The sequence below is a fragment of the Acinonyx jubatus genome, chromosome D2 (assembly GCF_027475565.1).
Source record: "Acinonyx jubatus isolate Ajub_Pintada_27869175 chromosome D2, VMU_Ajub_asm_v1.0, whole genome shotgun sequence".
Lineage (NCBI taxonomy): Eukaryota > Metazoa > Chordata > Mammalia > Carnivora > Felidae > Acinonyx > Acinonyx jubatus.
In genome coordinates, this window is record NC_069393.1 from 77,900,876 (window position 1) to 78,042,368 (window position 141,493).

At 53.6% G+C, this 141,493-nt stretch overlaps 2 protein-coding genes and 2 long non-coding RNA genes across 11 annotated transcripts; 2 read left to right on the top strand and 2 right to left on the bottom strand.

The window, feature by feature from the left end:
* Nucleotides 1–10,084: 10,084 nt before the first annotated feature.
* Nucleotides 10,085–89,035, bottom strand: CHST15 (carbohydrate sulfotransferase 15). Of its 8 annotated transcripts, XM_053207829.1 has the most exons (9): nucleotides 86,467–86,945; nucleotides 86,264–86,363; nucleotides 42,922–43,986; nucleotides 41,870–42,209; nucleotides 39,993–40,139; nucleotides 36,492–36,648; nucleotides 20,173–20,329; nucleotides 12,123–12,270; nucleotides 10,085–10,545 (listed from the first exon to the last, which is right to left on the bottom strand). In XM_053207829.1, exons 3-9 carry the CDS (start codon nucleotides 43,465–43,467, stop codon nucleotides 10,355–10,357), a joined length of 1,686 nt encoding a protein of 561 aa, XP_053063804.1. In that variant the 5' UTR covers nucleotides 43,468–43,986; nucleotides 86,264–86,363; nucleotides 86,467–86,945; the 3' UTR covers nucleotides 10,085–10,354. The 8 variants fall into 8 exon arrangements, with proteins under 8 accessions (XP_053063804.1, XP_026919126.1, XP_026919129.1 ...); XM_027063325.2 differs by lacking the exons at nucleotides 86,264–86,363; nucleotides 86,467–86,945 and adding an exon at nucleotides 88,837–89,034; XM_027063328.2 differs by lacking the exons at nucleotides 86,264–86,363; nucleotides 86,467–86,945 and adding an exon at nucleotides 88,150–88,478.
* Nucleotides 12,266–20,821, top strand: LOC128312719 (uncharacterized). Its single transcript, XR_008292394.1, has 2 exons — nucleotides 12,266–13,118; nucleotides 14,377–20,821. It is a non-coding gene; the product is annotated as an uncharacterized LOC128312719 (long non-coding RNA).
* Nucleotides 68,417–88,974, top strand: LOC128312585 (serine/arginine repetitive matrix protein 1-like). Its single transcript, XM_053207124.1, has 4 exons — nucleotides 68,417–68,504; nucleotides 86,019–86,191; nucleotides 87,544–87,759; nucleotides 88,204–88,974. The coding sequence occupies exons 1-4, from the start codon at nucleotides 68,417–68,419 to the stop codon at nucleotides 88,972–88,974; spliced, it is 1,248 nt and encodes a 415-aa protein (XP_053063099.1).
* A 38,214-nt stretch (nucleotides 89,036–127,249) lies between the features above and the next one.
* Nucleotides 127,250–139,547, bottom strand: LOC113600138 (uncharacterized). The gene is made up of 4 exons (XR_003421093.2): nucleotides 139,442–139,547; nucleotides 138,640–138,838; nucleotides 129,891–129,989; nucleotides 127,250–129,724 (listed from the first exon to the last, which is right to left on the bottom strand). It is a non-coding gene; the product is annotated as an uncharacterized LOC113600138 (long non-coding RNA).
* Nucleotides 139,548–141,493: the final 1,946 nt, after the last annotated feature.

Below are 141,493 nucleotides of genomic sequence, written 5' to 3' on the forward strand. Positions count from 1 at the left end.
GGGGCTGGGGAGGACGTGTCTGGACCACTGCCAGGTACAAAGGGTCTCAGCTCAGCCCATCGGGAGGGCGTGTTCTGGAAGTCCCCCATGGAGTGAAGGGGGCACCCGATGGGGAGTAAGCTCTGCGACTGGCCCTCCCCAAGCCTCCCTTTCCCTGCGGACACTTTGGGCGTGATCATGCCTAAAAGCCTGGAGACCAAGAAGCAGGCGGGATGCACCCCTGGGGGCCCCCAAGACCACCCTTTCCTCCCACACCCGGGTGCCTTCAGAACAATGTTCCTAACTGGCTGAATTGAGACCTTGGGCCCTTCCACCCTTGGGCGCCCTGTTATTGGGGTTACTCTTGGTTCCGGGGGGCTCCCTGGCCTAGGCGAGAGGTGAGCGGGAAGACAGCGAGCGTCCCGATGGGTGGTGGACATCCGCCAGGACAGCCCTCCCAAAGGTTGGCTGAGAAAGGCTTCCTCGCTGCAGTGCCCACGCAGGCCACACGGGGGCAGCGCGGGGCTGCGTTTCCGTGCCTCCCGCTCCCCAGGGCAGCAATCCCCAGAACCCCAGAAGGTTAGGGAGCGGGTTGCCAGTCCCCACCCTCACCCCTGTCTCCACCTCCTCTCCACGCACTGCCTCTGCAAAACGCCTTAGGACGTTAAGCGCCGTGGGGAAAGCGGCAGGTTTCCAAAAGGCAATAAATCAAAGAGAGGGGCGGATCTGAAAGGGCCCCTGAAATCCTCTAGGCCCCAATGCCTGGTGGGTAGCTAGGGAAAACTGAGGCACAGGGAAGTGAAGCCACTTGCCCAGTATTGTCCAGCTCCAAGGCTTCCGGCTCGTTTTTCTCTCCAGGCACCCACTGCCTCCCTCATTCCACTGCTGGCTATCTGGGGATAGGGCTCCCCAGGCTTTGCTGTGGGCCGACTGGTGGGAATGACCATGGAGTCAGCTAGAAAGCCAAGGATGCACTAGTTGGGAGCGTGACTAATATGGGGGAGACCTTCTCATGCAGGTCAAGAAGTGGGAGGGCGGGTCGAATCCAGGAGGCCATCCCGGAGGAGGAGGCCACACTTGACCTTGGCCTTGGGGGCGGAGTAAGATGCTGATTCAGTTGAAGAGCAGGGAGGGGGCCCCTGGGGGGGGGGGGGAGTAACAGCTCCGGCAAAGTCAGGGAGGCAGGAAACGATCGAGCATCGGTGAGATACATGCTCTCAGGGGAAGGAGGAGATCAGAGGCCGGCCAGAGAAGTTTGCCCACATCCTGACGTCCACGCCGGCTGCCGAGGTCTCCGTCTTTAGAACTGGGGGCTGGCTTGGGTTTGGAATTTTCCTGAATTCCATTATGTTGAAAGTACAGAAAATGGCAGTTCTCCAGATTATGTCATTTGGAGGTAGGAGTAAACAAATGGTATCCATGGCAACGGTGAGATGTCTGGCTGCCCCCCTGAGCTCTGGAGGCCAGCCCCGACCGAGGAAGGCGGCCACTCCCCATTCCTGAGTCATGACTCGAACTCGCGGCGCAAGGAGGAGCTGCCGGCCACAGGGGGGCCTCTTCTTAACCTCAGAACTGGCTGCTGGGACAGCCCCGGATTCCTGGGCTCTGAGAAAGCCTCAGACAGAAGTGGGAGGGCCCCGTGGAGTGGGCAGCCCCACCTGCTCCCCCCCCCCCCCTCCCCAGGAAGGCAGGGGCTCTTCCAGAGGCCCAGCAGCATGCCTGGCTTAGCCTCCTCCTGTCCGGGTGGATGCAGGTCACAGAAGGGGATGCAGGGAGGTGGGAGCAGCAGGCCACCGTCATGTCTTGACCAGGGAAGAAATGGGCTAAGCGGGGTAATCAGGCTAAGCAGGGTTAAGACGGGCTGGTTGCAGTGACTTGGATGGGCTCAGGCCAGGGGCTGTCCCGGTTGTCTGGCCCCTGGACCTGGGATGACCCATGAAGGAGGTGGTCTGGAGCAGGGGCTTGGATAGGGCTGGCTTGCATATGAAAGGCTCACTCACAAGGGGGTTGTTTGCCCTCTCTAGGAGAAAGCTGGCCCCGGGAGGGCCGAAGGACCCCCGAGAAGTCAAAGCATCATGAAATACAGAAATTAAAACCATGATTAATACAGGGCTGGTGGCGAGGAACGGTTGGGATACGGGGGCAGAGGCAGCAGAATGGCGGCTTCTGGGAGGTAGGGAAGAGGAGAGGAGTGAGAGAGTGGCTTGGGAAGGGGGAGGGAGTGGCTGTTTAGTCAAGGTGGTCCAAGGATGAGACTCCAAGAGAGGACCTGAAGGAGGCAGTGAAGGGGCGGAGGGAACCACCATGCAAGAGGCAGAGTGGGAGGGCAGGGGAGGTGGGTTCCAGGGTTGGTGGGACAGGCAGCAGGGATCGGGTGGGAGCTCAAAGATTTCGTCTACATTGGCTGGCTACTGTGACTGAGGTGGGAGCCAGCGGGGGAGGGGACCAGTGGGGGGAGGGGCCCAGTGGAGGAGAGACCTAGCAGAGAAGAGGCCCAGCAGGAGATTGACCCTGATGAGGATGACCAGTGGTGGAAGGACCCTGAGGGGGAGGGGCCCATTGATGGAGGGACCCTGAGGGGGAGGGGCCCAGGGGAGGAGGGACCAGAGGGGGAGGGGCCCAGAAGGGTAGGGCCCAGTAGGGGAGGTCCTAGAGGAGGAGGGGCCCAGCAGGAGAGGGACCCTGAGGGGGAGGGGCCAGTGGTGGAGGGACCCTGAGGAGGAGGGGCCCAGCGGGGTAGGGCCCATTGGGGGAGGTCCTAGCAGAAGAGGGGCCCAGCAGGGGAGGGTCCAGCGGGGGAGGTACTCCCCCCCCCCCCAGAGGAGATTCCAGCCAGGCAGGGCCCAGTGGGGCAGGGTCAGACCCCAAGGGCTGGGAGGAGGGGGGGTGCTCAGTTAGTGTGGAGATGTGGTGGCCCCACCTGGACAGCACCAGCCGAGGCCTGGGAGCCATCAGCATAGAGGTGGCGGTGTAGACCATGGACTGGGTAACGCAGTCACAGGAGAGGACAGCTAGCTAAGAGAGCGGAGGACAGAGAATGTCCCCCCTCCTCTCCCCCCGCCCCCAACATTTCAAGATCAGACAGAAGAGGCAGAGCCAGGAGGGAACTGCTCTGGAGGCCGGGGTCTGGGGTCTGGGGTCTCCCCAGTGAGAGCGTCTCAGGAGGAGGGGAGCAGGGCCTGGAGACAGCTGCGAACGGTCTTTAGGGATGAATGTCCCCAAGGGACTCGCTAGGGCACACCAACTTGGAACCGCTTTAAGTGAAATGTTAGTCACCCCCCAAAAAAGAATTCCATCCTCTCCTAAGCAGACCTGTATCGCCAAAAGATGGTGCTGAATTATTATACGTAAAATCCTGTCAGTAAATATTTATGGCAATTTGTGTTCTCTGTTAAACAGGAACCTGCATCATGTCTTCCATTCTACTTCTTGGGCCCGCGATGTCTAACGTATTTATCATCGGCCCCTTTGCACGGGCGAGAAGGTGAAGGAGGCATTCCCAGGTGGGATGACGGCCGTGAGGCCCCGGGCACCCAAGCGCTTGGCCCGGAGGCTCTGGGGGCGCCCTGGCGGGTCTTTGGCATGCTGCCATTGTGCCCACGCCATTTGGGGGAAGCCGGGTCACGAGTTCCAGCTTGGCCTCTGACACACAGGAAATGCGGTGGCCTGGGGAAGGGTGGAGGTCACAGCAGGAAGAGGTCACTGCCCTCAGTTCCTCTCCTAGGTGGCGCCCCATGGCTGTTGCAGTTCTGCATTGCTGGGGTGACGCTCTGATCTGTATCTGTCTGCCCCCCGAGGCCCCCAGGTCCAGGCGGCAGGGACCGGGCCTGCTGTCCTGGGAACCTATCTCCAGGCATCCAGTCAGCACTCCATAAATACTTGGTGAAAGAAGCCAGTGAAGGAATCGGCGAATTTGCCGAATTTGCCGAATTTGCAGCCCCCACCCCAAAGTCTGGCCCAGTGCCTTGTGCAAAGTAGATGTTCTGAAAACATTTGCTAAAAAATTAAGTTTTGACTCTTTGCACACTTTCTAGCTGAAGTGTGTCCCTTGGGGCCTTTGGGACGGTGGGGCGGGGCCTAGGGGTGGGCAGCCCACTTCTCAGGACGCTGCTGGCCCCTGTAGGCAGCCCCCAAGTCCTCCTCATCCTATAGGTGGGAGGCTTGGACGACTGTGCTGCCAGACCCACTGGGCAGAACAAAGTCGTGTTTATTTCCTTGTGTTTTCCCTAGAAGCTCCACTCACCGTGCAGAGCCCTTGATGGGTGGGTCTGCAGAAGCAAGCCTATGGCCCAGAAGGCCCAGACCCATCCCTGACGGTCTTCCAAATGGGGGCTGAGGGGGCAGGAAAGGAGTTTGGAGGCTGCAGGGCTCTGTGGGCGGCGGGGGTAGCAGGTGGATGCTGGAGCATCACAGTTAAAGGCGTTTGACTTTGAAGTTAACAGGTGAAAAATCTGAGTCGCCGTTCTCCTGTTTCTGGGGACCAGAGTTGTGTGATCTCAGGCAGGTGTTTAGCCTCTGATCCTGTCTGTACTTTTCTAGACCGTTGTCTTAACTCTGACGCTCACTCATGAGGTTCACAAACGTGTGGATGTGGGAAAGGCCAGTGGTGTCCCCAAGATGACGAGGTGGCTGCATCTGCACTGAAGAACCCAGCCCGCCTGGAACTTGAACCCAGCACACCTGGCTCCAGCCCCAGGGCTTGCCCTCCATCCCTTCCATCCCTCTTGGCGGGGCCGTTTGGGGGGCGCAAGGCAGATCATCCCTTTTGGTGGAAGAATGGTGAAGAATGGCTCAAGACTTGGGGGCGGGGAGCTGGACACTTTCCCACCTCGACTTCCTGGGCCCGGGCTTTCTCTGCGCCACTGGGTCCCCGCCGTAATCTCACCGCGTGGCTTGGGAAAACCATGAAACTCGGCGGGGGCGGGGGCCGGATTCAGCCTTGAAACAGATCTACCTGCTTCTAGATCCCACCTTAAAGGGGCCTTTCAGAGCAGGCAGAGCAAGGGTGCAAGCCAGAAAGCCTCATGCCCAGCGGCCTCCCTGCTAGCCCCAAGCTGTGCCGCAAGTAAGGGGCCCTCAGGGTGGGACAGGGGGCCCCCTTGGTATTCTCCTCCGCGCCCCACCCACAGGGCGGCCAGCAAATGCTGCCCAGCATGGAGTGGACCAGTCTGGCTCCTTGTTTAGCCCTAAGCGCAACAGTGTAGGACGTGGAAGCGGGCCTGCATGGGTTGGGGGGGAGGGGGAATAGGCGGGCCTGAGTCCGTGGCAGGGACGGGGGGCGGGCCTGAGTCCGGTCTCCTGTGCCCCTGGCTGGTGGATGCAGCCACCCTCAGGAGGGTAAACTGGTGTCCCTCGCTGCAGCTTCCCCGGGACGCCACCGTTTCCACCTCGGTGCTCAGCCCTGGCCCGAGCGGGCTCTAGGGGAGCCATCTGCACAGCCCTAAGGACCCCAGGGCTGTCTGAAGTTTTCCACCCTTCTGCCCAAGACCTGTGCTGGAGCCCGTCTGCAAAGGAGGAGATGGAAGGGGGCCGGGGGGGGGGGGGGGGAGGTGGCCAGGGCTGGAGACAGGGTCCAGACTGCCCGGGCGGGGCTTCAGGAGCAGGGACAGAGTAGAGGTTGTGGACTTGGGTCCAGCTTGGGGCCATGAGGCATGGCCGATGAAAGTGAGGTTGGAAGTCAGCCTTCCCATGCCATCCCTGGAGCATGAGTTCATGGAGGTCACTGGCCCCCAGAGGCTCTCTCAGGGACCAGAAACTACGCAAACTATTTTTGTAACTTTCAGAAGCAGCTCCCCTTGAAGCATGACTAACTAGGAAACAGCTGAACTTCAGAAACTCAAAACTGCCCATGCAGCTGATGTGGGTCTCCTAGGGAACTGAGAAAGTATAAAGAAAAAACAAAACTTGTCAGCGCTCAGAAATCACTTTTACCCAGAGATGGAGAGACAGTCCCACCTGGGGTAGGGACGCCCCCGGGCTCACTTGAAGAAACACACAAGAGAATGACTTTGACTTTGGGAGAAAGGTGGGGCTTTGGCCTGGCCTCACCCTGTCCCGAGCACCCCAGTCGCAGGGCCCTGCTGAAGAGGGAGACACAGCGTCTCAGGACGGACGCGTTGGGAGGTCTGGTTCTCTGCTAGGCAGCCGCCTGCCCACTCAGACCTGCTTGGGCCCCACAGGGCACAGCTGCAAGGGACAGGCCAAGGGCACCCACTCCCTTGACTGGCTGGCTGGACCACCCTCCTATGCGCAGCTGAATAATGACCCCTGAAGATGTCCATACCGTGGTCCCTGGAGCCTATAAATATGTCACCTTACACAGCAAAAAGGCCTTTGCAGACATGATCCTGAGATAGGAGGAGATCCTGCATTATCGGGGGGGGGGGGGGGGGCGGGCAGAGTAATCACCAGAGTCTTTCTGAGGAGCAGGAGGGTGACAGAGAAGGGTGACATTAACCACAGAAGCAGACTCAGAGATTCGAAGGTGCTGCACCGAGGATGTAGGCCGGGGCCGCGGGCTAAGGAAGGGGGCGGCCTCCAGGAGCTGGAAAAGGCCAGGAGGCAGATTCTCCCCTAGCATTTCCAGAAGGAACAGAGCCCACACCTTGGCCGTGGCCCCATGGGGCTGATTTTGGATTTCCGACCTCCAGAACTGCCAGATAATAACCTTGTGTCGTTTTAAGGCCCTAAGTTTGGCATAATTTGCTCCGGCAGCTGGAGGACAGTAATACAGCTCCCCCAGGGCCGCTGCCGCTCAGGCTGCTGGGGCCCAACCAGCGGGCCTGCCCCCTCCCGGCTGCTCAGCCAGAGCCTTGCCCCGGGTTCTGGGGAGAGGTTCTCCCTACAAGTATCTACAGGATCTGCCTCGCCCGCCTGCATGCAGGGTGGCTACCCACAGGGTGAGATCTCTGGAGCATCAGGAAAACACCGCCCACACCCAAGACCCCCCCCCCCCTCCCTCCCTGCGGGCTGAGACCAGAGATTCCTCCAGAGCACTGCCTCTGCTTCTGTGCCACACAGGGGCATTTGGGAAGAGGTCATTCCAAAGGGAGGTTTACACGAAGATACAGACGATCCGCGTCCTTACGTTCCCTGCGAGCTGGTTCCCAAGTAGGGGTGGGAACAAAGCAGAGGGGGTTTCCGGAAAGCCTCCGGGACAGGGAATCAATCAATCCTGGAGACTCACCCGTCCCTCCTGCCCCCTTGTGTCCCACCCGCCCCCTTTCTCCTCGCAGGCTGGATTTTCTCTGCTCAGCCACACGCTGTTCCTGGCTCCCTCATCAAGAGATGGGCTCCTCCTCTTTCCAGGTCTGGACTCCCGGGCCCCCTGCCTACAATGCGCCCCTAGGGGGAGCAGTGCTGGGAGAGGGACGCTCCCAGGGTGGTCTTTCCAGAACTAGGGGAAAACCATGGCCCATGCTGGCCCCAGGCCCCCAGAACCGCAAACTTGAGACAACCCCATCTCCTCCCACAGGCTTGCCCAGCCCAGTGCAGCCAAGGGACCCTGAGTGCCTAGTGACAGTGACACACACCCAGCGACACCAGGAGTCTCAAAATCACTGTCCCCAGGGCCAGGCCTGGGCCCAGAAATGAAGGAAGCAGCCATGATGACATCAGTCTAGGATGCTCCCTTTCACTTTGGTTTTGGAGGACAGGCTCGAGGACCGCTGTTTGGAACAGCACCCGTGCCACCAACGGGAACCGGGCCCGAACGTGAGAAAGCAAAGCAGAGGCAACCGACATGCCCTCCGGAGAAAGGCCCCTTGAGAGAGACTGTCTGGATGGCACCGACTGGCACAGAAGGGCTGGGCCTGCCTGTGGTCACCCCACCTTCAAATCCAAATGTCTGACGACCGCGTTAGGCTGGTCTACGGGCAGGGCCGGCCCTGGGACCCTGACTCACACCCACAGGAGGCCTCTGGTGGGGAGTCACTGATAACGTTGAAGCCCTTCCTCCTCTGACAGTCTCTCTCCCGTCACCATATGCCGTAGGTCCCCTCACGCAGCGTGCCCAGAAAGCACGCAGCTCAGACTCTGAACTACTTCTGAGATTCATTTGTGCACAGCAGACACCATGGAGAACCTAGCACGAGTGCTTGGGGGCGGGGTGGGGTGAGGAACAGCATGCATTCCCAGGGACCGGTCACAGGGGTCCACATTTAATTGTGTTCAATATTAATAAAAATACAGCATAACTGGTTCACTTAACATACCTTCCACTACTAAGGGCGTACAACGGAGTACAATCCGATATACAGCTTTGGGGACACAAAGTAACTTCAATACCAGGTCATGAGAAATGCTCCGTTTCACTTTGGTTTTGGATGACAAGCCCCAGGACCGCCGCTCGGAACGGCACCTGCACTGTCAAGGGGAACCGGGCCTGAACGTGAGAAAGCAAAGGCAACAGATATGCCCTCTGGCGAAAGCGAAAGGCCCCTTGAGAGAGACTGTCCGGATGGCACAGATTGGCACGGAAGGGCTGGGCCTGCGTATATAAAAAGATTTGTATAATAAACCAAATAATATTGGAAATAAGACCTCCAGTAATACTTCTGTAAGAAGCAGAATTACACTGCATGTTATTCACATGCATAGGAGCGTGTAGGAAAAGTCCTGTGTTGTAATTATGGCTGGAGTGGAACAGCAAAACACGTACTGAAAACGACAAGGTAATTGGCAGGGAAATTAATCCACGGAAGGGCCGCGTCCAGGGCAGGGGCGCCTCATCCGCGACACAACAGGAAGGGAACCCACTCAGAGAACGGACCCACGCACGCGCACACATCACCCCCCACTGCGAATAAATACACACACACGCTGAAAGTGAGATCTCCCCGCAGCTCCCTTGTGCTCCGGCCAGACTCCCTGCCGGCCGCTGCTCCGAGGGCCGGCCGGCCGTGAGAGATGGGGGCGGGGGGGTTGCTGTCCCAGAAAGCGGGTCTTCAGCAGCAGAAACAGCTCGGCCGTGCCGGTGCGGACGGAAGGCCCTCCCCGCGCCTCCCGGAGGGCTGTGCCTCCCACCTCTGATGGCAGAGAGGTGACGGCTCCGGGGCCGGAGAGCTGAGCAAATCCTCACGTCTGTGCGTGATGGCCGGGCACCTGCACGTTTGCGCTTCCTGACTCTGGTGTAGGGGGACCCTGCCCGTAAGGTTCTGGTTCACCTTGCAAACACTCCGGTGCGAAGCTTCCCCGAGTTCGCACCCGGGGCTCCAGCCCCCTCTTCAGTCTCTCCCCATCGCCTCCGAGAAACGACGAGACCGTGAGGCCATCCGTTGGCGGGCCAAGCGGTCGAGCGGCCTGGAAAGTCCCATGAAGCATCGCAGCACACCCACGTGTGGCTCGCTGTTTCTGCCTCGGGACACACGTGTCTTGTAGTTTGCGGAAACGGGGAGGGCCTCTGGCCACACGTGGCGGAGAATGTGGGCAAGGAGCTGATTCCAGGGGGCGGGCAGAGCGACGGGGCCCGTCTGTGGCCACAGCTAGAAGTTCACACACCCTCCGGGTCTGACGACCTCGTGTGCGTGAGGAGGGTCCAGGACACCTAGATTTCCCAGAGAGTTCAATTCCTTGAAGTTGCTCAGTGTGGCATTAAAGCAGAAATTTCCCTTCTAATTATAAGCTGAGTTTGTATCCCGATTATAAACTGCATGAGCTCTCGAGAAGCCCTCAAAAGTGGCAGAAAAGGAGCTACGGCTGGTGAAATGCAGGAATGGTTCATCTGAAACATTCGTGTTCTGGTTAAACCTAAGTAACACCAGGACAGGATGGGAGGGGTCCGAGATGAACGTGCTTGGGCTTTTTGTTCTCTTTCGTAAAAGTGAAGTTAACAAGGTTCAGATCTGAAGAGAAGAAAGGGCGGACCTCGGAGTAAAAGAGAAAAAAGGGAGCGTCTGTCTCCTCGCTCTGCCCAAATGAAGGTATCGGCCCGACCGGTGTTTCAGGACCGAACGGAAGTGTAACTCGGACAGTGTCGCGGCGCGACCTCCGGCGTGGCGACGTGACCTCCAGTGCGCTCACTCGGATCCCACACGGTCAGCCCCCAGCCGCGCTTCCTTCCCGCCCCCGCCCACAGCCCGCCTGGTGCCCCCCGCCCCACCCCCACCCCCGCCTGGACCCCGCGGCCCGGCCACTGTGCCGCAGGAGGGAACGGTTCCCAAGTGGAGTTTCCAATGGCCCGGGATGGCGGAGCCCCGTGAAGGGTCAGTTGCCAGGTTGTTTCACACCACAAACGGTTATACTGAACAGGTGCCTAGGGAGGGGAAGAAGAATCATCTGGGGGTTTTCTCCACGCTGTTGAGGAAGAGGGCCCTGCCCCCCAAAGAGAGATTTTTAAATCACGATAACAGTGGAAACCGCAGGGGGACCCCGACCCTCAGGTCTTCTTCCAGGCGAACGCCTCGTCGGCGAGCACCTGGGCCAGCCTGGCGTTGAAGGGCCCGTAGAAGTCCTGCAGGATCTTCTGGGTGACCGGCCACATGGGGCCCAGGTTCCGGTCCTCGGGACGTCGCGCGTTGGACGCGGGGCTCTTTGTCATCAGGGTCTCTTGTTTCTCACCTAGGGGTCCTGGAACACAAAGGAAAGACTGTGAAGCAGGAGGCGCGGCAGGAAGGAGCTTCGCAAAACTCCCAGCCGTGCTTTGTGTTGGGCCAGGAGTTCCCCTCCCCTCAAGAGCGCTCGGCCCTCTGGCCAGACCCGTCCTGGTCCTGGAGTTGCTGAGGACGGAAAGTGGCAGCGTGCCATCGCCAAGGAGCAGGTGCTGTCCGGCCTGGGGCTGGACACCTGCCCGCAGAAGTGCAGCTGCGGCTCTGGGAGGCAGCCTCCCCTGAGCCTCACCTCCTCCCGGTCTCAGTGCCAAATACCCACAAAGGGCTGGCCCCCGTGGCCGTCAGCCTGTGTCCGTGGATAACTGTGCGAGCTGCCAGGCACAGTCCATGTGCTTAGATTTTCCTACTAACCAGCCTGCTGGAGTCCTGCCAGTGTCATTTCTGCTTCAGGCTGCTGATGCAAAGGGCCTGTGGCTGGGCCATATTTCATTCACCCTGTGTGTTGTGCCGTATCGTGGCCGTGGGGGTGGTGGGGCAGGAAGGCCACCTGTGCCCAGAGACCCTGTAAGCTGAACCTCCACCTGCACCAAGATCAGTGGGGAGAGGCCTGGAACAAGCCAGCCACCTCTATCCCCTGCCCCCCGGACGGTTAGTCCCTCACTGGCTTAACCGTATCACTGCTCAGGCCACTTTGTGCCCCCAGGCCCTCGGGATCGGGCCAAAGTCCCCGAGCCCTTACACAGAAAAACCATATTCCGCTGTCGCTGGGGTGTGTGCAGCAGAAGGAACAGAACTGGCCTCACTGTCCATCTCAGAGACTAAAGTCAAGCTCACCAACACAGCAGAGTCTACGAGGGACCCACTCCAAGAAAAATGGTTCTAGGCCTTCAGAGGAAAAAGCAATCACACTCCCTCCTACCACTATGACGAAAGGGTTCTGAGGCCAGTGGAGGGTAAACACATTTTAAGGAATATGCCATCAACAGAATTCCCGGGCCAGATCATTAGATGGGGCTGCGGGAGTGCTTGAGCTCTGGCAGTCCTTGGGTGCCCATCCACGTGGGCAGCCCTCTGTGCCCAGAGACCCACCCCTACAAGCCATCACCCTGGCCACCGGCAGTGGACTCTCCTAGAGGAAGGTGGCCACGTGGCCCTGACTCCAGGGGCCCCCCAAAACCTGAGAGCATGCCATGACCCGTCCACTCCCTCCTCCGAGCCTGTGGCCTCTGCAAGACCGTTCCAGCCCAAAGACTCAGTTCACAGACCACTCCTTCCATGACCCCTTCCACCATTCCTCCTGGGACCCCGGAGGCACGTATACGAACCAACCGTCTCTCTGCCAGGGACTCGGCTACCAGTGGCTTCCTCCTCTTCTCTTCCTCTGCTGGGCTGGAACCTCCCAGATGAGGGACCCCCTCCCCCCACCCCGGCACCAGGCCCCGCGCCTGAAAAGCACGTACCTAACCAGCCGCCCGGCCCGGCCCGGCCCGGCCCCGCCCGGTGCGCAGAGTCTGTCTGCGACTCAGCGAGCACCGCGGACAGCCAGTGTCCACGGAGCTCATGCCTGCTCCCGGGCCACCAGCGTGACATTCATACCGAGGTTGAGGAACTGGAAGACCCTGTGCATGGTGTACTTGACGTTGGAGGCGTGGTCTTCCAGGCGAAGGACGAGGAACTGTTCTTTATTAAACACGGTGAGCCAGTCCAGAAGGTACACAGCATACAGACCGACCTGGAGCCTCACCTAGAACCAAGGCAGAAGGCGGGCATCACTTCGGGAGTAATTTCCCTAACGCTTTTCCAAACGTACGAGGCCTGAGTACAAACCAGCACCAAGAGTTACCCGAGCAAACAACTTCCTTCAAAGGATGGATTTTATTTTATTTTTTTTAATGTTTATTTGTTTTTGAGAGACAGAACGTGAGCAGGGGCGGGACGGGTGGGGGGTGGGGGAGAGACACGGAATCCAAAGCAGGCTCCAGGCTCCAAGCTGTCGGCACAGAGCCCAACACGGGGCTCGAACCCACCACCCGTGAGATCATGAGCTGAGCCGAAGTCAGACGCTCAACCGACTGAGCCACCCAGGCGCCCCTATTTTTTAATTTTTTTAAACATTTATTCATTTTGGAGAGACAGGGACAGAGTGCAAGCAGGGGAGGGGCAGAGAGAGAGGGAGACATAATCTGAAGCAGCCTCCAGGCTCCAAGCTGTCAGCACAGAGCCCGATGCGGGGCTCGAACTCACGAACCACAAGATCATGACCTGAGGCTGAAGTCAGACGCTTCACGGACTGAGCCACCCAGGCGCCCCCAAAGGATGGATTTTAAACGCCATGCTTTCTTGAGTCTTCAGGAAGGGTTCTGAGCTCCTCACACAGAAGATTCCTACTTAAGGTCACAGTTAATTCTCACGACAACCCTGGAGGTGGCTCCGCGACACGTTCCACAGTGGAGACTGAGGTGAAGGAAGAGGTCAAGACCGTACCCGTGAACAGCACAAACGTTCTTTGCACGATACCCTGGCTGTTTCTGCTCCTACACCCAGCACACGACAGCCACGAAAACCACGTTCAACACCCCAGAAACAAGCCAGGTGAGTGAACCGCCCCGTGCCTGGTGCCACCAGAGCATCCGTGACCAGAGGGCCGTGTGTACATTCAAAGAAAGCAGTGTCATGCACAGCCACTCCTTCCCACCTCCACGCCCGGGGTGACGTCCTCCCGTGCCTTCTCTCACGCCAGGCTGCAAGCTTGCGCGGTGAACAATTCACCTTACCCAAAGGAAGTCTGGCCTCTGGCCTCGGCTCCTGGGAGGTGACCTCTAGGCCACCTGGGATGTCCTGCCTGATAAGTGGCTTGGCTGGCCTGGGGCATCTGGCCACCGGAGAGTAAACAGTGAGACTGACTGACAGGGGATCGGTCTGGCCTGCAGCAGGGACTGGACGGTAAAGGCCAGCCAAGCGGATGGCATGTGACTGAGGTCCCAGTAAATACTCCAGACACCACAGGCTCGGGTGGGCGTCCCTGGATGGCAGTGCTGTGTGTGGCCACATGTGCTCCTTCCCTGGGTGGGGGTGGCGGTTCAGTGGGTGTCCCTTCTCTGCAGGAAGCACGGTCTTCAGTGAGTCCTGCGATTCCTTCCGGGGAGCTACTGAACCCCAAAGTGGTTTGGGGGACCCCCTGTCTTACAAACATGGCAGAAATGAGAGTGGCCGTGGGACGTTCCCTCTGACTTCACAGCTGCTGCTCAGCTCTTCAAAGCTTCAGGAAAACACCAGAGCTCTCCCCTTCCGCCCGCAGCCCCTTTCTCCTGGGCCCCCCGCCCTCCCCCAAGTCCTGGGGACCCTGCCCCATTTCCGGTCTGCCGCTCTGCCTCTGCGACCTTCCCACGTTTCCACCTGCTGCCTCTGCCTAGCTCCACGCCAGCCCCTCCGGTCAGGCCCAGTTGTCACAGCCTCCTAACCGGTGCTCCCGTCTGGTCTCCGAGGACCCACCCCTGGCCCGTCACTAGTGCGAGCTGCCCCACCTGCTGGCCTGGCCCCTCTGGCCCTGCTCCCAGCCTGCCTGCCGTCCGAGCGTGGGGAGCCCTTGGTCTGGCTTGCGCTCGGCCCCCAGGCACCCCCTCCCAGCCTCAGCCGCTCAGCTGCGTAGACAGACGCTCTCCCTTCAGGGTCCCTCTCTCCCTCCCAGCCCGACCCGGGGCTCCTCCAGCCTGCCGGGCTCCGGTGCTCCTCGGGCGACGTGCCGGACACGGTGGTGGCAGGGCGGTGAAACGTTTGACAAAATACGTACAGAAGCCGACTAGTCTCATCTCTCGCTAGTCTTTTCCCACTTCCTTCTTTTTCTAATCAGGCAGGAGGATGCGGAGGAAGATAAACAGTGAGAAGTGATAAGCGGTCTCCAGAATTCATTAGCTGCCTCCTGTCCCCCCGGGGTTGTTGCTGCCTCACGTGCCGGCCCGTAAAGAAGACCCCCCCGAGCTGGGCCAAAGCCGGAGAGAGAACGAGTATGTGCCAGCCTCAGAAATCACGCGTGCGGCACCCCTAACACAGGCAGACCGTAACGAGCGTGCCTTCTGGAGTCATGGGCCTCACAGAGCAGGTCAAGTCTCTGTCGGGCTCGCTGGCTGGCCCCTCCTAGGGAGGGCCAGCCTCATGAGGGTGATCTTCCGGAGAACCTGCCTGTGCAGCTTGAGAACTTTCTAGAAGGACAGAAGCTGGTGTTTGTGGTGGGGATGGGGGGCGAGGGGATGATACAGCAGCCAGAATGCATTCCTGACCTGGCCACAGGTGACAGACTATTTCTCCGAAAGCCTGTCGGCTCCCTCCGTGGGCAGAGCCCCCCAGCACAAAGACCCGCGGGCTGAGGCCTCCTGCAGCAGGGCCTTCCTTCCCAGGCAGGGACGGTCCTGGCGGGGGGGGGGGGGGGCGGCGGCAGGGCAGGGAACAAACCCCGCGGGGTTCTGCAGGCCACAGGAGGCGAGGAGGCTCCCCTGAACACCTCCCCTTCTGGCCAGCCCTGGTACCCCTTCTTCCTCCCCCTCCCTCCCTCCCTCCCCCCTCACCACTCCAGGAAAGCTCCGGTCACCCTGAGCGACGCCTCCCGGTGCACGCGGCATCATTACCACAACTGTGCGCCATCGACACAAACCCAAGACGGGCCCACTTGGAACGGTTTTTCTTCACCTTTCCCGGCAGAGGCCGGAGGATCCAAACGGCACGAAGATAAAAAGGGCATTTAGGGGAAGTGTCTGATAGATGTAAAATTACAAGACAGCAGAGCTGAGAGAAGCCTTTGAGGTTATCTGCCGCGGCCAACTCTTGCTGGAAAAATGGAAGCCCAGGGAGGGGTGGGGGCCCGCCCGGGGTCAGCTGGGAGCACCCAGCGGCACCCGGAGCTGACACCGGGTCCCCGCCACCGGGGCTTTTCCTCCCACACAGGGAAAGAGCCCAGGAGGGGTGGGTGCGGGGCTCTTTCCAGACAGGCTCCATGCCGAGCCTCTCGGTTCCCGATTAGGGGTTTAGGTGAGACACCCTACACAGCCTACCCGGTATCCGCTAGTCTCAAAAATTCCCCATTCATTCATTCATTCATTCTGCAAACAGTCGAGTGCATGCTATGTGCGGGTACCCCCCTAGGCAATGGAGATGTGTTGCTATGTAACAGCCGTGGCCCCCGGCCTCACGGAGCCTGGAACCTCGTGGGGGACACAGAGCCAAGCTGCTGAAGAAACAACCCGCAACCACCAGTTGTGATTCATGCTGCAGGGAAACAACTGGGGTGGAGAGAGAAAACAGAGGTCAGTAAGACCCAGAGGATGAGAAACCCTGCAGCATCCAGGGGAAGCACGTTCCAGGGAAAGGGGCTGGAACCGGTCTCTCCAATCCGCCTGGAAGGTGCTAGACAGACTGATGGGCCCACCCCCCCAGCTGCTGTCTTCTGTGGGCCGGGGATGAGCCTGAGGGTCCCACTGCTGACAAGATCCCCGCAGATGCTGACGCTGCCGGAACCCTGCTTCGCGAACCCCCGATTCCCAGGCGAGAGGCTGGCCGGAGGACCTAACAGGAGAGAGTGTGGCTGCAGAGAGCAGTGACAGAGAGGGGGTGGCTGGGAGGAGGTGGAGAAGGAGGTGGGGACCGGCTGGTGCACTCCAATGCTGCTGGAAGGCAGGGGATGTCTTAGGAAGGGTAGCACCAGGGTCCGCCGATGCTTGAAAAAGCTCTCCCTCCCTGCGCTGTGGCTGAGCTGGGACTCACAGCTGGAGGGAGATTTGCGTCCCTCACCCCAGAATTGAAGGTTCGCACCCAAGAGGAGGGTTTCCAACTGCTCCTCACTGCCTGGCTCTTCCTGGTGAGCAAGGGGCTGAAGGGTCACGGCCAGTCTGCCGTCTGTGACGCCCCCCACCCCGTCCTGTCGACCGATCCTGCCCCTGGACACCTCTCTCTGACCTAAGGTGTCGGCTCAGCCACCCCCTCGCCATCCTCAGCAAAACATGAGATGGAATGAAAAAGCCAGTTCAGACCTGTGCACTTAGGAGCTAGCCAGGGAAAGGAGGGAATGCCATGAGTCCGAAAGGCCGCAGGACCTGGGATGAACCCTAGGCCTGCTACCCGCTCTGTGTCTCTGGGTGTGAGCGTCCATGTCTGTGAACCTCAGTGTCCTCATCTGTAAAATGGGCATGGATTTCAGGGCAGCACGGACGACAGAACACGAAGAGCTCAAGACTGTGCCTGGCGCAGAATCAGCGGCGAACAAAGCTCGGATCCCATCGTCCCTCTCTCACTGGCAAAGGCTTGTGATCAGGAAGAATTTCCAGCACACCCCAAAGTGGAGGCCCATGACGACTCCTGTGTACGGATCACCCGGTGTCTACCGTGTTTCAGTGCTCCCAGCTGGAGGCCAACAGGGCAGCGGAGGGGAGGGCACCCCTTTCTTGTCTGTGGGACAAAGTGGCTGTGGAAATCCCGCCTCCTAGAAACCTATTCAAAGGCAGGTGAGACCTGCATCCGGCCAGCTCTGTCCCCGTGGCCCTGACTGTGCCGAGGCGCTGACCCGGTGAGCTCTGGGCGGTGCAGTGGGCCCCGGGTTCAGACTGCACGTGTACATCAGACACTCACTCTTCTGGGACAGAAACACGACGTGAAGCCACTGAAATGCCACTGAAATAAGCCGTACCCTCGCAGTCAGGAGCTCTGCCCGGCCCTGCCCCGCCCTGCCCTTCCAAATCCAGCCAGCTTGGGGCGCAACCTTGTAGAAGGCCCCCGAAGCAAAGCCCTCACCTATCCCTCCCTTTCGGAGCACCTGCCACATAACCTCTTGAAGAGAGAACTCAGTAGTAACACGGCCTGGAAGAGGACGGTTCCAGCACCTTCTCTGAACCACACCAGCTGGACGCATCACCTCAACTCTCCCTGTTCTGCCTCCCGCCCCCTCCCTCTCCCTGCCAGGTCACCCCATGGCCGTGCTTCTTCCAGCACTGAGCACGGTGCTGAGCACAGAGTCGGCACCCACTGTAGGCCCTTGGAGACGAATCAAGTCTCAGCTGTGAATGAGGCCAGTCCCCAAACCACGCCACACCTAGGAAGTTTCAAGAAACGTCTCCAGGTAGTGGCTCTTCTCTCCTGCAGGCCCCGCACAGATGACCCTCACGGTCAGGAGCAATCATACTAAAAAGCAACAGCTAAGAACCAGAGCCATTTTGAAGCAAATGCTGCACTCGGCCTGCCGGCCAGCAAACACATGGCTTCCCCATCATCCCACTGCTCGATCCGCTCCAGTCCAACCCCTGTCCACGTCCTTTCCGCTAGTCCTCCTAATTGTTTCTAGAAACTTCCACCGTCTCCTACCCTGACTCAGCCCCCAGTCCTCTTACAGAAACCCCATCCCACCCCCACCCCGGCCTCCCTGTCTCTGGGAGACACCCCGCCGGCCCTGGGCACCACACATCGGGCATCTTTCTGAAACACAGATTTGCTACGACTTGTTAAACCCTCCCTGGGGACCCGTGTCAGGCCAGACTTCCAAGGCTCACACCCCCCTCTTACCATCGCCCCACCACCCACGCAGCCATGTGCTGCGCCCAGCTGTGGCAAACGCTCTCCGTGCTTAACTCTTCGGCCTCTGCCCGAGCTGCTCCCTGCACCTGGACAGATCACCACCTCCACGTCCCCAGCCCGTCATCCTTCAGGCCTCGGCACAAACATGCCTTTCCCAGACGTTCCCCTGGTGCCTTGTGTTCAGGTGGCCTCTGCTGGGCGCCAGGGCTCCTGCCCCAGCCGCTAGGTCACTCTCCCTGCCACGACTGGGACTGCCCGGGGGCACAAGGACCAGGCCTGTCCTGTCACGGCTGCCCTCCCAGCCCACGTGCCATGCACAGACACGGTCAAATGACGAATGCATGTGCAGGGAGGCAGAACACGCTGCCCCGAAATATACCACTCTGGCATGAGGATTATTTTGAGCCCAAGGCAACTGAGAAGAAACACAAACATAAGAAAAGCTCTCCGCCCTCACCCTATTTGCCTCCAAGCCGTACATAAACTTGTCAGGGTGCCCTTCCTCCCCTCTCCACCAGGACGGACCAAATTAATCACTGGAGACAACCCTAGACCTTTATCAGCCTTAAGACAGCATCAGAGGATGGGACGTAACAAACCTCGATAAAACCAGCCCTTATCAACCATTAGCTCCCCCATACGTTTACCTGCCTTCCCACGATTTGCTGCCCTAGAAACTCAAAGTCCTCTCGCTTTGTCTGGTCACCTCTCTGCAAATGTCCTTTTCTCCCGTCGGGATGTTACACAAGCCTGAGTTCTAACCGTCCCTCTGAGCTACTCATCACGCACGGGTGCAACACACATGTTAATAAACTTGTGGTTTTTCTCTCTCTCGTTAGTCTTTTGTCGGTCTAATTCGCAAGGCCCGGACCGGCAACTCTAAGATGGCTGCAGGACAAGGGTTCTTCATTTCTCCCCTACGCACGAAGGAACGATCACTCTGACCCTTACAACAGCCTGGAACGGCAGTCTTATGACCCGCTTTGAGGACGAAGCAATGGCATCTCAGAGAAGCTAAAACGACTGTCCAGAGTCACACAGCTTAGTAAACGCCCCAGCTGGGAAGCGAACCCACCCCTCGGTCTGGCTCCAAAGGCCATTCCTCTACCCTGTGCCGCTGGGCAGATTCTAGGTTTATCTGTGCCCCTGTCCGCATCTTCTCTGACACACTGAAAACTCCAGCCCCAATCCAACCTGCTGCCTCTGTGCATCCTGCCGGAACCAGGACCCTGCGTTCCAGATACGACGGCCTTGAGAACAAGGAAGAGGGAGGGAAACCTCTTGACCCCGAGCACCCCACGCCCAGGGGGTTCCCAGCCTCCACCTCGAGCACATCGGTCTGTGCCGTCCCACATGCTGCGCTCCGCAGAGCAGTGGTGAACCACGCCCCGGGACGGGGGCAGCACCAGCTTCACTGTGTTAGGCTCTCCGGCAGCACCAATCTGCTGAAAAGGCAGACAACCCAGGGTGCTATGCGGTAGAAAGCCACCCCCAGCTGAAGGGTGCTGAATTCACCACCAACAGCTTCTTCTGCATTAAAAAAAAAAAAGGCAAGAAATGTACAGCCACATTCCTGAAGGCAAGTAAGAGAAAAGCAAAAGAGAGATCAACGGGAGATAGTTTTCCATTTGGGCCCTGTCGCAGGAACGCTGAAAGTCACCGGTGGGTGATTCGTTAAACCACCGAAACAATCCGCCATCGATCAGGGAACGATGCTTAAGACGATTCGAGAGCTGGGTCCCCGCGTCTGCCAATCCTAATTGCGGGGTGGGTTTTTGGAGCCTCACCGAGTGGCAATCTCCCTAAATGTGCCCTCATTCTCTGCAGGGGGAGGAGAGAGCATTGTAATGGGGAGATGAGCAGGGAAGAGAGCCTGGTGCCAGCTGAAAGGGCCCAGCCTTTCTATACAGGTTTTATGCCCGTGCCTATTTGTTTGTGCACTAGCCACCGCGGCTCAGAGGCATGGGGAGAGGCAGTCGCACATTAAAATGCTTCTCTGCGTTTATATGCTAAAACCCCGTCTACCGTGCCACCTGCATAATGACCACCAAGTGGCCTGCTCTGTAAGGGGGCGGGCTTCCGGGGTACGCACAGGCATGGCATTGTTGAGGGTGTTGTTGTAGACGCAGGCACGCAGGGAATAGTCGAGCATGCAATTCTCAAACAGCTGCAGAGCTTCTGTCACCTTCTCGTGGAAGTCATCAGCAGATTTATTCGAACTTGCAAAGTAGAGATAGTCGGAGTACAACCTGTGAATAAAATAAACGGAGACTTGTACCACCCGGGACTGTGAAATCACGCGACGCGGGTGACGATGGAAATCGACGTGCAATGACATTACCTCGTCTCGTTCATTAGGGCACTGCCATTTCTCTTGGTTCCCCCGCAGATGAGCCCCATCCCTACTTCCTCCCACACCTCCCCACCCCTCACCGGGCCACCCACGCTCTCCTGGATTCGGACATGTCTACACTGGCCCCCCGACCAACCACCGGTGCCATCCAGCCACTTCAGCGCGCAGCTGTTTTCACTGGAACGGTGAGCTCAGAAACACCAGATTGTGAAAACTGTGCGACGGCGAAGACGGGCCACGAAAATGTTATGCTCCTTCCGGTTTCTCTCTCCTCCATCAGAGGCAACAATAACCAGAACAGCTGTTGCTCCTCCAATCTGATAGTTTCTCATGAGAGTCCTGGCCCATTCCACAGACGTTCCAAACATTAAAAAACAACAACAACAAATTATGAAATGTATCTTTCTAGATTGGTACGGACCTATTTTTTAACACAACATAAAAACACCCCTACATCTGCGTGCGGTCACCCTGTAACCCTGTTCACACGGACCCCACCACATGTATGTGGCCATGTTTTCCTTGGAGAACTGAGTGGACCCAATTTCCCCGGGTTCCCCTAAACCTTCCCAACTGGGCCTCAGCTTGTAGACTTCCACGTCCACCTCTGCACTGCCCAAGTGCGCAGGAATCCTGCCAGGTCGGTTCAGCCAGAATCCCCCGCCCTGCGATATCTGATCACCCTCAATATTTGGTGGGCTCCTGGTCCCCCCCCGACCATCTCCCAGGGGATGTCTCATCGCCCCATTGGGCCTTCAGCAGGAATCCTGCTAGGTCGATTTAGCCAGAACTCAGACCGACCTTAGCCCTGTGTGTCCTCTTAGTAATTTCCAACCCACGGACCCCCACTACTCCTTGGCTGTGAGTCCCCACTTTTCCTTGCTGTATCTGGAATTCAGGCCAGTCTTTGTGCCCTACACAAAACCCCACGCGGTGTCCCGACACCCACTGGAGTGGGTCCTGAGTGAAACCTGCCTTACTAGCCTTGACCAAGCTCCAGGATAAGGGTTTGCGTGCTCCTTCCTTTCTCTCTCTCTTCCTCCCTCCCTCTTTCCTTCCTTCCTTCCTCCGTTTCTTCCCTCCCTCCTTCCTTCCTTCCCTTCTCTCTTCCTTCCTTCCTTCCCTCCTGCCCTCCATCCTTTCTTCCCTCCCTCCTTCCTTCTTTCCTTCCTTCCTTCCTTCCTTCCTTCCTTCCTTCCTTCCTTCCGCTTTCTTCCCTCCCTCCCTTCTTCCTTCCTTCCCCTCACTCTTCCTTCCTTCCCTCCCTCCCTCCCTTCCTCTTTCTGTCTTTCTTTCTTTCAATAAATCCTCTGTGAATATATTTTACCAGACTCTCAGCATTACAGATAGATTTTGTTAAGCAAGGGCTACTTGTTTTCTTACATGAGACAGACAAACAATAAGAAAGGGGGAATTATGACAACAGTTATCATGAACACGGCTCTCACTCAAGCCCTCCTGCCCGGTTTCTCCGGGGGTCCAACCTGTGAGTCCTGCTCCCCAGAGGTGACCTCTCTTACCAGGGGCTGAAAGAGCCTTCCAGAAATTTTCTGTGCCCACTGAAGCAGGTAGGGACATATTTTCTATTTTCACAACCATGGATGGTACCAGATCAGATCCGGTGGAATCAGATCACGTGCCTGTCATCGCGGCACATCGCCCACCTCCCGGTTGGGGGGTGGGGGGCTCTGAGCACCCACGAGCGCAGGGGCGATGGGGGACTGCACCCTAACATAAACGTCATCCCACTGCCACCCAGTAACTTTTTTCTTTGCCGCAACTTCTGAGCTGTGAGTTCCCACACCTTTTCCTGCTTTCCGCTTGCAAAGTCTTCATCTTCTTTTGTGTTTCGGAGATCCCTTCTTCATTCCTGCCTGGTGCCTTTCCAACGCCCACCCCCCAAGCGACCTCCCTGCTTCACCCTTCACTCGCACACCACTCCCCCCCCCCCCCCCGCCTGTGGGGAAACGGGGCTGACACAGGTCAGCCCCCTGGCTCCACGGACTCACGTTCTCTCTCCGGTTAACGCTTACTTTCCACCCTCCAACCTCTCCGACGTGGCTTCCCTCATCCAGCAAGGGTGAGGGCGACTCAGTGAATCTGACAAGGACACGTGTCCTGCCAACGCACACCCCCACCCCGTGCTGCGCCCCTGACACCCACACTCAACCACGCCCACCGGGGCGGAAACCACAGGGCCCCCATTGCAGGGCCAGCCGCAAACGCTCCCCCCCCCGGCACCCCTCCCCTCTAACTGCAGTCAAGGTTGGATGCACATGTGTTGACCGCAAGAGCATGGCTTCTTGGGGACCAGCTCTCCTCGGGCACTGGGCACGGTGCCCGTGACACGGCCCATTAGAATTCATCCACAGCCAGTGTCCACAGAGGACATCTCTGAGAAGTCCTGAGATGACTGGGATCTGCCCACCGATTGCCTGGCGTCTACACACACTCTGGAAAGGGAGAGTTTTGTAGACCTCGGCCTGCTCGCTCCAACTCTCCAGAAGGCCCTGTTTGCAGACTAGTCATTAGAGATGCTCAGGGACTAGTGAGTACATTCTCCCCCAGATCTGTGCCCACCCGAGCACATGTCCCAGGATGACACTCCATCTGCCGGTCACAGCGTCCCCAACAGCAGCTGTTCGTCACGGCACCCGTCCCTGCAGGCCAGTCGTAGTATAACCTAGAGGCTGATGGGTAAGTGTCTGCATCGGATTTGCATGGACCTCAAAGAGCAGTCGACCTGTACGTGCCAACGCGTTCCCTGTGGCCATGGGTCTGGTGGGGGTGTCCTTCCTGGCTCACACACTTATCGGTCCTGCCGTATCACGGCCCAGACCAAGAAACCACGTCCGTGAAAAGTAACAGACACCTTTCAAACTCTCATCAAAACCTGTATATGATGGGAAATCTGAATTCCAGAGTTCCTACCACGGACTCCTACAGGACTATCCAAATCCTTTGGTGGAGCGGGAATTCTATCACATAAATTACTGTCTACAAACCCAACCACTGGGTCAAGCTTTCCATATTGAGAATTGATTTTGTGGTAGTACCATTCCTCGTAGACACTGTGGCTCATAAATAAAACAAGAGTCCAGGGGCGCCCGGGGGGCCCTGTCGGGTTGAGCGTCCGACTTCGGCTCAGGTCATGATCTCACGGTTCGTGAGTTCAAGCCCCGCACTGGGCTCTGTGCTGGCAGCTCAGAGCCTGGAGCCCGCTTTGAATTCTGTGTCTCCCTCTCTCTCTGCTCCTCCCCTGCTCATGATCTGTCTCTCTCTCTCTCTCTCTCTCTCTCCTTCAAACAAACAAACAAACAAACAAAACCATTAAAAATAAATAAGTAAAACAAGAGTCCCTACACCGGGCTCAATTTTAAACACACAGTAACTTCATGAAGAATCTGCTGATTCCACAACAACTCTTTAGAGATCAAGAAGTAATCCCAGGGCATAAACTGGGACCCGTCCGAGGTGCCAACCAGGCCAGCCCAGCCCTGCTACGGGGCGGGGGCGGGGGACAGTGAGGGAGGATAGGACGACTGATTTTCATCTATTTGAGGGGAGGTGAAATGAACTCAGGACCCCATCTTCTGTGACTCAAGTTCACAGCCGGGCCGGGCCCACTTCCTCAGCAGAGTCTCTAGAGGGGGTGTCTCTGGCCCCTCAGTCCCCCCGGGAACCTGGACCTGCCCACAGAATGTGCGGGGGGCTCTAGGATCCCCTCGAGCCCACACGCTTGCCGGGAGGCGTACGAGTAACAATACATCCCTCACACTCCACTTTGTCAACAACAGCTGAGCAGAGACTTCACTCATCACAATGAATGGCCACCTCTCCTGTCTGGATTCTACAGATCCTCCCAAAATATGTCCCCAGCACCTATGAATGGGATCTTATTTGGAAACAGGGTCTTTGCAGATGAAATTATGTCGAATGAAGATCTTGAGATGCGATCATCCTGGATGGAGGGTGGGTTGTAAATCCAATGACTGGTGTCCTTACAAAGGCGACAGAGACACGGGGGGGGGGGGGGGGGGGGGGAGAAGGCCACGTGAAGACACGGGGGGAGGCTGGAGGGATACTGCCGCGAGCCAGGGACCAGCAAGAGCTGTCAACCACCAGCAGCAGCTGGACACAGGCCTGGAACAGTCCCTCCCTCAGAACTCCCAGAAGGAACCCACCCTGGTGGCATGCGGAGTGTAGGCTTCTAGCCTTCTGAACTGCCAGAGGGTAAATTTGCATTGCATTAAGCCCCCAGGTTTGCGGTAATTTGTTGCAACAGCCCCAGGTTCTACCCCCCAATTCCCAGGAAGACTGAGGAGTTTTCTGCCTACACCTCTCTCCTACCCTGAGACCGCGGGAGAGTCCTGAGTGTACAGATGGATGAGAGCCACACGGTTCGCTTCCCTACAGAGATGTAAGCAAGAAGGCAAAGGAAAAGCATGAGCTCTAACTTTCAGGGGAGCCCTATCTGGATCCCCCGAAGAATCAGGCTCGTGCTTCCTACGAATGTCAGCAATGATCAATGCTATGATTTCCCCCACAGCCACTCTCTGGGGGAAAAGGGCCAGGCAGTGACCATGCACGAGTGAAAGCCACTTGGATGGGTTAAAGCCATTCAGAAAATGTTGAGAAGGGCAGCAAATGTAGCAAGACTAAGTATCCAAGGGCTGGAGCGGACATTCTCACGTAACAATAGGTAAACCTAAACATCCACATTTTGGTCTTTAAAATCAACTGTACAAGGGGCACCTGGGTGGCTCAGTCAGTGACTCGACCGACTTCTGCCTAGGTCATGATCTCACCATTCCCGAGTTCAAGCCCTGCATTGGGCTCTGCGCTGACAGCTCAGAGCCTGCAGCCTGTTTCAGATTCTCTGTCTTCCTCTCTCTCAGCCCCTCCCCTGCTAGTGCTCTGTCTCTCTGTCTCCCTCTCTCTCTCTCAAAAATAAATAAACATTAAAAAAAATTTTTAAAACAACTGTACAATGATGAAGCAGGGGAGAGAGGCCAACAGGGTAAACACACAATAGGTTTAGCTGACATAAACTCATAATGAATCATCACAGAATTGCATGGACACTGATGCAAACCACAGGATGCATTAATAAAGGTACGGCATTAAAAATGTGGGAGGGTGTCACTCTGCACCACCCTGGCCAGTTGGGATCCCAAAGGATGCTTGCTTTCAGGGCTGGGTGCCAAACGGTGAGGGGGAAGGAGCTGTTCCATCTGAAGAAGCAAGACTTAGCAGGAAGGACAACAGCTTCAATGGCTGAAAGGCCGTCCAGAGCAGGAAGGAAACCTGAACTACACTCCTGGAGGGTAGACTGCCCAGGGGGTAGAAGGTTCAGGAACCAGCTTGAGACAAGGGGGAGGTCTCCAGCTGGGGCAGTCCAGCAGGAAGCGAGTGGCCCCAGCAGCAGGAACAGTCACGGCTGGCGGGGCTGAGGGCTCCCTGGCTGAGAGCCAGCTGCCCCGACACCCAGCCAGCCCCCTTGCATTGCAGCGGCCGCCAAGCCCCCTTCTGCTGAACCATCTAATTTTCTTACTCTTAAACCATCCCAAACAGATGGGTGTTACATTTGGCCAGGACCGTTTCCAACAGCAATTCCAAATATAAGTCCAAATACATTCCAGGCCTTCTGTGCTATGGTTATTTTAGAAGGCTGCTGGGGCGGCCCCGTGACGGGGGGCCGGCTCTCCCGGAAGTGCGCTCGGCTCCTGCCTGTGTGGTGCGGGGGTCCCGGGACCCAGCACGGCCGCGAGGGGGAGTGGGAGAGAATGTATGCGTGGGGGGTGGCTCCCCGAACCTAGTGCCTCTGGACGGGACTACATGTCTCCCTCTCGTGGGGACAGAAGAATGGCCACCAAGGCCATCACTGAAGGCCCCGCCATGTAAAACCGGGACGGTTATGCCCAGCCCAATGCTGGATTCCTTCAACGACACTGAGCAGAGGTGGGTGGACGGATCGGCACAAAAACAGGGGCAGCCACTACTCCGTGGGCCGCTCCCACAGGCCGGGCTCCCGGGTGCTGTGGGCGTCAGCTCCCACGGTCCTCACGGCTTCCATCCCTGACGCGGCTGCCCTCAGCAGGCCCTGTGCCACGCACTGCACACGTTTTCTCATTCCGCGTTCACAACCCGTCCCCCCGAGCCCCCCCTCCCGGCCTGAGCCACAGGCAGAGCGTCGTCACCCTGTCTTACGAGGAGAAGGCTGGCCTTCGGACAGGTCACACAGCCCCAGGGCCTTTGCGGCTGGGGCCCAAACGAACCCAGGTCTGCCTGGGCCCAGACCGAGCCCCCTGATCCCACAGGCCTCGGCCGATGGCCCGAGTTTAGGAGCCAATCCACTGGGGCGGGGGGAGGGCCAGCCATCGGAGCCGATGGGTTCTGGGGTCCGTTTTGACGTTTGTGTTGTTTTAGGTGCACAACGACTGCAAAGCAGGAGTCAATTCTGTTACAGAACTACTTAAGCTCCTGGGAACAGAAAAGCAATTGTGACGTGTAACACAGCAGCCAACACACACTCAGGACAAAGATGAGCTTCGCTGTGACCATCGGGAAAAGCGAGTTTGGGCATCATTCGGCAGCAACGACAAACAGGTGTTCAGGTGTTCCTTACGATGTCAGAGCTCGGGGCGCCTGGGCGGCTCGGTCAGTTGAGCGTCCGACCCTTGATTTCAGCTCAGGTCATGAGCTCACGGTTTGGGAGATCGAACCCCGAGTCGGGCTCTGGGCTGAGAGCCCCTCTCTCTGCCCCTCCACCGCGCTTCTGCGTGCACGCGTGCTCTCTCTCGAGATAAACAAACATTGAAAACAACAATTTCAGAGTGCACGGAGTGATCTTTCGCCACTTGCATAAGCCGACGGTCATCGGCTGCTTGGTGAACCTTAGTGGGTTTGGTGCTCACCGCCCTTTGTAAATGGAGACGTAATCCACATCCTAACAACCCAGTAGTTCTTGGCACACACACGACGCTGCACCCATGCTGCCACCATCCACTTCCAGAAGGTTTTCGTCGCCCCCAGAAAGTCCCTGCTGCTTTTAACCCGTCCGTTCCCGGAGAGGCTCACGTCAGAAGTCACGGACATCCCCGGGCCCCCAAGGCACGCGACACTTCATCGGCTCGGTCTCGAGAGCCTGAGCCGTGCTGTCGGTCCCCGTCGAAGCGTCACGCTTCGGCCGTCTCAGAGGGCTGGGCTCTGGGAAGAGACCGGGGGCGGCTGCTGGGATGGTGGGCGGCTGGGGGCGGCTGCCGGCTCCTGGGCTGGCTCACCGCCTGCAGGCCGTGCCGGCCCCAATTTCGCCGCGTTCCCAGGGTGCCCGCCAGCCGGCTTCTCAGGGACCCGCAGGCGAACGTCCCATTTCCTCCACCAGGACCCCCCCGGGAGGTGGGCACATAACACTCTTGTCTTCTGCTTCACCCAACCCCCACCCCGGGCCTGCAGCCACCCAGAAGGGGATGACAAAAATGAAAAACCAAGAACCCCGTCACCGTTCTCCATCTGCTGGTGTCCAGATTCAAATCACTGATCGATAACTTCCTGACCTCCGATACTGTGCCGTCAATAATCATCATGGGTATTTTAACAACAAGGAAATAAAGGCCATTTGATGTGGCTGGGAAGCAGGCCCTTCCGTCTCGCCGAATCATGGGCTGTGCATTTCTCACCTCGAGGAACAATAAAGCAGGACTGGCCGGGCCAGCTCGTTTGGAGAACATGTCAAGAGTCACCTTAGGGCCATACACATGGGTGACACGGATGAGGCTCATTTTCTACCAGAGGAGAACATCCACATTTGGGCCCGAACGTGTCCACATGGATGCAAAATCTCCAGTTCACTGAGGTCATTTGGGCCGGTCTTCTCTTCCCCTCGGGCACGAGTAGGGTTCTGGGTCCAGAGCAGCCAGTCCTGGGTCCATGGTAAATGCTCACGGAACAAAAGGCAGGACCTCACAGAGGCAATAAATACCAAACGTGCCTTTCATCTAAGAACCCAGCGTGGTTGACAAAGCACTTGGACACAGTTTGCCAGTGACCCTGATCGTGGGTATCTGCTGGCAAGAAAGAAAAGAACGCGCAGTGGATCACTGGGCTGCCCCTGATTAAAGCAGTAGCGAAGCCAGGCCTGAATCCCAGGCTGGGAGACCCCCATCGCAGGGCGTGGCCACCGCCCCCCAGGGCTGGCCCGTGTGTGACACGCGCCGTCTCCCCCTCCCTGCTTCAACTCGCCAGCCTCACTAATCCGAGGTCCCCGGACTGACCTGGCGGTCCACAGGGGACTCGCCACCACCCCACCCCCATCCATCCTGGCCTGATGTGGGCACACGTCTCGCCTCGCAGCCTCTGCGGACTGGCTACAACGGGGCCCTTCTCCCCGGTGGCTCTCGCCCTCTGCAAACAACCCGTGTGGGAGCACGCAGGGCTGCCCACGCCTCTGTAAACATTTCCCAAAAACATAAACAGTGTCAAACACACAAGGAAGTTTCAGCACGATGGTTTTTCTCTCACCGGTAACAAGACGGGGGCCTTCGCCAGGCGGTCAGTCCCGAACGGCCTTCAGAGCACCTTCACAAAGGCCCGAGCTGTCCTGGCCTGGGCCCGGCCGGCCCTCCCTCCCCACCGTGACATCCCCGCCCAACCCCCTCAGCCTCGGGTGGCTCACAGCTCAGCCCTACGAAAGTGAGCCCACGCCACGTTTAGGGCTCACGAAAGGCAGGCCGTAACACCCCACAGACAGGTTCTGAGAAGCGAAATGCCTGAATCCGCCAGGAAATTAACAGGCCACTGGGAGACACTGCACTACAATCCTCCTCGAGACTCCCGCTGATTTCTTCGTCCCCCAGAGTCTCAAAGACAAAGGCAAGAGTGCGGGCCGGAGGGAGGAAGAGGGCGTACCATCGATCTGCAGCTCTGAGGCCGCTGTCATGACCTCTCCGCTCCGACGGCCTCCCCCCCCCCACCCCCGGTCCCATCTCTTGCCCACAGGGGAGTCCTCCTCATTTCCCCTTAAGATAATCGACGTTAATAACTGATCCATCAGCGCTGGGCGACAGCCTGCTTTTCAATCCCCGTGCAGATGCGTTACGGAGAAAATACCACACATGACGCTGAAGTGCCAGCTCCCCACTCTGGCCCGAGGACGTGTCTGTGGCACTAAGTCAGCGCTCCCAGGGACCTAGGGAAGTGGAACTGTTTGCGGGACATCTGAGCGGCGAGAGAAAGTCTCGTCTCAAGTCAGAGGGTGCCGGCAATCCCGCAGCGTCGGTCGGTGCAGCTTCCCGCTAATCTGAACTCGATGTCGCCCTGGGATCGGCATCTTAATCTCCCTGACGTGGGGTCCATGCCCTGAAGGCACCCATCAAAGACAGGGGACCTTACTGCTTCCAGAGCTTTGCAAAAGTGGGGAGTCACCCTGCTGATGGCTCACAGCCCAGTCCCGTCCAGGAAAGGCCCCGCCCCCCCATGGTTACGCTTCCCCAGCACGGACAGGGGACAGCGGCTGGTGGCCGGGAGAGGCCTCGCTGGGGACAACTCTGAAGGGCCGTCCAAGCCACGGAGCTCGTGGTGGGGTCGGGGAGACCTCTGTGTGACTGCATCATGGCCCCAACCTGCGCTCTGCCTGTCTCCCCCCACCCCCCCCCCCCCCCCCCCCCCCGCCACCGGCTTGTCCCACAACAGGCCCCGTAAACCTCCTGCGTGCTCACTGCCGTCTCTAAGTTAAATCTGCATCCCAAGGACCAGCCTATGATAGGGAAGAAACCCTGATTCCTCAAACCAACAGGGGCTCAAATCCAGCCTGGCCGCACTACTAACCAGTTGACGGCGAACCCAGTAATGCAGCCCCACTGAGCCCACACACCTACTTGCCAAGCTCGAATGAGGCAATGCCTGAAAAGGGCTTAGCAGGTAGCCCAGCCTGAGTACGTGCTCAGTTAACGATTGGTCACTTAATTGAGGGCTGTCCCCAGCCCTTGCACTGGACATAGACTCCACGAAGGCAGACAAGGAGGACTTTGTTCTCTAACGTATGCCTGTTCAGGGAGTAAATGAGTGCTCAGTCTGGTTGTTGTCATTAGTTGCTACTACTGTGACCTAACAATAATAGCTAATAATTCCATAATATTTTGTATTTGTCCAGCCCTGTTTAAATACGTTACATATATTAAGTCATTCTCACAACCCTAGAGACAGGACTATTTTCCCCCATTTCACCGATAAGGAAATGAGACACAGAGAGGTCAAGTAACCTGCTCAAAGCCACACAGCCAGTGAGTGGCAGAGCTGGGGTTCCGATTCAGACTATCTGGTCCCCAGAGCGATGACTCTACAAGGTGACCCTGGTTTGCCACTCACCGCTCACACATCCTACCACCGGCTTTGCTGGGAGTAACATCCATGAAACCAGGATTCCTGCCCCAAGTCTTAGCATCGCTCATTACTCTGTCCTAATGATCAACTGCATGTAAATGGATGCATTTCATTAAGTGTTTCATTCCTTCCCTTCCTAGGGCATCGTCCTAAATAGATTAATTACTGACCCACACTAGTGGGCTGTTTAAAAATCAGTTTAGGGGGGCCTGGTGGCCCAGTGGGTTAGGCGTCTGACTCTTGATCTCCACTCAGGTCACGATCTCACGCCTCATGAGTTCGAGCCCCGTGTTGGGCTCTATGCTGACAGCACACAGAACCTCCTTGGGATTCTCTCTCTCCCTCTCTTCCTGCCCCTCCCATACACACGCACTCGCTCACTCTCTCAAAATAAATAAATAAACTTTAAAAAATCAATTTATACAAGCAGATGAAAAAAACAATGCCCCAGGTTCTCAGGCTCATGGTGCTTGGGCCAAAATCAAGTTCTCACTCTTAGCGGAGCTCTCCTTCCTGTTTGACTTGTCATCGTAAAACAGGAAAACCAAGCATCCCTGTGGGGGTCGTTGCTGCACCCTGCATTAAAACTACATACAGAACGAGGGGCGCCTGGGTGGCTCAGTCGGTTAAGCGTCCGACTTCAGCTCAGGTCACGATCTCGCGGTCCGTGAGTTCGAGCCCCGCGTCGGGCTCTGGGCGGATGGCTCGGAGCCTGGAGCCTGCTTCCGATTCTGTGTCTCCCTCTCTCTCTGCCCCTCCCCCGTTCATGCTCTGTCTCTCTCTGTCTCAAAAATAAATAAAACGTTAAAAAAATTTAAAAAAAAAAAAACACAAAAAAAACTACATACAGAACGAAACCCAAAACAGAGACGTGGTAAAGTCCTTGACAGATGCTGTGTGACCCTACCCTCCAAGTGTCCCCTGAGTGAACTACGTCCGAGGGGCCAGCACCTTCCAGCCATTCTGCACCTGTAATGGAGGCTGTCTCCAAATGATGAGGCAAACTCCACCAACCTCTTGCAGACGAAGAGGCAGGAGGCTAATGTGAGAGGCAGCGAAAAGAACGGTCTTTTCCACTTTAGCGTCGGATTAAATGAAGAAAATTCTGCTTTTTAATCAAGTAGGCCAATGTGGCCTAGAAACGCTTCACTTTTTTAAACCGTCATTCTCTCTCACACAGAGAAACTTGCGACATGACGCCTGGCTGGCCCTTCTGGCCGCAACCACCAGCCTACCCACTTTCCACTATTCCTCTGTTCTCCTCCAGAAGGGGGGAAATGGGCTAACTTACCATTTACATCTTTCTCTGGAAACTTAAACGTGATTGATTTGATTCTACCTGCAATTCCAGTATTTTTAAACCCTCTACCTTGGATCAATTCTAGAAATAATGCTAAATGTGAATCTGAAACTAGAAATAAAATCCACCCCTGCCCCCCAATAATTTGTAGATGGAAAGAAAAGTTTAGCCTAATCCCACTGGCAGCAGGCAACCGTGGAACATCCCCACGGAAGAGCGAGGTCACGGGACGACCCAAGTGGGCTATTGGCCCGGGCCCCAGTTAGACTAAAGGGAACAGGGCTCCAAGGGTGTGTTTCTTCGAGTGACCTGAACATTGAATATCTATCATCCTTTCTGGCTGGGATGGCGAACGAGCCAGCCACTTAGGATAGGCCATGAGCCACGGGTTTAAAAAAAGAAGAAATCCCTACTGTTGCATATTTTTTATAAATGCTTAAAAAGCAGCAAAACAGCTGTTGCTGTCAGTAGCCCACACAGAAAAGGTGCAGATGAACACACACTCCACTGTGCGTTGGGGGGGGGGGGCTCTGCCTCTGGATGGGGTATCACACCGGCAGCTTCTCTGCTGTTGGCTGCACGGCTGGGACCCAGGTCTCTGGGAGGATCAGACAGGGAAATGGAGGGCAGGTGTGCAGGGCAAAAATCCCTGTTCCTTGGCATTCAGAGCATGTAACCTCCTCCCTTCGAGTGTGGCCCGGACCTTGTAACTTGCTTCTAACCGACAGAGTATGTAAAGGTGATGGATGGACAGTCTAGCGATCAGATTATAAAAGACTGTGACTTCCGACTTGCTGGTTGACTCTCCCCTTGCTGGCTTTGATGAAAAAAGCAGCCCTGTTGGCAAGATCCAGCAGCAAGGCCTTGAGGGAAGCTTCTAGCCAACAGCCAGCAAAGAACGGACGCCCTCCCTCCAACAGCCCTTGAGGAACTGAATTTGCCAACAACCGTGAGAACTTGGAAGCAGAGCCTTCCCTGGTCAAGCCTTTGGATGAGACCCCACCATGGTGAAGCCCTGACTGTGGCCTTGAGAGCGAGCCCGAAGGAGAGGATGCAGTAAACCGGGTCAGGTTCTGACCCACAGAGACTGTGCAAGAGTAAGTGTGTGGTGTTCTAAGCTGCTGACTTTGGGGGTGAACTGTTATACGGCAGTCGATGCCGAATGCAGCAGGCGATTCAATGACGGGGTTAGCCTCCTGATGCAGGCTGCCATCGCGGCATCGGGCCGTTCCCTCCTCGGCAGCCACCACGACATCTGCCACGAGACAGGCAAGGCCTCACTTCTCCAAAAAAGTGCCAGCCCCCAGAGGGTAGGCACTGGATGGACCTTCATCTTTCACAGATATGTATATGCTCAGCCCCCAGCACCATGCCCAACATGTGGTCAGGGTTCGAGAAAGGACCAAATGGACCAACTCTTCCTGTTGAGGACTAGAAAGGCAAGAGCATTCACAATAAACAGAGTATTTGGGAGAGGGGAGGGGAGGGGAGAGGAGAGGAGGGGAGAGAGGAGGCACAACCTGGGACTACTTGAAATGGCCGTCTCGTGGCCCGTAAGTCTTGTAAAGGCAGGCCGACTTTTGGCTGGGTCTAGAGACAAGTTGGGCAGGTCCTGCTTTGGCTCAGCTGTCTGAATCTGGGCAGCACCATGGCCCTCCCCACTGAGAGGCTCGCCTTATGGCACTTGTGTCCTCGGAGGTACAATCGAGAACTGTAGGAAGAAAGGGACGTGTTTAGGAAAGGTGATTCCACCCTCCCAACAAGAGAACCTGTGGTCTTTACCTTTGCTCTCACTGTTCTCCCTGCTCTCAAGGCTTCTTCCTCTCAACCACACTCCATCTCTGTCGACTTGCCAAACTCCTACTCAGCCTTCAAAACCCTGCCTGGCTTCAGCTCCTCCAGAGTAACTCTTCTAGACCTCCCCACTAGGAGCTCATTCCCTCTTCTGGGTCACTTCTCAGCCTCCCGCTTGCTCTGGTTGAAGTCACAGACCTTAACAACCACAGCCATGCCTGTCCTGCAACCAGCCGTGGGCTCCCATGCCCGGGGCCCAGGACGGGGCAGGCACACACTGAACAAGACCAGACCCACACCACACCGGTCCCCACCCCTCTATGCCCAGGGAGTGACACGATGTCCCAGCACTCACTCCCGTGGCCCCTGAGCCTGAGACACAGCGTGACCTCCCCCAGAATGAGGAACTAGGGAGAGTGACAGGAAGACATTCAGTGCACAGGAAGCATACTCTTGAGAGAATGTTCCAGCCTTGGGAGCTGCGGCTGGAGGCGGTCTGGGGGAGGAGGGCAGAGCAGCTGTGAAAACACCTCAGTGGGCGGTGAGGGGTCACTCAGTCATGGAGCCTTTCCTCCCGAGGCTGACAGTTACATAATCATGTCTACACGAGCGCACCTCCGGTTTGTGTCAACCGCTCTCCGGCTGGGGAGGAGGCTAGGCAGCCCACTCCCTGAGCAGAAGGGCCGATCCCTGCCTCCCAACTGTGGGAACCAGCAGGTAGGATGTGGCGAGCTACTCCGAGGTCAGCGGCCGCCTCGGAACCAGACAGGGTGGCTTCCCGAGGAGAAGGACAGAACCAGAGTGGCGGCATCCAGGGCACAAAGATGTGCCTCGTGATGCAGCACGAGGAGGGCCTGCCGCAGCGCAGACAGAGGGGGACAAGCCAGCGCTCCTCTGACCAGGCCACGGTCAGAGCTGCAGGGGCCGTTTCGAGAGCTCCGCCAAAGGGACACAGAGATAAATGCAGGGAGTGACCAGGGCAGGACTTTAAGGCAAGTCCTCCTGGGGGCGAGAATGTGAAACAAAAGCAGCAGGTGTAAGACTGGATGTGCAGACGGTTGTGTACACACACATACACACACACACACACACACACACACACATCTGCCTAGGTAAGCTGGTGGGAGACTATTGCTGCTTTTTATAACAGTTTTCCTTTATAGCTTTCCAGTGTATTTCCTAAAATTTCCACAACAAGCACATCTTATTGCTATCCCTGGCAAGGACACGAGGCCCCGGATGCATGCCATCCAAGAAACATATTAGGGGGATATTAGTTTCTACCGCAACCTGTGGGCCCGTGACTGCGGGATTTTTATTCTTTGGGATTTCTGAAAGCTCCAAGTCTGAAATCCTGGCTTCAGCAGGGCGGGTTCCTGCTGGGGGTGCTGAGTGAGGGGCTGTGCCAGACCCGTCGCCAGCTGCTGGCGGTGGTCGGCAATCCTAGGTGCTCCCGGGCCTGCGGACACGTCACTCCAATCTCTGCCTCTGCCATCACGTGGTGTCCTCCCTGTCCCTGTGTCCAAATTTCCTCTTCTCACAAGGGTATCAGCCACTGGATTAGGGGCCACCCGAGTCCAACAGAACCTCATTTTAACTCGAGTCTAGCCGCAAAGGCCCTGTTTTCAAACAAGGTCACCCTCAGACGTATGGGGGCGGTTAGAACTTCAGCACCTGCTTGGGAGAGGCAGAACCCCGCCCCTAACAAGAGACGCGGAGCCCAAAGAAAAGCGAGACACCGAAGGCCCTGGCTGTTGTCTTCCAATGTGGCAGGCGCTGCCATTTGGGGAGCATGACACTTGGTCTGTGTGACTCTGTGGGGAAGAAGCGGATCCAAAGTGCGGATACTCCTACAAGACAGATCTGGCTTCACAAGAGGAAGAATAGTCTCACGGAGCTGGACTGGTCATCACAGGGCTCGAGGACTCCCACTCCAGGATCCTGGACCAGCCTGCAGGCCCCTCGTCTCTGATGTGGTGATACTACAGGGACCGCTGGGCTAAGTATCCCAGAAGCCCTGAGCTTCCGCCGTCCACGCAGGCTTTGGTGCGATCGGGGCATCGCCAGTGCCGGCCCAGCCCCGCCGTTCAGTATCACGCCAGCTGTGCCTCAGTCACACGGGGCGACCCCGGCTTTCTACAACGAAGCAGCCCTGCCTGTCATTTTTCTTCCTTTTGGTCTTTTGAGGAAAGCTGGAGACGGAACACTCAGCGGAGCTGACGGGGTCGTGACACAAGGAATCGCGGGAGCTAAAGCGCTCGGCAAACCCCGACGCCCCTGATTCCAAGGGGGTTTCACGTGCCCTGACGGTACCCAAGGAAGGGCCCACGTCCCCAGGCCAGAGGCGGACGGCCCAAAGACGGTGGTCAGACTAAGAAAACAATCCACAATTTGTTTAGACCCAAGGAAGACTGCACCAAGAATAACATTTACACAAGAAAGAGCAGTAACGTTGCAAGTTAAGCTTGTTTATTTAAAAAAAAAAAAAAAAAAAAAAAAAGAGGCAAGATCTTGCTCATGATGAGAAGGCGGGTCTTTAAAACTGCCTCTTCACCCCCAAATGCACGAAACCCAAACCGCTCACCTCTCCACGGGGTCCCTGAGCATGACAATCAGTTTTGCGTCTGGCTGAAAGGCATGGATGAAGTCCTGGGTCAGAAAGGGCGGCTCTCCATCCGTGCTGTTGTCGTAGAAGAACGTCCAGGCGTTGTTGTCCCACATGGTGGACGCGCTGGCCTCCCCTAGAAACAGAGAACGCCGCAAATGAGCGGTGCTGAGTTAGGGGCTCCCGCGGGGCAGCCTGTGCTAGGGGCCAAACTGGGCTCCCATCGATGCCTTCCCCTCAACCAGCCATGATGGGTGAGCTGGTCTACCACCACCGGCGCAAGGGACTCCAGGAAGAGTCACGACCCTCTGCCACGGCGACTTCCCCTGCTTCCCCGCAAAGGCCTCCATCTGGAAATCCAGGTGATCTAGGCACCACGGAGCATCCGCTCCTTCCCAGCTCTTCTCCAGGATGTGCCAAAAAAAACCCTCTGCCAGCATCTGGCCTCCCAATTTCACGATGTTTGACTCTGCTCACGGCACACAGCTCTGTGGCATTTGAAGGGCCCACTGAGAATGTACTAGATCGTTTCCTTCCCCAAGTGCCAGGGATGGAAGAGTAGTTTAGGGAAACGGAGCCTCTTCAGGAAATTAGATGGCAATCAGCATCAGATTTTTTTGTTCAATCACAACAGCCGGTCCGGGGCACTCTCTGAGACCAAACGAGAGGAAGGCTGTGCGGAGAAGGCTCACGGGACCTCAGTCTCAGGTGCTGCGTCCGACGGGCCCGCAACCCCATCTCCCCGCACACAGCTGGCATTCACTCAGTACTGACTGGGTAGACGGCCCGCCGGCCCGGCCCTGGTTTTACGATGGTCCGCACGGACAGAGGAGGAAACATTCAACACGCATTCTAAAACGGGGAGGAGGCCAAGGCACGCACATTTCCGCGTCTCCCTCTCCAACACTTGAACCAGTTCCCTGACTTTTTTTTTCTTTTTAGCAGAGTCTTCAGAGATTTAAGAAGAGACGCAAATCGATCCATTACATACCAATTCAATTTCCCAACATTTTACATGGGTACTTGATACATCTCAAAATCACTTATTCAGGGAAAATCTGAGCCAAAAGACAAGTTTCTTTGATCGGGGATGACTGCGTCACAAAGATGTGGGGAGTTGGCAGGGCCCTGGCTCTTCTAGGATGTTCAGTCACATCCAGGTGAGCATTTCTGTGCTAGTCTTTCCTCTCTTTCAAGATGATACCGTACAATACGGGCAAGGCACGCCCGTCAGAAGTCCTTTGAACATTCTACTCACAGCGAATATGAGAATATTACAACAAGGGAAGTATCTAAAACCAAAGTGGCACAAATTCGGTCAGATCTCATACATAAACCAGCTCTGCAACCAGAGAAACGTCTGTCCCTCCACCCGTCTGTCCGTCCGTCCATCCATCCATCCAGAAAACACTCATCTAGTGTCTCAAAGTGCCTGGCAGTGTGCTTGGCATTAGGGATAGAGAAAGGAAACAGGACAGACAATCCCCTGCCTTCTCCTCTCTTACAATCTAGGGGAAGACTCCATCAACAACTCCACCAACAGTCAGATCCCCAGCTGAGCACTTTGTCAGGGCAGAGCAGGGGGCCGTGACAGCAGAGGGAGGGGCCTGCCTTTCCGTGTGTCTGGAGCCCCACCCCCGAGAATCTGGTCACTGGAATCCCTTGTGACTCCAGCCATTGGCCCAGACCACTGAGGAAAGGCTCTCTCTGACCCGTGAGCAGGGGTGAAGGAAGACACTTATGCTCTACCAAAGACCTAACCCGAGGAAGCTGAAGCAGAGCTGAATCGCATTTCAGGGCTCGCAGGAGCCAGAATGGATCTGGTCCATTCTGTCCCATGGTGCAGATGTGCCGACTAAAGCTCAGGAACGCCAAGACCGACTCGTCACACGTCTCAGAGCCGGCTGGTGGCACAGGCAGGCCTTAGCCGCCAGCTTTCCACCTGCCTCTCCACTACCCTGAAACTCATCAGACTCTGTTCTAGGTAAGTATCAGAGCAGCAAACTTCTTCCTTAATTTTCCTTTTTAAATCTGGAAGTAAAATTAGAAAACCACACTAAGGCTTTCCTTTTTCATTCATTATCTTAGGCTCTATTTCCTAGCCCTAGGATGTGTATTTTTAGCTCTTTCATAAGAACATGAGATTCTCCCAGAGGCATACGGTGTAGGAGTCACAATCAAGTATTAATTCGACTTGTGAGCTGAGGTGTGTGGACCCAAGGCCGGAAGAAAGTAGCTAGCAGCCGATTCGCACTACTGGGGTGGGGGGCGGGGGGGGGGGGGGTGTATGATCTCATCTGGCTCTCAGCACTTGATGTGAGTTAAAAAACCATAAATAAATCAGAGCTTAGGCGTGTAAGTCTATCTCCTTGGACAGGAGAGTCAAAAGCAAGGCCATGTTTCAAATGGCTGATTACAATTCCTCTGAGTTGCTAAAAGATTCCTGGAGTTTGGAGAATCAAAATATAACACATTTAGGAATGCTAAAAAAAGAAAAAAAAAACAGATTGCTGCCTTAGGTAACCAATTGAAGCAAAATATGTGATTAGGTTTCTCTCTTTCAGAAGAGGCAAGTGGATAAATGTCTTCTCCTAAGCTGAATCCAATACAAAGAGCGGGTAGACAGGTTTTTTTTTTTTTTATAAAACGTTCTCGTGAATTAAAAAAAAAAAGTGATTATTAATCAAACCACCTCATTGTGAATGTCTAAAGGCATTAAGTTGATAAGGGCTGGGCTTTCTCAACAGCAATCAGTCACCAACAATGTGTTAGGGCTGCGTCTGCCTCAGGAAGAGACTGCATCCCTCTCTACCGGGCCCCAGGGGCCAGGGACTACAAAAGCCACAATATTAAATCGACTCATTGGTTATCGGCGATTACGATGCCCCATCCAAACTTAGATCAGTACTAAGCGTGTGTGCTTAAATGAAGACAAAGAAATGTCAACTTAAAAAAAAAAAAAAGACAAAAACGTTTCCGGTACACTTGAGTCCGCACAGAACTAAAAAAGCCTACTAAACGTCGCTGCTTGGGGCGCCTGGGTGGCTCAGTCGGTGAAGCGTCCGACTTCGGCTCAGGTCATGATCTGACAGTCCGTGAGTTCGAGCCCCGCGTCGGGCTCTGGGCTGACGGCTCGGAGCCTGGAGCCCGTTTCAGATTCTGTGTCTCCCTCTCTCTCTCTGCCCCTCCTCTGTTCATGCTCTGTCTCTCTCTGTCTCAAAAATAAATAAACGTTAAAAAAAAAATCTAAGCGTCGCTGCTTTACAGAAATCGCGTAAGCGACGTCAACGTTTCACAGAGGGGTGAGACCGACGGCCAGGTCGGGAAGTGCACCTTCAACAGAGGTGGCCGGCGTCAGGCAAATGTTCCCGGCGGGCAGAGCAAAAGCCGGGCCAGCGTCAGGGCAGAAGGGGCCCGGGGGGAATGGGGGCCCAGCCCGGGGCGGGAGTGGCCCCGGTGGGAGCTGCCCAGAAGCCGTACCGATAATGATCCTAGTCATCCTGCTCTGTTCCTCTGCAGAGCTGGCCTGCAGTCCTTGATGAATCTGGTGTGCGGCCAGGTCAAAGAGGTCCAGGTAATCTTCCACGGGGTAGCGGTCCCGAAGCCCATCTCTCAGGCGGACGATTCCTACGAGAACCAAGAAGCCCGCGTTACTGAGAACGAAACTGTCAACGGCCGGACGGTGGCCTCCTGGGAAGTAACCAGAGAGGGATATGAAGGCCCGGGGCCCACCGGAATAAGCTGCAGGAGGGGGCTCACAAGAAGGACGCCTGCAAACTGGCTGTCCTCTTTAATCCGTGCACGCTTCAGGGAGCGGAAGGCCACCATTCAGCCCCAAGTGGCAGCTTCAAGGACAGACCGCCTGTTCGAGATCTATAAAAGCATCTGCTTGGAGGGCCAGAGACTTGGGGGCTGGTCACCACGTGCGCCAGACGGGCCCTAAAGTGGCTGAGCAGCGATGGCATCCAGAAGGCACGTGCTGTATCAGACAGAAAAGGGAGTTTTTTATCTGAGTTTCTGTTTCTGGCCTGTGGGATCAGGCAGCTTGTCTGTCTGCCTCAACAGTCCCGGGACAAACGCTCGGTTGAACCCACGAGTCATTCTGGCATCGACCCACACAGCCCAACTGTGCCCCTTGCCTTAAAAGCGGGTAAGTTTCACGTGGAAATATGTTAACAACACACTGTCCCAAACCACAACCATCAAGGTTAACGGAAAGCGGAGAGAAAACACCCGTGTGCAAAACAGCAAGAGGTTCAAGGAGACCCTGGGGATCGGATTCCAGAAGCATGTTCCTGGGCTTCCCTCTTCCCTGCCAGTGGGAAGCTGGGTTTCATTAGGGCAAACGGTGAGCTGTGCAGGGAGATCACCCTATGTGAAACCGTGGCTCCCATAGCTGCTGCTGCCAAACCACAAAAGACACATTTACGCTTCTGTTCATCCGCTCCGGGAAGGACATCAAAAGTATGAAGTCAATTTGTCAGGACACAAACAGGACTTGGTCGAAACTCAGGTTCTACTAAGGAAAACTTTAAAGATTCCCTTCTAAGCAACCTGGGTCCTTTGCCTGAAACACGCCCTCGAGTCCCACCCGAGCTCTGACCTTTGTCAACGGGACCAAACATCTCCTGGCAGAAGGGAAAAGGTTAAGAGGAAACAGTGACATGAGGGCTGCAGGGTGGCTCCGGCTGGGTGGGGGCGGTATCCACGGTCACCCCTGTGGCAAAGGGGTGCTGCGAGCAAGGTCGCCCGGAATTATCTCGAGGTGATGTTCATTCTGAACTTGAGGCAGACAGATGGAGCAGGTCAGAGCAAGTTAGGCCTGAAGCAGCTAGATGACGTGTTCACGGTCCTGGGAGAAGCCAGCCAGAAGCTCAAACTTCACCCAGCGTGGCAGCCTTTGTAGTGTTCCCCAGGCAGGGGGGTGTTGGGGGCGGGAGGAGCTCTGGCAAACGGTGCAGAGCTGGGGGCAGACAGCCCCAGACATACGCCCACCTGGCATTTAACCACTCCCCGCTGGCAGGTGTACCAAAGCTCTTCAGAAGAAGAGCAGCTGCTGACTCTGCACCCTTCCCCTTGCCCTGTATACAGCCGGCACTCAATAAATGCTCCCTTGGTGACTGGGAGCTGGGTTCCAGCCCCACTGGAGGTTTGAGTGGGGGTGGCCCTGGATTAGCGAACTGTCTGCTCCCTGCGACTCGGGGACCTGCCCACCCTCCCTGGCGGGGCCTGCTGGCACCACGGGACCCGGGATGGGAGCCGGAAACCACTTTAGGAGGAAGGCGGGAGGCGGGGACAGGAAGAAGCGCGCAGGCGCAGGCCCCTCCCCTCCCCTCGTGGCGGCAGCTGGCGCTCACCAAAGCGCTTCCGGGTCCACCAGTGGGGCTCCTTGATGGCGGAGAACTTGACTTCTGGGTGCAGCCGGAGGCGGTCGTAGAGGTCGGTGGTGCCACACTTGGGCTGCCCGATGATGTAGAAGCGCGGCAGGCAGCGGAGGCGGAAGTGCTTCCCGCTGGCGTGGGACAGGTGGCCCCAGAAGGCCTTGCGCAGGGCGTCGAAGGTGGATCGGAAACGCTTGGAGTAGAGCACGTAGGAGTTGGTCAGGTAGGGGTCGGTGGTGTTCCTACCCGTGAACTCCTCGTACCAGCAGGGGCTCTTGCTATTTGGAAGAAATTTATTGGGGATTACCGAAAACATCTGCAACGAAAAAGAAAAAAAGGGAGAGACACACGGAGGGGGCACAATTAGCAAGAACGCGTTCTAACCGCGATGCGATCATGCCCTAACCCTCACTACAGTGTTCGCGTTTCAACTGTTTTGTGACAGTGGCTAAGCACGAAAATAAAGCAAAACTTGGTAAATAGCCAAGGCCATGTTTACTCCTTAGACCAAAATAAAACTAGAATTTGGAGAGAACGAAGATAAAAGCTTACTCAAAATCCATTCTACCATGATTTATCTTTCTTTTCTCTCACACGCGCGCACAGCAATCTAATTAAATTTCACAGTTGGAATCTTTTTACTAGTTGTGTATTTAAGTGACCATTAGGGACAAAAATACTAATTAGGACACAGTAGACACAGGATTCTGGTGATCTACAAAAGCAACTTGAACCACCATGGCCGCGTTTCAAGTCCTGCGATGAAATTAGGAGAAGGGGAGGCCCTTCTGGTATTTCTAGCTTTGCCCTTCAGTACTTCGAATTTCCTCCTTGGTGTAAACATCGTGAACGGACAGCCCTCTCCCAGTGCACTCTGACCTGTGAGGCCGTCAAATTATCCTTGTTACACATGAGAACGTTTTTTTCCCGTCATTTTTCTTCCTGTGTTCCCAAAGATGGCCACAGAAAAGGAAGCATCTATTTTAAAAACTCAATCAATCAATGGAGATTAGCACAAGGCTACTCACGTGCAATTCCTGCTTCTTGAGATCTTCTATGTCTGGGAGCTGCCTGGTTGTGAACTCTATCCTGGCTGTGATGCTGTTGATAATTAATTTAATGCTTGGGTAGTCTTTCACGTACGAAATATTATTTACAGAGGGTTGGTGATGATGCTCTTTCGTGTCGCTCGGGTTTTCACCGTCCATCAAGCTGGGATTGCTGGGGAAGGCTCCATAATGGAAAGGTGAGGAGATCAGAAGCTCTTGGTGGGCCCCAGAAAGGATGTAAGATGCCATCACCAAGGTCATGATCATTAATCCAAAAACCAGGCTACATCGCTTCCCCTTCTTGAAGCGCAGAAACCTGCCCCAGCTCTCATTGCCCTCAGCCCTCACCTCGAGAACAGCAAGCAAGTTCATCTGCTTACCGTCCACACGAAGCACAATTTTGTTCTCTCCTTTGCACGCGGGGCACTCCAGGTGACTGTGAAGGGGGCCTCCTCCGCAGCCAACCTGCTGTTTGTGCTCGTTGTTGGGCAACAGCTGTATGCAGCAATTAATGCAGTGCCTCATGGTAATGCCCTTGGACTGCTGGCCCACAGAGCCATGGGAGAGCCCCTGCGGAGCCCAGATGCACGCAAGTCGCGCTGGAACACTTTTTAAGGATGTCTTCTGGTTACGTAAGATGGTTTTAAGGCACAAGCAACGGAAACAAATATAAAAATGAGCAGGAGCCAAAGCACTAGACAATGAGGAAGTGCCTTCTTTGGTTCGACTCTGAAAGACAACAAAAAGAAGTGATCTCCAATTGTCATGTCCCAGAAGAGCCGCTGAAACCTCAAAAAAATCCCCAAGTCTGGGAACAATTCTGCCTGCCCTTCAGGTTTTTCCCATGGCACAAGATGAAGGGGAAGAATTCTCGCTGGAGAACACAGAAACTTCCAAGGGATGAGAAGAGATCATGGTCTCAGTGAGGGATGGGTTGGCATTGCATCCTTGGAGACGCCCGTGAAGATTTCTTCTTTTACATCTCGTGTTCCCTTCAAATGTTTCCTCTTCAGGGGGAGCAGAACCTTTAAAATGTCAGACCACCTAAACAACAGAGAAAAGAGGTGTTAGTACCTTATGCGATGATCACAGTAACCCTGGGATCATCTTCCGAGGAGAGAAGCTCTTTTCCACTCCTGTGTTTCAGCCAGTCTGCTCCGTCGCAAGGAAGTCATAGAAAATCACACAGGATAAAAGGAGACATTTCAGGTCCTCAGTGCTTGGCTTTGGGGTTCAAGCTCTGCCACCAAATGTGGCTCCACATATATCCTCTAGTGTCCCAGCCACACCACAGCCAAGTACCAGATCCCCAAATCTCAGGAGTTCACAGTCATTCTCGGATGCATGCAGGGTCAGTGACTGTTTGGACATATCCGTGCTATTAAATCAACAAAATACCCGAGAAGCAGCCTGGTTAGGAAGAGGCGCATGCAGAGATAATATGTTTTTTTTTTTTCTCTCCCAATAGCACCAAGAGTCTCTTACCGAGATCTAACCTTTATTACCAGTTTAGGAGGCAAAAGTTAATGAAAATTTAGAAACACTGAAAGGATTCTCTCCTTCAGTAGAGTGTATCATATAAAAAAAAAAAAAAAAAAAAAACCATTTGACTTTAAGTTATTAAGCAATTAAATCCAACGTGCAGTATTCTCCTGAGTAACATAACACTCAGACCCTGAAATCATTTTTCACTTTCATCATCCTGGGGAAAACATGATTCTTAAAAATCCATTAACAGAATTCTGTGGTTATAAAATAGATTGTTGCCCAGATGACACTTCTTTGTAGATGTTGTAAAAAGAGCAAAAAAGGAGGCTTAGTTTCCAATAATGGTAGACCGCCGTGAACTAGCTGTGTGGCCCTGAGTAAGCCACGTGACCTGTCCAAGCTTTGCCACCCTCCCTAGTAAAATTAGGGTACGAGTATCTCCCTTACGAGCTTGTTGCAAGTACTAAGTTAGTTAACGCACACCAAGAGTTTGCAGAATGCCTACACATAGTTGGCCTCCCCTAAAAGGTAGGCAACATGAAGACGTGTCATCAGTGACCATTACTATTAGGACTTTTCATGGTCAGTGAAGGCCAAGAACATTTGAGGTGGAATCAAAGATGGGAAATCCTAGCACGTTATTTTTCCTTAGCTCTTGAGAATGCATTACCCCAAAGGGCAGTGGACTCCCCTCCGACCCGACACACACACATACAGCCCTCAAACAATCCTACCTGTCAAGGCGGGATTAACTAACCCTCCAATAAAACCGCCTTGTATTGGCTGGAATGCTGAACAAGGAGAACTCACCGGCAGAAACCTTCCCTTCCCTTGAAGGCAAAGGCCCACACGTTATCAAAATACGTGGACCGAGCAATAGCCAAGCAACGTTTCCTAAAATGTCTTCCACTGAGTGCTCTGCACGTTGTCAATACCTGCTTTGTGCTTAAATTACTCGGAGAAAAGGGAAGATGGACAAAATCAAACAGACTTCTTTACGAACAGGACTTTCTGAAGCCTTTAATACTCTACTGAGCCCTGTGAATCCACAGGAGAGGAATAGAATACGCAAAATTTCCAAAACATAACCAGCCATGGAATTTTCACTAATGTCGCAAGGAACCAGCTTGAGAAATGCTAGTTAGTGAAGGCTGACATCGGGGTCAGGGCAGTTCTGGGAAGAGCAGAGGAGTCGGGGTGGTGTGGGCGGGGGCAGAGGCAAAGTGCCCTGGAACCAGGCCAACATCCAGGGCTCTGCCGCCCTCTCATCTCTGAGAGCAGTTGGAGGGACGTGACAGGAGCCTCAAGGCTCACATCTCTGCCTCCCATTTGCTCAACCACCCTTGACCCATCACTTGGTACAAACAATTCTTCCAAACCAAAGAAACAAAAGGGCAAGATCCCCTACTTGGAAATCCAATCACTAAGCCAAGAAAACATTTTTTTACATGTTGAAGACAAGGACAAGCGGGTTAAAAGAAGGCTCCAACCAGGATCCCAGCGGGGAGCGTGTTCGCACCCTTCTGTGTCTCTGGCTGCAGAAAGTCTAATTAGATTTTTTAAAAACATGGTCTTTGAAGCTCTAAGGCAAGAATGCACAAAATCCGGACCCAACGGAATGGGCAAAATATTCCCAAACACAAACAAAGATTTCTTATTACAAGCAAAGTAAGTAAACGGGTCTGGGTAGTCGGGGAAGCGGACAGTCTCAACAGGGAGGCTCTGGGACACGGTGAGCCCAGGCATCTGTGCCCCTGGGCAGCCTGCCCCCTCCAGCCAGACCACTACTCCGCCTTGCTTCTTCCACATAAAACAGGGCGCAGAGAACTAGGGCAACAGCTCATTCACCTGTCTGTCCTTTTGGCCCGCGGATCCCTTCTGAAGGGTGACTGTGTACCAGGCACTGCTGAAGAAGCCGTGGAGGTGTGGAGACCCAAAGCCAATACGAGATGGGGGCGGGGGGCAACAGAATAAAAACGACACATGTGGTCTTTGCCCCCAGTTCCTGGCACACGGCTTCTAAAACGCTTGGAATTTCCCAAGAGGTGACAGGAGCACCTTTTACCCTTCAGCCACACCTGAGCTTATGCTAATGAGGTGACTCCTGAATGAAGCCCCAGGGAGCTTCAGGATGGGGCTGGTCACCAGAATGCCCGAGCCTTGATTAGCCAGTTAGAAGGCTGGAACGTAGGGCCCCACTTCCTCAACCTCCAGGGAGGAGACGGAGTTAATCATCAAGGAGCAGTGATTTATTAGTCATGCCTGTGCAATGAAGCCTCCATGAAAGCCCCCAAATGCCAGGATTCAGAGAGCCTTCTAGTTGGTGGAGATGCTGGCAGGGTGGCTCGTCCAGAGAGGAAGGCAGGAAAGCTCCACACCTCCTCCCCCCACATCTTGGCCTCTGCTTGTGTTCGGTCTGGCTATTCCTGAGTTGCTTCCTCTATAACAAACTGGTAATGGTAAATAAGGTGCTTTCGTGAATTCTCTGCGTTGTTCTAGTGAATTATCAGAACTAAGGAGGGCCCTGTGGGAACCTCTGAATTTGTGGCCAGGTCAAACGGAAGTTGGGTAGCCTAGGGACCCAGTATTTGCAACCGGCATCTGAAGTGGGGGCAGTCTTGGGGGACGGAACCCTTAATTTGTGGGGTTCGTGTGGGCTCCGGCTAGTTATTACTGGAATTGAATTGAATTGCAGGGCACCCAGCTGATGCCTAGGGAGTTGGAGTTGGTGGCAAGGGGGAAACATCCGGGGGACCCTCTTTGAAAGAAAATACAAAGCTATCTTACAAGTTTTACCAAAACAGATGGCCAGTAGATAGTATGCAAAATACCCCTTGATGATGTTGATTAAGAAGTCATATGACCATATACCATACACGGCTGGGCCCTTGTACGTGCAGGGTCGGCAGCTTTGAGGCTTCCAGACCAAGCCTTGTGTGGACGCGAGTGGTACAGAAGTGACGGCGACAGGGAGGCCTTTCGCCACCCACCGGGAGATTATATCCTGCCAGGAGTTAGAGGCTACAGGGTAACAGACAATACATGCGACAAACCACAGCGATAAGGGCCATGAAGAAAATACAAAGGGAGCATACAATGAAACCATTAAAACAGGTGTCCGCAGTGCAGCACGAGGGCTAGATAATTCTTTGTCATCTGGGGCTTTTCTGTGCGCTGACCTCCACCCCCGCTGAGACTTGCAGCCTAACAGTAAAGGGGGTCTAGCAGCAGGATGTCCAGGGAAGGCCAGTGGGGACGGGACACCTGAATGCCAAGAAGGAAGCCAGCCACGTGGGACTGGGAGACAGAAGGACCCTGTAAAGGTGAGAAGCCGGGGGTCAAAGCCCGGGGGGACCACCAGGAGGGCAGACTCCTGGGCTTTGGGGCAGGCGAGGGGTAGGAACCAGATGCACGAGGAGGCAGGAGCCAGACTCTGTAGGACCTGGAAGGCAGGAGTCAGGGCTGAGATTCATCCAAGTGCAAAAAAAGGATGCACATTACATATTCTCTCAAAAGGATCTTTACAATATGTGTAACTATTAACTAACATAACTCGGTGAAGAAAAATCGAATCAATGTCGCTGTGTTGAAAGGAAAATGGATTGCCGTTGGTGCTCCCGAACTGGCCTTTTCCATATGCCACAAATTATCCTGAGAACAGTCGCGCAGAGAAACCTAACACTCAGGTTGTTCTTCCTTAAAAAATCAGCAACGCCTTTCCCTTGCACTTGACCTGTCTGGAATGTCCACATTTTGGTGCCAGTCGACTCAGATTAGTCAGGACCCTTGGCACTCCATGCAGGTGCTAAACCAAAGCACTCTGCTATATATTTCAGTGAGATTGCCTCCCAGCCTGGGCTCAATGCTGTGCCCTATGGATGCAGACTGTAATTGTGGGAACTGGTACCACCGTGAGAGATCAGATGACTGGTCCCAAAATAGAAAGCATTCAATTACCCAGCCCTGGCTAGGATGCCCCCTATTAACCTATGTACCCCAAGCATCATTAGCAAGCCATTTATAACAAAATTGTAATTGAGAGACCCAGAAATACCACTTTAGAGTAAGTAATTGAATGCCCCCTCAGTGTAAGATCGATAACGGGCATCCAATTTCACCCTAGGAAAAACTTATTAAATTATGGTGGCCAGGAGCTGATAGAGCAGAAGAAAGATGTACAAAACTTCAAAAGAAATCTGGATGGAGTTAAATAAATAGCTTCATTTAGGTAGAACATTTACATCTGCCCTCTGGGAGAAGAGAGAAAAAAAAATAGCCGATTACATTATTTTCCTTGACTGTTTTAAGGAAAAAGATTTCATGGGTCTTAAGTAACCTTTACTAAAAACACAAGGCTTTCTTCTGATTAGCATGTCTAACTGCTGACATTTCCTTTGGGCTATGTGTGTGGAAAAACATTTCTTCAAGGAATATTCATCAACAAGTGCAAGAAGGAACATTTTTTCGTGTTTAGCTCGGAGACATCAGATTGTCTCTGAGACTGAGAAGCAGCAAGCCTGGAGAGTCCTGTACAAACAACAGGTTACCAGTTCCGACCTTACGCCCGGAGCTTTACGCTTTTGATCACAATGCGGTCAAATCAACAGAATAAAGCAACAACCCTCAATTATCACACTCACCGTCTACACAGCATAGCAGAAGGAAGACCGTCAGCAGTCCTGCGGGCCAGGATGCCAACGCTGTGTCGACCTGGTGACTTTAGGCAAGTCACTTAAGTGATGCGGGCCTCTGTATTCTCAAAAGAAATGCTTGACGGTTACAGATCCCATGCACAGCCCTGGAGCCTGGATGCCTGTGGCTTTGACATTGAGCAAGTCATGATACACGTCTCTTCCTGTGTGCCTGGATGTAAACTGGAAATACTCACTGGACCTATACCACAGCATTGCCGTGAGCCTCGAGTGATCAATTCATATGAAGCGTTTAGGAGAGTGGCCCATAATAAGTGTTAAACAACTATTAGCTATTTTTATACAGACATAGTCCCGGCCCACGAGAAGTATTTGATAAGTGGCAGTGGATTATTCTTTACTGTAGATTACACTGTCGGTTCCAGTTTATTACCCTGCCTCGCATTCTACTCTCCGTCGCATGAGTGACTTTGCAGCCCCTTCAACGAGCAGAGTGGAATACGTTTCTCCACCCTTTGGCTTCAGGTTGAGACTTGCGCTGGCCCACACAATGAGCAGAGATGACCACGGGCCAGTCCCAAGCCCAGGCCTTAAGACACGTCACGCGTACCCGCCTTGCCCTCTACACCTCTGCCGTCGCCATGGGAAGAGTACGGTGGGCAGTGGCTGATCCTCTAACTGATCCGCTCTTCCACAGGTTATGAACACGAGGTGTCACTAAGCTAAACCGGTACATCTGCACATTTATAAGTTCCCCAAAAGTGCGTTTATAGGAGTAAAGTGAATCACGAGCGGTTCAGGCCAAAGGAACTCATCCAGAGACCCAGTGAATCCACTGAATCCGTGCGTTTGCCTAATGGAACCCCTTGGCTAACACCAGAAGCAGATATGCCAAAACAGTGCCGGCAACCCAGATGGCAGCCGTTCTCAAACAAGACAAAACTGCCCCAATGTCACGCACCAGGTTACTTTCTGGCAAAATGCGTGTTTGTGACAACCACAGCTGTTACGTTTTGTTATCTGGGCAGCTGACCCCATTCTCCCCACTTTTTGATAACGACGCCTTCCTCCCTGCCTCTCTCTGGGACCACTATAATTTCTTCGGTGCCTCCTTGAGCAAACCTTTCCTACAGCCTAATCCTTATGATGTCCTTGCCAGATTTCACCTTTCCTGATGACTGAAACACCTCCTCTGTGCTTGGTCTAAAAGAGAGGTTTTCAAACTGTGTGATATGACCTGCAGTGTCTTCCTGGTGGGCCCAAAATGTGTGTCCTATCCTACACAACACAGGTCGTTTTTAAAAGTTATTAAAAAAAATTTTTTTTGTTGATGTTTATTTAGTTTTGAGAGAGAGAGAAACAGAGCACAAGCAGGGGAGGTTCAGAGAATCTGAGGCAGGCTTCAGGCTGTGAGCTGTCAGCACAGAGCCCAACGTGGGGCTGGAATTTGCGAACTGTGAGATTATGACCCGAGCCGAAGTCAGACATTTAACCAACTGAGCCACCCAGGCGCCCCTAAAAGTTATTTTTAAAGTATACTTGACTGTAGGGGTGCCTGGGTGGCTCAGTCAGTTAAGCATCAACTCTTGATTTAGGCTCAGGTCACGTTCTCAGAGCTCGTGGGATCGAGCCCCCATCTGGCTCTGTGCAGACAGTGGGAAGCCTGCTTGGGATTCTCGCTCGCTCTCTCTCTCTCTCTCTCTCTGCCCCTTCCCCATTCATGCACTCGCTCACACTCTCTCTCTCAAAAGAAACATTGTTAAAAAGTTAAAGCATACCTGACTGCATATGAAGTTCATCATCAACACTGTATGTGTTAATAATGGCTACTTCCCATGCCTTACAGTCTAGAAAATATATTCCAGACTATTTCATTCCATAAAACATATTCGTAAGAAACTGGCATTTCTGCTGTGATCAGATCTCCACAGGAGGCAGCCAACTCCTCCCCTGCATCTGGCCTAGAGGCCCGGTGATTTGCAACTTGCTAGAAAGTTTGGATGTAGCAAAACATGTTCTCTGAGCAGTGCAAACAAAGGGTTTCAGGCCTTGGAGTCAGGCAGACCTGCATTTCATTCCCACTCAATTCCTTGCCAGCTTTGTGATCGCAGGCAATGGACTTAACCATTCTGGGACTTTATTTCCTCATCTGTACAATGGGAGTGAAACCATCAGTGCTGCCTAGTGTGGATGTGAAGAGGAAATGAGATCATGTCTATAAAATGCTCACTCCAGCATCTGGCAAACTTCAATAGACGGCAGGTGTCCTTTCCTTATTGGGGAAGCCCTCTGGCCCTCACTCCAGGCCCACTTGTATACAGAATTCTAGGCACACGTATCCGATTTTCCCGTCTGCAACTACTCTGAAGCAATGAATCAGAAGAGGCAGGTGACAGCGAGAGGCAGGCACAGAGAAGTCAGCCAGGTTTTTAGCAGAAATGACACGTTAAAGAGCAAAGCCAACTGGGATCATCCAGGTGCCCCAGGAACCAGGGTGGGGAGCCCTGCAGAGTCTGAAACAGTTGCGGGTGCATCTTGGGAAAAGCTTAGCCCCTTCAGAACGATTATCCGTCCACAACTTGCTTCAGTGCTGAACAGAGAGGGTCAATTTTCCCAAAATGTGCCTGGTCCCAAAGTTCTAGACGTCTGGGCTAAGCAGACCGCCTCTTTACAGAGGGAGTTAAGAGACGGCAGAAAGGAACTCGTGGGGGATTCCTGGGGACTTCCGCTCTAAAGTCCTTCATGCTATGACCAATCTGCAAATGACGGTGGGCAGTCAGGGCCCAGGCCAATACCTGGGCAGGCTCTGGTGAATCAAACCTGCAAGGTACCCACTCATCCAGGCCCACAGGTCACAGATAAGGAAACCGAAGCCCAATGTGCTTTTGTACTTCCCCAAGGATGTGCAGCTCGTAACAGAGATCCAGGGTCCTGATCCCAGTCTTCCCGCACACCTTATCAGCGGGGAGCCCACCCTAACCTCCAGCCCTTCACCCTGGCCCGGCCGGGGACAGTCCTGCCCCTTCCCATCCTTCAGGAATCCACCCCCACCCTCCCCCCTACCGAAAGAACAGATTTGCACAGAGATACAGGCAGGACAGGGGGCCCTGAGAAGCATGTGGGAGGGTGGTAAGGCGGGTCCCTTAGGCAGGCGCCTGGGGCACCAAGTCTTAAACGGTCCATTCAGACTCTATTCATCATGCAGGAGTGTCTCCTCCAGCTGCAGAGTATGAGGGGCGACAGGGACAGCACCAGGATAGGGACAAGGTGTGCAGAGGCTGGCCTGGCACCAAGTGTGGGGCAGGGGACAGAGGTGGGGGCCGGTCTGCTAACAAAATGCTGAAGCTAGGACAGCAGAGAGAAATGGAAAGGGCCACCCTGTGGGGGAGGCAGAGGAGGCCCCAGCCCCGTGCCCCTCTTTTGTTCTGGCACGTCAAAGGGAAAAGCCTGGACCGAGTACGACTCAGGGGGTGGCTGACCTCGACTAGCTGTGCTTTGGAACGCTATAGCCACAAAGGTAGCACCTTCCAGACAAGGCAGGAAGCTACTGCACGGGTTGAGGGGGGCGGGAGCCACTCTGAGCTGGTACCCGCAGCGTGTTCTCAATCCAGACCTGATCACTAACACTCCTAGCTGGTAACCCTGGGCAGGTCACTGCAGCTCTGGGCCCTACCTCTTTCAGCCTGAAAAGCTGGTGCATGCGTGTTTTTACACTGGGCAAAAAAGCTGGACAATTAACCCAAAAGATACAAAAGCATCTTTTTCCTTAGCCCGCACCCCATTAAAAAAAAAAAAATTTAATGTTTACTTATTTTTGAGAGAGACAGAGAGAGAGAGTATGAGCAGGGGAGAGGCAGAGAGAGAGGGAGGCACAGAATCTGAAGCAGGGTCTGGGCTTTGAGCTGTCAGCCCAGAGCCCGACGCAGGACTCGAACTCACAAACCACGAAATCGTGACCGGAGCTGAAGTTGGACGCTTAACTGAGCCACCCAGGCGCCCCTCCTTAGCCCACACCCGTAAGTACATGTTTATCAAGCACCCACGGCATTCGCTAAAGCTAGAGATATGAAAAACGCACAGCCCAGGCCTTCTGGAACATTGCATCTAACTCCAGAACAAAGCCTCCAGAGGGTCCAGGAAAGTGCTGACACTCAGAATTACATATCCCATTTCAAGGACAGCCCCGAAGCCCACGGGCCCCAGGAATCTGCAGACCTCGGGAAGAACCAGCACTGACTGGTTCACGGAGCTGAGGGGCAACCTCACAACAGAGTCACTGACCCACAGGATCTCTGCGGGTTGAAGGTGGGGGATCAAAAGGGGTCTCTGTCATGCTCTCTGAGACGGTGGCTCCCCCAACAGGGTAACGTGTCCCAGCCACCCTCATGCAACTACCTGATACTTGCATGGAAGACAGTCAGACACCCCCGTCTCTTTGCCAAAATGATCAGATTCTCTCAGCAGACGGGAAGGGTGGACAAGAGGCTTCAACATGTTCATGCTGCAGCTGTCACACAATGATTCAATGTGCACAAGACGCTTTGTGACAAGGCCGACAATTTTCTTTTTCTGAAACCAACTGGGGGGAAAAAAAGCTACCTCTGATTGCTCATTTTATTATTGCCAGGGGTACTGCAAATGCATACAAGATTCAGGTACCAGATTTTCCACTCCAGCTTACAGATCTACTGACGGTGGCTTTCTGTTAAGGTAAAACGTACCGGACGCAAGCTTTCACGATTTGCTGTGAAACCTGCCCACCTAACGGCTCTTGGCAGGAAAACAATGACGGCCATGTAAGATACAGCATTTCAAGGGAGCGATGTTCGGTCTGTTTTAAGATCTTAAAAATTAAAAATTAAATATCACCCTCGGTGCAGCCTGGGATATATACCCCAAAGCCGGTTTCCGGGGACCCCAGAGGACGAGAGCACCATGTGAGGTCGCTTCTTGATGGCAACCTTCCGAGGTCAGCACGGCGACTCCCACGTTACGTGTGGGAGACCGAGGCCCAGCTGGTGAAAATATAGCCCCACCACCACCGCCATGGCTAGCGGGCGGCAGGACCTAAATGCAACCGTAGGCCCATTGGGCTGCAGAGCCCGTGACCTCTGTCCCGCACTGCACCATCACGCAAGACAGCAGCTCTGGGAGAAACCTGCACAGGAATCGAGGCTCCAGGGGCAGCAAGGACAGCCATCGCTCAGCGCACTGGCCACCCTGTCTCCCAGACAAGGAGGGGCGGCTCGAGTCGGCCGATTCTCCCTGGAAGCTCTACGAGGGTGGAGTCAGTGCTGCTCAGCCCCGAATTCAAATCAATGCAGGCACGAGATTTCCCACCGAAGCTGCAGCATCTACTGCCCCGGCACTGGCTGGGTACCCACTAAATAGTTTTGTTTTTAAATTAACGAGTGAAGGAGCAAACTCCCAGCTGAGATCCAGAACGGGGCTTTGGCCACAAGTGACATGAGCTAAAATGTATTAAGGGTTTCCTTGTGCCCAGACACCGGGCTGGGTCTTCTATGGAGGATCCTGTTCATGCATCATGATGGTCTACGAGAAAAGCGCAATTAGCATTTCCACTTTGCAGAGGGGGACGTCGTGGCCCCGAGACTTGAATGCTATACCCCTCCTCTTCCATATGACTTAGAGTAGAGAGAGATCAGACCGGGGATCAGCAAACCTGGGTGAAGCACCTGCCATGCCTCTCACCCTCTCCCTCCCTAAGCGGACACATCACATGCCCCGGTGATCTCAGGAACCCATCCATGTGATATATTCTGTTATTACTCTTTCTGCACGCTTTCAAGGGTTCGCGCACCTGCAACAACAAACCCTCACTACCAGGAAGAAGGGACACGTTGTCGGACGAGGGGTCACTGTGGTTCCCGTGCAGCGGCACCACAAAGATGACAGGCACATCCTAGTTGCCTTTCAACAACATTCCCTTAACACAAATAAGAAAATGAATACAAAGCAGCAGCAGGTCTGAGCATGATGCACAGAGACGACATCTCAGGGCCAAGAGGCACAGGGTGGCTCTGCCCCCTGTCGAGTCCCCAGAACCCTCCCGCCTGCTTGGAGAGGAATTTGGGAAGAGCGGAGGGCCGCCGAAGGACAGAGGAAGCCCAACCCAGATGTCCTTCAGTTGGGGCGAAGAAGAGAGGTCTTGCATAGACACACGGCTCACATGTTCAAAACCGACTGCGAATAATGATTTTGCAGATGTACCACGGCACCCTTCAATGAATAAATTAAAGGCAGCACAATTGAATGGGGAGCAGCTGGTACTCCCCACCAGATGGCTTTGCTGATCTGAATAGTTTTAAACATTGTTTTATTTCCAAAGATAAGCAAAATAAGAATCTGGTTAACCCTTGAATAAGAAGAACCTCCGGAAAACACTTCTCTGGAATTTATTTCATTTTGATGGAAAGCGTGAACAATCGGGCGGAATAACAATGTCCTGGGGCAGCGGGGAGGGGGAGTTTAGAACAAGGTGAACCCGGATTTCTCCAGGGCGTTGTCTGCAGTCAGTAAACATTCACTGCCTGCCTCCAGGCCTGGCCCTTAATAGCTGTGGCAGGAAGACAACTCCAGCACCAACCCCGGCTTGGGGGCTTAGACCCCAGGTGTTTGGGCAGGTGCAGCAGCCCCCCCAAGGGTGTGGGGGAGGTGCCGGGGGCTGCAGGGAAACTACCAGACAATGTGAGGCTTCCAGGTTCAAAATATTTAAACACATCAAACATGAAAAGCATTGTTTTCAAGTAAAGTTAAGTTGGGATATATCACTAAGTGATACAAAATCTGCACAGAGCTGGAGCCTGCCTTGCAGTCTGCACACTGCGGGGGGCCAGCGGGGGGCACCCCAAGGGGAACTGTCTTCTACCTGCAGGGTGCCCTGGAGGGGAGTTCGAGAAGCAGTGATATAGAGCAGGGGGGGGTGGGGAAGCACCAGGAACCGAGCACCTGCTCTTGTGGCTGGCGCTGGACTGCCTCCCCTCTACCTCGAGGATCGAGCGAAGCGAAAGGTACATTCTGCTCCATTTTGCAGGTAAAACAAACAGAGGCTCTGGGCAGTGAAGTCTCTCATCCCAAATCACACAGCAAGTAAGGCGCAGAGCTGGATTTAAACCCAAGCTGAAGCCCACACCGCCCCCCACCCCCCGCCACGCTCCCCCATCAGTGCACGGAAGACAGAGACCCGAACACACACACATTGGAACCCTCTAGCTGTGGGGGTGGGAAGGGGAGGGATTTGCTCTCCACTTACACATCTCCATCTGACTTCCGGTTTTACTTGGTTTTACTTACATCAAGCAAGCATTCCTTCTGCAACCACAAAGACAATAAAGATGAAGTAATAATAATAAATGTGGAGTCAAACAGGGCGGCAAATGGAAAACGGACCGGGGCCAAGGCCCCCAGGACAGGAGTTGCCATCTCTGAGCCCCGGTTTCCCCTTCTGCGGGAAACGAGTGCACTCTTGTCCCGCTCCCCAACTCAGGTGGCATGGGGTGATGGCAATGAGGCCCCGGGACCCCTCGAGGCGGGGTCTGGTGGCACTAACGGGCTTTGTGCAAGATGCAAACTGGAAGTTACCTGGAAGCCTCACTTCATCTCCTTATTTCTCGCATTATCTTTGCATTAATGGCATCTTCCCACAGGACACACCGGAATGCTCAATTACCATTAAAAAAAAAAAAAAATCCAATTCCCATTTCACCAAGAACGCCGTGCCTGGGAGTGAGCCCTGCCCGCTCCGCCGCTGCCATGGAAACCCCGGAGTGGGGGTGCTCGCTTCTAAACCTGCACTGTCCAAAGAGCACCGAGGGACCCTGAGCACGAGGGACAGAAGGACCCCACAGGACAATGTCTCGTGCTATTTACTGATGCCAAACGAGGCCTTGACGGTGACGACCCAGGATCGAGCGTCATATGGGCACACGTGCGGGGCAATGAGCGCGTTGCCCGCGTGGAAAGGGAAACGTGGTGGCAGAGAGAAAAGACGAAAACCCAAACCGAGAAGGACGCAGACGTACACACAGGCCCATCTGGTCGCCGTGTGCCCTTGGGCAACAAACTGCTTCACCCTTCTGTGCCTCGGTCTGCTCATCTACAGAATGGAGACAGTGACAATATGTCATGGCTGTAGGTATCGAATGGGGATAATCCCTGCGAGACACTCGGGTGGTGGCTGCTGACACCAGGGCGGGGCGGGGGAGGGCTCAACAAGCAGCAGCTGGACCATGATCCTCCTTTCTCTTCCTTCTCTCCCTCCTGTCTCTGCCGAAAGGAGCTCAGCTCAGCGGGAGGATGCTGGCCTGGTGCGTGAAGACCCAGCCAAGTCTGGCTGCGAGGCGGGAAGGAGAGAAGCTGCAAAGGCTTCATATGGGCAATGTCTGGAAGGACCAAAATAGGCCTGTGGAGGAGCCCCCCCCTCCCCTTCCCCGCAGTGACATGGCGATGAGGACACCAGTGCCACCAGAACGCCCCCCCGAGCCAAGCGCCGCCTCTTGGATGGAAGAAGAGGCGCACAGAAGAAACCGAGCTACCAAATGGTGCTTTCACACCCTCCTTCAGACTTTAGAAGACAGACCCAGTGTCTGATAACCTCACTCATCCGTAGTCACAACTCTGTAAAATAAATAGGTCAAGCAGGTATTATTTATAGACGAGTATTACGCCGGACGCCGAACGTGGATATGCCCCAGGCTACGGAAAAGGAATTCTTTTCTCCACGAAGTGGAGACATCCTCAAAGTGTTTGGTGGCACATATTTTCCAAAAGCAAAACAAAACAACCAAAAAAAGCTCGCCAGTTTTCGATACTCGAAGCTGGAGAGGTGAACGTTCGGTAAAGTATTAGAACAAAGGTTATGGTCTCCAAGAATACCTCTGTTTCTCTTAAGCTGACACATCCATGCCCATCTTGCCAATGAACGGGGCTGCTGCGAACCCAGGAGAGAAAGCCTCCTTTTCACAAATAAGGAGGGGGGAGGGGGGAGAGAGGGTGGGGGGAGGCGGGGTGGGAGGAAGCCATACAGTGGATGCCGTCAGACAGCTGAGCTGCAAGAGCTGTTCTGGATCCTCAGTGCTCTATAAACAAGTTAACAAAGCAACCTCTTCATATTAACCACAGAAGAGTGGAATCTTTTTCATAAAAGATCTGGAAAGTATTCAGGCCTCATTATGAAGGTCAGGACTTGTTTGCAGAGAGCAGACCTTCTCCTGAGCTAAAAAAAAAAAAAAAACAAAAAACAAAAAACCTCTCAACTTGAAGAAAAGAAAAAAAAAGGACTTTAAAAAAGTCCTTGTAGCTGACTTCCTATCAAGAACTTCTCTGGTCTCTGTTTCAGCAAAATAAATATTTGCCTAAAGCGCACAGTTGTTCGGACCCGACAAAGCCAGCTCGCCGTCGGTAAGATCTCTCTCGGCACAACCCGAGCGCCTACGTGCTGCCTTCCCCATCCCTCCAAAGGCCCAGCAGAGGCTGTGGAACCAAAAAACGAGCACAGGACTTAGAATCCACGGGAAGGCATGGTGAGCCGAGCAGGAACATGCACCCACTGCCCGGGGGACGCCCCCAGATCCTGAAGCAACCGCATCAGCTCTGACTTCGGGCAGGCCACCTAACCTCTAAGCCCTGAGCCGCTGGGCTCTGAATGGGGACATCATCCACTCCCTCCAGAACTACAGGAAGATTAAGGGAGAAACAGAGGCCCTGGGTGCCCCTTTTCCCGTCTGTTCCCACTGTTATCAACCATCTTCTCCCACACCACTGACCCATGAACTTGACCCATGTCAAGTTGACCTGTCACCCTTCAGATGTCAGCCAGGGCCCCCCCCCAACCCCACTCCCCGCACCTCATTTGCCCAACCCCTTCCATTTCTCATCTCTGTGCACTTCTTGGAGTAGCACCTGCCTAGACCACTGTACTGTGAGCTCCACAGCGGCAACAGTGTCTATTCTGTTCACTTTTACAACTATTTCCTAAAGGAAGAAAATTAGGGAGGAAGGCAGGGGGTGGGGGAGCAGGCAACATATGTAAAAATATACTACATCGCATACAGAGAAGTCCAAATAAATGCGGGGGGGGGGGTGGTATTTAAAATAGAAAAGTCTGCCATTGTGCAACTTTGCCTCTCTAGGATCAGTCCTTATGTCACTGAAAACCCACTTCCTGGTGTCTCTTGGGCCCGCAGCCATCACTGGCTTCCACCATAGGACGGTGGGCTGGCCCAGGGCCTCATCGGCCTTAGGTCCCCGACGCCTCCGCGAGCCGCCCCCACCGCCCCAGTTCCGCAGGAGCAGAAGCCAGGGCCGCTGGGGCCCGTGACTGTACCTCACTCCGGCCAATGTCAAGCACGCCCCTTCCCTTTCTAAATGAGCCTTCATACTTAAGAAAACACAAAATGATACGTCTTAGCAAATTATATGATTCTTATCTGTGGCCAGAAAGTTTGTTTTTTCCGTTCTGTTTTTACCCGTCTTCAGTTCTCATAACCCTTTTGCACAAATTTCTGAATGCACTCAGATGGCACCGTTACTCAGCACAGGCCACACATCCCAGGACTGAGCTCGGAACAAAAGAAAGGAAGGGGAAAACAACAACAACAACAACAACAACAACAAAAACCCTCCGCCCTTCGGATCATTTTGATTCCCTTCCTGTAAAGGGTTTGGAAATGTCTCGAAAACAAGTATGGAGAGCGGACTAAAAATCCAAATTATCTTTCTTCACTCTCCTTTCTTTCTTTCCCTTTTTCCTTCTGTGGCCCTCTCAGCTCCTTTCCCTCTTCTCTACTTCAGAGGAGATAAAATACCAATTCCCTCTGTAATTAAATGCGCTCCTTCATTTAATTAATTTGAGGGATTTACTGGGGTTTATGGGTGGGGGGAACAGATTCGGGTTAAACACTTATTCAGGGCATCGTGCGGGGCTGGGACGGGCAGGGATGGGAGTGTGGACCGCAGAGGGGCGGCCGTGGGGAGAAACGGATGCCTCCCGGCCCCTGCAGTGCACACGGGCCGGGCTGGGGCTCGAACCCCTGCTGCCAGGACCTGTTCCATCCCTGCTTCTGCGTCTGCTCCCAGGCCTTCCCCGCTGTCCCCTGTCCCCACACTGGCTGGCAGAGGCTGGAAGAGATGAGGTGACGCTTTCACACAGTGATGGGGGCCGATCTTTTTTCTAAATGTTCCTACACCGGGATGGCTTTCACCTTCGGATGACGAACAGTTACGACCTGGCTGGACCCTCTTGGACTGACTCAGTTCTGAGGTTTTCACACCCTTTTTGCAGTTGTAAAACCTTCAGCGAAAGCGAATGGTTAGGAACAAATCCCCAAGGTGCGAGGAATGGCCAAAAGCACTGACTTAACAATCTGGCAAAAAGATGGAGACATTTCAACTTGGACAGGGCGGCACCCTTACCTAGCGCTGGTCACCCCCCTCCCAGCAGCGTGGGTCAGCTCCTTCTGGGGCCTTGTGCTCCCTCCCTGCACAGCCTTCAGAGACCCTGCAGGGCCTTTTGGCCACAGGACCTGCGTTAGCACATACCTTGGCTTCAGCTTCCTGCTTTTGCCCTGTTCACCCCCACCCCTGCTTGGGTCTGATCCTCCACCCCCCCCCCCCCGACCCCACCAAAAGGGGCATTGCAGCTGCAACAGACGAGCCGTGTGCATGTCCCAGAGTAACCGGCTGCCCTTCCAGGAGCATCGCTGGGCACGCGGGCCCCAAGCCTGGGCGACGTGACAACAGCACCCCAGATACCACGTTCTGCACTCACAGTGCAGGATCCAATCTAGTGCCAGGACTCCCGCAAGCAGTATTCTCCAAGCCTCTTTAAAATTCTCTTTGGGGATTTCAAAGAAGAAATTAGAAACGTTGTTCCAAGGTAGCACGAAGCGCTTAGATTCTTATCGCCCATGGATATTTTCTGGCCAGTGATTTCCATGCACATCAACAAAACCACAGCAACTCCCGCACTTGTTCAGACCGAACTGCTCAGTCACCAGGGCCAGGCCTTGAGGAGGGAGGCAGATGAGAGCAAACGTCCGTCCTGCCCTCCTAAGACCTGCCCGCCCGTCCAGTCGGGCATGGAAGCCACCAGAACAGAACCCAACGTCTGAGAGCGAAAGGTCAGTCAATCTGCCTAAAACCTAAGCTGACTTTCAAGTCTGACCAACGGGGCCCTCGGAGGATGTTAGGTGTTGGGCAATTACGCTCATAACTGGACGCCGAGGCCGTCAAGGACTTCGGGGGAGCAAAGTTGGAAGCGTGTGAACATCATTTCCCCAAGTACAATTGGGTCTTCAAATTTCATTAAAAGCTGGGTCTAACACATAACGTGCAAACGGTGTACCGAGGCAATTATCCAGATACTTAAAGTCCAAATTCCCAGAACCTTTGCCTCAATGAGTGAAATAATAGAAGCGAATATATATATATACACACGCGCACACACGCGCACACACGAGCAGATGGCTCATTCCAGGACTAGCTGCCTCCAGTCCTCCCCTTCTCGGGGGGTCACAGGCAGAGCCAAGGGAGTGGCGAAGACGAGTCCGCACTTGTGTTCCCCGTGCCAATCACTCAGGAGCAGGGTGGTGGCTATGAGCACATGGGTCACCCAGTCGGCTGGGGTTCCCGTTCTGGCTGCAAAGCCTGACCCCCAAGCCCGCCTCCGTTCCCCATCTGAAAACTGGGGATGATGATGTTAATGTCTAGTCTAAGCAAACTGCACAGAGCACTGAGATAATCCGCGGGCAGCGCAGAGCAGGGAGCCCGGCGGCCCCTAAGTGCTTGAATAGTTGGCACCTCTCCTGATTATGCTTTTCCTCATCATTACTAGAATTCCTCTTCCCAGTATTACTCCTGCTCTTCGGGTCTGAGTTTCGCTAACACGTCAGGTGTGTTTCAGGTTCGGTCTGTCTCAGCTCCGCGTGTCATTCTGGCCTCTTCTAGAAGGCTGGCTCGCTGAAATGCGTCAGAAATGAATTAATGTCGCTTTGCTGCCTGTTGCCACAACTGATCCTTCATATTCTAATCCAGAAAAAGAAGATCAAAACACATGCATTTTAATGTCTCCCGAATCAGTTTAAAAAGAATTGCTATGCTCTTATAAAAAAAAAAAAAATCTTTCGTATCAATGCCTTGATGTCCATACTCTTACATACAAAGGGGGGGAAAAAAACAAAGAGGAAACAGTTATTTTAAAAATAAGGCATTGTGGAGGCACCTGGGTGGCTCAGTCAGTTAAGTGTCTGACTTCGGCTCAGGTCATGATCTCATGGTTCATGAGTTCGAGCCCTGCGTGGGCTTCTGTGCTGACAGCTCAGACCCTGAAGCCTGCTTCCCATTCTGTGTCTCCCTTTCTCTCTGCCCCTCCCCTGCTCACGCACTGTCTCCCTGTCTTTCTCCCAAAAATACATAAACATTAAAAAAAATTTTTTTTGAAAGACCTTGTGAATAACTACACAGTGTTCCATTTTAATGAGAAACACAAATTGAAATGATTAAAGCAGGATCATTTTTACCTTACAATGCTAGGTCTGATTTTGGGCCTCCAGCTCACAAAAAAAAGCACAGGAAGGAGATAATCCAAGCTAGGAAGAAAGTATCCCAACAGGTATGAGCAGGTTCCTCTCTGGGCTAAGCTGCAGCCAGACAAGCGTGAGACATGACCAGCAGGGAGGGGACTCCACCTCTCAGAGGCACCAGGCTCCAGATCCCTGCACAGACATCCTGCTCAGCAGGGACCCCCGGGGGCCCCTCCCTCTGGGAGTCACGGGTCTGTGCTTCACCAGGCAAAGATACAAACTCCCACAAACCAACATCCCATCCGATTTCCCACTTCCCTGAAAACTCCCAAATGCAGGAAGAATTGGGGTCAACTGAATTCTGCAAGCCTGGCTTTTGTACAAATCAATGCCACACAGGCCATAAATACAGCCAGGAGACACAAGAGTCTAGGGAGGTTCAAGTTCATCCTTGCTGTTTTCGGACCCCATCTCCTGGCTGGAATGGATGGCAACCCCATGCCATGATGTCACCATCAAGGTCAGCCAGTGCAGAAAGAGAAACTCAGACAAGCAGTGGGCAGGGCCTATGGCCTTGTGACAGCTGAAGAAGGCGGGTATTTACCAGACAGTTTATGGTTTCCGGGGTAGAAATCTGAGTCACTGACTTTAAACGGCCGAGCAGGAGACTGATGAACCAGGACCCGTGTCCTCCACGAGCTCCCACTGAGGGACACCAGAGACAGAGGCCAACCTGAGGCCCTCCCCAGCCAGCCAGCTTGTCCCTGCTGAACCAGGCCCAAGCCTCGCCTCAGAAAGGCACAGATTTCTCTCTCCCTGCCTCGGCTTTGACATTTCCGGTTTCCCCTGGCCTAACCAACCAGGACCTTGAGGCATTAGGTTACATTAAACACAGTAAGAGTGAAGAAGTCACCCGAAGATGGAAGTGCCCCCGAATCTAAGTTCCCACCTAGACGGGACTGTTCCAACTTTGGACACGTGGCCCCACCTGCTTCCCGGGGTGATGAGAGAATGCAGACGCGGCCCGCGGTGCTGCCAGGAGCAAACGGCAGAGGAAGGTCAAGTGGACAAAGAGGACTCTGCCCAGGCGGGAAGTTTTCTCTTGTCAACGTGTAATGGTGGCAGTGTTGTCCGAGAGACGGCTTTTAGAAGGAAAAACACCCAAAACCGCACACTTGGGAGTTTTAGAATAAGGCACAACATTGGTCTGAGTTCCCAACCACTCCCAGGCCAGGGCCCCCAAGCCCACCCCCGGGGGCGTAACTTCAGGGAGGCCAAGCCTCCACCTCCAAGGGTCATATTCGATCTTCAGACCGCACGCTCCACATGAACCCATTCAACAAAGTTCACGAAACCCCCTACCGTGTGCCGGGCCCGTGTGTCAAGCCAGGAGCACAGCAATGAGCTAAAACGAGGCCCATGCAGAGGGCTCGCAGGCCGGTTGGGAGAGGCATCCAGAAGCCCACAAGGGAGAAAATGAGTCAGATGGGCTAGGTGCGGGGGTGAGAACGAGGGGGAGCCTGTCACAGCCCACCATACCTGCACAGGACTCCTCCAGGGGACTCCAGAAACAGAGGGGCCAAGGCCTGGCAGAAATGAAACCCGTTTCACTTTCCGGGACACGTCTCTGTAGCTTAGTGTTTGCAGTATTCTCTCCCTAAGGCGCTTGCTGGTACTTTCTTCCTAGGCGGGGGGCGCATCAGAGCAGTGCCCATTTCCAAGGCAGCCCCAGGAGAGAAGCTGCAGGAAGGACAGGGCAGTGGGCAGCTCACTGAGGGCTTTCCCCTCCTTGACTGAGGTACCCTTGGGGCCACATGTAGGGCCAGGTGTGTGATCAGCCCCAAACCCCGCTTCCAGGTGAGCAAAACAAAGTGGGGGACAGCGGGCAGCTCTCGCTTCCTCCAGCGACCTGGCTCTCTGGCTCTGCTCCCAGCAGGGAAGGGAGAATTGTCCCAACAGCATGTCCCACAGAGAGAGAGAAGGTGAGCCACGCGCCCGAGTTGAAATGTCCCAGATTGAGTTCATTCTCCCAGATTTCCGTCAACCTGATATTCTCTGAAATACTACCATTTCGGCATGCGTTCAAGCATCCAAGGAATTAATATAATCGCCCGCATTATTTTTTTCAGACCGCGTCGTCAAAATCCACTGTGCATTTTACACTTCTAGCCCCTCCCAATCTGGATGCTAAATTTTCATCAGAAGTTCCTGATCCGTATCTAGATTTCATAAAATGTTTAAAAAGCAGAGTCAGTACTAGGAATTTATCCAAAGGATACAAAAATGCTGATTCGAAGGGGGCAAATGCACCCCAACGTTTATAGCGGCGCTATTGACAATAGTCAAATTATGGAAAGAGCCCAAATGTCCATAAACTGGCGAATGGACACAGATGTGATACACACACACACACACACACACACACACACACACACACACACTGGAATACTACTCAGCCATCAAATGAAATCTTGCCATTTACAACAACGTGGAAGGAACTAGAGTGTATTATGCTAAATGAAGTAAGTCAGAGAAAGACAATTAGACAGTATCAGATGATTTCACTAATATGTGGAATTTAAGAAACAAAACAGATGAACATAGGGGAAAACAAAGCAAAAATAAGATAAAAACAGAGAGGGAGACAAACCTAAGAGACTCTTTTCTTTTTTAATATGAGACTCTTTCTTTTCTTATTTAAATTTAATATGAAATTTATTGTCAAATTGGTTTCCATGCAACACCCAGTGCTCATCCCAACAGGTGCCCTCCTCAATACCCATCACCCACCCACCCCCCCCTCCCTCCCACCCCCCATAAACCCTCAGTTTGTTCTCAGTTTTTAGGAGTCCCTAAGAGACTCTTAAATACAGAGAACAAACTCAGGGTTGCCAGAGGGGTGGTGGGAAGGGGGATGGACATTAAGGAAGACACCTGTTGGGATGAGCACTGGGTGTTCTATGTAAGTGATGAATCACCAAGTCTACTCCTGAAATCATTATTACACTAACATATAGCTAATCTGGATTTAAGTTTTAAAAATAAATGAATACAATTAATTTTTAAAATAAATAAAAATAAAAAATAAAAAAAAGGAAAGTCACATGCCCAAGTTGCTCCAAACACTCTTACAAGTTTTCCAATAGCTGAACCGAATATCTTTTCAAACTGAAATTAAAACTAAACTCAGCTCCTGGTGGGGGGGGGGGGGAGGGGGGGAGAGGGCGGGAGGGTGGGTACCAGTCACATTTCACGTGCTCACTGACTACATGTGACTGGTGTAACCAAATGAGCAGAGCAGATACAGTGCCTCTCCGTTGTCACAGAAAGTTCTACTGCCCAGGGCCGCCCAGCATCCTGAGCTCCTTAACAGCAAGGTCTGTTTCCTATTTCCTTCATTGCCCTCCTTACCCAGCCTCCCAGCAAAGGCACTGAGAAGTCACTGTTTCCCACAAGTGACTCACCTAGGGCACCAGATAAAAAACACAGCTGCCAGACCCTGCCCAGGATCTACTGAATCTACTGGGGACACGGGGAGGCAGGTGGGCAATCACACCAGGGGACTTTTAAGCCTCAACCTAATGGTCAGAGTTTCCTTCCTTCCAAGTGTCCCTCATCCAGCCATCACCACTGTTGTAAGTTAGGAATTCACGGAGCCAGGGGGAGCAATCGCCTTGGAACTCAGCCGGGGCTGAGTTCCCCCCTGTGCTGGGGGAGAGTGACCGGTCCCCTCTCTCCTTCAGTGTTCAATCAGTAACAAGAGACCAGCCCACCTGCATTCAGCATTCTTATCACCACCCACGGACACCCCAGAAACACCAGCTGCCTCCTCCCACTCACTGCTGTGCTCCCCTGGTCACACTGAACAGCAGCCGTGAGGGAAGGAAGAGTCCCTTGCTTCCCTTGAACATGGAGCCGAAAGGTTCAGCTGGTCAAGCTGAGCTGCACAAAAGAAGGGCTTGCACAGAACCAGTTGGTTCTGGGACTGCACTGATTTGCAAATAAAACCTTCCCAGACTGGGGCACCTGGGCCGCCCAGTCGGTTGAGCGTCCGACTTCGGCTCGGGTCACGATCTCGCGGTCTGTGAGTTCAGGCCCCGCATCGCGCTCTGTGCTGACGGCTCGGAGCCTGGAGCCTGCTTCGGATTCTGTGTCTCCCTCTCTCTCTGCCCCTCCCCCACTTGCACTCTGTCTCTCTCTGTCTCTCAAAAATAAATAAATAAATGTAAAAAAAATTTAAAAAAAAAACCCTTCCCAGATGAAGCCACGGAGTGGTGGCCACGCCCACTTGCACCCAGAGGAGAGAGGAATCCCAGGCTTCACTTGAATGCAAGCCGCCACCCAGAGGGTGATCACTACAATGCTGGATTCTGTGCTCTTCCCCGAGACCCACAAATCCCCACCCCCAAGTTCAGATACAACGACAGTCTTCCAGTGACACCTGACTGCGGGATGCAAAACCCTAGTAGGGGCAGGAATGTCCTTCCGGGGCATCGTAGAGACCTTCTCTCTAATGGTTCCTGGTTCATCCATGCAACACAAACCCTCAGAAGGGCCAGAAGTTATCCCCCAGGGCTTTTCCATCCAGGGCAGGGGGCAGAGGGGGAGTCAGTCTCATGGTATGGTTTGTCCAGGCTCTTCCTTCCGGAAACAACTCCGCTGCTGGTGGGAACTGTATCTGGTACAATTGTTTGGGAAACTGGCAGCATCTTCAGGAGCCAAGCACACTCATTTCCAAAGACCAGCAGCTCGACTCCCAGGTACGTGCCCAACAGAACCGTGTCCAGAGGCTCATCAAAGATGCACTAGATGGAAAGCCATGAACCGGAAATTGTAGTGTCTGCCCACAGTCGACTGGGTAACTATAATTCAGCTGCAAAAGAGAACCAGCTACAGCTCTAAGCAACACCAGGGAAGAATCTCACAAAGTGTTGGACACAAGAAACCAAAAAGAAAGGGACCACGCTGCATGGCTCTGTTTATGTCATGTACACAGAGGGGGGAAACCAGCCAAGGCTGTGGAGGTCAGGAGGGGTTGACTAATGAGCAGAATGGAAACAAGGCGGGGGGTGGGGGGGGCGGTGCCTGGGTGGCTCAGTCGATTAAGCGTCCAACTTCAGCTCAGGTCATGATCTCAGGGTTCACGGGTTGGAGCCCCGCGTCGGGCTCTGTGCTGACAGCTCAGGGCCTGGAGCGTGCTTCGGGTTCTGTGTCTCGCTCTCTCTCTGCTCCTCCCCCACTTGCACTCCGCCTGTCTCTCTCTCTCAAAAATAAACATTAAAAAAAATTAGAAAAACAAAAAAAAGAGTGGAACCAGGGTTTCTCGGGTACTATTCTTACACTTGACCTAGGTGCTGGTTGCACAGGTGAGTTGTGTCTGCAACAGCTATATGCATACACAAGGTGCTCTCTCTCTAATGGATGTTATACTCCAAGAAAAAAAAAAATTCATACAAAAAGAAAGTTTGGAATGGGCGGTACTAAGTTTCTGCCCCGTAAGGAATCAAGAGGGGAGCAGAGGGCCCGCGGGCACCCTGACACTGCACGAACGCACCAGTGCAGTCCAGCCCTCTTGCCTTGAAGGTGGATGTCCTCCCATCAGATGGGCGTCCGTTTCCTTTCAGAGGCGCCAAACCAAAGCCTCCCCTGCTTGTGCATTTCAGAATGGTTAACAGAGCTCGTAACCACCGAGGGCTGATTTTATGACCCAGCTCACAGTCCAGACAGCTAATGACCCCCAGTTGCCAGGCTTGATGGGTTTCCAGGGTCTAAACTGGCTCATCCAGGGTGAACATGGCCAGGAGGCTGCAAGCCCTGGCCCTCCTCGGCTGCACTCAGGGCCTGCTCACCTGGGTGTCTGGGCCGGGCACCCTGGGCAGGGGTGAGGTCCGAGGTGGGGGCTTTAAAGGGGCTGGCTCGCGTATTCTTTCAGCCTCTTTCCATCGAGGGTTTCTGGGGGCAGAGGCTGCACGATCAACGGCGGGGCCAAGCCTTCCTGCCGCACCGCCAGGGAAGGGAATTCATCATTAGGTCCCTGATCTCTTACTGCGCCACCAAGGGGACCAGTACCCCAAGGGGGGGAAGACAGTGAGTCCCCACCTGTGGCCGTAGAGACTTTCCTCTCTGCAAGTTACTTCCAGACAATCCTTCTCAACTCTCCCAATGGAGGAAGAAAACAAATAGGCCCTCGGGAGCCCTCACTGTCTCCGAGGAAGCCCAGCTCCCCTCCAGGTGGAAGGCAGGAGGCGCTAGGGGGCATGTGCCCCCCCCCCCCCGGGGCCACAGGGGTGCCAAGCCAGGGGGAGGGGTGGCGGCGCGAACGGCGGCTGTCTCAGGAGCCCAGTCTCCAGGAACAAGGACTCCGCACACTGTGAACCTTTTAGAGAGAAGCACAGGCCACAGCACCTCACTGGGGTGCGTGTGCCCCCGCCCTCACGCTCACCAGGCGCGCCCTGTCGCCTCGACAGGTGCAGGCTCTGCCCCTCGGAGGCCTTCCCTCCCTCCCCTCGGAGCCCACAGCTGCCTTGTGCCCAGTCTCCTCCAGCTTCGTCCATCGTGATCTGGAAGTCTCCAACACCACCCCGCACCCTGGGCCCGACGGCTGGATGCACCAAGCGAGCTCACACACTACTCCCCTGTGACACACTCATCACAACTGAAATTGAGTGACCATGTGACAAAGCGTTTATGTCTAGTCTGCCCACTAGACTCTAAGCTCTGAGTCTGCAGGGCCCGGACACGTCTCAGCCACCACTCACTCGCCAGCAGCCAGCATTTACTTCGTCATCTGTGTCCTTCTGTGAGCTAGGGCTCGCACGGTGGGAACACCGGGGCGCCCCAAACGGCTGACTGTCCACGAATGTTCTTTCTCTCCCTCCGACATCTCCTGTGGCACAGCCGGGGTGGAGGGGGGGGGCAAGTCCTGGAACCAAAACTTCAGCCCAGCCACTGCCAGCAGGGTGACCCAGGAACCTCTCTGAGCTGGATCTGTCCCTCTGTGAGACAAGTTGTCATGTCCCCTACCTCTCCGGGCCAAAGAGAAGATGAAGTGAATTATGTCAAGGACTGACCACAATGTCTCCAACAGAACAGTCGGATTTTCTGCTAGCTTTGTAGTTTCTTTCCATTCGCGGCCACCGTCCAAGAACACTGGCCCACAGGCCCAAGAGCAGCCTGGTGCATTCAGCCACTAAGATGCCACTAAGCGTGGCTGTGCTAAGTGTGGCGTGGGGCGCAGGGGGCGGGCCAGACGGACAAGGCCCTGGCCCTTTGGAGGTGCTGTGGTTTGCAGAGGGGAAGGACTGCTCTGGCACATTCATGTTCCCATGCTTCTCTCCCTCTCACTTTTCGTGCGCGCGTCAAGATGTTCCCCCAACAGCTTGAAAGCAGAAGTATTATTTAAGTCATCTCAGACTTCCACACCAGGTAATAAAATATCGTGGGCTTTTCTCCTATTCTTTTCAAAATAAAAACAATGCTTGTGGAGGTCTTAACAGGGGAGAGCAATAAAACCAGCTTTTGCTCTGCACAGGAAGGTGCTATGCTATTCTCGTTAATCACTAAAGCAGTGACGCTCGGGGCCGAGCGCTCCCTTGAAGGCAGGGAGGAGTTCATTCCAGGCCACCAGGTGCGACTCGGGGTCTCGGGCTCAACAAGGGCAGCTGTGGCTTCCAGAAGGGATTCCTGCCCTGCCAGCTCTTCCCCAGCCGGGAGGCAGAAAGGACGGGTCTCTCTTTCCTGGAGCTCACAGCCCCGTTCAGACCCGTCACCTTGCAACAACGAAGGACAGCACAGCCCCGGCTGCTTTGAGCTCATGTCTCCAATGACCTCTGTACAAACCGAGGACAAAGAAGGGAAACCCAGCACGCGGTAACTCCCCCGGGGCCGAAGCTCCGAAGAGTTGACCCGGGCGGCCGTCCATCCATCCCTATTCTGAGCCGAGCACCGACCCCTGCGCTCCCTCCCAGTGGAAAATAACTTGAATCCTCATCCCAGAGCCGCAGTTCCAGTTTAAAACCTGAAAAGGCCAGGTTCTCGTTTGCTGGAGCCTCCCCCCTCCTTGGCAGCCAGCCCCGGATGGATGCTACTCCCCGCTTCTCTGGCTGGCTTCGAAGAGAGAAAGGTACCCACTGAGCGCGCAAGTCCTGGCCCGCTGTGCTGGGAGAGAACAAAGACTTTGCACAAAGAAGAGAGTTAGTGCTTCTAAGCCCTGTGGCCACTCGCTCCGGGGGAGACGGGGGGGCGGCTCCAGGCGCCAGAGTCTCCTGGAGAGGTGCACAGTGCCAAACCCCCTCCTCTGCACACTGGGAAATGACCAGAGTGACCCACACTGGCCCTGAAATCCTGGACTCTCTCCAGGGGCCTTCCGCTCAGCGGTGGGGGGGAAGGGGCGAAGAGCCCAAGCAGTGGATTCCAGAGATGAAAAGCTGCCCCTCTAGGGACTGAGACACAGGGCCACAGACGAATACACGTTATCCATTAAGGGGCGCCGGATAATCACCGTTTGTCAGCCTTTTATATTGTGCAGTGAAAAATTACCAGGATTTTAGCTTTAGACACACACACACACACACACACACACACACAATCTAGAAGGGTTTTACATTCAGGTTTTCTCTTCTCTAAGCTGAGCTGTCTGACAGGGAGCTTCCTTAGAGGATTTTGATGCTTGTGCCTGTCCATTCTGAAGAGCACAGAGGTGTATTTTTCCAGATCCCTGACACCTGGAACCCGAGAGAGCCACAGGAAATCCCACCAGCAGGCCAGGACGATCGCTCCGGGAGCCAACTCAGCTCAGCAAGTCTCTCCTGAGCGTGCACAGAACCCACCGAGGCGTTACAGCTGCAGCCCTGCCCTCCGGCCACTTACACTCGACTGTTCACGCCGGTTGCTCTAAGTCAACTCGGTCTAGGGTGAGCAGCACGTTAGATACCCAGGGCCGACTCCACAGACTGCGACCCAGGCGGGCACCCGGGCCCCCCGCTGGGAAGGGCCCTGCACTTGGTTCAATGCTCTCGCTGCCCCGACTTGAAAGTCTCAGTAATCTTTCAGGTAGGGGCTCACTGTTCATGTTGCGCTGGGCCCTCTAAATAAATCCTACGGCCGGTTGTGGAGGTACCTTACGAGTTACGTAATCAGGATTGAAAGGAAAGAGAGATCACGCCCGAAGCGCTTCTCTTATTCCTGGGATCTGGGGCCGCTAAGGAGCAAATACCCAGAAATGGCACCACGCCTCGGGTCTGAGCTTATGGTGGGCTTGCGCAGGGACCTTTCCGAGGGCGTTTCGGAACCAGAACGTTGCTTTCTGTACCAACGGTGACGTTAACACGAGCAGCTTCCGTGGGCTTCCGTGGGCCCGTTGATCCTAACTCTGACCTACAGCAGCATCTCCTCCGATGCAGCTTTGCCTGACGATTTAAACAACAAGGGCCCTTCACTTATCACGCGAATGCGATTACACACTCTTCCCAGAGTCCAGCCACCGCGCCCTCAAATGGAGGCCCCTTCTGTGAAATTTACGGCTGAAGCTGACACCCTTCGGGCCCCTTTAAGTGGGCAAATCTTTCCCTTAGTTGAGCGATGGGCTCCTTCCTCAACCTGCAAAGAAGATGAGGCCCTTGGACGAGGGCCCTGCTCTGTTAGTTTTTACAGCCGTCTCCAGGACCGTGAGGCTTAAACACCATTTACAAACAAGCTTAATTTTAACTTTCCTTTGTGGAGAATGCACAAATCAATTAAGTATCTGCAGATAATGCCCTCATATCTCATTTTGGTGGCATCTCACAATTAATGCTGCCCGCGAGGCTGACGCACCGAGCAGCCTCACACATGCCTTCTGGTTATTACGAGCGTCACTCTGACCCGCAGCTGAGCGCAGGGGGCTCAGACACAGCCTGCTGCGTGGGGATTTTGAGTTTTTAAGAAATCGGTTGGTAGATGGCTTAATTAAAACACGCCAGAGCATCATTCAGTGGGAATTGAGGCTCCCATCAAACTAAAACAGGCAGCAGATATGTTCCCAACCCGCAAAGCACCTCCTGGTCTTTCACCAGGAAAACCAACCGCGCTCACAAACGGAAGGGACATGGCGGCAGATCTTCGCAGCCAACCGCCTCACGTTGCAGTTGAGGAAAGAGGTTCGGAGAGGTCAAGGAAGCAGCCCCAACACACAGAGCAGTCAGGGAGAGCTGGGAGCACAAGGGTCAAGACCTGAACCAAGGAAGGCAGCCCTACGAGGTAAGGGCGCGCAACCTCTGAAGCAACACTGCCTGGGTTCAAATCCCACTCTGTCACTCACCAACTGCCAGAACGGGGGCAGGATGAACCTCTCGGGCCTCAGTTTTCACATCCGTTGAGTGGGAGTGTCAAGCGTGTCTATATCAAAGGTTGCCGAGAGTAAACAGAGTGCAGATAAAGGTTAGCACGAGCGCCCAAAGGTTGGCTACCGTTATCAGAACCCAAGCTTCCCGATTCCCTGTCCTGGGCGCCAATGCACTGCACTGTTCTTTACGGTTCCTTAGATCTGAGCATCTCTCAGATCTGGGAAAGAAAGTTGTCCGTGTTCATGCACCAAGGCTGCGGGCCCACCGAGCACCACGTCGGTGCCTGGAGGATGTGAAATGCACATATTGCGGGTCTTCCAGGATTGGCTGACCAGTGGAAATGAATTTTAATTGATGACCAATTGGAGGAGATCCAAAGACAATCTAAAACACAAACGACAGCACTGAAGTCTATGAAATTCTAAAGTGCTGTGGATCCCTCCATGTAACAAAATTAAGCGGCAACAGAATAGCATCTGTAGTTTAGTAACAGTATTTTACCCACGTCAGGCTCCTGACTGTGATGATGTCCTACGGTTACGTAAGATGTTATCGCTGCGGGAAGCTGGTTGAGGAGCACACGGGAACTTAGTACTATTTCTGCAGCTTCTTGGGGGTCTCAAATTATTTCACTGTTTTTCTTTTTAATTAATTTATTTTTGAGAGAGAGAGCACGGAAGGAGCACACAGAATCTCAAGCAGGTTCCACACTGTCAGTGTGGAGCCCGACATGGGGCTCGAACTCATGAACCCCGAGATCATGACCTGAGCCGAAGTCAGACGCTTAACTGACTCAGTCACCCAGGCGCCCCAATCTCAAATTATTTCAAAATAAAAAGCTACAATGAAATCACAAGGCAACATCTAGGAATGCCAAGAGACTAAGGGATTCGTGGCAAGTTTTCAACAGGTCAACACAGGCACAGTTTCCAGGCGGGACAGCCCCACGCAAACTTGGGAGGAGATGCCGAGTGAACATCTGGAATGATTCTAAATCGAGCTCTACAGGAAAAAAAAAAAATTGTTTCTCTTTTGTTTTTCCATTTACTTAAACTCAGAGAAATCCATGTTCTGTCCATAGTTTAAAAACTAATCATAAACAATATAAAATGGGGCTGTACGTCACCATCGCTAACGATAAACATTTCTAGGGAAGCTTTGCAACATTATACCCTTAAGGATGTCCAGGGAGGGATGAGAGAGATTTGAAGCCTATGCAAATAAGTGATAGAAATAATCTGTGGAGGGGGCCGGAACACCAAATAGGGCGTTCCCATCTGGGAACATGGGTTCCTACGGGATCTGGGGTGGGAAGGGAGAGGATTTCCAGAAAGAGACATGAATGGCAGGTCCCTCAAGGAGCAAGGTTATAACAGATGATGGGAAGGAAGCTCTGGGAGTAGCACAGGGAGGGGGGCAGAGCCTCCATCTGAGAGAGTTAAGAGGAAGCCGAGTCGTGAGGGACTTGGTCAAGGCCAGGCAGGAAAGCAACACTCCAGGAAGAGGCCATGCCCGCACAGGAATCTGCTTTGCCCCACTTCCCCGCCAAAGGGTCCCCTCTCCCAGAAGCGGGCCACTTGGAGCCGTCACAAATTCAAATCATCAGCCACACGCTCACCTTTGGGAACTCACGGCACTATTTCGGTCTTGTGTCGATGAGTGTGGGTTCAGCTGTCCACCCTGAGACTTTGCCCTCAAGCGTGTGTTTGCATAAAAATAACTTCTGCTCACAAGCCAAACCCTCAGGGAGAGGACAAGGAGGATGGGGGTTTCTCCTGGTTCCCCCCCCCCACTAGCCATTTGGACAAGTGTTGTGCGGTGAGCTGTAAATGGTAATTTGGAGGAAGACAGAAGCATGGATGTCAACCCAAGTGTGGTAGAAACCAGGTCCTCTGACCAGCTCTCCCATCCCATCAACTGGTCCCCTGTTGGGGTCTTGTAACTTGCTGTTCCCTCTGCCTGGGACACTCTTCCAGAGCTTCAGGTGGTAGTGCCTTCTCATTCAAGGATCAGCCTACTTGTCACCTTCTCGGAAAATCCTTCCCCGATCACCCAGTCAGCCACTGCCCATCGCAGACACTTCTTACTATCTGTTCTGATACTTGGGAAACTGCCTACTCTCCATCTCTCCCCATGAGAGTTCCAGCACAGTGGCAGGCACAAAGTATTTCCTCCATCAGGAAAATGACTTTTAAGGGGAGGTACAGAGCCTGCGTCAGAAGGGCTGGAGAAGCAGAAGGGTCAGGCTCCCAAATACTCTTCACCAATGGTGCTGAAGGATCGGGGGCAAATCATTTCACCCCCACGGGTCTCAGCCTCCCCGGCTACAAAAGGGCTGTGAGTAGGCTAGGAAAATGAACCAGCTGACCTGTAAGACCTTTGTTTTCCCACACGCTGGGTCAAGGTTTTCAATTATCCAATGTACTCTTGCCTTTCTTCCCTTCATCCATGTGTCTGTCCATCCATCCATCCATCCATCCATCCATCCATCCAATCATTCTTTGCCACGGGCTAGACCCTGGGAATATAACCTTGAGTAAGACACAATTCTGGTCTTAGCAGAATAAATAACCTCTATCAGCAGATGGAAAGGAAGTAATTCCTGCACAACCAGCTAAGTGCCAAAGGAGATTCTCAGATCGCTGGCTGGGCCGCCGTGGAGATGGTGCCAGGGCAGTTCCCAGAGAAGGAAAACAGACCCACGATCCCACAGATGCAGCAGAGTGATGGAAAATGTACAATCATCACATCCAAGGAATCCGGTCCAGAAACACAAAGAGAGTCACAGTCCAGGTCCCAACACAGACTGGGGACAAAAAAGGCTCATTCCTGAGGATCGCTGTCCCCCTGTTGGCCATGGAAGGATTCTAATTCTCCTTAGAAGAATGATTATAATCACTGCCGATTCCATCAATGGTTCTCAGCTAAAGAGCTTAACATGTGCCTACACACGCAGGTGCACGGGCACACGCACAGCTGTCCAGGGCCCCCGCCCCCCAAGACGTGATGAAGGACTGGAGTAGGTGTATTTCTTTCGAAAAGCTCCATGGGAGTTCCGAAGCAGCACCCTGATTTACAGCCAGAGAGCTTCCTGCAAAGTTTATTTCTCACTACAATTGTAGAAGTGCATTACAACGTCAATGACAACGAGGTGTACCCGTGGGGATCTTGACAGATGGGACTTTCTGAAGCATCCAGAACATCCCGGCCATAAAACACTTCTATCTACCGCATCAGAATTTAAATGGCACCTGAAAACAAGTGCATGAGAAGCTAGAATGGGGACACGGCTCAACACTTCAGGATGAACCCCCAGCCACGCAAGCCGCCCGCCCCAGGAGGTGCCCCCGCCGGCCCGCGCAGGTCCGCCAATGCTCTGGCCCAACATAATGCTTCAAAAACAACTTCATAATGTACCCTGAAGTCACAGCCACAGCCCCTTGTTTATGGGCTCAGCCAGATCAGATAAAATTTCATTCTCTGAATTGGTTCCTAATTTAATTATTCCCCGGATAAGCGTTGGCCTCCTGTTGCCGCAGGGAGAAAGAACGAGAAGGCGCTGGCGCCACAAGCCGAAGCTCTTGTTTGGCAGCTGGTGGCGGACCAGCCACTCTCCGGCCTCCATCAGGTCAGAGGGGGTTACAACAGCGGGCTCGGGCAAGGTGGTCACCAACCATCCACCCCACGCCAGTCAAGAGGGTGACTGGGTTTTACGAAGAGCTTAGGAAGAACATTCAGGACAACTGAAACCAGGGCTGAGTCCTGGCTCCGTGTGACCTCTTGGGGCCTCAGTTTCCCCATCTACAAAATGGAGCCAGACTATGATCCCCTGAAGGCCTTTCCTAGCTCTAATGAATTCAGACAATTCAGATGGGAAACAGAAACCCATCTGAGAATTAAGCCTTCCCTAGGGCCAGGAAAAGAGCATGTAAAAAAAATAAATGAATCTTATTATTAGGAGCAAGTAAAAATATCTCATAAACCATAACCCTAGAAATGGAAACATGTGTCCACACAAAAACTTGTACATGAATGTTTATAGCAGATTACCAAGACTCCAAAGTCGGAGACAACCCAAACGTCTATAAAATGTGATCCATCCATCCAATGGAACACAATTTAGCCATCAAAAGGAATGTCATACTGGTACATTCTACAACATGGGTCAACTGTAAAACCATGATGCTGAGTGCAAGCCAGGTGCAGAAAAACCCGAAAAACAAAAACAAAACAAAAAACAAAAAAGTGCGCGCGCACGCACGCGCACACACACACACACACACACATTATTTATACGATTCCAGTCATACACAAGTCCAGAGCAGAAAAACTGATAGAGACAGAAGATGCCTCACTGCTTAGGACTGGGGGATCAGGGGGCTGTGCATGAGGGAAGTGGGGGCTGACCGTGAATGGGCAAAGGCTCTCTTTCTGAGATGATGGAATGTTCTCAAATTGAATGTGGTGCTGGCTGCACAGATCTGTAAATACACTCAAAACTACTGAATCATATGCTTTAAATGGATGGATTTAATTTAAATGTGTGGTATGTGAGCGGACTGTATCTCAAGTAAGCTGTTTGAAAAGGGAAGAGGTTAGGAGCGCCTGGGTGGCTCAGTCGGTTGGGCGTCCGACTTCGGCTTGGGTCGTGATCTCGCGGTTTGTGAGTTTGAGCCCCGCGTCGGGCTCTGTGCGGACAGCTCGGAGCCCGGAGCCTGTGCCTCCCTCTCTCTCTGCCCCCCCCCCCCCCCCGCACTCACACTCTGACTCTCTCTCCTTCAAAAATAAATAAACATTAAAAAATTTTTTTAAACTAATAATAAGGGAATAGGTTGAATGGACAAAAAAAAGCAGTCTGTTGCATAATTTTTAAAAATAAATTCGATGAGAACTTTGTAAGCTAAATATACCTACACACATATACATATACACACATCCACACGCGTGCACACACACCTCCCCAAACAGTTCTATAGCTTCAGGGCTGGTCCAAGAGGCACAAGGCTGATTTTCAGTGGGCAAATCTCCTTTTTCCACAATCCAAAAAAACCGCTGACTCAGACGTGGGCAGGCCTGCATTTTTCTACTGATTTGTTTCAGTTTTAACAGCCAAAAGCAAATTTCCTTTCTACCCCTAATGGCAACCGAGATTTCATCTAATTTTTAATACATCATTTTACTACATCATTAATGCATCGATTACAATGCAAATTTTGTCCAAGGCAAAGGATCCCTGGATTTTGCAACAGTCGACCCGTGGACAAATGATTTATTTTATTTTATTTTATTTTATTTTTGCCTGGAAGGTGCTTCTGGCGAGGAGGTCTCATTTGCTAAGTGCCCATTGTCTTCTGCACACCTTTCCACATCTAATTTCTCACAGAGACTGCTACAGCGAGTACAAATAGCTTTTCAAAGTTAGGACGACACAAATGTCAGGCTGCTCCCACTCTCATTAATCAGAGCGTCCCTTCAGCCTCTTATTTATTCCGACTGATAACTTGCTTAGGCAAGTTCAGCATGTCCTAAAAGCAGCTATTTCCTCTGACTCTCAGGACAGTGCACTTGGATCGCTGGCCCAATCCGGGGTCACACAGGGCCCTTCTGGATCAGACAATCTTTTATTAAGAACTGTGACGGGGAACGAGGTGGGGTCGCATCACCGTGGGCTGGGCTAAAGATGACCACGGAAAAGGCAACCGTGAGTTTCTCGCACTTCAAGAACACCCAGACACCCAGGAAGTGGTCCTTCCTAAACGCTCACCATTTCTGAGTCAGGACAATGTTTCTTTCAGATAAGGAATGTTCACTGATGGGTCAAAGTAAGAACCAAACATGGAAAGTTCCACGCTTAACACTGGATGGCCCATCAAGGCAGTGCTGGAGCTAGCATCCCAGCTCTCCATACCTCTCTCCTCACACCGTCTCCCTGCCTCGCTTCCTCTCCCATGTGCGGCTCAGCATCCCCTGGAGCCCAAGGAAGGAAAAGTTCCCAAGCAGAGGGAGGCCTGACACTCCTTCGGTCAAGATGCTCTTTTCAAGATGGCGATGGGGAGGGCCAGAGGGTTCCTGCTGCCTCAACCGAGTCCGGTCCTAAGTAACAGTGCGCAGCGTCCGAGGAGCTGGTCCCAATCAAGGGGAGGATCCTGGGTAGCTGGGAAGCAGGGACAAGTGGGCCCTGGTACCAGAGAACCAGGGGCCAGAGGTGGGGTCCCCCAGGCCCTGCCAGGAACCCCCGTGTCCCCTTCTCCTCTGCCCTCCACCCTGTGATGATGGAGAGTTTGCCGGGGGGTTGGGGACAAGCCTAGATTTGGGGCTGGCCGACATATCACCCAGGTTGGCTGTCCCCAACAGGCCGGCTGACTTCCACTTCTCCATTTGTTGAGTCACTTGGAGACAGGGTTTCCATCTGGGGCTGCCACCCTCCAACACACACACACACACACACACACACACACACACACACACACACACACCACTGGAAGGAGAGGTCCTAGCCCAGCACAACTGCAGCCCCCCACCTCTCACTCTGGAGAAGAGGGCAGAGACCAGCTAAGCGGTAAAACTCCGTCTCCGCCAAATGTCTGACAAAGCAGGGCTGTTCTCTGGAAAATGAAAAGGCTAACCCGTCCCCAAGAATCTCATGGAGGATGACATCCCACAGAGGCCTTCGGAGTTCAACCATGAACCGGAAATGAGAACGTCCTGCCCCCCCCCCCCCGCCTCCTCCAGACCACAGAACGGACCCCAAACGCCCATTCTTCTCCACATCTTCCTAGAGCAACAATAATTCTGAAATCAATGTCTGGTTACGTGGCCCAGAGATGAGCCAGCTGTGGTTCATCCCCTACCTGGGATGTCCAGGAAACCGAGGTCAGAGAAGCCACACAATCCCACGGGACTGGGGCCCAAATCTGGCCATCCTCAGAGTGGCTGCTGCTTACCAGAACATGATCCGGAATGCACACTGGGAGGCACAAACACTCAGCCCAGACTCCCCAAGGCAACCCCGCTCTTTGGTAATCCTGGAGATCCCTTACGTGCACAAGCAAATATGGTTGTGTGTGTGTGTGTACATTTGGAAGACTCTTTATATAAACAGGTTCACAAATCAGAGGAAATAATCCTCTGTAGACCAATAGTCTGATTTGGGGTTTGGAAATTATGGCCGCAATAAATACACGCCAGGATATACTTTATATTTTTAATGCAAATATTTACATTCCAAACAAAGGCGCCTGGAATTTAAAGACAAGCCATTATGCCAGCTATAAGAAACACTAACAGCCCCCACATTTCTTCCCTGAGTAGATGGCTCCTGTTTATATTTCTGAAACACCAACCAAATTTCCATAACATTTCCCCCCAAGGCTCTCAAGACACATACACACACACAAAGCTGTTTAGCGGCCCAAAACCCTAATGCCAGGAAACCCAAGGTTATTGCATGAGGCTCTTGACTCCTTCAAAAATTTAGTGGCAAGCGTTAACTCCTGTACCGGGGCACCAAATCGGGGACTCTTTTCTACCTTCCGGGTGCACACCCAGAGACCCACGTAAGATCCGTAACGGTCCCGGAGAAATGGGTTTTTGAAAGAATCATTTTCATTAGTTCAATAAACAGCAAGCCTCCCCCGACTCTTGGCGGGCCTAGTTGTAAGCGGGTCCCCTAGAAACCTTCCTCAACCTTGAGAGGCTCCCCGGGCTAGGGAAAGCAGACGGCACTCAGGAAACTGGAAGATGATGCAAGGTGAGATAGGTTCAAGGTGGAGTTCGAAGCAGAACACGGAAGGTCAGAAGAGGAAAGTAACACTTGGACGGGGGACAAAGGGGCTCAGGGAGATGTGGCAGAGACGATACGAGTTACTGGCAGAGGTTTCCTGAAGGTGGCAATGGGGCCCCACGGGAGCAGGGGGGGCGGGATGCAGGGGGGTGGGCAGGGGGCCAAGGGGAGGCAGACACGGTTCTCCCGGCCAGGCTCATGGTCAGCACATACCTCCACTCCTTGTGAACTGCCTCACGGTTTAGAACGTAGCCCCGGGGTCCACGGCTAATCATTTACTCACTGTGGCGATCACTCCCACACTCCGCAGATACAAGTAGCCGACACGGCCTTGCTGCCTAACTTCAATGCCCCCCTGCCCTAATGGACACCATCTGTCAGCCCCCACCAAGGGCCAGGCCCCGGGCTCCACACTGACTACTGGATGTCAGCAAGGGACTCGTCTTGCTCGCTCCTGACGTCTCCTCCCACATGCACAGCACTCGGCCTGTGTGTCTGCACCCGGTGGTATCTACACTATCCCAGGAGCGTGGAACAAGGATCTGGATGTGAGTGACCCAGTCCTGCCTTTTCTCACCCAGAGCAGGCCTGCCACCCCACCAGCTGCCCGGGGAGGTGGGGGCTGCCCCCAGGGCAGCTGCAACTTCCCCATTCTGCCTGTGACTTGGGGGGGGTGGGGTTGCCCTCAGTTCGGGACTACGATGCCCCCATGCCCACCAGCTCAGCCACATTCTCCAACGTAGGCTTCAGTCGAGGACAGATGCCACATTTTTATCTCCATTCATCTCTCTCTCTCTCTCTCTCGGTTCAGAAGCTGTCCAGGAAGAGGGGCTCAATTTGGGGAGCTCCCTGGAGCCCTAAATTGTGCTACTTCTAATACTCAAAACACAATACAAAGTAGAAATCATTAACCCCCTTTACCAATGACAAAACTGAGGCACAAGAAGGGTAGGCCAGTTGCTCAGGGTTACGGTAAAGGAGCAAAGAAACAAAGGATGGGGCGCCTGGGTGGCTCATTCAGCTGAGCCTCTGACTTCAGCTCAGGTCACGATCTCATGGTTCCTGACTTCTAGCCCCGTGTGGGGCTTGCTATTGACAGCATAGAGCCTGCTTCGGATCCTCTGTCCCTGCCCCCCTCTCCAAAATAAATAAACATTAGAAAGAAAAAAAAAGAAACACAGGAGGGACTCCCACTCTGGTCAGCCTGGTGCCAGGCTCACCCACCCCCTGTGCTGCCCCGCCAAGGGTCTCTAAGGGACTCAACACCCAGGCTAAAAGGACGTCTGCATGGAGGCACCAAACATCTGATTCACTGCAAATGTGAAGGGGCTGAAGTTCACTTCCATCCGCGTGTGTGAGTAAACAGGTGTCACGAGGGGCAGACAGAGCTCCCCGGCCCCTTCCATCGAGGGCATGAGACAGGAATGCACTTCTGCAGACCTCTCAGACTCTGGGATGCAGGTTCCAACCTGCGAGCAAAGATGCCCCAGGCCCTCGGGGCGGGTCCCCACAAGGGCACAGCAGAGCAGGACAGAAGTTCCCCCGTGACCCGGGGCTGCCCTGGCAGGGACAGAATCACCACCCCTCACAGTCTTCCCCTCCTGCTCCAGACCACCACTGTCTTTTCCACCCCAGGGAGCAGACAAATCAAAAGGAGGGTATCCCATTTCAAGAGAAAATGTAAAAAGACCAGGTTCCAGCACAATGTAGGAAAAAATAATTATGCCTGGTCTGCATCTAATTATTTGCCCATGTTGGGGTAGTTTCCAGGCACCTGGTGACTAGGCTGCCTGCTTCAATATTTTCACCACAAACACAATTCTGGAAAGTGTCCAAGTTTCCATTATAATGACACCCTCTACTCCTGATGATCTGCCAACCTCCCTTTCTTCCGAGAGCCGAAAGGCCGGGGCCAGGACGAGTTCTAGAAGCATAAAATAGGTGTCAGGGGGAGCCCTGGGCCAGCAACGAGGCCCCTGCCAGCCTGCTCAGGACTCTTGGAAGCTTACGGTGGGGCTCAAGATGTAACATCCGAAAGCAAGCTGTCCCCGCACGTCTCCGGCGAGAGCTGCCTGATCTGCCCTGCTTCATTGTGACAAGTGGGGAACACAGCCGAACTGACCCACGGCCTCCCCACGGTGTCCAGTGAAGGGGTCGCAAAGTGACCGTTTACCCGGCCCCTGCTCACACACACACACACACACACACACACACACACACACACACGAAGAAACAGGCCCGAGAGGTAAAGCAGCCAGCCAAAGAAAACCTGAACAGGATCTACAGGATCTAAGGTGTCCTGGGGCTCCTGGCCTTACGAGGTGCCGAAGGCAGAATCTGTTGAAATTGTGCGCCCCCTTCTGAAATACACACACCGACCATCTTCATCAAAAGTTGTCCACGCAATTTCCGGGCGTTCAGAGGCGTCCTCTGTCCTTGGTTATGAGCTCCAGCACTCAAGAGTACAGGAGTGCTTCCTGTGCGCCAGGCCCTGCTCCGAGCACCTGGCAGGTGTCGACTCACATATGAGACAGCGGCCCGTCAGGCTGGGGGACAAAGTCACTCCAGACCACTGCGACCTCAGAGCCGCTAACCATGTCCTTCCTGCCAGCGGTGTTACATAACCAACTTGTGCAAGCTTTGCCTTGCCCACTAATTGGGTGCTGCCCTGGCTGTGTGCTTCCTCTGCCCCCCACCCCCGCCCCAACCCAGCGCACTTGGCCCTGGGCCCACACCTGGGGCGACGCATCAATGCCTCCCATCATCGCCACCGAACGCCACCGAAACGCCTGAGGTTCCTCACACCCCTTTTGAAGCCAGCAGAGACTAAAAACCTGCTTTCCAGGGCCACCTCCCCCTAACGTAGCACTTGCTGATTCACACCCACCTTCCCCTTCTGGGGAAGCCACAGTTTTTACCCCGTACCCTGTCTTCTTTCCCTCCAGACCCCGCTGTCGTTCCCTCATCCTTCCTCCTGGACACCTGGGTGGCTGAAAGCTCGGTCTGTGTGATCTCAAGCAGCCTCCCCGCCCTCTAATAGAGACAAAGGGGGACACCTGTCCGACCTGCCTGGCACAGGGCCAGCTGGGAACCAGTGGGGACCCAGCCAGTGACAGCTGTTGTGACCAAATGTCCACCTCCCCAGCCCCCATATGTCAAAAAAAAAAAAAAAAAAAAAAAAAAGCTGTATTGGCCCAAATCAACACAAAGCCTTTACTTTTCTTCCTAGCTACCTAGACGGGATAGACTAACTAGATAACTGCCACCTTTAAGCTTGTTTCATGCTGTGAAAACATGGGTCATCTTCTCCCGCTTTATTGTAAAGGAGCAGCATCTCGGGAAGGAAATCAGACCTCCGCACTGGAGAACAATAAAGAAATACATTGTGCACGTCAAAACACTCGGTCTCCCGATACCTGCTGGGCTAAGCGAGAACACGATCTCCTGGCTCACGTGACAGGCACAAAATCACCCACGGAAGTAACTGAATATACTCCCCGGCATCCCAACAGACAGACTGGAAGGGAAGACAGGCGGCATGATTCTGAACAATGACTGAAAGCATTACTTGCCAAACGACATACTGCTGGAGAGATGCCCGCCAGCTGACTGCTCACTTAAGTGACATTCCCATGCCAGCTACCACTGTTAAGTTTTATTTATTTATTTGAGAGAGACAGAGACGGCACGAGTCGGGGAGGGGCAGAGAGGGAGAGAGAGAATCCCAAGCAGGCTCCACGCTGCCAGCACAGAGCCCGGCGCGGGGCTCGCTCCATCCCACCAACTGCAAGATCATGACCCAAGCAGAAACCAGGAGTCCGAGGGGCACCTGGGGGGCTCAGCCGGTTAAGCGTCTGACTCCTGATTTCAGCTCAGGTCGCGATCTCACGGTTCGTGAGCGGGAGCCCTGCGTGGGGGAGCTCTGCACTCATGGGGTGGAGCCTGAGATTCTCTCTCCCTCTCTCTCTGCCCCTCCCCTGCTCATGCTGGCTCTCTCTCTCTCTCTCTCTCTCAAAATAAATAAAACTTAAAAAAAAAAAAATGAAAGGAAAAGAAAAGAAACCAGGAGTCAGACGCTTAACTGGCTGAGCCACCCAACTTTCAAAGGTAGTGTCTGCTTTTAGAATTTAAGAACATTCCCGTCCCTGACACATGGTTCCAAATTTTATCTTTGCAATCCTGGACCTAGAGGCACTAGGAAGGGGATGGGGTCCAAACATACGGACAGGAAAAGCGAGAGCTGCCAACCACAGAGAGCGCGTGCTCTGGGGGTTTCCAAGAGGCTCCAGCCCCGCATGGTGGGATGTAAGGGCAGGCCCAGGAGATACAGATCAGGGGCAGGGGCTGACTCCCCACTTTCAGGCTTTCAACTGCTGTGAGCCTCGATTTCCACATCTGTCAAAGGAGACTCCTCCCCCAACAACCCACCCCTTCCAGCACTGTTCTTGCCCTAGTGTCCTTCCCAGCTCGAGGTCTGTCCATCCGGTACAGGCATTTCTGTCTGCCCCCCCTTCTGTAAGGGCTGGGCCTGTGCCCGTCTTACCACCGTAGCACCCCCAGATGCTCCACCCTGGGATCTATTTGGTAAATGAAATCATATAAAAAGTCTTAGTAGCGTCACTCCCCACGTGATGGGTCTCCATCAGGTAGCTAGTGATTGAGTGTGTGACACACACGTGTATGACAGAGCCTGGCACATGGCGCTTAGTCCCTGGGCCCTTGGGGAAGGGGGGGGTGAGCCACAAGTCCTACCATGTATCACATCTCCCTGATGGTAGGACACGGGGCCAGATGTCAAACTTCAGACCTCCTGGCAATACAACCACCCCAACCTTTTACTCCACTTCTAGAATGAGAACCCACACTTGAATGTCCACGCTTGAGAATTCTCCTGAAAACAAACAAGACCCGCCAAGTCTGTTTCTTTCCAACTGGCCGAGGCCGAGTGACAGCTGCCCCCTATAGGTGGGGCATGGTTCACCCATTCAGGGCAGCCCCAGAATCTCCCTCCTCTCCTTCTCCCCCTGCACTTGCAAGGGCGATTTCCAGCTGGGTCCTACATGGCCTTGGACAACCACAATCTAATCACAGCCCAGACTAATCTAAAGCTTCTGATAGTGCAGGTTCAAAGGGCCTGAGGTTCCTGTGGCCCAGCTGGTTAACCTGGAGTTTCTTTTACACTCTTCTCCAAACACCAAATAAACACAATCCACTTCCCAACCTCTCCCAACCTTTCCTGCAAACACCGCCTCTTCCAGATGCAGGGATTAATCTTCTCTCTTTCTGGCAGGTAGAAAACCAAATGCCTTGCCTCTCCTGGCCAGGGGCAGCAGCAACAGAGGAGAGAAAGGTACAGAAAGAGAAGCCTGCACAGAAGCCACAGCGACGGTGCTGGGATCCCTGGCCAAGACCGTGGTTCGGGCACCACAAGCTCTAGTCATCAAAGAAAAGCAAGGCATACCTGTACCCCACTGTGGGCAGACCTGCCCCCTCCCCCTGCCCTGGCCATCCTCCCCCCACCCCTGCTCCCCATACCTGGATGAATTCATGCTGCTTGCTTCACCCACAAGCCAGCTCACTGCAGTCATGCATTGATCAGAAAAGACAGACGCTGCTGAATTTCCTTCCCAGGAGCCTAGAGATGGTTCTCCTGGGGACCTTGAAGGGAAGCCCAGACCCGCAGCTCTGCTTCTGGCTCAAACCCACGCTGAGAGGGAGACCATGGCAAGCAGCCTCACCTTGCTGGCTCAGCCTCCTCGTCCAGGACGAGGCAAAAAGAACATTTTCCTGCCAATCTTCCAGGAGTATTGTAGAGAAAAACTTATTTGATAAAAACCACCTAATTAAAAGATATTTTTGTGCACACGCTATTTTAAGCAAAAGCATGTATGACTCCAATGTGTTTAGGTAGCAATCAAAACATCCCAATTCAACATTCAGTTTGTAAAACCCCTAAGTGCCACGTTCTGTAAGGGAGGACTCCTGATTTTCCAAGGGATGGGGGGGGCAGGAAGGCTGGGATGGAGAGCGGGGTGGGAAGGTCCTAGAGGAACTTTGGGCAAATCTCCAAACCTGGGTTTCCTCCGGGGCCCCGCAGGGCGTGCACATGCCCTCAAGGTGCCTTTCTGCTCGGCGGGCTGGCTGCCCTCATGGCAACTGCCCCTGATAAAGAGGGGCTGGGGGGCACTACGGAGGAGCCCAGAAGCGGAGCCCCCCCCACCCCACCCCACCCCCCCCCCCCCCCCCCCCCCCGCTTCCCGGAACGCCGCGCCAAATCCCTTCCCGGGGCGTCCTGGGGCTTCCTAAGAACACAACTTCATCCCCCAAACTCCGCGCCATCAACTCACCCGGTGTGAACACGCGGGGGACGGGGCAAACGGGGGGGCCCCCCCGGAGAGCTAGCCTCAGCCCCAGCCTCGCCGCCTGCTTCTCGAGCCTCCCTACGCGAGGCGCAGACGTCCAGCCGCCAGCAGCCGGCAACCGAGCCCCCGCCTCCTGTGTCTCCGCCGGCCTCTCCAGCCGCGAGGGCCACGCCAGGGCGCGGGGAGGGCGGGCAACGTGGGCACCAGGACCGCGACGGGGCGGCCAGGCAGCCGCGCCCAGCACCCAGGCGGCTCCGAATCCCAAACACACACGCACACACGCGCGCGCACGCCGGCCAATCCATTCGCCCGGAGGAGTCGGAAGGCGCTTTCCCAGCTCTTCATTCATTCCCCAAAGGCGAGGTTCCTTCACCCGGCCGCCTCCATCCCGCCCTCCCAGGGGGCTCCGAGAGGGCCCACTGCGCCACGCGTCCTCTCCACCCGCACCCGCAGCCCAACGCCCTGGCGCTCCGGCACGATCGCCGCCGCCTCCCCGGCTCCCCCACGGCTTCGGCGCCCCGCAGCCCCCGCTCCCCGCCGCCGCGCCGCTCAGACCTGCCGCGCTCGGCTCGCCGCGCCCAGCCGGCCGGGGCCGCCGCCGCCGCCGAGAAGCGCCGGCAACTCCCGAGTCCCGCCGCCTCCCGAGCCACGGCCGGCAGCCGGGAGGGAGCAAGGGGCGGAGGGCCGAGAGGAAGGAGGAGGGGGCGGGGAGCAAAAGTTCAGGCCGCTCCGGGCCCGGCCGCGCCCCCGTCTCCTCCCACGCCCGCCCCCGCGGTGTCCCCCGCCGGACCGGGTCCCACAGGCGTGGGTGCCTGGGGACCCCCCTCCCCCGCCGCGTCCTCCCGCCTCCTCGGCCCAAAGCGCCCGTGGCACCGGAGCGGGAGGTCCGGGGGTGGCTGCCAGCCAGGGTCGGGGAGAGAGAGAGAGGCGGCTGCCCACTTACCTGCCCCGGGCTGCTCCTGGAAACTTCCCCGAAGTGCGCGGGGGAGCCGAGCATCTGGCTGGGGGAATTCCCGCCCCCCTCCCCCGACCACCACCACCCACCCGGCGCGCGCTCACACGGTGAAAGCACCGGTCTGTCTGCCGGTAGGTCCGTCCGTCCTCCGCCTGCAGCTTCCAGAGCGGGGCGGCGCGGGGGCGCCCCGACTCCGACTCCCGGGGCCGTTCTTCTGGGCAGCCGGCCCGTGCGTGCCCCGCGGCGTGCGCCCCCCGCCGGCCTCCGGCCGTCCGCAGCGCCACCACCCCTTCGCCTCGTCCCCTGTCCCCGAGCTCCGGCTGCATTCTCTCGAGCCAAGGAGGGGGCACGCGAGTCCCGGCGGCGCCGGCGCCGCCGCCGCCGCCGCCGGGCAGCCCTTCCCGCGGGGTCGCCGGCGCACGGGGTGCCCGGAGGCGGCCGGGACCGGCGGCGAGGGGACGCCCCCGCTGATGTCCGCGGGGGGGGCCCGGGGGGGGCTTCGGGAGACTGGGCCGAGGGGCACGGGGCTCAAACCTGCCTCGGCTCGGCGCGCTCGCAAGTTCATTGTCTGCCTGGGCCGCCGCCGCCGCCGCCGCCGCCGCGCCGGGAGCGCCGCGGGGAGTGAGGCTGCGCGCAGCCTCCGCCGGCCCGGACTCCCTACGCCCAGCCCCGCCGCCGCCCGCGCCGCCCGGCCGGAACGCGGAGGGGCGCCGGAACCCGGGGCTGCGAGCCAGACCTCCGCCCGCCGCTCCTCGCCGCCCCCACCCCCGCGCCTGGCACCCAACTTGTACCTGAGAAGCCGGAGTCCAGCCCCGGAGCCTCTGCGGCTCGGGCTCCGCAGGAGCGCGCCCAGCCCGGCGCCTCGAGCCCCGCATCCAGGGCGCGTCAACCTGACTCCCCGAGCGCAGGGAGGAAAAGTTTGGGAGTGACGTGCAGATGGCGAATGAAACCTCCGAAGAGAACCCTCCCCCCCCGCCCCATGTCGCGCTGACACAGCTCGAGTCTGGAATGTGAGATCAAGGCGTGTGCGCCGCGCGGTGGGTTTGGTCCCCGCCCCCTCCCCTTCCGAGTAAACACGGTTTGTGTGATGCGGTGATTCCAAATAGAAAGCAAACCGAAACCCCTGAAGTCGGCCCGCGACGCTCTGCCAGAGACGTTTTTAACGAACTTGGCGGTCTGCAGCCAGCCCATACATTGATATGCAAGGCCACGGCGCTGGTGGGTTCTGCGCCGTCTGTTGTATTTTTGCAGCCCGCGAAGCCTCTCCCGGGCTCTTTGGCCCAGCCTGTTTGCTTCTACCGGGAAGGCTCCGCGGGACCGGGAGCCCTGCCGCAGTGGCCGGGAGGCTCCTGCTCCAGGAAACCACCTGGGCCGTCCCAGGCCAAGGAACCGGCCCCGGTGGTCGACTCCCTGACCCTTGACCAAAGAGGCCATCAGTTAAAGAAAAGACACTGGGTTTTTGGAAGACTCAACTCAGGGGGCGCTTGGAGCAACCAAGCCCAGCCTCTCAGGAAACAGGTCCAAGGGACAGAAAAAAACCATCTTTGTCTTCAGTCACACAGCCTTTTGCCTGCCCATGTCCCCATGGCCATGGTCCAGCATCCTCTGGCTCAAAGCAGCCAGAAGTGGAGCTGAAAGTGTTTCCTATGCTGCAGAGTGCTGGCCCGCCGCTGAGGGGTGCTTCCTGATCCTGCCTTTCCCCCTTTCCTCTTGTTCTGAAAAATCTGATCTGTATTGCCCGAGGCTTCTTCTCACCCCCCAGAAACTATAGCCTGCCCTGAGGTCGTCAACTTGTGCTCCGCCTCCATGGCAACTAACGCAGAGGTCACAATCAGAGGATTATAACTGCAGATGGGAAGCTGGATGAGAGGGGAATTCTTCCAAACCGTGTCTTGTTTTCCTGCAAATAATGCCTCTTACATAAAATCTACGAAGAAAGCGGCAGCAAAGAGACCAGCCTCGGAATCTCAGACTACATTGCGTTCTCCATATAGACTCCACTTGGTGATTTTCGCTCATTATTATTATTTTTTTTAAACGAAACCCTTTTTCTGAAAATACAATGAGCTGCTTTTTGCAGGGTTCACAATTCCCAATAGATGATGATGCCATTTTTCAAGGTCTTACACACGTTGTGGCTTCGGGGCTTATTTATTGGCTCCCAAGAAAAGCCTGCCTTTCAGTGAAGTTTATATACTCGAGTAATTGCATCGGGGGGCACAGTGCAGGGTGCTGTTAAAGAGGGTTACTTGTACATGTGTCTGCAAGGGAGGCCCTGGGCCAGGCAGCTGTCAGACCAGAGTGTGCAATGGGTTTAAACAAACACAGGGAAGGTTCTATGGAAACACTGAGGAGGAAATCCGCTCCTGTAAGGCTGTGTGGAACATTATTCCATGGCCACACATACCTCGGTCTTTCCTCTCCTCCCTCCAAGTAAACACATGACCCCGTTATGGAGATGGCTCCGGGCCCACCCAGATCACTTTCAAATTCAGGTGTCAGAAATCACAGTTGACACGGAGCAAATTGTTTTTGAGTAAAATCACGGTACCGCTTTGATCTGATTTCCACCAGGGACTTTCCAAAGGTATTTATACACGTGCCTGAGATCAACCAGAGGGCAATTTTTGCCCTCCACACTCAATGTTTCAAAAAATTACCTGAGAATTGCACTTTGCCTATGATTCTGGAGGGTTGAGAGAACACCCTAAAGCCAGACGTGTGAATGACTGAACGGGTATACCAATGGATGTGTAACTGAGAGAGAATGGAGCCAACGTGACATTGGCAGCTAATGGGTGGAAACATGAAGATAATTTAAAGAAACAAATATCCCCTTCCCCATATGCACACCCTGAGGCTTCCATAACTTTGGAGTTAAAATGCCCAGGTTCACACCATACCTCTCATACCTACTAGCTGAGTCCCTTGGGCATGTCACTTTCTGTTGGGACAATAGCACCTACTAGTAGTAAATCGAATCAGTGATCCCATGAGGATATTACGCTTCCACACCCTTGTCACAGCCTCATAGAGCATGGAATATATTTCCCCATTCCAAGATTTTGGACCTGGCCGTATGACTCACTTTAGACAATGAGGTTTTAGAGGATGTTAGTGAATGAGGAGATCGATATGTGTTGCAGGGCTGGGCTTCCTCTCTTGTGCTCTGGTGGCTCATAATGAGAAGAAGACATCCCAAGAAGCTGCCGTCTCTTCCAGCAAGGCTCCAGGATAACCACACATGGAGCAGACCCGAACTCAACCGGCAGCCTGGGACGAAGTCACCCCATCTACAGCTGGACGCAGAACTGCCTCAGCCAACCTACGGACGCATGGGCAAGGGAGGAAATGCTTGTAAGCCACTCAGTGCTGGAGTTTGTTACGCAGCATTATTGTGGCAGTAGCTGACTGATACATTGCCTTGGCGGGGGCTTGTGTGAAGATTAACATCAAAATGTTTGAAAAAACACTAAGCACAAATCTTGGCACATTGCAAGAGCTCAGAAATATTAGCTATGATTAGTAGTCAGCCATAATATTATGGAAAGGAATTTTGTGCAGAACAGTCACGTAACAACTTTTTGAACCAATAAATTGAACCGGTGAACAGGTATTGCTTGAATAGAGATTCTATAGGACGCAGTGCAAGCACATCAGAAAACTGGAAGGCCAGGGACCTCTCATGGCTACCGAGTCACATTCATTCACTCATTCATTCAGCAGACATTCCCTGAACACCTGCTCTGTGCCACACACTGGAGTGAATATTGGAGCCGCCAAGGTGACCAAGTCTCCATTCCCTCCTAGGGATGGGGTCACACAGAGCCCCGCCATGTGATAAGCACTCTGCTAACCACTTTCCTATTCTGCTAAGCACTTTCCTACGCTACATCCTTGGACCACAACAGCCTTGTGAGCTTTGGCTCACAACAGCCTTGTGAGCCGGCCATGCTTATCCTCATTTTTCAGGCAAGGAGACAGAGGCTCAGAAACCAAACAACCCAGGAAAAGCACCGAAGCCTCTCCTATACCATTAGTGTGAGCGAATGCCAACGAATTCGAGTTAATGGCAGGCACGCCTGATGGGAAAGTGCAGCGAGAACCAAGTTAAGGGGTGAACACAGCGTGAGCCACTCTCCACACCACGTACGTGCTAAGTGCTTCGGAAATACCGAGGCTCAGAAGACCCAGGCTCTGAGCCACCAGCTATCTATGAGACCTGGAGCCCTTCTCTGGCCTTCAGTGTCTCCAGCTGGAGGACTGAAAGGCACGGCCTGGCATTTTACAGAGCTGTGAACTCCAGACGAATTGCTATGGGGAGTCCCTTTGCAAGGGATTAGGGATGGGAGTCATGTTTCTGAAAGGACCCGGACCCCATAATCTGAAAGTGGGGGACAGCAGACCCCTCAGAAGGAAAGGAGATAAGGTCGGGCCTTGAGCACTACTTGCTACAGGCCCCAGCTCAACAGCAGAAACTTTGCCATTGGTCATTCCATTAGAGCATGGAGACCGGAGCCAGTGGGGTCTCCCAAGGGCCTCCCACTGCGATGCAAAAGCCACTGAAAGAAGGAAGAACAGTTTAAATGCCTAAGGCCATCATTATCAGCTGCCGCCTTCATTTGCAATGAGCACTCGACCAGAGAACCAGAGACAGGGATGAAGTTGCAATTCACTTTCACCTTGTCCCCACGTTTGAGGTTGTTTCCAAGGGGACAGCATGGGGGTGGAGGGCTGCTGGAAGCTCCCCGTGCAGGAAGGGGCCGCACCTGGGTGTGAGGGGTCCTTGGGGATCCTCGCATAGGCCCTCGCTCTGTGGACCTGGCTTCAGATCCCTGCCACCAGCAACGACCTGCCTCCAGCCCTGTGACTTTGACAAATTTAGACTGCTCGGTAACCTGAAGTGCATTTCAATTTCATAAATTTAGAAATGCTCTGGTTAGACAGATCCCTTCTGCAGTAATGCATCCATTAAGTGCACTTTCCGCCAATTTTGGTATGCTAATCCATCACAAATTGACGTGAGATTTAGGTTCTTGTGAAAATTTCCTACACCCGATCCAAAAACCTCTACCGGATTGAGGGTACTAACAACTCGCGGTTCCTTAAAGCTGCAGACTTCGACTCTGCGTCGAAACTTCTCCACGGAAGGGAGAAGCAGGGCCGGCTTCAAACAAGCATTAGAACCTGTGTTCGCACCTGAGAGCTGCCTACTCCCCCGAGAGAAACGGCTCCCTTACTCCTAAGATGCTGCCACAGCCTGAAGGCGTTCACAGGCTGCATCTCAGAGTTCCCAGCTGAGAAATCTGAAGCGCTGTAAGCCCCAGGGGGACAGGAACGGGGGCCTATGCGTGTCAGCACTCGGAGCCCCTAGCTCAGCGCCTGGCGTGGCAGGTGCACCCAGTAAATGCCTGGTGAGTGACCCCACTGGAACCCCCTGGCTTGATTAGCGCCTTGTCCGCCAGACTTAACTTCCTGTGATTTTCACTCTTGCCTAGAATCCGATGCCTTCCCCGCCCAATGAAGATTGGAGGTCCTAAAAGCACAGGCAGAAACCTCTGAAGGAAAATCAGTTGAGGACCCCAAGTGATTTGAGCGATGACAGCACCATGGGAACAGCCTCTTTATTCTGCAGTATCTGAGGCCAGGAGTGAATGTAGGGCCAGTAATTGGCCATACAAAGACCGTGCGGGTGATGAAAGAGACATAATGTCATCGCTATCACCGCCCGAGACTCTGTTGCTACCAATTGTCGGAGGGCAGCGCCTACTCACCAGAGGTTTTTAGCTGCATAATCGACATTTTGCCAATGAGGTGAAAGTTTATAGCCGGTAGCATTTCCACTCGCTTCTGTCATAAGAGCTACAATCCACCCAAGAGCAAAAATGAGCTGTTGACTTGGTCAATTTACAGCGGCCTCCTGCCCTAGATGTGAAATACCTGGGCCTTCTAACTAAATTTCATTTTCCTGGCTGAGCATGTAACGCAGTCAAATGTTGCAACGCGGTGCTGGGGAGGATAATGGGAATAACACCCACACACAGAGAGGCTCTGAGTTGGCTGTTTGTGATTTGCGCTCCCTCCCCGCCTGGCCTCGCTGCTGGGTCCAACCCAGACCCGCTGTGTGCTTTGCAACAGCCATTTCTATGAATGCCCCCATCACGCACCTGCCCCGGTGCCTGATGCAGAAGCCCCAGTGTCAGCCTTCGCTCTTGCACCTCCAGTCAGCCACCATCCTCCTCCCAAGCCTGGCTCGCCTTAGAAGCCTGGGAGGATTTTAAAATTCAGATTCCCGGGCTTCGAAACCAGAGATTCCGTTTCTGGAGGTCGAGCGCGGGGCCCAGGAATCTGAATCCCTGGCATGGTACCTAGGAATCTGTGTATTTCGCGAGCTCCCCCAGTGCCCAGGGGAGTTGAGAACTGCTAGTTTGGACCCATCTCCTCTCTCCCTTGGGACCTGTTGCAGCTAGCTCTAGCTACTCTCCCTGCCTCCTCTCCTTGACCTCCACGAACTGTTTGTTTTTTTTTTCTACATACGCAGCTGGGATCTTTCCAACACACAAATCTGATCGGGCTAGCCCCATAATTAAATATTTGTGACCCCTCCCCTGCACCTGCAAGGTGACTCATGTCTACATTGTAGTCCTGCCTCTTCTCTGGGCCTGTCTTACTCCAAGGCTCTCGTACCCTCCTGTGCTCCATTCACTGCTTCCCAAAGTGACTCATGGACAACAGACATGGTGGCTCTATGACAATGGCATCAGAAAACACCGGTGTCCATTTCTAGGGACTACCTGCTCCCAGATGGAAACTAGAGAAAAGGCAGCTCCTTAGAAGTTGCTTTAATGGCATTGAAACCCAGTGGGGTCTCTTCAATAAATGCCGTTGGGAGGGGCACCTGGGTGGCCCAGTCTGTTAAGCGTCTGACTTCAGTTCAGGTCATGATCTTACAGTTTGTGAGTTCGAGCCCCGCATCGGGCTCTGTGCGGACAGCTCGGAGCCTGGAGCCTGCTTCGGGTTCTGTGTCTCCCTCTCTCTCTGTGCCCCTCCCCCCTCATGCTCTGTCTCTGTCTCTCAAAAATAAATAAATGTTAAAATAAATAAATAAATAAATAAATAAATAAATAAATAAATGAATGCTGTTGGGAAAAACTGGACAGTCACATGCAAAAGAATGAAACTAGACTACTATCTCACACCACACACAAGAACTAACTCAAAAGGGATTACAGACTTGAATGTAAGACCTAAAACCACAAAACTCCCAGAAGAAAACATAGACGGTAAGGGCCCTGACACTGGTCTTGGTGATGACTTTTTGGATCTGACTCCAAAAGCCAAGGCAACAAAAGCAAAAATAAGCAAACGGCACTACATCAAACCAAAAAGCCCCACACGACGAAAGAAAGCATCAACAAAATGAAAAGGCAACCTACTGGATGGGAGAGCTAATCTGCCAAATCATAGATCTGATAAGGGGTTAATATCCAAAATATCAAGAACTCCTACAACTCAAAAGCAAAGAAAAGAAAATGGGCAGAGTTCCCAAATAAACATGTTTTCCAAGAAGACATACAAACGGCCAAGAGACACATGAAAAGATGCTCAACATCCCTAATCACTAGGGAAACGCAAATCAAAGCACAGTGAGATGCCACCTCACACCTGCTAGAGTGGCAAGCATCAAAAGGACCAGAAATAACCAGGGTTGGCAAGAACGTGGAGAAAAGGGAACCCTCGCGCCCTGTTGGTGGGAATGCAACCTGGGGTGGCCACCCTAGAAAACCGTGCGGAGGTTCCTCAAAAAGTTAAAGATAGAAATCGATCCAGCAATTCCGCTTCTGAGTATTTATTTGAAAAACGGTGAAAACATGAATTTGGAAGGATGTGTGTGCCCCTAGGTTCACTGCAGTGGTATTTACAATAGGCAAGATGTGGAAGCAAGATAGGTGGCCATCGACGGACGAGCGGGTAAAGAAGATGTACAGGCTTGGTCAGACTCAGGGTAGATATTTCTGACAAGAAGACCTGGCGGATGGTGATGTGTGTTTCCAGCAGAAGCACGTGACTTCTGGCTGTCTTTCTTCTTGTGATGTTGCTAGCTAACAATGTTTCTAAATCCAAAACTATAACATCCAAAATCCACTATTCTTTCGTCATTTCTTGGATGGAACACTCCTAGAAAAGGAAAGTTTTCCTTGACTATTATCGGCTTATCTTGTGGTACAGTTAGTAAAGAGAAGGCAAGATAAAAGCTTAATTTTTTCATTTACTGTTTTCAGAATTATGGCTCGGGGCCGCCTGGCTGGCTCCGTCGGTAGAGTGGGAGACTCTTGATCTCGGGGTTGTGAGATCTCAGGGTGTACAGCCTGCTTTAAAAAAATAAGTAAATAAAATAAGAGAATGAAAAATTAAATAAATAAAATTAAATTTAAAAAAAAATCCATGGCTTGGTTCTCTAGCATCCCACGGTGGTGACCGATCAGATTTACTTTTGTCGTTGCTTTAATCCTTGTTGGATCGATGGCCTTATCAGAAAAGGAAAAAAAGAGAGATCTCTTTCTCCAAACATGCACAAAAAGGAGGTCACGTGAGCACCAGGCCCGAAGCCAAGAGTGGAGGCATCAGTATGAAATCGACCTGGCTGGCCCCCTGGTCTTTGACTTCTCAGCCTCCAGAACTGTGAGAAAACAAGCTTCCGTTGTCTAAGCAAAACAAAACAAAACAAAAACCCGCACCGAAACCCAGCGAGAGGGTGGCTGCGGCTGTGGTGTGGTATGGGGTGCTCCAAGGCTGTGAGCACCCTGTTCGGGGGCCTTCCCTCCGACCTGGCTGAACCTTGCCCGCTACACTTGGGGCACTTGGTGAACGAATGAGCTGCAGGGTCCCGGGCTTGGGTTCTGCACTCAATGACTTGCCTGGTTTGCTACGAGACCCTGGGTGGGCCCCTTCCCCTCTCTGGGCCTCACATCCCCGCTCCTGACACGAAAGATGGAACCGGATTAGCTCTTGGAACTGTGCTCTCGCCAAAACGGGTCATTAGCATCCTTATTATGCATCACTAGAGGTGACGGGAGGTGTTCATTCTCTGTATCGGTCTTCTATTGCTGTGAAACAAATTACCCCAAATTCAGCGGCTTCGGTCAATACCCATCTGTTACCTCACAGCACCATGGGTCGGAAGTCTGGTGGGCTATCTTCTGCAGGTGTCACAAGAATGAGGCCAAGGTGTCAGCCACACTGGGCTCTCATCTGCAGGTCCTGGGGAAGAAACCACCTCCACGCTCATTCGAGTTGTTGGCAGAATCGATTTCTTTGCGGCCACGGAGGTGCCTGCTTCCTCGATGGCTGTCAGCTGGGGTTCTCTCTCTCCTCTTAGGGGCCACCCGTGTGTCTTTTCATGTGGCCTCCTCTGCCTTCAAAACAGCAACAACAGTCAAGTCCTTCTCCCTCTTGGAGCCCCTCCGCTTTTCTCTTCGTCTTGCCTTTGGGGGCTCCTGTGGTTACACGGACTCCACCAAAGAGAATCCAGGATGTTAACAACACAGAATAATCTCCCTGTCTTAAGGTTGACCGATTAGTAACTTGACCTCTGCAAGGTCCTTTTTGCCACGTAACTGACATATTCACAAGCATGACACTGGGGGCAAAGGTGATAGGTCGGGGTCATTTTAAAATTCAGCCTGCCAGACGTCTGCGTCAGGAAGTCCTATAGACTAGTTTCTCCTGGGCGTCGTTGCTTCCTCCGAAGACGTTTCCTGGGTGGGTCTGGGGACCCCCCCACCTGGGCCTCCAGGTCGGCAGCCCTGCCCTCTGGAGGCCCCCAGTCCGAAAGGATTCGGAAGGGAAGAACCAAGTGCCGTGTCTGTGCCTGGCCTGGTTTCTCACGCAGGTGTCTCATGCACTCAGTCGGCAAGGGTCCCAACCCCCGGTTATTCAGACCACTCTTAGCTTTCCGTTTATCTGGACCTCCCTATACGATGATTAACATACCATGTTCTTCTAACACACGCACATAGAAGCAATTTACATCCTGAAACATACACTGACAAAGCTGGGACTTGCTTCGATACAGAAGTGTGGGAAGAGCCGGGGAAATAAAGAAATGACACTCGCCCTAGGCCAACGACGGTTGATGCTGGAGGGTGGTACGTCAGGCACCCATCTCGATTTCTGGTCTGAGTTGGGAAATGTCCACGGTAAAAAAGGAGTTTTTAAGATGCATTTTTAAGGGGGGATCTCTTTTCCTCACAAATGGAAAAGCCACTATCATTTGCCATAAAAGTTTCTCAAAAAGTAAACATAAGTAAGAGAGAACACAGAAATTAAATTCCAGCCAGGTGCTGATGGGTGTCTTCCCCTTGTTAACAAGGAGGTCAGCAAATGTCAGAGTTTAAGGTCAGGGCTCAGTGAGCTTTCTCACTTGGTTAGGTTTTTAAGAAGACTTAACAATTTTCATTAAATCCTTCCAATAACGGTCTCAGTAAGCGAAAAGCAGTAAGCAACTCAGTAAGTTGTAGTTAACGCAGGATCCATGCATCCCTAATAGCCCCTGTGGTCAGAGAAGCTCTGAGTCACCTTCCAACCCTGCAGTGTCCCCGTCTGTGACTGTGGGTGTGCTGTCTGGGGGATGGGGGGATGGAGGGGGGGAGGCGCCAGGGGTGGAGAGGGACAGACAGCCCAGAGCAGAGGGGAGAGCCCCCTTAGACAGAAAAGTTTGGGTTCTGAGTCTACCTTTGACGCCTCTCACCTTACCTGAGCACCTGACCCTCTTCTCTAAATCCACCCCCCTCCTCCCACCGCCACTCAAGACACAACAGCCCAAACACTGCTCACATCTCCACCCTTGGCTGCACACTGGCCTTGGGAAAGAGCCTGGGGGCCCTCTACCTTCAGTGAGCGACCAGTGAAAGCCTTTCTCTTCCTGCCCCACCCTCTCCCCTCCCAGATAGAAGAGAAGACTGCAGGTGGCCTTGTCACCTTCTAAGTCTTAGGCATTCTCAGCATTGAGGAGGTTGGGCCAGGGAGTACTCAGCCAAGGCATGACTTGGGGATTTTAATCCATGGGCCACATCAGGGGAACCAGAGGAGGCTGGTTTCACAGCTGGGCCATCGATCCAGAACTGAGTTGTGAGCCCTTCTGGTCAGTGGTGGGGTTAGGCCCTCTGACCTCTTGGAACCTCTCAGAGGCCTGGTCTCGAACCTGTTCCAGCCTGTCAAGGAAAGGGGCAGAGTGAGAAAATGGGCCAGCTACCGGGAGGTACAGAGGCCACAGGAGAAAGGGGGGAAGGAGACGGACTGGTTCCTCCCTAGGAACCTAGGATGCTCTCCCAGGCTCGCTGCTACATAGAGACAGGGTGGGGCTCATTGCCTGTTGAATCCGTGCTCTGTTTAAGGTACCAGTCCCCCAACCCACAAATAGGCCAGATGTCACCTGAGAGTCCCACCCTAGCAGGGTGGCACTCAATGGGCTGGAGCACTCAGTCAGGGGTCCCTTCAGGAGCCTGAGGAGCCACCAGTCACCTCGCTCCCGATTCACACATTTATGCACCAATAACACATGCCAACAAGGACCGTGAGCGTTTTCAGATGACAACGTCCTGATTATAGTCCTCTGAGCCATTTGCCGTCTCTTGTTTACTCCTTTTATTTCCTGGTCCACACCAGGCTGTATCACGGTAGACGCGATGGATCTGGCCTCTGGTGGGCCTCTCGGGAGGGAGCATTCTGGGAGAGAGGAGCCCAGGACCCAAGAAGCCAAGAGGTAAGAAGGATCTTTCCTGGGCCAAGAGATCTCTGGGTTCTGCAGTAAAGGCAGGCCTGGTCCTTGCCTCTTCCCAGAGCCAGGAAGACATACTGTCGTTGCACCAAGCGGAGGGGACCCTTTTCATCCTGAGTCCTGGCCCTGGCCTGCCTCCCACAGGTGCCCACTGGGGGCTGCACTGGATGTGAAGCCTAGAGTCCCCTCCCCCTCCCCCGGGGCTGGGCCTCCGTGGGTCCTGGGCGGGGAGCTCACCTGGAAGGCAGCCTTCACACAGGGTTTCCCTCCTGCCTCTCAGGGGCTCAGGGCTGAGCGGTCCGTTCTTTCAATGTTATACCTCAACAGGGGCTGGGTGTGGCTTCTCCCTCCCTCCAGGAGCCACCGACTCAACATTTCATTACACGAACTGAGACAATCCTTGGACATTCCTTTTCAGGCTGCGACCAGGACCTACAGCTGTCATCCCCGGCTCGGGTCGTCGTAAAAACAATTATTTCTTCTTTCACTTCAGCCCGAGAGCTGAGCTGGTATTTGAAGAGTCAAGGAATCAAATATTCATAGAAAAGACTGCATAATTCTTATTTGGAATATTAACAATGTGAAGGGACGGACAGAATCAGTCCTTTTCTGTTAAGCCCCAACCAAGGAGCTGTCCCCCCATTTCGGCTAAAAGCCTAACACAGATAAACAAGGTCCCACCAGTCAGGGCCTGCTCCGGACAAAGCACTATTACAACAGCAGCGTAAAAAAAAAAAAAAATATATATATATATATATACGTATATATATATATATATACGTATATATACATATATATATATGTATATATACGTATATATATATATGCCTAGAACTTCACAATTTATTTTATTTTATTTAAAATTTTTTTTAACGTTTATTGATTATCGAGAGACAGAGAGGCACAGAGTGTGAGCAAGGGAGGGGCAGGGAGAGGGAGACCCAGAACCCGAAGCAGGCTCCAGGCTCCGAGCTGTCAGCACAGAGCCCGACGCGGGGCTCGACCTCACAGACCGCGAGATCATGACCTGAGCCGAGTCGGACGCCCAACCGACTGAGCCACCCAGGTGCCCCTAGACCTTCACAATTTAAACTTTCATGTTTGTCCAGTCCTTTGAGCCCCCATTCCTAGCTTGGAAAGATTCATATGGGAAATGCTAACATACCATTCTGCGAACGAGCAGTAGTCTCTCAGAGAAGTCTTGCCCGAGGACTCTGCTAAGAAGTGTGACGGGAAGGACCGAATCCAAGGCTGATGCTCTCCCCCTAAAACCCCCTTTACTTCGCAGAAAACTTCAACCTCGCTCCAGCCCCGAGGAGCCGACAATTCATCGACCCATTTTATAGATAAGAAACTGCAGGTGAGAAAGGTCTGCCTTGGCCACCTTTCCGAATCCCGTGTAACGCCCACGCCTCCACCCTTCCACCCACGAGATGTTCCCAGCACCCCAAGACCCTGACCTGACCCTGACCGGGATCGGAGCCCCACAGAGGTGCTGGCGTTCACGTGTGTTTTTCAGTCATTGTTGCTTTCCTGCCCGATACTGAAAAGACAACACACCAAAACCACAGAACACAAGGTTTTCTGCACCTTGGCTGATTTCCTGCTGACTCAGCCAGGCTGGGCAGGAGCCAACGGTGGTAACTTCTCGGGGCCCTGGGTGAGAAATATTTATTGTGGAACAGTCCTCTGTTGAATAAAAGGCACTCGGGCCTTTCTACAGGGCAGAGAGGCTCAGACGAGGGTGGCTGTATTTCCCCTTTAGGGCGCGTGATTTGGGTGGAGTCCTCGACTTTTCTAGCTGTACCTGCTCCTTCCCTCCGCAGAGGACCTGCAGCCATGATTTGCATAAGCCAGAGCAGCACTTCTGTCGCTGGCCGCACTCTCATACGTGAAGCAGGCAAATGACTTAACGCCTCCGCACCTCCATTTACCCGTCTGCAAAATGGCCAGAATCCAGTGCAAGTATTGATTAAGTTGCAAAGATCCCACCTGGGATTCACCCTCCGCTAGCTGCCGTGTTCGGGGATTTGGGACTCGTCCCTAGAGGCTGAACCGTGGGTCCGGGCTGACTTGGAAGAAGCCTTTGAAATGTCAGAGTAACAACCAAGAAAACAGCAAAGGACTTCGGGGCACGAGGAAACTACCTCTGCCACTTAATAATGCACGAGGCTTTTTATGATGCATCTGTCAATAGCTCCCGTCTGCCAGGAGGACAGGACGCGCTGTGAGAGTCACTTCCAGGAGGGAGCCCTTCACAATACAGTGGAGTCCAAATCCCCAAGACCAGAGACCTGGGGGGTCAATCACGCTTCAATTACCTCAGCGATTACAAAGCAGGATATTGATGTGCTGTGCTCGGGCTGCGCCCCAGGCTGTCCACTCCGTGTTAACAGCGTTCTTCCTCTTGCCATAATTAGCACCTCAATTTTTTGTCCCACTTCCGACCCCGCCCCCTATCCATTGGAAATTCGCAGACTGGAAATTGATCAGAACTTCAGTTGCTGAGATAACACATGGTGCTTTTTAATCTGTCAGCCTCCCCTTTGTTCTTTCAGGACTGGCTGGTTGCCCTGCCTCCTCCAAGCGGTGCCTGGCAGGGGTCTGCCAAGGAGGTCGACTGAGCAGACGGGACGGCTGTGATCCGTGGGTTGACGATTCACAAGCCCAAGTCTCTCTCCCAAGCCCTAGAATGTTGTATCCCACTGCATCCTGGGCAGATGCACCCCCGAGCCCTTCATCTTCCCCCAAAGCTGCCTTCCGGATGCCTGTCTCGGGGAATGGCAATCACCCAAGTGCAGAGGCTGGGAATTGCCCCGATCTCTCCCCATCTCCCTGACTTCCAGCTGGCCTCTGGATTCTGCGTGCCAACAGCTCAAAAACCTGTCCCCTCCTCTCTTGCCCTGCGGCCATGGCCCCAACTCAGACCTCTACACCCCTTGTGCAGACTCCCCACTCCCCGCTATGGCCTCCCACGAGGCTCCTTGCCTCCAGCCCTTGGATCCACTGCAGCCAGAGCTCTCGAGCACGACCCACTGGCACATCCTTGCCACCACTCAGCCCCCAGTCCCTCTTTCCTTTCTTGCTCTCGTTACCACTCTTGCTCATGGCTTTCCCAGACACCGTTCTCCCTCTGGTCCCTGAGACTTTGAATATATTGTTCCCCCAGCGTGGGAGGCTCTCCCCACCCCACCTTCTGGGCGCCACACATTTATTGCTCCTGAATACCCACATAGTCTCCCGCATTTCCCAGCCCTCCTTGCAAGTCAGACTGGCCACGTGATGAGTTCTGGCCAACGGATAGAAGAGCAGGTGGGAGCTCCATGTGCTTGGTGGTGAGGCGGTGGACCGACACCAGGCGGAAGCAGCCTCCGTCACTGAGTCCTTACAACAGCCGGATGTTGAGTCTCTGGACGTGCAGAGCCTGGGTGTGAACAAGAATAAATCCGAAGTGTCAAACCCCCGAGATTTGAGGGTTGGGGTGACTGCAGCTGAGGCCCAACCCCTCCGGACGGATGGTCTGGTGAGTTCCCTTCCCTTTCCGCACGACCAAGAGCCACCTCCTCCGGAGGCCCGCTACCCAGGCCCCCAGTGAAACTCAGGTGCCCACTCTGCACCTCCGTAGTGTCCTAGCGTGTTCCCAAGGAGAGAAACTTTGTCATCATCTGCACCACGGTCACTGTCATCGCCATCGTCATCTATCATTTCTTGACCAGTGTCTAAATACTCCACGCATATACCACATCACCCCCTTCGGTGTGTGCTGTTTATTGTTCCCAGCTTGCAGACCAGGAAACTGAGGCTCAGAGGGGCTCTGTGGCTTGTTTAGTGGCCCAGCTGCTGAGGGTCAGGTCTGTGCAAGCCCCCCACCTCTGCTGGACTCCTCCCTTCTCCACTTTCATACCCCCAGCACTTAGCACTATTACCCAGTAGGTGCCCGGTGATGTTTGTTGAATGAATGTATCAGTGATGCTTGCTTTCTGGACTTCCTTTTATGCAGCAGAGCCTCAGGAAGAAAGGGGGGGCCTGCCCACTGGGTGCTAGGGACAAGTGGCAAGTTATGCCCAGAAAGTTCCCCACCATGGCCTTTCCCTCCAGGGCACCTAGCTCTAGACATTGCCTCTCCTCTCCAGTTCACGTTGCAGATTTTTGTGATGAGCCGTTTTTTTTTTGTTTGTTTTTTAAGAAAACTGAGGCTGGGTGGCTCAGTCGGTTGAGCATCCGACCTCAGCTCAGGTCATGATCTCACAGTTTGTGAGATCGAGCCCCGCGTCGGGCTCCGTGCTGACAGCTCAGAGCCTCGAGCCTGTTTCAGATTCTGTCTCCCTCTCTCTCTGCCCCTCCCCTGCTCATGCTCTGTCTCTCTCTGACTCTCGAAAACAAATAAATATAAAATTAAAAAAATAAATAAAGAAAACTGAAGAAGGATGAGATGGTCACAGGCCTCATCAGTCACTCCCACCTTGACGCTGGGATTCAAAGGCTTTGATCCCTCCAGTCCTAGAATAGCTTCCCACCCTCTGCGGTGCAAAGCACTTTTCAGGTGCCTTACCTTATTTGATTCTGAGATACGGGGTTATCCCCCCTCCGAGATGAGAACACCAGGACCAGAGATGTGAGGCAATTACGTCTGCTCGGCCGACTCCTAAGAGGCCACGCTACAGGTCCTCTGGCATCAGAACCCACGTGATCTTCCCCACCGCCTGCTGCCTCTTTTTGGGGGGCAGACGAGGCGAGCTGGGCGGGTCCTGGGGCCGCTACCAGGGACGCTGGGAGTGACAGCGGAGAGGAGAGCTTGGAAGCAGCTCTGGTAGCCTCTTTCTGATGTCACATTCAGCACAAGGGAGCCATTATGCTGATTGTCCTCTTTCCTGGGCAAAAAAGAACAGCAAACCCAAAGTGACAAGTGGGAAGACTGTTTGGAAGGTCTGAGGGGGCCCATCCAGGCAGGGCGTGGGTGCGGGGAGGAGGGTTGCCAGGTGAGCAGACAATTTGGATTTTGTCCTTTAATGGCTGGCTGTGTGATGCCAGGATCCGGGGAGAAGAAAGACAGGGCCGTCCAATGTGCCGTAAAGACCGCTCAGCTGACCGGTCTTGCGGCCTCCAGGAATCAGCTGAAGGTAGTCTTTGTCTCTCTCCACCGGCCTGGCCTGATTTGAAATCCCCTGAGACAGCCAGTTGGGGTTGCATTCACTTTTCATGATTGGCCCGTGTCTCCCCATTTAGGGATTGGAAAATGCACGACCAAAGGCCATCAAAAGAGACAGAAGAGAGGGCCCTTCTTTTTCCTCTCGTCTCTGTCGACCCAGAGCTGGGAGCAATGGAGAACAGATAGAAAATGTGCTGGTAGATGGATAGATGGACGGATGGACAGGTGAGTGGATGGAGGGAGGGAGGGAGGGAGGGATGTGTGGACAGAGAGACACTGCCTGGTGGAAAAGCATGAGGTTGCTCTAAAGGGGCCTTCAGGAGTCAGGAGCAGGAAGGACTGGAATCCGGTAGGAGCTGAGGACCCTCCAGCCCACACCACCCCCACCCTTTCAAAGAACCTTCACCGGGTGTGGAAAACCACACATGGAGCCACCTGCCCATCTTGACGCTGAAAGCGTGCCACGGCCTGGAAGGACATCAGACATCCAACGCCAATAGGGCATCCCCCAAGGGCACAGTGCCCATCCCCTCCTTGCCCTGGGAGATAGCGCCATGCCTGACCTGTCAACGCACGGTCATTGGAGAGCTTGTTTAACTGGAAACACAAGCACGTGATCACAGCCATCACTTCCTTATTCTCTTTCCCAGTAAACAACAGGGGAGATCTCAGAAGCCCGGAGCCCAGGAAGTACCAGTGTGGGGACTTCAGAGGATAGAACAGATCCCAAAATTGGGACTTTGGTCTCATGCACGCAACTCAGACGAGCCACGCGGCCTGAGGCAGCCGCCTACTGTAGCTTGAATGCTCATTAAACGTTTGGTAAATGGACCACCGGCTGTTCTGTGCCCTCACGGGACACTTGTGTGGCATCATCCCAAAATCTCTTCGACGTCTCCGCTGGAGAAAGCACGTGCAGTCAGACGTACCTGGGTTGATACCGTGGCTCTGCCATTTCCGATTGGGTGACCATGAAGCAACCGCCTCGCATCTCTGCGCCTCGGTTTCTCCCACTGTCACATGGTGGGGACCGTTAGGTCCATGTCAGGTAGCGGGGAGGAGCGTGGGAAGCAGAGAATTGAAAGGGGCGGCAGCCCCCCCTGAATCTATGTCCTCACAAACTGATAATGGGACGACTTCAAGGCTTTAAGGATCATAGGTCCCCCTTCCCCTTCCTGAGAGGCACTTGTGTGGTCATTTTCCCATCAGCTTTCGAAATTCCCACGGTGTCTCCCAAGACAGCAGCCTATGCGGCCAGCATTGCAAATGAACCAGAGGTATGGGTCATCCACACTCCCTCAGATGGTAGAGGGAGTAGAAATTACAGAAATTACATTGGTTCCAGTGAAAACGGGGTCCTCAGATCCAAGATATGCAAAGGACGTCTTTGTTCTAGAACATTCTCTGCATTTCCCCCATGACCCTTTTTGCTCAATAGTCTTCCCTGCCTTGTTGTATGTAAATGGAGGTCTGAGATCAGCCGTTCCTATTAGCATATGAAAAATCTTCCCCCCTTCTATTGATTGCCATTATTTGAGTTCCCTTCACAATTCCTGCAGACTTAAGAGCATAACTTAATGTGGACACAGAAAAATGGGAGAGGGGATAGAGAGAACAGGAGCCAACGACAAAGATTTGTTCTGAGTACCCATACCCCGTACACAGAGCCCCCACCCTGGGGAGGAGCCCAGCAAGAGTTGGATAGGATGTCAGGGACCTTGCCAAGCAGGCAGAACACCAGTCCTTGTGACAGCAGGGAAACTGAGGCACAGGCCAGCCCTGGAACTGAGCCTGCATGGCAGAGGGGAGAAAAGATACCATTAACCACTTCAGAGGTGCTCCTGGGAAGTGCCAGGTCCGTGGGCTCTAAGGGACTAGCAGGACACATCACCATTCCCACCACAAGGTCCAGAGAATGTGGTCAGAGGCTCAGGGCAAAGTAGTAACAACATGAACATCCCTCAGTGTCCCACTGGGCAGGACTCTCTAGGACTATGCCCAGCACCCTGGAACTGACAAGGAAATAGACAGTAAGAAAAAGCCATATAGATTTCTGTGTCTTTTTAAAGACTGTATGTAAAGGATGTGGGCAGGGGCTTCTGATGAAGATGGAAACAGAACAGTCCCCCCTGGTTGTAAAAGTATCAGAAATGAACAGCCTCCTGAAGATAGAAGAACGCTCTGCTGGGTAATATTGATTATCTTTGGGGTCAGAAATTGTTTCGCAGTTGTTCCTGATTGAAAGGTTTTCTATTAATTCCTACCGGCAGGCAGAATAAGAAATATTGAATACCTAATTGCCTTTGAAATAATTACACCCCCCAAATGTAATATCTTAACCAACGCATCGTGCGATCGATGCCGCGCTGAACTAGGGAGATTCCAGAGGCAATGGAAGGTCAGGGCTGGACGGGGGAGGGGATCGCTAGCGCCCTGGGCTATGGGGTTAGAGCAAGTCGCCTGCTCCTTGAGTCCTGGCCCATCTGCGAAGCTGGTGGACAGGAAATCCTCCCACCAGGACAGCAGCCTAGAGTAAAAGACCACTGAACTAAGAGTCAGAGCCATGAGCGGCATCCCGATCCAGAGATCTTGTGAAAGCGAGTGAAATTCTTACGTTTCCTGTCTCTCTCTTCTGCAAAATGACGCCTACCGAGAGTGACCCCGAGGGTGGGGGGTGGGGTGAAAATCCGGTGGAATCCATACATCCACCGATATACGTGGAAGCATTTTGTCATCTATGAATTTATCCATTCACTCATTGGAGAAGTATTTGTTCAGCCCCTGCTCTATACCAGCTCACACCTAGGACCCGGAGCGACAAAATAAAAAAGAGCGAATCCCTGCCCTTCGAGAGATGCATTCTAGGGGGGACTGCAGGCGACAAACAGAGGGACACATAAGATGTGTAGCATGCTGGTGACAGGTGTAAGGAGAAAAAACAAATCAAGGAAGGGTGAAGTAAACGGTTGGGGAGAGAGAAATTAGAGAGAGCGCGCGATACAGGTACAGGTGGCCGAAGAGAGAGATTTATTATGCGGAACCGGCTCATCAAGGAGGCTGAGAAGTCCCACGATTCTCCATCTGCAAACTGGAGACCCAGGAAAGCCAGTGCTGTGGTCCTAGTCCAAGGGCAGGAGGTTAATTTCCCAGCCCAGTAGTCAGGCAGAGAAATAAAATTCAGCCTTTCTCCACTTTTTTGTTCCATTAGCCCCTCCGTGGATGGGATGAAGCCTGCCAGCCTTGGGGCAGGTAATCTGCTCTCCTGGGTCTACGGATTCAAATACTAATCTCTTTCAGAGACACTTCACAGACACACCCAGAAATCAGGTTTGACCGGATATCTGGGCACCCTGTGGCTCAGAGAAGTTGACACAGAAAATTAGGCTAAGATCTCACAAAGTACAGTGGACCACGCAGAGAACCTGACGGGCCGCCCCACCCTCCAGGCATCCGTGGTCTCTCTAGAAGAAATCTCGGACGACTTTTTCAAATCCACTCAGTTTCCTGGAGATTCTGACAAGTAGCGTTGGGGGATTTTGCCCCTACTTGCAGATGCCCGGTACTGATCTATACACCCTGTGCATGGATGCTCCTTCTTTTTAAAAACAAATTTTTTTCATGTTTATTTGTTTTGGAGAGAGAGACAGACACAGAGCATGGGGCGGGGGGGGGGGGGGGGGGGGCAGAGAGAGAAGGAGACACAGAATCCGAAGCAGGCTCCAGGCCTCGAGCTGTCAGCCCGGAGCCTGATGTGGGGCTTGAACTCGATAACTGCGACATCATGACCTGAGCCGAAGTGGGACGCCTAACCGACTGAGTCCCCCAGGCACCCCTGCTCCTTCTTAACTCTAACAATCAGAGACCGAGGGAGAGAGAGGGGAGAAAACCATTATCTCCTTTCCACAGACTCTACAGTCCTATGGTTCAGGGAGGTTAAACAATTTGCCCCCCCCCCCCCCCCCCCAGAGCAGGGCTTCAGAGCTGGATTTTGTGGCCAGTGTGATTCCAATGCCAGACTCTTAACCACTCCCCAAACCCTCTGCCCCACCTGGGGACCTCCACCCACCTTTGAGGCAGTGATCCATGTTGACAAACACGCATCCCAACAAACCCAGTTGACAGATAGGAAAACAGGCTCAAAGAGGAGGAAGGCTTCCCAAAGGACGATTTCTGCAGCGGAACCCCCTGCAATTTCAAGCTATAAGTCCGGGTTCAAATCCTGATTCCACCCACAAGAGCTGAGGGACCTCAGTCCCTCCAGGGTTCAGAGCCACGGGCCCCTCACCTGGGGCAGTCGGCACTCTTACCCTCCATCATGCACCAGCAGCTGTTGTCCTAAGGATGCAGAGAGCTTGCTTCTGAGAGCAACCACGACTCCCTTCCCACCTACCTCTAGGGATACAAGGGGAGTCGACACATCTTGTAAGATCTCAACCGTGTGGCAGGGGCAGGGTGCCTTCCTGCCGCCGTTAGATCTTTGGTCCCAACTTGCAGCCACAAATCTGTGCCACCGTCTCTCCTTCCAGCAGCTATAATGCCATCAGCACAACACTCCCAGGGCATTGGCGTAGAATTGGATTTTTTTTTTTTTAATTTATTTTGAGAGGCAGAGAGAGAGAGGGAGAGAGAGAATCCCCAGCAGGCTTCCTGCTGTCAGCACAGAGCCCAATGCGGGGCTCAATCCCACAAACCATGAGATCCTGACCTGAGACGAAATCAAGAGTCTGACACTTACCCGACTGAGCCCCCCAGGCGCCCCATGGAATATTTTCAGTGACTGATTACGCCCTATCTCAGGCCCTGACTACAAAACCCTAATAAGTCACAGGTTCCACTGAGAATTTGAAAAAGGAAACTGAAATAGGGTATTTTTAGAGAACCTTTCAGCCTTGTCCTAAAAACACCTGCTATCTGAACTTTAACTTCAGCCTGAAGACCACAGTGGCTGAGGACAGAGGGTTTCGGGAGGAGGGCTGGGCCGGGCCTGGAGGAGGGTGCACAGGCCTGTTGCTTCCCAACAGCCCAGCTCAGGCGTGTCTTCAGATAACAGACCTGGCTCGGATCCACGCTCGATAAAATCAACTCCCTTCCGTACAGAGGCTTCCGAGCACTGACATCCTGTGGCTCAGAGGTGGGAGCCACAGAGGAACCTCCATTTTCCTCCACGCCAGACTGTGACAGCTTCCGGGGCGCACACTTGGTGCCCTCGAGCTGCTGTGGGGCGTCTGTGACCACCTGCCAGGGCAGGTCCTGAAGGGCAGAGTACAGCCCGACACCGACCGGGGGTCTGAGCGAACACGGCCCGCCCAAACGACGCCAACAGCCACGGCCTCACAGCCTCAGCCTCCATCCCCTGACTGTCCCCCAGGGTCCGCCTACACTTCGGTCCCTATTTGGGGCTCTTGGCAGCATTAGGCGTTAGCGGTTACTCTCCTTGGAACTTCTTTTCTCCCGCTCTGCCTTCGATTGCCTCCTACGGTTCCGACCCTTAGGCTCAAGTCGTGATCTCGAGGTCCACGAGTTCGAGCCCCACGTGGCACCGTCTGCTGTCATAACAGCTCAGAGCCCGGAGCCTGCTTCGGATTCTGCGTCTCCCTCTCTCTGCCCTTCCCCCTCTCAAAAAATAAATAAACATCAAAAAAAAAATTTTTTAAAGATGTCTCTTGCAGCCTCTTCCCTGCTGGCCAGCTGCCGGAGTCCATCCACCTTCCTTCTTGATCTTCATTTATCCAGTCAACACACATTTGAGCTCTCTGTGTGTGCCAGGCATTGGCAGAGGTGACCAGACATAGAACATTACATTTTAGTGGTCAAGCCAGGGAGTCAGAAGGAAAATGTATGCATCTGGAAAACTTCAGTCTCAAAAGCCTTGAAAGGCTTTCCCCAATTCTCTTCAAGGGGAGGATCCGGCCTGGAATGTCAGGATCCCAGGGCCCCCGCCTCACTCGGCAATGTGACCAGGCCTCAGTTGCCCCATCTATAAAAGGAACAAGGTTGCACCACAATCTTGTCTCTCGATCAGCACTGTCCAGTAGAATTTTCTGCGATGACGGACACGTCCTTTCCCTAGGGGGGTTAATTCAGCGGTCAGCAGCCACATGGGGGTCCTAAACACTTGAGGAAATGAACTTTTAATTTTGTTTCATTTTTTGATCAGTTTGAATTTCAATCGGCACACAGGGGTGGTGGCTACGGCATGGGGCAGCACAATTTTCTCTGCCCTGGCCTTTCATCTGGATACTCTGTAATTATACAAAAGCATTAGCTGTGATCTCAATAACGTTACCTACAAACTCTCTCTGAGTTGCTCATCAAAATAAAGAAACAGGACGGTCAGAAGTGAAAACAATTCTGATTTTCAAACAGGTTCATTTCTCCTTCCAGAGGCAAAGAAAGACCTCATTCATGCCCCTGGGTGAGGCCCCAAGGACAATCCTAACGTCCTCCTGTCCCAGGCTCCTGCCCCAGCCGGGTGTTAGAATCTGCCGGGGGAGATTTTTAGAAGCTCCAAAAACTGGGTCCAACCTCAAGCAAATTAAGTCAGGGTCTCAAGGCCTGGAGCCACAGTGATTCTAACGGGTGGCCGCAGTCTTGCCCACGGCCCTGCTGACTTACGGGGAAGCTGAGGGCAAGAGGAGAGGGCAATTTGTCCAGTTCACAGAGCAGTTTTCCTGACAGCCTGAGCTGGACCCCACGTCCCCAGACTCGAGGGCCAGGCAGGCTTTGATGCAGGCCTGGCGAGACCAGGGTGCGGTACGCACGGAGACGGCCTACCTCCCGACTCTTCCTAGTTTCCAAGCCACGGCCCAAGCTGGTATTCCACCCACCTGAGGCCTTTTAACTTCCCAACAGCGGGGCGCATCCATCGGCCATGCTGACGCTCTCAAGGATGTGTAAAGCCGTGTCCCTTTCCCACTGGGGTATGTTATTCAGACCAGGCCCCACAAATCTGAGAAAGGTATCTCTCCCCTTGTCACAGTGTAAAACACGCAATTTTCTGCGCTGAAGGAAGCAGATTTCACGTATAAGGTCATTCCGGACGTGGAATGGGGAGACCATTCCAGGCATGGGGAGGCCCAGCATTACACAGACCCCACCAGCTTTGCCCGAAGGGAAGGAGGTGTGGCTAGGGGTGGGGGAGCTGTGTGTGCTGGGCCAAGGCCCATAGAGAAGGCCCTCAATTCCACACTGGGTCCGTTCAGCCTCCCCAACCCCTGAGCAGGGACCTCCTCCTGGAGGCCCCTTGGTTGGGATGGGTGCTCCCCGCCCCCCCCACCTCCAGACACTTCTTCTCGAGGGCTTCCTCTGCCCAGGAGCCCTGTCCTCACTCTCGGCTACTCTCTGGACCCTCCCGTGCACCTGCGGGTCCAGCAGCTGGCTCACCCCCAGCCCACGTCTGGAGGCCAAGGATTGTTTCTTTTGCCGGTTTTGTTAATTTCCAAAGTCAGCCTGGTCTGCTGACGCAGCCAGGACAGACCTGGACTCACATCTTAGCTTCCCCACTTTAGATCCTTGTCACCTCCTAATAGAGCTTCGGCTTCTTCATCTATAAAACGGAACCCACCTTCCGGGAGGCATGGAAGAAAGGGCTTTCGTAGAGGACAGTCCCACACACCCCACAAGGGCTTCACAGATGTCGTTTTTCGTCTCCCCCCCCCCCCCCACCACCACTCGTCAACTGCCGGATTCCCCCCAGACGTGGGTCCGGGTCTCATTTTCTTTTGTTGTCTCTTGAGCATTTCTCAGTGCCCGGTAAAGGGCTGGGGGGGGGGGGGGGGGAGAGGGACATTTGGCAAATATGTGCTCAACGCGTTAAAAATATCCAGAAGGAGAGGGTACAGGATTGCCTCCCTGCTTCTTCCCCAGGAATTAGAATTTAGAACTGCCTTCCTTTCACCGATAAGCCTGACAAACAGACCATTTGAGGCCATTTCCTCCATTACAAACACACACACACACACACACACACACGCACGCACGCACGTACACACATTCAGCATCAAATGCGTTCCCGTCAAACAATAGGAGGAAATGAGAGGAATCGTTCGCCAGCCTGGAAGCGAACAGGTTAATGGTGTGATAAGCAGACCAGGGAGCCGCTAGGCTTGACAGTGAGAAAAACAGGAAATGGCGTGGTGTGGTGGTGGTGATGGTGATGGTGGCAGTGTCTGTCCACGTGTGTGTGTGTGTGTGTGTGTGTGTGTGTGTGCGCGCGCTCCCGTTCTGCCTGTGGAATGCGCTCCCCTCACAGATGCGCCTGGAACCGAAGCCACCGCAGCCTGGGGTGCTTTCCGAGCCCCAGGAGCCCTCCAGGCAGAGTAGGGCAACCCCCACAGATCGGAGGGTGGATCCAGGGGAGAGAGAGGGGGCGAGGAGATCTGCAGAAGCCGTGGAGTGCCCCGGGACCCGGTGCTCTCTCGAGAAGGCTGGTTTTTCACCCCTCTCCTGGAGGAGCCTGGGTTTTCGGCGGGGTTTCTGATGGAAAAAAGGGGTTGCAAACCGTTGACTAGTAGAAAAAGTCCTGGGACAGCTCAGGAGGGCTGCATCCTGAGTCGTCCTTGTTCAGAGCAAACACCCACGCAGAGAGCTCAGAAGGGGAGTTGGCTTAAGGGTGAGCTGGATTCAGGTGGGGCTGGGAAGTCATCAGGACTCAGAGACCGTCTGCCTCTCTCTGTCTCAGTCTCTGGCTCTCTCTGACTCTCTCTCTCTCCTCCCTGGGCCATGTGGTCTCTCCACGCTCCCCTTCTCTCTTTTGATCTGCCAGGGGGATATGCGACCTTGCAGTCTCAAAGTCCACCATACACTGACTAGTCTCCAGTGGCTCGATCTGGCGCTCCGTGTCATAAATGTCTATAAAGTGCCACCGTTCGTGTGCTGGGCACTGGGAGGCCCTGGGACGCTGGACAAACAAGGCAGACTGACCCTCATGGGCCTACCCCGTCCTTCCATTTCTCCGGGGAGATAATTCGATGGGTCCCTGGTCTTGGGTTACTGTCCTCCGCTCCGCTCAGCTACAGCAGAGAGAGTCACGTGATGCCGAAATGACTAAACTTGAACCTGCAGTGGAGCTGCGAGCCGGCCGGATCCAGCCTGTTACCTGTCTCGTAAATAAGGGTTTATTGGAGCGTGGCCATATTTATTTGTTTACATACGGTCCGGGGCTGCTTTCACACCAAACTGGCGAAGTGAGTAGTTGTGACAGAGATTACATGGTCTACACAGCCTGCAATGTTTACTATCTGGCGCTTTATGGAGAAAGTTGGCTGAGCCCTCAGCTAGGATGGCAGCTGTCAAAAACTGACGTGTGCCACCAAGTACCGTATAAATGTAAGGAATTCTGTAGTGACATTATGCTGTCCCTCATCCTGCCAGTATTTCAAGAGTCGGCAGGGCCGCCTGGATAAAGTTGTCGAACCTTCTAGATATTATTTTCCACGGTGCCAAACTTGCAGGCCATTTGCAAAAAGACAAATGGAGCTGATCTGTCCAGATCCTGGTGGCTGCGGATGTGACCTCTGCTGAGCCTGTCTCAAGACAGCGCGATCCCCCAGGCAGACCCCCGGCGGAGGTACACCTGTCACCCAGGCAGTGTGCTCAGCGTCATGACCAGTAGCTCAGTCATCCTCGCCACAGCTTTCTGAGGTTGGCACTGTTGTTGGCCAATTTTACTGAAACCGAGGCTTGGGGGGAGGGACCCACAGCCTAATAAAAGTTTGAACCGGGTTAGGACATGGGTCTGCAGATCCCAGGGCTCCAGCCTTCGTCCCAGGGCTAATGAGTCTGTGAAAAATCACATATGTAAGTCATCCACTCGGTGAACATTTGAGTGCATCATCTTTGCAAAGTCATTGCCGGGTGCTTTGGGGGACAGAAAGAATGAGGAATGCAGCATAGCACTTGCTGCAGGGAGCATGGCATCTGGGGGGAGTGGGGGGGGGGACACTGATGCAGAGGAAACTGGAGGCGGAATGGAAGAGCTCTGCAGAGGTTCGTCCGGATGACCGTGGCAGCAAAAGGGACAACCATCCAGGAATTCTGCTGCCAGAAAGAATCTCGACGATTATACCCGCTGAGGCAGACCCGGGTCCTCAGCTTCCTGCGGAGTGCGTTTCCCAAGCCGCCCTGAACAAGGTGGGGCCACATGGCCCCTGTGACTGCATCCCATCCGAGGGGTCCACGCTCCGCTGATCCTCTGTGCTCCTCCCCTTCCAGCTCACCGGAATGGAGACCACCCCTGCACCCCGTGAGACCAAAGAGGACAGTGACAATGACAGAGGCACAAGACAGGAGGCAGGGTGGCTGAATCCCCACTGGAGGATTGCTGTAGGTGCCTGTGCCTGGATGGTTACGTGACCAAGAGCGAACTACAGTCATGTTGATCCAGTGAGATTTGGCGGGCTGTTTGTTACAGGAGCCAGAATAATCTAAACAGCTGGTTCCCAACTTTGCCTCGCAGCTAAAATCGCAGGGCTTATTTGACATCCAGGTCCCCGGTTCCACCCCGGGTGTTCTGATTCAGAGATCTGGACGGTGACCTGGGCACGCACGTGAGGGAAAAGCACCAGGTGGTTCTCATACAGACTCGGGTTAAGATCCACTGGTGTCTAGGGGCACCCGGGTGACTCGGTCCGGCTTTGGCTCAGGTCATGATCTCGTGGTCCATGAGTTCAAGCCCCCCCGTCGGGCTCACCGCTGTCCGCGCAGAGCCCGATTCAGATCCTCTGTCCCCCAATCTCTCTGCCCCTCCCCCACTCACTCTCTCTCTCTCTCTCTCTCTCTCTCTCTCAAAAATAAATAAACTTAAAAAAAAACAAAAGAAGATCCACTGGGGTCTAGAGAGACTCACACATCTTGCAGATTCTGCAGAAAATGAAAACCAGTGAGGTCACTGTACAAGTGACACAGCTAGTCGGGGGCCAAGAAATTCAGTCTCCTAACGCTGAATTGATTCTGTGACAGATTGACAAGCTCCTTGCAACGTTCTCAAGCCTCGATGCCACTGGGGGGGTTTTGCCAAGACGATGTCTTTTGGTTGATAGGGTTTAAATGCCACCAAGTTGTGTACAAGTGTTGAGAAAACTGTTATCTGATTGGGGGGAGGGGTCAAAACAGTGTGTTCATTTGCTTCTGCCTCTCCCCACCTCCCTCCTCCACCCTCCCCCCCTTGCCCCCCCTCTGAGGTCAGCACGGTTCCTTTCCCTTCGAACCCTGTTGCCCGCTGACTTCCCTGGAAGGCATCCGCTGTGCACGGGTTTAGTGCTTAGCAACCACACACACGGGCACGCACACACACACACACACACACACAATCACATCATATGCGCACCTCATAACCCCCACACACATCCACCCCCCCCCCACATCACACACACCTCACACAGTCACACTCACCCAGCACCCTTCAAGACTGTGCGTGGCATTAAATCAAACATCCTAGGTCGATGATAGTCACCCTCAAGACACGAGTTTTTAGAATTTCTGCCACTCTGGTCAAAAGCCTCAATAAAATTTTTCCGGGCTTCGTGGATTCTCGCGTAGCTTTCTCGATTGAAGATCGTCGTTAGGAGCCCGGGTCCCCACGGCGGCGTCTGCTCCGTCTGGTGTCCCGGGTGGGCTGGTGGGCCCTCAGCGACGGCAGATGTGCCCCTGTGTCCCGACACGCACCTTGGTCTCCCCAACCCGCTGTGGGCTGAGGGGTGCGAGCCCGCCCCAGCCGTCTGCTGGTCGCCCTGACCCTTCTTCCCTCCCCTCCCCCGCACCCCTGGTTCAGCACAGGGTAGGTCCTGGCACACAGTAGGTGCTCCCCAACGCTCAAGAGCACAGATCCCCGTTCCAGCCCAGGGCACACGTTGTCGGATTTTATGTTAACATTTCTGAAAACATGATCCTAGCTGCAAGTCAGGAGACGGTTAAGGAGCAGCAACCACCTCTGGGAACATTTTCCTCGATGAGGAGATTTAGATTCATTAGATTTCAGCATTTACAGAAAAAAAAATTTTTTTTTTTTACCTGCGGGCTCTGAAGAAAATTCCATTCCATATTTTTAAAGTCACAGCCCAGATTTTTAATTTCCTAATGGACTTATAACAGGAGAAGAATTGCTCCTTAATATGGTATTCTTTCCAGATCTCTTCCCATCTTGAGTTTGGCGATGTGACCTCCTCGCTACAGAGCCGAGCTTCCTTCAGCCTTGGTTCCGAGCACATTCGCGGAAAGTCTCTTCCCTGGAGTGAGCTCATCGGGCAAGCCCCCCACCCCCCCCCCCCAGCGGCCACCCCAGCCCCTGTGTGACCCCCAGAAGATTCCCGGACAGACAGCCCCCCAGCTTCTCCTCCTTCTAGCGCTCACCGGCCACCATTCCCCGCCCTCATCTTGTCCTCTTTCCCATGTGGCCCTAGCTGTCATTCCTCTCCCCTCACCTGGCAGGGCTCCAGTGTCTGGGGTCTGGCTATGGCTTCGGACAGAAATGGTTTGGGGCACTCGTGGGCTCCCGGACATCGGGATGCCAGGCTGGACACTGGCCTCATGAAGGACCAGGAGGGAAGCCCTGCAGAGGCAGCCTCCGCACCACAGGGACAGGGTGGGCACTGGAGGCCCTGAGGCTGCTCTCTGAGCTGGGTGCTCCTTTGCAGGGCTCTGTCCCATCCCCCAGCAAGGCACAGAGGGCTGGGCCAGAAAGGAGAAGCAGGGCTGGCAGCAGCCTCAGAAGGGAGCAGTGGGCTGGCTCTGGAAGCCGGGTGGGGCCAGGGGAGAGTCTGTACCCAGGAGGCTCCAGCCAAGGAGGCCCGGAGGGCAGCCCCCAGGCCATGCTGACTCAGTGTGAGGTCCCAGGGACCAGGAGAAATGGAAAGGCTTCTGGAGGTTTTAGGCAAGAGAGTGACTTATTCAGATGGTCCCCAGGACCAAGTGGTGATATTTCTTCAGGAAGGCCCTCGTCCTCTGTCCAGAAGCAGCCCCTCCTGTGCTCGTCCCCTGCCACCATGGTCCCCGCCCAGGACGGGACCAAGATGGCCCCAGGCTCCCCAGAGCCCCATCATGTGGCCTCCACGGCCAGGCAGTAGGACAGCCAGACTTGCCCACCCTGTGAGCCCAGGGAGGCTTGTCACCGCTGGTTACAAGACCGAGGACGGTGTCTGCGGGCCGTAGCCAGTGGCTCCTACAGGGCCTGCGGGCCCCACGTTTGTCAGGCGTAAGCAAAGTTTTGGGACAAGAGGATCCAGGCTGCAGCCCCAGCCCCAGCCCTGCCACCCACTGCCCTGTGACCGGGCCTTGGTTTCCTCTTCTGGGCAAGGAGACAGCAACGCAAGCCTCACCGGTGGCTGGAGAGGCTGGAGGGGCACCACGCCACCCCACCGCCCAGAACCTTTCTAAACATTGTGTGTTTACAACTGAGGCCAAGCCCCAGGGGGGACAGAAAGCACCTCAACCTTCTGACGCTGGCCTAGAGAGCTGGTGCGGGGCCCTTTCTTCTCCTCTTGGGGGTGGGGGCCTTGAGCGGGGGCATTGGGGTCAGGACTGAGCTCCCCAGTTTCCAGGGGCACGCCTGGGACAGGAGAGGTGATGGAGAACCACCTGGAACGCCCCCGAGAAGACATAATCAGTGAATATCTGCCCAGGAAAAGTCTGAGATGGGGGGTCCAACATCCTTTATTGCCCAAATGGGGCAGTGCAGGCCAGAGAGGGAATAATGCTTGGCAAATTCAGAGCCTGCCCCTTGAGGAGGATGTGGTCCCCTCTGCCGAGGCCTGCCCCATCACGGGTCCTTGTCATTTCCGCTCTCTGCTGCCCCCAACCTGTCTGCTTCTTTCCTTCCTCACTCTTCCACTCCTTTCCTTCTCCAAACCCTCAAGGCAGGCTGGGGGGCGGGGTGGGGGGGGGGAGACAGGAGGCAAGGCCTGGGGGGGCTCCACTGCCCTTAACAGTTTGGTTGGCAGGGAGGGAGTAACAGACATTCAGGTCCCCAGGGCGTGTGATGCCACAAAAGCTGGAGAAGCAACTGTTTTCTCCACCCCCGCCCAACATCCTGGGCTCTCCCCCAAGCAGCCCTTCCGTGCGCCCCCTCTGTTCCACAATGTTTTACCCTTCCATGCACCCGCTGTGCAACCCTGAAGGCGGGGGCGGGGGGGATCACATTCGCCTTCTATGCATCCTTATCTGCAAACTGACAGCTTGGAGCAGACTCTCCATGGCTTTTCCAGCGCAAACCTTGCGCGCATCCAAGCCCCGGGTCCAGCACACCCAAGCAGGGGGCCCAGCAAACCCGGAGAAACCAGCTCTTCCCGCTCCACTTTCCCGCGTTAACCAGCCCCGGGATGCACACAACTCCTGACAATTATTTTCCCTTTTGACCTTCAACCACTCAAATGATTTCTTTCTCACTCTGAGTCACTCCCGAGGGGCGGCACAGCCCAGGTGGGGAGGAGCAGCCTGGAGATGAGCCACATCCCATTTCCCCTCCCAGGGGATCGTGGTCCGAGGCTCAGTCCCCGCTCCTGACCACTCAGGGCCGAGCTGACTCCATCGCGTCGCACGTCGGGCCATGCATAATTGACGAGCCTCGTTCTCCCCGTGCGTGCGCAGCCCTGAGTCGTCCGGGGCCGTGATGTTAAAGGCTTCCTGGGAAGCACTGCTCTTATCTCCAAGTGGGGTAATTAATGTCACACAGGGGTTTCCAGTTCTGATTCCGGCTGCAGCTTTGACCCCCTACAATTCCTCCCTGGATGTTTCCAGAAGCACCCAGGCCTTTAGTATCTGTCAGCTCAAAGGAGTCCCATCCACTCGTACCTGCTCCTATTGTCGTTAAAGGAAGAGGCCCACAGGGCTGGGGTCCAGGCCCTGTGCCAGGGCATCAAAGTGTGGGAGGCAGCCACCACCCGGCAGCCGACCCTGCTTGCTCGTGTCAGAGGGCCGGCCGCCCTTCGTCAGCCTCCGCTGCCTGTTCATGAACAGCTAGTCCCGCTCTCTAAAGGAGAGACTGTTTGAAGCTAGATTGCCTGGTCCCCAGGGCAGAGGAGCGGCGGCTGGTTTTGGGGTCTGAGCTCCGCCCACTAGGCAGCCTCTGACCCAGTGTTGTTCGAAGCTGCCAGAAGTTTTGAGAAGCCAGTTGTCAGCAGCGCCTCGGTGTTAGGGTATGCGAGCTGAGCCCCAGATTGGTGAGGAACCGTGCATAGGGACACACACAGATACACACACACACACACACACACACACACACACACGAGGACCAGGACCCGGACTCAGGTTCTCCAGATGCCACTCTCTTCCCTCTGCCCCAACAGTGGCCAGACCACCGTGACAATCCCATCCCGTGCGGGCTCCTCCTCTCCCCCCAGGACACTTGAGAGAATGTGGTAGCTCCCTCTTCACGCACTGGGGAGAAGCTGGGAGGCATTGCTCCTTCCCTGGAAGTGGAAGGAAGGGGAAAGGGGACATCTGGGGGCTCAGTGGGGTAAGCGTCCAGCATCGGCTCAGGTTCATGATCTCATGGTTCGTGGGTTCGAGCCCCACCTTGGGCTCTGTGCCTGGAGCCTGTTTCAGATTCTGTGTCTCCCTCTGTCTGTCCCTCCCCTGCTCATGCCCTGTCTCTCTCTGTCTCTCAAAAATGAATAAATGTTAAAAAAAAATTTTTTTTAAAGAGGATGGGGAAGAGACACTCGATAGCCTCTTGCACATACATGTGCATGCACACACACGCCCTCCCACACGCACACCATGGGCCTGGGTTTGAAGCGCGGAGGAACCTCAGAACTCTACACTAGCCTGCGGGGGTCAGAAGGGCATTTAAAGGGACTTTAACTCTACTACGTAGGAGACCGCTTTGTCTGGGCTGGCCAGGGGGGGTGGGGAAGACCCTAAGGGATGCCAAGTCCCCCCTGAGGATTCCTGCAGCTCTGGACAGTTGTCAGGACTGGGCTAAGACCTGGAGTACTGAGCGGGGAAACTGAGGCAGCCACCCAGGAATGCAGCTCACACCAAAGCCTCAGCGTGTGGAGAGGCTGTGTGTCCCTGTGTTTGGCTACCCAGGGCTCATGGCCAGCACATCAGATGCCAGGCGAGTAACATCCTCCCACCCACTGTCTCTCCTGTGGCTGCAGCCGTGTTATGGAGAGAGAGAGAGAGAGAGAGAGAGAGAGACCCTGTGACCAGCAGGGTGGGGCAGGACGAGCAGGTAGAAACTGCCTCTTCCTTTTCTCCTTCCCCTCTGTGGCTTTCTGGTTTCTCTTTCTCTCCTCTCTCAACTTGCCCTGTGCTCCCTGGATTCGGGTCACAGCCCGAGATGCATTATGCAGTGTAGGCCCTGGGGGTCTGAAGCAAACCCAGAATACAGGAAATAATGAGGGGTGACGGGAGCTGGGAGTCTCGAGCAACGGAATGACAGAATAAAGAAGGAAACAAAACGGCACAAGGAATTAAATAAGGGGAAAAGCCTTTTGAAATAACATCACGGAGAGCATTTCACCAAGCATCTTGGGATTTCCCTGCAGACCCTGGGGCAGAAGCCATTCCTATCCTTTTTCTGCTGTCACTTCAACGAATCTCTCCAGAGTCACTGATATTTCTCGTTAGCCTCAGGCTGGAACTCGGAGCTTCCTAGATATTAAACATTAACATTGGCACATGCACTTTTCTTAAAGCAAGAACAAGCTAAAATAGAGAATTCACAAGTCAGCTGCCCTGTGATCATTTTCCCTGCCTATGGTTCAAGGATTTGACATTTTCATTCACACACTGCACAAATGTTTATGAAGCACCCACTGAGCTCCTGGCTTGGTTTTGAAGGCAATGGCTCCATTTAAAAACCTGGTTGAGATTCTTTTTTTTTTTCTTTTTTACATATTTTTAACATTTGTGTACTTCCCCAAATGACCAGTCCACTTAATCCCACAGATGGCCATCTCAGAAGAAGAAACAAAAGCGTTGGTCCGATGTGAGTAACCGGGAAAGAAGAAGGTGGGGCTGTGGTCGCCTGCAGTTGTGGATGTCGGATCCCGGGGCCCCGGGGACAGGGGCTGCATGCCGGGAGCGCAATCTGGTGACCCCACAACACACGGCACTGTGTGTCCAAAGAGACTGTGGCATGAGACCGGCCCAGGGCCGGGGTGCGGGGTGTCCCAGGGAGGGCCTGGCTTCTAAGGCAGGTGGACGCCGAGGGGCTTACCCTCCAGAAGCTGCATGGACAGCTTCTCCACGGGAAGAGTCTTGCCCCCGCCCCCCCACACCCCCACTTTACCTCCCCCAGTTGCAGTTAAAGGCAAGGACTGAGGTGGGCACTTGATGGGTTTTGCCTTCACCCAGAAGGTCATGATCTCACCAGTGATCACTTTTTTAAAAATTTTTTTAAGTTTACTTATTTATGTTGAGACAGAGACAGTGCAAGTGGGGGAGGGGCAGAAAGAGAGAGAGAGAGAGAGAGAGAGAGAGAGAGAGAGAGAGAGAATCCCAAGCAGGTTCCACGCCATCAGTTCAGAGCCTGATGCGGGGCTGGAACTCACAAAGCCGAAAGATCATGACCTGAGCGGAAACCAAGAGTCAGACGCTTCACTGACTGAGCCACCCGGGCGACCCATCACCGTTCTGTAAATTGATGGTTGTAAAAAAAAAAAAAAGAGAGAGAAGAAAAGAAAAAAGAAAAAAAATTATTCTACATCAAGGTTTTCTTTTCTTTTTTTTTAATTTTTTTTAACATTTATTTATTTTTGAGACAGAGAGAGAGCATGAACAGGGGAGGGTCAGAGAAAGAGGGAGACACAGAATCTGAAACAGGCTCCAGGCTCTGAGCTGTCAGCACAGAGCCCGACGCGGGGCTCGAACCCGCGGACCGCGAGATCATGACCTGAGCCGAAGTCGGACGCTTCACCGACTGAGCCATCCAGGCGCCCCTCTGCATCAAGGTTGTCAAAGCAAATAGAGTAATTTGACAAAATTCAAAACCCTCCTGCAACTCGAAAAGGGGTCGCGATGGCACGGGAAGGACCCTAAACCAGGAGTCAGGGGCCTGGCCGTCTCCCCTTAGCTCTGTTCCCAAGTCACCAAACAAACTTGGGGCCCTCCTTCCCTTTTTAGGTCTTTTCTCCTGCATTCGCTTACACATGAGTTCAAAGCCATTCACTGTGCCCCTTACTCTGCTTCGGCTGGTGCAGGCAGCAGCTACGGGTATGACTAATACCCAGTCCCTCCCTCCGGCGGCCCTGCGGGATGACGGCACACGGTCCCATCTGCCACCATGGCAGTAGCTCCTTAGCTGTCCCGGGGCCACGGAGGAGCAGAAACGGATACATCTGGATGTATGGAGGCCAGGGATGGGATCACTGTGGACTCCAAGGGCAGGGACAGCAGGGTGACATCTGCTCTATGGTGACAGCAGTGGGGATGGAGAAGGGGAGAACAGGACTAGATGACTAATCAGATTCTCAGGGCCTCAGTTTCCCCATCAAAGCAGGGGGCTAACTATACCTGACAAGCCCTAACCAGGACACCTAGCTGAAGCGCGGTCACAAACAAAGACTCGTTTGCAAACCACCAGGTGCACGGCGATGGCGAGCCCCGTGAAGAAGGGAAGAGGAAAGCCCGACGGGGTAGGATAGATGTTGCTTCACTTTCACGTGTGAGGCTTATTTAATAAAGCTATTTAAGGAGAAAAAAACTCCAACTGAGTTTAGGTAGAAGAAAAGGCAGACTGCAAGCCTCCTAAAGATACCAGTCGGTGATGGTTGCAAGGCAAAAAGGAGAAAAGTTAGAAAAAAGAAAAACAGCGACTGTCACAGACTCTGTCTTGAACGTTTTTAGGAACACTGTCCCTTCTATGACCTCGTTGTTCTCTTGCTGCTAAGCAGGAGATGGCCTGATCCCGGGGGGGTGGGCGGGAGCCAGTGTGGATGGCTACCGTGGCCCGCCGCAAGGTGGTCAGCCAAGGTCCCTCCTGCAGGAGGGTCCCAGACGGGTGCATGCTGCTGACGAGGGCTTTGAGTCCAGCATTTGGGGCATCCGTGCGGCTCCCAGTGGTTCCTGAAAGAATCCGGAGACGGCTTGTGCACCAAGATTGGTTTGACCCAACAGTGGCAGTGGATACCTGGAGTATTTGAGAAGGTAGCTGCTCGATCCTGCACCTTTGTGTTCTTTAGGTTCTGTCCTAAATTGTCCATTACTTTTTCCATCAATAGTAGGTGGAGGGGTGCCCGGGTGGCTCAGTCAGCGAAGCGTCCCGCGTCGGCTCGGGTCATGATCTCACAGTTTGTGAGTTCAGGCCCCGCGTCGGGCTCTGCGCTGACAGCTCGGAGCCTGGAGCCTGCTTCGGATTCTGTGTCTCCCTCTCTCTCTGTGCCTCCCCACGCGCACTCTGTCTCTCTCTCAAAAATAAAGATTAAAAAAAATTTTTTTAATAAAATAAAAGAGAACAGTAGCTGGAGATTCTGGGGCCCCAGGGTGGCTCAGTCAGTTATGCATCCGACTCTTGGTTTCGACTCAGATCACGATCTTGGGGTTCGTTCGTGAGTTCAAGCCCAGCAAGGGGCTCTGCACTGACAGCATTTTCTCTCTCTCTCTCTCTCTCTCTCTCTCTCTCTCACAAGAGAAATAAATAAACTTGAAAAAAGATAGTAGTTGGAGATTTCATTTTTAATTTTCGCTTTAGTAGAGGAGACTTCTGTTCTTTTCAATACATATAATATCTCCTGAATAGCACCTGGAAGAAATTAGCAGGTTCTAAGTTCTCGGAAACCCATGCTTACTTACGAAAGTGTGAGTAAATGTGGAAGCAAGATGCTGTTATTATTTATGTATTTTTAAAGCTTGTTTTCCTGACTCCTCCAAATGTCTGCTTCCCTCACAAAGCATTAGCCAAATGATACATAAACACATTTCTGACCCTTCTGAGGACAGCTGCGCAAAGCGACTTGGACAGGGCTACAAAATGAAGAAACGTGGGGCTGCCCTCTTAATTCCAGATGCTGTCACGGCTTTGATGGCATATCTCAGAGGGGGGACACTTTCCTGCCTCTCAGAGTGTAGATCAACGCATGAGTCCCACCAAGCTTCCCGAGACGAGGAAGCAAGTGCTTATGGGATTTAAATGGCCGCAACCAATGGGCCTCGGGACATCCCGGTGACTTAGAATGTGCAGGTTTGGATGCCCAGGCAATGTGTGCAGTGTCATCTTCTCAACAGGGCTGGCTCGTGTCCCGCCAGCATTAAGAAATGGGCGGACGGGCTCTGTGTGCTCACCTTCCCGTGGTCTGGTCACGGCTCAGATCCATCTTGAAGACCCCGGGCCGAGGAGGACCCAGGCCAGCTCTGACACCGTATCTATCCTTCCATCCCCCGGGGCCTGGCACACCAGGGCTGTGCCACGCCGGCTGTGTGGAGGCCCAGCCTCCGGCTCACTGCCACCCCGCAGGCCAGCCTCACCGTGCTGGGGGCTGCTTGGGGCCTACTGTCTGTCGTGAACGAGATAACCCCGTCTGTCCCCCTTCGAGATTGTGACACCTCGAGGGGAGGTCCTCCTCACCTGGTAACCCAGCCCCGGGCACAATGCGTATTTGTTGAATCGATGACGGCAATTTGCTTTGTAAACAGATTCTTGCAGCTGGTTAACATCAGTTTTCAAATGCTTTTCGCTGTTTCCCCTTGTTGGGGCATCTACAACACAGGCCCTGTGGTAGGTCGGGGACACCCACGGGAATAATGCATATCTTCCCTCAAGGGGCTCATAGTCTAGTGGGAAAGATTGGGGGGGCAGGTCATTTCAGGATGACACCCTATACAACTGCCTGCTTCTCTCCATCGGGTCCCAGCTTCAAGGCCACCCTCTCCAAGAGTCTGCCCTCAAACACCCCATTCAATGCAGGCTTCCCTGACTCTCTCGGTCAAAGCACCTGCTGATCTCTTTCAGCAGTAGCTATAATTCTGATCTGATTTTTATTTATTTGTTACTTGTCTCCCCCTAAAATACAAACACAAAAGCAAGAGGCTTGTCTAGTTAGTCCCCTGCCGTAATCCCAGTGCCTAGCACCCACAAATAAATATCCCTTATATGAAGGAACGTACACAGTGACATTTCTGACCGTGTATTACAACTTATGGCCCTTCCTGCCTTGGCATCCTTTCGTTTTGGGCTTTTCTGTCTGGGATATCATTTAATTCATTCATTTATTTTGTTTACTGCCTGCCCGCCCCTTCTAGAATGTACATTTTGTGCAAACAAGGATTGCTGCCTGCTGTGTCCACTGTTGTTTCCCTAGCGTGTAGAACAGGACGCATAGCACACACTCAATAACTACTTTTTTTTTTTAATTTTTTTTTCAACGTTTTTTATTTATTTTTGGGACAGAGAGAGACAGAGCATGAACGGGGGAGGGGCAGAGAGAGAGGGAGACACAGAATCGGAAACAGGCTCCAGGCTCCGAGCCATCAGCCCAGAGCCTGACGCGGGGCTCGAACTCACGGACCGTGAGATCGTGACCTGGCTGAAGTCGGACGCTTAACCGACTGCGCCACCCAGGCGCCCCACAATAAATACTTTTTGAGTGAACGGATGTCAATGCTACGTAGGAGTTAACAGGAGAATAATTTAACCCACGAAGGCAAGCAGTGGTCACAGAAGTCTTTCCGCAGGGTACGGCCTCTGAGCTCTGTCGTAAGTCCTCAGGAATTAACTTACCGAAAGTGATCCGAGAACAAATAGAAAATCTGAGTAGTTCTATGACCACTAAATAAAGTGGCTTAATACTTACTTAAATACCATCTGCGAGGCCCAGATTGTTTTACCAGAGAATTCTACCCTCTTTCGACTTCCAATCTTATATGAACTCTTGTAGAAAATAGAAAAAGAGAAACCATTTTGTGAGGCTACTATAACCTCGATAATAAAACCAGGGAAGGGCAGTACGGGAAGGAAAATCATTGGCTAACGTTGTTCACAAGTTTCATGAGAAAGTCTCAATGGGACTCATGTGAAAGACTCAATGGGATATTTGCGATCCAAATCAATCAATGACTACAAAATAATAATGCATAATCATCAAGTTGGGTCTATTGTAGGAATGTGAAGATGGCTTATTAGCAAACGGTTGATAATTTCACTATATTAAGATTTAAAGAAAAATTAAATTGGCACCTCGTTAACTGCAGACAAAGGCATCAAACAAAATTGAACATTTATGATAAAATCTTAGCAATCTAGAAAAAGATGGCAATTTATTTAACTTGATAGAAAGAATAAATTAAAAATCTGTATAAGCATCACAATTGCAGGTAAAGCATTTAAAAGCACTCCTTTTATTTATTTATTTATTTTTTTAACTCTTTTTTTTTCAACGCTTATTTATTTTTGGGACAGAGAGAGACAGAGCATGAACGGGGGAGGGGCAGAGAGAGAGGGAGACACAGAATCAGAAACAGGCTCCAGGCTCTGAGCCATCAGCCCAGAGCCTGACGCGGGGCTCGAACTCATGGACCGCGAGATCGTGACCTGGCTGAAGTCGGACGCTTAACCGACTGCGCCACCCAGGCGCCCCAAAAGCACTCCTTTTAAAAAGATGAATAAGTCAAGGATGTCTATGATCACTGCTTTTATTCAACTGGAAAAGTTGGCATAAAGTAAAGAAAGGGTTGACTGATAAATGGCGCTCGGGAATTGGTTATCCAGATGGAAAGAAATCTGATCCTTGCCTCAGATTACATGGAGGAAAAAAGACATAAGCATAAACACTAGGAGAAAAAAATAGAATAATTCGACAAAACTTGAAACATTCCTGCTAATCAAAGATACCAGAAGCAGAAAGAGACAAACCACAAACAGGGAAAAGATATTAGCCATATATATAACCCAAAACAGATTCTTATCCAAAATATATTTTTGATTTTTTTCTGATCATTTACAAAAATCCTTGGAAGAATAAAAGAAATACGAGCAAAAGTTACCCGGACGTTTCACACAATGGGAAACATGACAGTCCACTTATAATCAGGGAATGCCAAATCACAAGCGTAACGAGATTGTCCCCAAATCTTTTAAATGTGTTGTTAGAGAGTTGAGGCAAACCATGTAGACTGAAGGGGATTTTCTTTATGGGCCACTGATGAGCCACATAAACGACTCCAACCGTTCCGGCAAATTATTTGACAACACCTAGTACAATTGAAAATTTTACTTGCCAGCTGATTTTCAGTTCCATTTCTGCATGATCATGGTACCCTTGAAGAGCTCTTGCCCATACGCATAAGGAGATATGTTGATGGTATTCACAGCAGTAAGGTTTGTGAGAGAAGAGAGAGAGAAAGAGAGGGAGAGAGGAAAAGAAGGAAGAAAGGGAGGGAGGGAAGGAAGAAGAGAAATTAGAAGCAACCTGAATGCCCTCAGTAAGAGAACCGATGTAAACACATACACGCCTTCACATACACCGACACATCGGACAGGACTGAGAGTGAATTGACTAAGGCTTACAACACGGAACCTCTCAAAAACACGATAGTAGGCAAAAGTTGCAAGTTGCTGGAGAATACATAGAATATGATATCATCTATATAAGGGTTTGTATGTATTTATTTTTTTAAATTCAAGTTAGCTAACAGAGAGTGTAGCACTGGTTTCAGGAGTAGAATTATACGAGGTCTTAACACATTCTCAGCAACAGCGTGTATGGCTTAGGGATGAGCACGCACGTGAATGTATACAGATCCTTAAAGAAATTATAAAACCCTGAATTCAAAATAGCGGCTACCTGGGGGGAAGGGAGGAAGAGGCTGTGGGATTGGGAAGTACAGAGAGGTTTGACTGCATCGGGATACTTCGTTTCTTAAGCTCAGTAGGACGAGACATCTCTTAGATACCAAATATTTTATCTTAAAATTGAGTGGGGGAGGGGGGAGGGAGGGAGGAGTTAGCGCCAGAAGGAAAAGAAAAGAAAGAGTGTTCTAGGAGGGAGGAGGAGCATGAGCGAAGATACGGAGGGGTAACTGAGCAGGTGCAGTGGCAGAAACATGAGAAAAGTTGTGTTTAAAGCCCACATTGAGAGGGAATGGTTCATGTCGACCGAGGGGGGTAGTCAGGGGGCAGACCATGCAGTAACCTTGAGCGCTGTGCTAAAGAATCAGGAAATTATCCTGCGAGCAATGGGGAGTTACTCAAGGGCATCAGGTGGGTGAGTGACTCGGCCGTCTAAGCATTTGGGACGGGCGGTTCTCACGATGCCGTGTAGCGTGGCTTGGAGGGACCTGGGGGAGACAAGGGGTATTCTGGCAGCAGGAGACCCAGTAGGAAGCTGGGAGGGGTCCAGACCAGAAGGGAAGAGCCTTGAGATAGAGGCAGTGGCACTGGAGAGAAGCTGCCTGAAGAGTAAGTATCCAATGCATATTTCCCAACAATTCTAATGCTGTGGCACATCCACAGTCATGGAAATGACTGTTCAGTATGTGGCAGCCTTGAAGTTCAAAACACAGAGGCTTCAGCCTTCCCATGTGTTTCTAGAGATGGCTTAGAACTGCAGTCTCCACCCAAGTTGGCTGAGTCCTGCCGCCCTCCGATGCCATAATTACGTGTTTATTGGTATTTGGAATGGATTGTGTGCACGGCCCATGTTGTCAGGTCATTGCTGAATCTGAGTGATGGCCTCTCTGTTCCATTTCTTCCTGATGAGTACACACACTTGAGCACTTAATGGAGAACGGGGGCCTCCCAGGACTGATGGCCTTCAAGCGGAACAAAGCACTCTAAGGAATTAGTGATTTCTGACCTTTCTTAACCGGTCTGATGACTCTGGAAAAGGAAATTCAAAATTTTGAGTTATTCCCAAACTGGATGCTTTACAGGAGTAATTGTAAAGCAAAGCCACGGAATCCCAGGTATTTTACACCAGATATTTCACATCAAGTGCATCAAGAAAGCAGAGTGCACAGCAGGCAGCTCCGTAGAAGGATTTTACCGTCAAGGACTAGTCACAGAAGAGCGAGGAGGGCAGAAAAGACAGGCGGGACGGGGAGGCAAACCAGCAATGAGCAGTAACAGGCAGCTACTACCAACCCTATGGAGGCAAAGAGAAGAAGTGATGTCCCAGAGCCCAGGAATGGACACCGTACTGGGAAGGGTTGGCCCGTGGGTTCTGGACGACAGGGAGACAAAGCAGGTGCTGGACATGGTCCCTGAAGCGGAGAGGGAAGAAGGGCTAGAACCACCCTGGCTCGTCCCTTTCTCCTGCCCTCTGGTCTGTTGCCAGCACTTCCCAAGGGCCAAACCTAGCCACAGGCCAGTGGGCAAGCAAGCCTGGAAAACTCATTTCCCCCCGGGGCCTGTGATATATAGCAGGGCAGGGAAAGGAAGGGGCTGGATCTTAGGGCAAAAGGGCAAATGGCCGGAACAGAGGCAACACTGAGTCAAGACCCATATGCCAAAAGGGCGGAGCCATGGAAAAGTCTGGGGAAGAGAATTCCAGCAAAAGGAATCCAGAGCGAGCAGGGCAGGGGTGGGTGCACTGTCATCCTCAACCCAGTTCAGGCTTGTCACTGGCACTGGTCATCTCGTTGGGACCTCCCCCACCACCGTGATTCCCTTTGGCCAGATTTTCCCTTCCCACTCAAGCCTGCCTCTTCGGAACCTTCCAGCAGCACCAGGTGCTGCCCTTCAGAGAGCTAGGGGCTGCCCGGCAAGCAGATTATACACTCTTATGTCTGAGCCAGTTCTCTGACTCATAATTACACCTCGCTCCATTTATTGACTCTTCACCCTGTGCAGGAATTGTACCAGAAAGAACTTCAAGGGCATTACATCATGTGTTTCTTGCCACAGCCGTGTGAGGGGGGTTTTGTGCTCCCCACTTGACAGACTGGGAAGGGGAAGTTCAGATTAGTTAAATAACTTGCTCAAAGATCCTGTTGATGACAGGGCTAGAACTCCACCCACGAATTCAACTTGCGCATGTTTGACGAACATCTCTCGAGAGTCAGACTGTGGGGATAGACAAGCATAGAACATATAGCATCCCAGGGAAGGCAGATGGTAAACAAATAACCATGCAATTATTGAGTCATTGTGTTTATGATACATTTATTGCTGAAGTCATTTATGCCAGTAAAAAATTGTAATAAACTCCAGACCCTTCCCTGCTCATGTGTTTCTCAAGTGTAACCATTGGTTATTTTTTTGCTCTATTTTATTAACTCCTGCTCTTACATGTGTCATTCTTCCTTTCTGCAGACTCACTTCAAAGTTCTTTCTCGGTACTTGAGTCAAACACTGAATTCATTTACAGCTAAGGCTGTAAATTGTCCTCTGCATGCTGCCTTTGCCATACCCCACAAGTTGTGATGTGTCAGTCTTTTATTTCTGTGCTATTCTAAGCATTTGCAGAAGGGAAGCTGTCAGGGTACTTGAAGCAGAATCTTACTGCACCATTTTGACCCAAAGTTCTCTTCTTTTGTTAAGCATATAAAATAAGATGATGGTGATGATGGTGATGATGATGGTGATGATGATGATGATGATAAATTTCTATAAATGGGGATGGGGGAGGGTGACTGCAGAGTATGAAAAGGTTTGCCAGCAAAGTGATGCTCCCTCTCACCCCGGGTACCCAGTCCCCCTCTGCAGAGGTAATGCCCATCAAGAGTGTTTGATGCCCCTTTGAAGACATCACCCACACAGAGGCACCACTTCTACGCATCTTTCCTTTTGCAGACTCCAGCCTAGAGTCTCGCTGAGTGTGAAGAGACTGTCGGGGCCACTCAAAACCAATTGCAAGAGCCCAGCTCTTGCAAAAAGGAGCTTATAGAAAATGCATCCTGAGGTTACTTCTGTTTTGAAGTTTAGATGTAGAACGGCAGGACCCTCCGAGGATTGCTCGACAGGAGGCCTTTGAGGGTTGGGTTTTCGTAACCTCGAAATGCGGCAAAAGGCAGAGGCCCCAGCTCCAACTTGGGCAGAGATTCATTTTCCCGCTTGGCCCAGCTCGGAGCTCTCAAACGGTTCTTGGACCTTACGCAGGACACGCGTGGCCGGCCCCAGGTGGGTCCTCAAGGCGCCAGGCCCTGTCCTGGGTGTTTTCGTATGGCATCTCCGTTCCTCGCCAGGGACACGTGTCATCTTAGAGAAGAGTGATAAAAGCTCAGGAGGGGAACTTCTGGAGCTCAGGGCCACACAGGCAGTGAGAGAAGGAGCAGGAACTTAAACCCAGAGCTGTAAGTAACAGCATCCATGCATTCCCATGGACTGCATGGGACTGCACGTTGCTCTGACCACGTAAGGCCAAGTTTACCTTGGAGCCTGGTGAGGGCCCTCTGCATCTCTACCATCCACACCAACACAGTGACAGACCATTCTGGCCACTGAGGGGAAGGGTGCTCTGTGCTCCTCCAAGTGTGCAGGGCTGGAGGGCACTTGTGCACAGGCTCAGGTCCAGAATGACCTGCGGGTCATCTCTGGTAAAGAAGTCACAGAGAGACAAGGATGCACAGGGGAAGGGGGTCCGTCATGCGAATGTTGCCTCTTTGGCTACAAAACTGGCTGAGAAATGCCAAAGAGAGGAAACAAAGGAGCTGAATTTGTCCATTGTTCGCAGATGCTACTTTTGGTTCATTTCCCCCCTCCCCGTTATACACAATGCTGCCTTGCACATCCTCATACCTGCTTCCCTGGCACGTCTTTGAAAGTCTCTCCGGGACTTATGCCTTCAAAGCAGTTGCACCCACTTATTCCACCAGCAGGGTGTATGTGCACATTCCGGCAACCGTGTGTATGTGAAACTATCAGACTTCAACATTGTTTGCGCATCGTAGGGGTGAAAAACAGCATCTTGTTTTAATTTGCATATTCCCGATTTTTAAATGGGAGGGTCTTTTCATATGGGTTTCGGTCATTTTTATTTCTTCCAGAATTTTCTATACATACCTTTTGCCTGCTTTTTTCTGCTTTTCTTGGCTTTTCAGGATTTCTTCAACTCATCTGAATTGCATTCTGTTTAAAGTTTGGAAAACATGTTCTCCCCAGCCAGCTGCCTGTTTTTTAGCCTTGCTGACGGTGACTTTTGCCATGTAGAACTTTTTATTTCAATGCAACCAAACTTATAAACCTTTTTCACTTATGGTTTATGTCTAAGTAATCATTTCCTATCCCAAGGGTATAACATTATTCTTAAAAGCTGTGTTTTCAGAAGGTTGCTAGTGTATTCTGGAAACTTAGCAATTCTAATAGCTAGAGAGGTGTTGGCAAACTTCTTCTGTAAAGGGCCCGACGGTAAATATTTTAGGCTTTGCTGGACCTACCATCTCTCACAAATTGTCAACTCTGCCATTGTAGCACGAAAACAGCCATAGACAATACGTAAGTGAATGGGGGTGGCAGCGTTTCAATAAAACTTTATTTATAAAAACCAGGTGGCAAGCCAGATTTGATCCACAGGTGTAGTTTGCTCACCCCGATCTAGCTCATCTAAGTCATGTGTTGGGAGGTCAGCACTCTCTTATGGTCTTCAGAGGTGCCCCACCAAGTTTGTAGAAGTTTGGGCAATTCTATTTGGAATTACATGTGAGGACAATTATGTATAAGACAGGGCTGAGTTTATTTCTCTGAGCCAAAGAACCCACCTTTCCTTTGTGTTGGACGCTGACTCTGGAGAGCTCAGTCGGCTGAGTCATGTGCTAATAAGACCCAAGTTCCACCTCTGGTTCTTCCGAAAGCTAAATGGATGTGGACCAGAAATTAAGCACACTGCCGCCAGTTCAGCGATTGCCTAGGGAAAGTGGCTTCAGACAGGTTGCATAACGTGTAGGGCCCGGTTCAAAATGACAACGCAGTCCCTTGTTCAAAAATCACTGAGACTTTTAAGACGGGATAGCCAGGCATTAAACCAAGCATGAGACCCTCGTAAGCACACGGCCATCTGCTCCCGGTGAAGCTGGCCCTGCTCGCATCCCCTGGGGCGAAGGCTGGTTGAGGGAGTAGATGTCAACCTCTCTCACGGGCTCTAGAGGAATCTTTCAAAGGTCAGGCTAATTGGCTGGCACCTTGCCAGCATCCATTTGGCCCAAGGCTTGGGAGGGATGAGAACCAGCTAGTACCTCTGAGTCGTTTCATACAACTTGTTGCATGCTCGTTGTAAATTCTTAAATATAGTTCCTGAAACTTTTAATTTTCCCATTTGCTCTTGGCCGTTTGTGGATTTTGCCTCATGCCTCAGAAATCTGAAGCCCTAAGGATATCTATTTAAAGCTACGGTCCAAGTAGCAGAAAAATGGTGTGTGTGGCTTGGACTTTTACAGAGGAGAGTTTAAAGAAAACTCTCGGTGCTGATGCATCTGTCTTTGGTTAGCACATAGCATCCTTGGAAAGAAACCTGTGGGAGCTGAGCAGCGGTTCCTGCTTCTGGGGTTTTGTTCGGAAACCCAGAGAGGAATAAATAGCATCACTCCTCAAACACCCCTGTTTAGATGTTTGATCTCAGCCCGGCAGCTGCTGTGGGGTGGGCTGGCCCACCCACCCCGCGTGGGTGCCTGTCGTGGTCCCTGGAAGTACAGGGTTTCTTGCAGTCCTGGCGTGGCCATAAAAATCAACCAGTGCGATCTCCTCGGACTACAGGAGAGGCCCAGAAAGGGCAAGTGACTTGCCTAAAGGCACACAGCGGTAAGCTATAAAGCAGAAGCCTGAAACCAGTCTCCCTGCCCACTGGTCCACGCTCCTGGCTCTTTCTCCTTCTCTGTTCTGCGTCTGAGGCCCTCCCAGCCTGAAATGATCACCCGCTGAAGCATGCTGGGCCTCCCCACCACCCTTTTTCCCCTTTCCTTTCCTTTTTTTCTTTTTCTTTTCTTTTTGCCAAGACGATGGTCACCCGGGCTGCTGGACCACTCTTAATTTCCTTCCACGGATGCTAGCGATGTGCTTAAGGAAGGCCACTTGAAGAGGGACGGGAAACAATGGTGGGGGGGGAGGTGAAGAAAGCATTGCCACTTCCTCTTCCTGATCCCTTTTCTGTGAGAACCACCCATGGAACATCGGCAGTTTCTGAGTCCTGGATAAGCATGAGCTGGCAGAGCGTCGATTTCGCACCCCCATCCGGGTCTCGAAGTCCCCGGCCAGCGTCCTTGCCAACAGGCTGCTCAGCTGCGGCTTGGCCACAGCCCCTGACGGGGAGCTCACTCCCGCCGACGGAGCCCGGCCCGCAGCACACCTCAGGAGCCCTGCACATCTCCTTCAGCCCTCACAGACACCCCAGCTCGCTCATCCCTTCAGCTTCTCTTCTCCGGGGGAGCAGGAAGTGGAGGGAAGTGGGCCCTTCTCCTCACCAGACCCGCCTCTGCACCTTTCTCCCCGCGCCTGGCCCAGGCAAGGTGCCCCCTGTCCACTTAATTAACAAGTAATTCTGCTCCTTTTTGAGCCAGAATCTGCTCCTCTAAGATGTCCCCCTCCGGTCCCCGTTCTGTGGATCTTTGGGCCTCACCGAACAACCCTTTGCCACAGGAAAGTTCTCGGACTATTGGAAGAACGTTTACCGGCCCCTCTGAGTTTTCTCTTCTCCAGGCCGGCACCTTCCCGGTTTCCCCGCAGGAGCGGGGTCCACACCTCCCTCCCTCTGTGTTCGGGCCTCGGTCTGTGTTTGTTCTTCTTCCCATGTGACGATCCAGAACAAGCCCAGCGCTCCAGGCCGGGTCTGTGGGCACGGGACACGTGAGTGTCGTACGTGTGTGTGTTGTGGGGGGTGTCGTGTGTACCTATGTGTCTGTGGGGGGGGGGTCCTCTGAGTCGTCCCCCAGATGTCCCTGAGGGAGAGCTAGGTGGGGCCTCCACGGCAACAGTCCCACGAGCGTAGGGACTCGGGCCTCGGAAGCACTGGGCGCGGGGCCCAGCGCTCACTCAGCCCCCCGCCGTTGTCACAAGCGGTTTATGCTTGGGCTGCGCTTAGTAACAAAGCGTCCCCATTTCCTTCGGAAGGGACATTGCCAAATGGCTGCTATGGGCCACGGGTTGGCGTCCCCCTCACCCAATTCACATCTAGAAATTCTAACCCCGAAAAGTGACGTTCTTCGGAAGCGGGCCTTTGGGATTAGGTGATTAGGTCCTAAGGGTGGAGCCCTCGTGACAGGACGAGCGCTCTTCCGGAGGAGACCCCAGAGCGCTCCCTCGCCCCTTCCTCCCGCCAAGGACACGGCAAGGAGGCGCAGCTACGAGCCAGGAAGACAGCGCTCGCCCGGCGACGCTGGCCGCCTGACCTCAGGCTTCCTGCCTCCAGACCGGTAAGTGGCAAATGTCTGCTGTCTGCAAGCTCCGCGGTGGGTGGCATGTTGGCACGACAGCCCCAGTGGACCGAGGCAGTCCCTTGCCGGCTGCTTTGCAGCCGGCAAGGGGACTCCTGTGAAGTGCATGACCCTGGGTGCTGTTCAGAGAGGACCCAACAGCCCAGGGGACGTGGCGGCAAAAGTCCGTTCGGCGCCGTGGAAAACAGTCACGTTGTACGGCTGCAGAGAGGAAATGGAATCATGGCACGCGGAGGGTAGGCATCAATAAACATTCCTCGTACGGCACGTCACGACTCGGGGGTGAAAGGGAGTCGTTTCTAGTCCCTCAGATCACCACTCGCCGGGCGGAACCATGTTCACATCAGCCAACCCTCGGATCGCCCCAACAACATCGTGGGCCGTGTGAGAGCCCGTCTCGGAGACGCCCAGACTCAGGGGGGTCAGATGACTCCCCACCGTCGCACAGAGTCAGGCCTGTCCCGGATCCGTCCGGCCCCGAGGCCAGGGCTCTGGTCACTCGGCCCCAGAGGCCCCCGTGGCGCTTCCTGACCCTCCACCCAAGAAAATGAAAACATCCTCAGCTGCCCTGCGTAACGCGGAAACGCACGTCCTCCTGCCAAGATTTGCCACCAAATCACTCTAAATTGGGCAATTAGCATGAATTGTGAAATGAAGAGCAGGAGACGCTCTGACCCCTTGAACTTCTTCCCCACAGAACTCTCTGGCCCTAGTGGAGGATGGGATGGGGGGGCAGATAATCCCTTAACCTAAAGGTTCACAGTTGCCACTTCCCGGCGACCCATCTCTACCTGGAGGGTCAAGGTGTCAAAGCTAGGATTCCAGTAAAATGAAAACAAGGCAGACAATGAACTAGGAAAGGTAGGTAAGACGCGCGCCTGGAACACGGACGACCAGGACAACAGCGGGCGACACGATGAGTAGGCAATTCACAGAAGAGATGCGAATGGTCGAGAAGCATAGAGGAAGCAGGGGCGCCTGGGTGGCTCTGTCGGTTAAGCGTCTGGTTTCAGCTCAGGTCATGATCTCACAGTTGGTGAATTCGAGCCCCGTGTCAGAATTTGTGCTGACACTGCGGAGCCTGCTTGGGATTCTCTCTGTCCCTTTCTCTCTGCTCCTCCCCCACTCGTGCGCAGGCTATCTCTCAAAATAATAAACATAAAAACAAAAAGCATGGGGAAACAATGTTCAGTCTCACCAGCAAACAAATGAAAGCAAATTAAAACGCTAAGATGTTACTTTTCTCCTAATAGCTTAGCAGAGATAATACCGGGTCCTGGTGAAGATGCAAAGAAATGAGCCCTCCTACTTGTTAGGATGAGCACTGGATGTTGTATGGAAGCCAACTTGACAATAAATTATATGAAAGAAAGAGAGAGAGAGAGAAAGTAAGGAGGAAAGAAAGAGAAAGAGAGAGAAAGAGAAAGAGAAAGAAAGAAAGGAGAAAGGAAGAAAGAAAGAAAAAGGGAAGAAAGAAAGAGAAGAAAGAAAGAAAGAAAAAGGGAAGAAAGAAAGAAAGAAAGAAAGAAAGAAAGAAAGAAAGAAAGGAAGAAAGAAAGAAAGAAAGAAACCCTCCCTACGCGGACACGGGGCATTTCAAGTGCCAGTCGTTCTGAAGGGCAGTCTGGCAGCATGTTCGAGAGGACGTTAGGATGTGGGTAAATTTGACCCAGCAAATGGTTTTTTTTTTCAATGTTTATTTATTTTTGAGAGACAGAGAGAGTGTGAGCAGGGGAAGGGCAGAGAGAGAGAGGGAGACACAGATTCAGAAGCAGGCTCCAGGCTCCGAGCTGTCAGCCCAGAGCCCAATGCGGGGCTCGAACTCACGAACGGTGAGATCGTGACCGGACCCAAAGTCGGACACTTAACCGACGGAGCCCCTCAGTCGCCCCCTGCCCAGCAAACGTGCTCAGACCGTATCCCAAGGGAATTGGTGAAGCTGTGGGCACAGCTGAATATACGAAAGGTGTACTGAGTTTTCACTTATAATATTGAAAAGTCTGGGGAAAAAAAAAAGAAAACACCCCAAATCTCCAACAATAAACTACTGCGGGTGCAAATGCGAACACGTCCCTGTGAGGAGATACAATGCTGCGGTTCCAAATCCCGTGGAACCTGTAGCTCCGAGCCTGAGGTCCTCCTGCCAGGGGCGGCTGTCCCTCAAGCCTGTCCCGGACGAGCCTCCTCCTTCCAAGGCTGTGGCTGCAATGGGCGGGGGCATGAAACGATGCAAGATGGCATTGGGTTCAGGCCTCAGAAGAGCAGGGAACGTGGGCCAGGGCGCTCCGCTGCCATCCCGTCGGAAGCCACGTGTTTTCAAACCGGAGGCTAATGGAATAATTATGTACTCCCTCACCAGCCTTGACCCTGCACTCTGAAGAGGGCACGTGGCCCACCTGAGGGGCCCAGAAGTCCCGATTCCTTGGCACCTACCCACTGTGCGACCTCGGACGGCTCGGAACACCGCGTTCTTGCTCCGAGGCCACCTCCAGCGTCAGGGCCCGGCCAAGGCGGGTGTTCCCCGGGCGGCTGAGCGGCTGGCGGCTCCTTCTCCTTCCGCAGTCTCCCCCGCCAGCCACTGCACTCCCGTGGACACCCCCATGATTAGCAGCAGCAGTAGGATCCCAGGAAGCTGGGGGAAAGAAACTTTAAAAGCCCAAATACTGGTTGAAAGGAGAGAGAAGGGCACGTACCCCGCCGTGCGCGCCTCTCACTGGCTGTTGGCGAGATGCAGAAAGGAGCTTTGAGTTAGTGGCCTGACGGTGGGAGTGAGCCCCGGCGCGCCCCCCAACTCGAAGAGAGGGGCCGAGGCAGGCTGCTTCCGCACAGACCGTATTTTCTTCCCTCCCGCCCCAGGGCTTCCAGCGGTTGGAGCCTCAGTGGTTTCCTCTCCACCCGCCCAGGCAGTCAGACCTTGGAAGCCTCGAGGGGTGGCCGATCACAAGGCACAGCGTCCTCCATTCTCCAGAACACCGACCTCTGCCGGGGCTATGCCCTCCTCTAGACCAAGGCCAAAGTTGGAGGGACTCCATGGAGTAGTGAACTCTACACTGGCCTCCTGACCCAAGGCCGCCCCAACACTGATGCGACTCGCACCCCAGAGCCGCCCCCCCCACCCCCGACCTTGGGATCAGGTGGAAACGAGTCTCGGGCAGAAACCACCTCCTCGCTTAGCAAATTCCCCTGCCCCAGCCGCCTCCCCCACTCTTCTCCTGAGAGCTCCTTTCCAACCAACCACTCCAACAAGCGTCTCCATTTCAGGATCTGCTTCAGAGAAGGGGGGGCTGAGTGAGACCAGCTTTGATTGAGCCCCCTGGCCATTCCCGAACGTTCCCTCTGAGCCACGCCCCACACCGGAAGCCCCTGCATCGTTCTTGGGATCTCCGCTCCATGGAGAGACAGTCCAAGATGGCCGAAGCGGAAGGAAACCTTAGCCTACATACAGCTCTGCGTTTCCCAGCGTGGGTTCTAAGGAATATCAATCTCACTGCGAGGTGGGAAAGCAAAAGGGATTCTGCCTGCACATAAATTTCAGAAATTCTGGCTGAAAAGTTAAAAGGATCCCTCGGCTACTCTTAGTGTTTCATATTCAAATAGGTTCTGGGACCCCAAGGCAGCATTTCTCAACCTCATTGGGGCCAGATAAGTCTTTGATGTGGGGACTGCCCTGGGCACGTAGGATGTCAGCAGCATCCCTGGCCTCTGTACTTGTTCAACCCACCCCCTCCCCGCTGTGACAACCCAAAAATGCAGACGTTACCAAATGTCCTCCCAGGGGTTGAGAACCACTGCCCTCGGGGAAAGGTGTTGTCCACCAAGTCCTTTGGTTTTTTAACATCTCTCAGAACTACAATTCTGCAGAACACAATCTAGCAAGTATTGATCTCCGAAACCAACTTCCATTTCACAGTTGAAGGAGCCAAGGCCTTGAGAGGGGACAGGGCCTACCAGCAAAAAACGAGTCAGTAGCAATTCGGAAACTCAAACCCAAGTCCCTTGACCCAAGGCCAATGCAGCTCTGTTTCCCCAGGGGAGTAAAACTTCCCAAGGGCCCTGAAGGGTGGCACAGGCGAGCCCGTGGGAAGGACTAGCCCCTGCACTAAAACCTGACGGGGGTCCCATTTGGCCACGCCTTTTCCGTTTTCAATCTGGCCTCCCTTGCTTCTTTCTAGGTTCTGAAAATTGTCAGCGAGGCTTTCCTTAACCTACCTTGGAAATTAAGTCCCAGGAAAAGCCGGCATCTAATTAATTTCACATGCTAAATTATTACAATTGAAAGGCAAAATCTCAACTGTGCAGCTTTAAAAACATCTGTGTTTTTCTTTTGACTTTTGGGGATAATTATCCCATCTCATATTGTGATTGCTAATTACTAAGCTAAACTAACCTGCTGAAGGGCTCTGGGGTGGGGGGGAGGGCAGGGGTTCTTTTCAAAGCATTCTCCCTCAGACCGTTAAATCATCTGAAAATGGAAACAGAAAATGGACCGGGCACCGGGAGCTCTCCCCACGCACGCCAGGGCTGGCCTGATGTGGGACCCTGCAGCAATCTCTCACTGGGGATCCCCAGATCGGGGGCCAGGAGAGGGGCGGGGGATGCCGTGGGGGAAATTTAATTTAATCAGACCGCTAGCTGTGAATTTTTTTTCACGAACAAATAATTAATTTGATGGAGTTTTCCTTTATACAGAAACCAGGCAAAACCGGGATTCCCAAACCCTGACAAACCATATTTCACGTCGAACCAAGAACCAAAGCCAAATATTTATTGCTTTAAAAAACTGACTAAAAGCCAACGAAGACATCATTTAAAAGATGAATAGGGAGTGAATCTTTTCGAACCAAAACCAAGACTTCAGCGTGGCATCTCAGTGAAATAAGAGCCTTCGTTCACTCAGTTGAGCCTTGTATGAGTCCCCACCACAGAGCAGGGGCTGAGGACACAACGGTAGCAAGACAGGCGCGGTCCCTGCCCTCCCGGAGCTCAGACTCTGGTAGGGGGACTCTAGAGAAGAAAGCAGGTGCTTCTGAGTCAGGCCAAGAAGGGCTCCGATGGGGTAGGACAGGTGTCCTTGATCCTGAGAGGGGCCTCCTGTTCCCGGGCAGAGTGATATGAGGCTCAGCCAGGAGACTGAGTCAGAGGCAGCCCACAGGGCGAAGGGAGGCATGGTAAGATTGCTGTAGACGGAGAGCAGTACACGCAAAGGACCCGGGGTGATGGTGCAAGGGCAGCTGAGAGGTGAGCACAGCACAGACCACCGAGGCGCTAGATGATGTCCCAGAGAGCC

Excerpts from the sequence above, each read along its gene's own strand:
- LOC128312585 (XM_053207124.1), top strand. The coding sequence starts at position 68,417 with ATGGCCAGGAGGCTGCAAGCCCTGGCCCTCCTCGGCTGCACTCAGGGC. Across the intron at positions 86,192-87,543 it reads AAGAAAAGCAAGGCATACCT|CCCAACGCCCTGGCGCTCCG; the intron begins GTACCCCACTGT and ends CCGCACCCGCAG. Across the intron at positions 87,760-88,203 it reads CGGCCGGCAGCCGGGAGGGA|CTTCCAGAGCGGGGCGGCGC; the intron begins GCAAGGGGCGGA and ends CTCCGCCTGCAG.
- CHST15 (XM_027063325.2), bottom strand. The coding sequence starts at position 43,467 with ATGAGGCACTGCATTAATTGCTGCATACAGCTGTTGCCCAACAACGAG. Across the intron at positions 40,140-41,869 it reads GTGGACCCGGAAGCGCTTTG|GAATCGTCCGCCTGAGAGAT; the intron begins GTGAGCGCCAGC and ends TGGTTCTCGTAG. Across the intron at positions 12,271-20,172 it reads CCCTCAACAATGCCATGCCT|GTGAGGCTCCAGGTCGGTCT; the intron begins GTGCGTACCCCG and ends CCTTGGTTCTAG.